The 116008-nt window shown below is 37.7% G+C and overlaps 2 protein-coding genes and 1 long non-coding RNA gene across 7 annotated transcripts; 1 reads left to right on the plus strand and 2 right to left on the minus strand.

Moving 5' to 3' along the window:
- Positions 1–3296: 3296 nt before the first annotated feature.
- On the minus strand, positions 3297–9122 carry LOC148216977 (uncharacterized). The gene is made up of 3 exons (XR_015794848.1): positions 9067–9122; positions 7855–8972; positions 3297–6204 (listed from the first exon to the last, which is right to left on the minus strand). It is a non-coding gene; the product is annotated as an uncharacterized LOC148216977 (long non-coding RNA).
- On the plus strand, positions 8978–45319 carry UGP2 (UDP-glucose pyrophosphorylase 2). Of its 4 annotated transcripts, none has more exons than XM_025171500.2 (10): positions 8978–9001; positions 22847–22974; positions 24850–24957; positions 25730–25915; positions 30911–31044; positions 33360–33657; positions 34593–34790; positions 38986–39228; positions 40596–40700; positions 44556–45319. In XM_025171500.2, exons 2-10 carry the CDS (start codon positions 22861–22863, stop codon positions 44661–44663), a joined length of 1494 nt encoding a protein of 497 aa, XP_025027268.2. In that variant the 5' UTR covers positions 8978–9001; positions 22847–22860; the 3' UTR covers positions 44664–45319. The 4 variants fall into 4 exon arrangements, with proteins under 4 accessions (XP_025027268.2, XP_087990198.1, XP_007435816.1 ...); XM_088134072.1 differs by lacking the exon at positions 8978–9001 and adding an exon at positions 9064–9251; XM_007435754.4 differs by lacking the exon at positions 8978–9001 and adding an exon at positions 9248–9386.
- Positions 45320–45361: 42 nt separating this feature from the next.
- VPS54 (VPS54 subunit of GARP complex) lies at positions 45362–103258 on the minus strand. 2 transcript variants are annotated; one of them, XM_088134044.1, is made up of 25 exons: positions 102643–103258; positions 102175–102254; positions 100004–100112; positions 85988–86149; positions 83694–83935; positions 81161–81239; positions 80872–80906; positions 73292–73423; positions 72239–72624; positions 71326–71452; positions 69831–69938; positions 68547–68602; positions 67683–67779; positions 65477–65817; positions 64231–64360; positions 63662–63843; positions 62414–62526; positions 60362–60425; positions 55963–56068; positions 54472–54559; positions 53512–53633; positions 52725–52805; positions 51914–52021; positions 47621–47715; positions 45362–46500 (listed from the first exon to the last, which is right to left on the minus strand). In XM_088134044.1, the coding sequence occupies exons 4-25, from the start codon at positions 86121–86123 to the stop codon at positions 46395–46397; spliced, it is 2934 nt and encodes a 977-aa protein (XP_087990170.1). In that variant the 5' UTR covers positions 86124–86149; positions 100004–100112; positions 102175–102254; positions 102643–103258; the 3' UTR covers positions 45362–46394. The 2 variants fall into 2 exon arrangements, with proteins under 2 accessions (XP_087990170.1, XP_087990165.1); XM_088134039.1 differs by lacking the exon at positions 102175–102254.
- Between the last annotated feature and the right edge of the window lie 12750 nt (positions 103259–116008).

The following is a 116008-nucleotide window of genomic DNA, read 5'->3' on the forward strand; positions in this document are numbered from 1 at the left end:
ATATTAACTAGGAACTAACATGCAATTAAGAAGTTTATTTTATGTTTGGAGCCTGTAATTTTGGTTGCACAGAATGCTATTCGCAGTCATAGAAAAGAGGATCCTGGTCTCATCTCATCAGAAACTTCTTTAATGGCTTTGAGATCAAGACTCCAGAACTATGCACATTTATATGGAAATAAGTCCCCTAAAATTCTTACTTTTGAATAGAAAAATATATTATTATCCAGTGTGAGTGTGCGCAAGAGCCTAGGATGAGGTTAACATATTGCACCAACCCAAAAAGGGGCTGCTTGTTTGTGACTTAGTATGTTGTATGAACCCAACCAGTATGATTTGTAAATCATACTTATTACCTAGCATGTGGCATAAATTTGGCTAGCACTAGTTTATATAATTAACCATGGTTCAGCAAACAGTGGTTTAATATTTTGTGTGAATACAACTTTTCCTCTGTATTCCAAATACTTCACATGCCATTTGGCATCAACTGAAAACTGCACCAAAGTTCTTTGGACTGATAATTTCTGCTCAGAAAACAGTATATAATATTTCAAAAAGAAAATACTATGTAAAATTCATGAATCGAAAATATTCTTTATTGAAGAAATAACCTTGGGGAAGGAATTGCAAGAGCAGCCCAATAAGAATGGGCATACTCAGTTGACACAAAATACTCACAGAGCAGAAGAAAAGAATGGGAAACCAGTGCATGGAGTGAAAAGGAAAGGAACATATGAACATAGCATGAATGGCTGGTTAGCACTCTGAACTGGCGTTCTGGGTTCACAAATTACACTAAGACATGGTTTATTTTATACATAAATATGTATTAAACAAGCCACAATTAGCTGACATCACACATTATACTGACTCATAAACTTTATTGGGCAAAGTAAGACATGTACTTCAACTTCCACTACAGTATGCAATCCCAAACAATTATCCAGCCCCTGTTTGAAAATCTCTGGTGAGAGTGAATCTACCACCATTCTAGGCAGATTGATCTGCAGCTTAACAACTGTTACCATCAGCAAATTCTTCCTATTATTCAGCCTGAAGATCCTTTTTTTAGTTTTAACGTGTTGGACCTTGTCCTGCTCTTGGTTTCAACAGAGAACAGATCTGATCCCTCTTGCATGTGACAACCTTTTAGATATTTGTAGACTGCTATCATATCTCCCTTTAGTATTATATTTTGCAAGTTAAACATGCCCAGCTTTGTAAATCATTTCTCAAAGGGCTTGGTTTCCCAGACCACTTGTCATTCTGGTGGCTCTCCAGCTCACCTGCTCCAACTTCTCCACATCTGTTTTAAAGTCTGATGATCAGAACTGAACATACAGCTCCAACCAGCACAAAGTACAATCAAAGTATTATCTCCTGTGATCTGAACTCAGCGCTTTTATTAATGCATAAGAAGACTGAATTGGCTTTTTTAGCTGCTGCTTCAAGCCGCTTGCTCAAATTCTGTAGATGATGAATTAGTACTCCTAAATACTTTTGACATGCACTGCTGCCAAGCCAGGAATAATGGATAATACTGCACATTATTTTTTCTATATGGATGCAGGAACATCCACTTCTCACACTCAGACATCATCTTGTTGGACTTGGCTCAGTATTAAAGCATGTTGAGGCTATTTGGATGGTTGCTGAGATTAAGGTACATGACATCCAAAACATTAGCTTGATTTGCTCACCCAATCCAATCCAATCCAACCAAATCACATTGTGATTTAGTATAATGCAAAGAATCCAGCATATACTAATGATGTCTTCTTGGAAATTTCATTTGTAGCCGTATTATAAATAAAAGCTAGTACAATTTTTATCTGGAAATGCAAACATAAAAAATGGCTTTGCAGATGCTCTATCTTCCAGGTTACACCTTTTATATCTAAAAATAAAAACTGTTCCTACTTAATTCAACTGACGTCAAAGAAGTTGGATCATATTCCATGCAGAGAACATTAGAAGACTTAAAAACAGGCTATACCTTTTCCATCTTACATATTTAAATATGCAACCTTGAATATCCCTTAGACCTGCATTCAATTATTCATCACCATACTTTATATTAATGGTAATAGACCCCAAATCCCTCAGATAATCTGGATATAAGTCTCCTTGCTCCTGAAAGATCCTGCTATTTTTAGTTTCCAAGAAGAGCATCTCAGAAACGTCTTAAGTAATATCAGGAATATAAAATGTAGTTCACATACTGAGTTGGGATTAAGGATGTTAAATGTCATAGCATTAAAACAATTTCTTCTTAATGCAAGCACCATGTCCCTGGCAACTTGAGCACATTAGATTAAGGATGGCAGGTCTCAAATTTCTTTCTTCCCTGTTGAGATTTCCACTTAAATATAAGACTACATTCATATATTACACTGAATCATCATTAGTGTGTTGTGCAAACCTAGTCAACTGTGATTTATTCAATAAACCACAGTTGAGCAAAACCTGTCTTAGCATGGTATGTTAAGTCTCCCTCTGTGTATTGACTTAATTAGCATGGGTGCCATGCAACTTGGTCTAAATAATGTAGTTCTTGTTGATAAATGATGTCTGGAGCCAATGGGGTGTTTCTCTTTTTTTGGAATTCATTATATTCCTGGCATTATTTCTTTAGGGCTCTTTAAGTATGTCAGAACCTAATATGACTGTTGTAGAATAATAATGCATCCAATGTGTTTGTTTTTAAAAACTGATTCACGTACACTTTAAAATATAAATAGATACCAAGTGCTTCTGTAGTTTTGTATGTAACATTGCCGTCCCATGCAGGATTCTCTAGGCCAGACTGTTGTTGCTGTTATTTTTAATATGACTGTCTAGCTGATTTCTCTTCTGTTTTTCACCAGCCATGGCAACTTAATCTATGGGACAGTATGGAAACCATTTAAACAGATGAAAATTATGTTTTAAAAAAAGAAAGCATTTACAAAACTTTTCTTCCTCCCACAAGTTTTAGGAGAGAGATTATTGTAACTAATACTATTCTGTATTTGTTAAAACCCAATTTGCATGCCTGAAGGCTTTTTCTGTCTCTACCAAGCAGTTTAATGGTACAGACACAGCTCTAAAATCAGCCTTTTTTTCTTTCCCCCCACTTTTTTCTAATCAATTTGCCTAAATTAGAAAGGATATACTGTAGATACATTCATAGTAATCATAATCAAAAACAGCTACGTACACTACCAGTTCTGAAACTTATCTTCCTAAGGATTCGTCTACAATACATTGAATTACAGAACTCATTGAAGTTAGCCTTCCCCAACTAGGCATTCTCTAGATCTCAGACCTCCCAGTCAGTATGGTCACTGGAAGGGTAGTCTGGTTTGCAAAGGCTGGGTTAAGGATGAAGGCAAGTTTTAGACTGGTATTCTACATAGTTCCTCTATTTTCTTTTAATGTGTAAAAATCCATATGTAATCATATATAACAGGCTGGCAACGAAAGAACTACCTGTGCTAGTGAAGGCAGAGAAACCCTACCCATGTGTTTTCTCAATCTAATTATGAGGCAGAGTAGAACAGAAATAACCTGTATCAGTGACAAGTTCTATTTTTTATTTTTATTCATAAAAATATTACTTTACTTTGCTCTTTGATCTGAACAATGTAGAAAGCAAGGAAAACTAACCCCAATAACAAGTACTCTTGCCTACATTTTAACAGATGTTTGTCATAAACATAATTTAATTCTCTTCAGTAATAGAAACACCATACAGCACTTGAGATTATAGCAGGAAGGCAAAACCAGTGTATACACAGAGGGCCAGCTCTTTGGGAGACATCATGTGCGCGTATAATTGCTAAGTAAACACTATAATATTCCACTCCTCTCCGAATGCAACTCCCTCTCTTATCAGGCCAGATTCCCCCCCCCCTTTTTTTGTTGTTTGATCAAGTGGACAAAAGAACAATCATAAATGATTTCTCATCCATCTACTGCTCGAGCAGCTGCAATGTTTTCTCAGCGAGAATAAGAACCTACTCTCACAGCTCTGACTTAGAGTATCAGTAGTACCACGCACGTAGTGTTGGCGTTGACCCAACCTGCCTATGTGGACAATATGGGTTTGCCAACATAGCCCAGCCTAAAGAAATGGACTAATAATAATAGTGTTACAATAAGTGCAATGAATACTACAGATTTTAAAGTAGTGCAATGGTAGGAATAGCTGCTTTAAGCACAGGTGAAACTTTGGGATTAAGCATCCATCCTTCTCTTCTACCTCCCTTTGCCCCTTCTGACTATGACTTCTAATTTATAATTAAAATATGATCAGGAAAATTACCTTTATCAAAGATAGCTAAAATGACTGATATGTCTGTTTTGCTGAAACGAATAATGAATTCCACGAGGAACAGCCAAGGAATCGCTAAGCTCCAGAGTGTAGGTGGCCTAGTTGCTAAATTACCATTATTGGTTATCTTTCCCTGAGTCTTTGGAGGAGTGGTTGAAGGAATGTTGGCTGCTATTGCCTCTGGAGGTTTTAATTTTATGTTTTTAGTTAACAGGTAACCATGCAGTCCTATGATTTATGCTGATTTTTTCCTTAGGTAATTTTATTGATGCTATTGTTGTGAGCCCAGCGTCTGGTAAAATGGGTGGCACACAAATAACATAAATAAGTTTGCTGAAGAAATGTTTTCAATAACAGGAGAAGGACTTCACAGAAAAAAAAGGCACAAATGAGCAGAAGAAGCCCTCAGGAGTGGGGGCTGGGCCAGATTAAAGCCAACTGATGCCCTAAGCACAGCCCAACGATGCTGCCTCTTGGCCCTTCCATTGCTTAGCTGACAAGACATTAAGACTTAATAAGTGCTGAAAACTAAAGTGGAGGGTAGGAGTGAAAGTGTTAAGAGCATGACAGCCTGGGGGGCAAAACTGGTGCCCCCCTTCCCTTGGTGCCCTAAGCACTGTGTTTATTTTGCTTAATGGTTAATGTAGGCTGAGTAAGGGAAAAAGAAAACAAAACCAGTGTGGGTAGAACAGCACAGTGCTGTCCCTGGCAATTTATTTATTTATTTATTTATTAATTACTAATTGATTATTGGTTTTACCTGTTTAATGCCCCTGGCAGTATCTTGTACCTAGATGTTGATAAGATCATACTTTTGGAAAATAGGGCATTCCTAGAAGATTTGTGACAGTTGGTAAGTGTACCCTAACGGCAATTGGTTTCCATAGCTTGTTTTGTGTTAGGTTAACCTGGCATGTTGTTTATCCAAATCCAGATTAACATCTCATGGTTGAACAAACAGCCTTTTCGGAAAACAAGGAGTACAAAAATGGGGGTAAACAGAACCACTCCTGGGTGATGAATTGGCTATTGCATTTCCTTTTTCCAAGCCCAAGCACAGGAGGCTGTGTTCTGAAAACAAGGAACTGGCCTTCCCTCCTCCCCACAAACATGGTATTGCTAAAGAATGCAAAGTCTGTGGAGGTACCTCCCAAAATGGGGGTGGGTAAAGGAATCATGGCTGACTGGGTTGCCGGGGCATTCCTTAATTATAATTAAGCTATGCTTAATGTGTTATGCATATGTTTTGGAAGTTTGAGTCTAACTATGAGGGAGTTCATGATGTTCACCTGCGGCTTATTGAATAAGCCACATCTAGCTTACTTCAGACAGCATCAAACCATGAACTATGATATATAAAGCAGAACTGATAAACCACAATTTCTGATTCACCTGTTGAACAAAGCTAAACCTTATAGCTTAGTGTGATATGTGACTCCAACGATTTGTTGTTGTTCAGTCGTTAAGTCGTGTCCGACTCTTCGTGACCCCATGAACCATATTGCGCCAGGCCTTCCTGTCCTTCACTGCCTCCCTGAGTTTGCTCAGTTTCATGCTCATTGCTTCAGTGATGCTATCTAACCATCTCATCCTCTGCCATCCTCTTCTCCTTTTGCCTTCAATCTTTCCCAGCATCAGGGTCTTTTCCAAAGACTCCTCTCTTCGCATTAGGTGACCAAAGTATCTGAGCTTGAGCTTCATTATCAGTCCTTCCAATGAGCAATCAGGGTTGATTTCCTTTAAGATTGACTGGTTTGACCTCCTAGCAGTCCAGGGGACTCTTAAGAGTCTTCTCCAGCACCACAGTTCAAAGGCATCAATTCTTCGGCGCTCAGCCTTCTTTATGGTCCAGGACTCCAACGATAGTCATGCACCAATAAATATGACTAAGTGTAAAAACAGGAATGAGATTTGTTAAAAGTAAACACTGTCCTTGGTTAAATGAGTAAAAAAATGGCAGAAATAAGAACTCTTCTAAGGGGCAGTATCAGGAAGTGATAAAGGTTCAGAGTCTTGATACTGCTAATGCCAACCTCAAAATATTGTGTTTCTTACTGTCTGCAATAAAGTGGCTGTTGCTGTTCCATAAAAATACTACTGCAATTACAGAAATGTTATTTGAGAGTATTAATGGCTTTTAGACTTCATCATCTATTTATAATTCCACTAAATAAATAAATAAATAAATAAATAAAGTATCGTAAAATATTGTAGAGAGCAAAGAGAAAGTGCAGGGAAATGTTTATTGACACTTGAATAAGCACCATCTAGCCTGCAAACTCTCCCTTCCATCTTCATCTTTTAGCTGGATGGCCACTTTTATCAAATAAGTCATGGAACAGGTGTACAAAACTCAGGCGCCTTACCTTCTGAAGAAAAAGTATAAGCTTTTTTGTCTCTGTATCCCAGCTACAAGTGGAGAGGATTGGGATTTGCTTATCATAGTTGCTGTGGGCTTCTGACAAATACAGAATATTATCAGAACTAGTCTGATAGCATAATCTGGTTGTCTTACAAGGCCAGTTAAAATCTGTGAATCTCATGCAGAAAGAGGAAAACTATCTCCTATCAAAAGAAGCACAAAACCATACAATGGGTTCTGAACTTCTGAATCTTCTCTCCAGATTTTCTAGTCTTTAATCAGCTAATAGCATAAAATAATAGTTGGATTTACTTACTTCTTTTTACAGTAGTCTTTTTTTCTCTATCCATCCATACATGTGTATGTGTTTCTGAATGTGTTTATTTATAGGGAATTACAAACAAAAGCATAAAAATTTAAAAGCAAAACATTTTGGTTTCCATCTTCTTCAACTGGGCTCAGCCTGGATGATCGTCCTCTGCTAACAAATCTCCCTCTGGGAATATTCCATCTATACTGTTCTGTAATTCCCACATTGACTCCAACTTCTTTTTTATTCACATTAGATTGACGAAAGACAGCAGAAGCCAAAATATTTTGCTTTTAAACATTCATATTTGTTTCATTAGTCATTCTGAAAAAGCTATGTTTTTACTTAACTATTTTCTTCTCAGATCCAGATGTACCATGTTTCCAGTACTTTTTGATGCCTTAAACATTCCTTGTATGCTTTGAAAATTCGACATACAGACATTTCAAACGTTTATTGATTCTGTAAGACTCACACATAAAATTATTGCTAGGTGCTGTGTATTGTTTTGTGTATTACTGCATTTAAAAATCAGTACCTAGTTTCTTTGATGGCATGGATGAACTGTTAGGTGATTACATTCTCAAAATACTGCTAGGGGAAGATGTTTATTAACCTTTAAAACACAAGTTCAGCTTCCTGCATCAGAACAGGCTGCTGTGCAGATTTGGATTATAAAATGTGGACAACAGTTGAGTTAGATTTCTGTTTGCTATATATATGTTTGCATGAACTTTATCAGTTGCACTAACTCTTGGATCCTGTTCAAACTCTTGACTTTTAAAACCAGTTATGATTTGTAGCTGCTCTTGACTTTTAAAGCCCTTTATCAGTTCTGGCCAATGTGCCTGAATGACTGCTTACCTTGACACTTAGATCCTCAGCAGAGGCCCTTCGTATCTCCACTGGCACCTGAGATATGGTGGACCGCAATCAGGGAAGGTTTTTTTTTTTTAAAGTAAGGAACTCTGAGTTTGACATGTTCTTTGCTGTATTCACTCTGATGTTTTTCATGGCTTTTTTGTTAAAAACTTCCCAAACTTTTCAACCTTTTAACTCAGACTTCCCCTACTCAGGACAGGTGACGTCCATTGTCCTCAGCCAGATCTGCAGAGGATGATTTAACTCACATTTGAAATGGACCAAGCTGTTTTAGCTTTTCTTAAAGTAGATACTGCTTTCTTACTGCTGCTTTTACTCTTAGCTTATAATTTTCAATATTTTATTGTAAATTGATCTCATGGCTGTGTTCACACTACTGTGGTGTAGTAGTTAAAATGTTGGACAGGTCCTAGGGAGACCCAGGATCTAGTCTACCTTCAGCCATGGAAGTTCACTGGGTGAGTTTGGGCCAGACACTCTCTCTGCCTACCTAACTTCACAGGGTTGTTGTTGTGAGAAGAAATGGAAGGAGGGAGTGCCATAAATTTCTGAACAAGCAGGATGTAAATCAATCACATATTAAGTCAAAACCACTGTTTTACTTATTTTATAATTTTATGATATTTTACTATTTTATTATCTTACAATCATAATAAACTTTAACTAAATCAAAACCAGCCAAGTCACATTCTAATTCAGTATGGTTTGTGACTCAATCAGTGTGGTTAGGAAACCATAGTTTAAGACAGGGCTTAGTACTAATCCATGATTAAGTTATTGCTTAGCATGTTGGGTGAACACAGCCAATGTATCCGAATGATAAATAAAACCTGATGTTCTTAAGGGGATATGCGAATTGTTATTGCATCCACTGTGCACTGCCGGTCTCCCGTCAGAGACAAGACCAAAGGGGTCAAAAACAACGAGGAGGCCACATTCCTATGGAGTTAGTCTGGCTGTTCGGGTATTTCCCACAGATCCTCGTTGTTTCATCACTTGAATGGCAGGTTGCTGCTGCTCCCGGAAATGAACGCCCTGTGCGGACTTCGTACCCTGGAACACAACCGAGCCTCCTCGCTTCGCGAGCGCGCGAAGAGAAACTGCTCCAAAGAAAAGATCGCCGTTTTTGGTAACCAAAGGCCTCGGACAAAAGCAAGCAATTACTGAGCGGCCCACCTCTACCAAATTCTCTACCTTCCTCGCCGTGCGATTGGCGGCTGCGCTTTTAAGAGCAAACAACGACGTCTGTGTTTAATGCAGCACTTCCGTTTTAGTTCCCTCCGCCTTGAAACTAGCAGGTTAAGGAGTCGTTTAAGTTGCTGCTGCCACCGCTGCCGATCCTCCTCCTCCTCCTCGAGGCCCACTTCTGGAGCCCTGACGTGAGTGGGAGGAGAGACCAGACCAGGGCTTTTGTGAAATACACCATTTTTAAAAAAATCCCACCACTACTGCCAGAGTTGAGCTCTCAAACCCTTCCCCACTCCCCGGCCCAACCCCACCGCCCGAGGAAATAGGTGGGTAATATCTGCTGGCTTTAAAAAGGAGGGGTGGGAGAGTAGCTGCTGCTACCGCCGCCCTCTTCTCTGGCTTCGTCTAAAATGGGGATTGCCTCGAGGAGGCCCTCGTTTGCTGTTTGCCTGGCGCGGGGAACGGTGTGCGCCGCGATGCACGCGCGCGCGCCAGTCTTGGAAGCAGCTGGCGCGGGGTGGTGATGGTGATGAAAGTGGAAAGTAGCCCGAAGGGAAAATACGCTGCCGTGACATGATGATAGTCACGTCCTTCTCTTCAGAGCTGCTGTTCTACTATCCCCTAACCTCGTCTTTTTCATGTAATGTTTTTCCTTTAACTGGGGCTGATTTTAGGCCCTGGCTCCTTGTTGCTTTTTCAGCTTTCCCCTGCTGACTTCGCGCCGCACCCAACCGCCTTCTGTTTCCTTCCCCATCCGGTCCTTGCTAGTGGCTTCCTGGGGAGGTAAATGCAAAATGGGAAACGGAGCCGATCGAGGCTTAGAGCATGCAGGCGTACTAAAAACCAAGCATCTCCCCCCCCCCCCATTCCTTCCAGCTTGTAGAGGGGGTAGCTGAAGCCCCACCTACTAAAGCCTTCACGAGATTCCTTTCTCTTATTTTAGAAGCATTGCATCTCCAAAGTGACTATGAGCCAAGTACATGAGCAGGGCCAGTTCTGGTTGGTAATTGAATGGAAGACCTCCAGGGAATCCTGAAGCTTAGTTTAGACTGAGAAGTTGAGGGAACATCCTAGAAGATGCCGTTGGAAAACTACTGTTTTTGAAGTCACTGGGAGTGAAATTTCACTTGAAGGGCCCCCAGACTTTTCAGCTCACTGTCATTGCTTTAGGAAGGATAGTTGGTAGAGGTGAAAGAAGGATTGGTATGCTCTCCCCTTTGTTCTGAGCACTGAAGAATAACAAGGCTCTGCTTGCAGGATAGATTGATCTGTGAAGTAGCCAACTGCATTTTAGCCTAGCATGGTGTGTAAATGGAGCCAAGGTGGTGAGTTCATGTTTATCTCGCAAACCCTGAGAATAGAGTTAATTGAGTTTGCTGGGGTAAGCAGATCCTGCAAACACAGTATTATGTGGGTGTCTCTCTTTGTTATAGCAGAGAAAATGAAAGTTAATTATGTGCTCATATATGTAATATTTTGTCATTTTGCAAGATCATAACATGTTCTCACAGTTCCAGTTGTGGCTATCAGACTGAAAACATTTAAGTCTTCTGATGTATATTTTGAAATAAAATTAAGGATTTAGGACACTGTTTAGACTAACGTACAGTATCATGCATTTTTGTGGGTCAAATGAAAATGCATTTGAGCTGTAAAAGCTTATAATAAAATTGGGTAATCTGAGGCGTGCCCCAGATCTCTCTCTGCTGCAGTGACCATCTCTTTGAAAACTTTGAAAGAAATCCTTAAATAAGAACTGCAACAAAATAAAGCTGAGAAGCTTAAATGTTTTTACATATTCTGAGGGAGACCCTACCTGGGTTTTGCACAGCTGCTTATGCATGTCTATTCAGAAATAACACCCATTGAATCCATAAGCAGTAGCATTGCAGCCCTAACATACAAAAGCAGCTGTTGTGTGGCAGAAAAGAGAAGAACAAAACACAAAAATGAGCCACGTTCCAAGATTTCTCTGAAGCTAAGAGCAAGAAAGAAGAATAGGGGTCTAAGTCTGATCCTCCCTCCGCCAGTTGGGGATGAGAACTGAGGTTGTAAAATCAAATGAGCCTTTTCTCCTACAGGGAGAGATTGCTTGAGGAAAGCAGCCAGTTCCGAGGGGGGAGAGAGAGCAGAGTAGGATTTAGGTGGTCCTAAGCAATCTTGCCTTTTAAAGGAGACCAGTGAATTCCCAGGAAAGGAGGAGTTCCCAGGAAAGGAGGAGTCGGGGAAATGGTGTGAGCCACTCTCATTTCTGCTGCAGCCAGGCGTTTCAGTGGTGGAGAAAGGGGAGGAGAAAAGGGTGGTGGCAAGGCACAGTTTTTGACCCTCCTCTTTCATTGATGAAATTTAAATCCTTATGGTTTTTACCTTGAAGACAGTTTATCTGAGTCATTCATTTCTGAGGATAGATCTAGGAGGAGAACAATCAGGGAACAATCAGGGATAAAATCCTGATGAAAGTCATTTGATGGTCTTTTTTTAGGGGTGGGTGGCTAGGACATTTCTGATTAGGGCTTTTATTGTTTTCTGAAAGAGTATTCTGTTGGCGATATATAAATGTTGAATAGCAGTGCGGGAAGTATCTGTTACTTCAGGAGAGAAGTCAGTTAAAAGAAAAAAGGCTCTTATTTTTCTGAGCTTTTGTTGTTATATTCTGAAGGAGGTGGTGTCTTAATTTTTCTATATTTATACCAGAAAAGTATTTATTTTCATAAAGATCCAAAATGTCATCATTTGCAAAAGGTAAGTGTAAGCACGCTAATTTCTGAAGTCCCAGGAGCTGCATGATGTTTGTGGCTATGTGTTTTTCTAAACAGAGCTGTGCTGTGCTTCACAGGCGGCTGCAGAGGCACGATGGTCGTGGTCGGAGGCTGTTTAAAAAGGGCATCAGTTGGATTAAGTCAACAATTCTCTTCTTGTTTTGAGGGTTGCTTAGGTGGTAGCAAAGCACTGCCAGTCTCTACGATCTTTGTGTATTTGTGTGTGTGTGTGTGAGAGAGAGAGACACCCTCGCATTTGTGTGTCTGTGTGTGGAAAGCTTGTGAGTAGGATTCCTTTTCTTTCTCCAAATGTTAAAAAAAAGACTAAAACTAGACTGAGGTGGTTGGAGCTGCTGGCTCTGGCTCTGGCAAATTAAAGAAGGGTCTGTACTGAGTTGCTTATCAGCTGGCCTCTCCATTAACATATTGGTGACATAAACGGTTATTAAAGCTCCATTTCTCCTGGGTATTTTATGGCTGTGCGTGTCTGTATACGTGGTTTGAAAATCCCATATTGTGAAATTGCCCATAAGCAAACATTTTAGCTTGATGACTGATGCATTGCTGTGACAAGGAAATGATTTAATACTGTGCTTATTCTTTTACTGAAATAATCTCCTCTCCTATATTATGCCTCAAACCAAATATATGAAGCCTTTAGTACTAGAAAGGAAAGTGTGTAAAATATTTAAAGTAAGTAATACATAGAAAAACCAGGTAATAATTTAGTTCTGAGTACTGTCTATCCTAGTAGAGTGTGAATATACCTGGTGGGTTATAGATGGAGAATAATCCTTAAAGCGACTGAGCAAAAAGCTAAGCACAGAAATGACTGACCCTTAAAATAGACTGCCTGAAAGTGATCTAACCAGCTCTGCACAGCAAAACAAAAACAAACAAACCCCCCAAAATGAATGAATGTTCTTTTAATATCTGGTGTTGCTATTTTTTAAGCCCAATACTGGAGGAGGCCATTTTGTATAAAAATGGATTTCATTATGTTTTCTGAAAGTGTCTGTTTTATAACACCGCATGCCTTACTTAGAAGATAGTCTTGGAGTTTAAAGTATTACCATTATATATTTGCATATTTGCAAATGTCTTTTTTTATGTCAGCCTTTTATAATAGTTTCCAGCTGACTGATAATGTCTAGCACTAGGCATAGAAAGTGGTATGTTTACAGTTCTGCTTTTTGATATTGATTGAAGTTGTTCCATGCTCCTAGTTTAAATTTGATTGTTTCAGATGTCCTTAGGGCATGACAAAATTTATTTTTCAAAATATTTTTTCTTAAAAGTAGGTCTTGTAGAATACACAGAATGCCATGTGATTGCTTTAAAAAAGCTAAAATGTAGAGTATGCTGGTGCTGTACTTATCCATTGTAGAATGGGCAAAACAAACATGATTTTTAAAGAGCAATATATGTTATTTTCCTTTCAAATGAATACCCAATGTTATACTGTATAGAGTATATATTTAACTAGGTTGCTTGAAACTGTGTTTTCACTTACTGAGAATAAACTCAAAGAACTTAATTCTGAATAAATGTCAATGGAGGTGCTGTAAAATGGAAGCTTTGACTGTTATATATGTGCATTTTACCATAATTTTTCAGCTGATTAGCCATGCTAAAACTGGTTCCTAGACACAGATATCACTTATAATAAGATGCATAGTTACATGGATATACAGTTATGGATATTATTACATAACTGTATTCTGAGAGTCATACATTTCTGCACAGTCTGTTCCCATTGAAATCAGGCTTAAAGCTCTGTTGAAATACATTTTTGCCCTTCCTCATATTTACATGTTGTTTCCTATTTTGCCCTGGGACTGTAATTTTTATTTCAGTTACTATAAGTACAAATTACTTCAGGAGTTTCTGGCAAGTAATTGAATGGTAAGCTTCACTGTGTGTAGAGGAACTACTTTAATATTCACTAAGGCACAGAATTATTGTTCAGGTAAAAAAACAAACTATGAATTTGTCTCCTGTAATAAACCACATAATCAGTATTAATGCTAAGATTTGAAATATCTCCTTGGAGATAGAACCTGTGCTAAGATATTTAAAACACTGATAGGGTGTGGTTAAGATCAGTTTGCATAAAATAATAGATACAGCTAGGGACTTACAAAGTTGACATGCCATGCAAACTTGTTAAGAAACAGGCCCTTCCAAATTAAATATAATCTGTTTTGGATTGTAGAAAAATAAGAACAGAATATCCTGTTTATTTTAATAAGCTAGAATAAAGCATATGTTTAATTCATCCACTGAAATAAATAGGAATAAAAATGCTTCAGTTTGGATAGACTGTACCCAGTTGTTTTAAATTTTCACTGCTGAATTATATTAACTGATTGTCTATAGGTATTACTCCCTTAAACAGATAAGGGATTTTCCAAAATCCTATAAAATGAGGTGATAAATTTGGAGTATATTTATTTATTTATTTATTTAAGTGTATTGGCCACCCAACTCCAGTGGTCCCTTATTATTAATATTTATGATACCAAAAGGGAAAGATACCATATCTTTCCTTTCTTGCATGTCATGTTTAAATGGCCATGCACAATGGATCACGTTCATGTCAATTTTATTGACAGACAACAACTTTCTTCTTGTGTAGTTTTATTTTATGGTGGCAGGACATTTTTAGAGTTGCATTTTCGTTTTAGCTGGGGCAAACAACTGTTCTTAGTTGGTGTTATTTCTTCTCAGTGTTTTTAAAAAGACACCTGTTCAGTATGGATTGTTTTCTTAGTAGAACAGTTTTAAAAATATTTTAGTGACTTTTCTCTATCTAGCCTTTCAGTGCTTACTCATGGGTCAAGTGAATTCCCATTCTCATGAGTTAAGTATTTAATAGGTTTGGGGAACCTATTGCCCACCCAGTATTTCAGAAATACAATTCCAGGTGCCTTCTTCATTCATAAAGCCAACTGGTGCTATGGGGAATTCAAGCAAAGTAGGACACAGGTTCTCTCTTGTATCTTAACATTCCGCAAGTCCCTTAAGACCTGGCTATGTGATCAGGCCTGGGGCTTCCCAGGGGAGTGGGAAGATTTTACGATGGCTCCCTTATTAATTTTATCCCCTCCTATTTTGTGTTTTTACAGTTTTTTATGTGTAATTTTTTTATGTGTTTATTCTTTTTAATTGTTGTACACCGTCCAGAGACACCTTATGTGAGATGGGTGGCTATATAAATATGATAAATAAATATAAGGGAGATAGAATTCATCAGTATGACTTGGAGGTTCAGTTTCTGTTGTGTGTATGAATGAAACAGAAAAATACATGGTTGAACATATATAAACATTTAATAGGTATTACTATTCAAACTAGTTAAACTGGTTCAGTATTATAGTCCTATGGCGATCCCATCATTTTTTTCTCATTAAAGATACCCAACTTGAGTTATAGATAAGCAGCTCCATAGCCACTTAGTAGAATATATAACCAATCATGGATTTGAACACACTTGACTCAGGATTATACCGTGTGTGTGTATATCATACTACACTTTCAAGTTGTTATATTGATTCAGATAAGTTGTAATATAATGTACTGTAGTCAGTATTATTAATTTTCTGGAAAACTTTGAATTGGAAAGTATTTCTCTTTGCTAAATGTCTACCAAATCAAGTCAATTAACTCTAGTATATGATTGTTCTGTGAAACAAGAGTTGCCTTGGGAAATGTATTTTTTATATTTCTCCTAACATTCATAGATTATTTATGTTGTAAGAGAGATTAAGTATTAGTAATTCCTAATATAAGTTTAAATTTTAGTGGGCAAAATGTAACAAGGCACTTTTCTGTACTATCTAGCATTTTTAGTGGGGGGTGGATAGATTTTTGTTTTCTTTTTAAAGCATTTAAATTTATGCAATGTCTTACATGCTTTTTCATTTTGTTATTGCGAAATTAAAGGGTGCTTCTCTTTTGCCACCAAATTTTGGTATTCAACTTTAGGATACATCGTGGTTGTGAAAAGGGGTTTAGCGCACTACAGATTTCCATCCCTTTACTAAGCTAAAAGCCAGCAAATCACATTATCACTTAGCAAATCTAGAGCACTGTAATTAGGTTAAAACTAAAAAGTGTTGTCTGTGTGAAATAATTTTATTTGTTTATATAAATTGAATAAACAGATAAATCTAAAATACTTAGAGCCAGTACATATGCTGGATTTTTTTTCCAGATGCATGCATTTAGGTTTGTGGGTTTAAGTGTTTAGGTAGTGACTGTGAAAAGGTTATGATCCACATGTTTCTATTATTAACAGGAAAATGGCGGAATAGAAGGGGTCATGCTATACAGAAATAGTGTTGAACATCTTTCAGAAATACATAATCCAGTTATAATTTCTAATAAACTGCTAAAGCAAATTCTGTAGATGTATGGTAGAATTTCTGAGTCCATGTGCTGTAGGTTATAACTATATATTTAAAATGGATTTAAAATCCCTGAGATGGCAGAGGCAGGTGTATTCATGCCACTAACTCTGCCTGCCCAAGAGAACCTGGATCTTTCAAGAACAAAAGCCCACATGCTATATGTTTTAAGTAAAAACAAAAATAAAGGAAAAAGGATAGCACTAGCCACCTAATTATGCGTAAAGTAGCTCATTGGATCCCCACTTCAGATTCGTTCTTTTTTAAACTAGGAAGAATTATATATCTTTTGCATTTATTTAAATAGACAACTATTATCAAAGGTGCATAACATATACTGTAAATACAGCCGTCATTCTTGCCGTGTTCCTTACATCTCTTCTAAATATATACATTTGTGTTTTCTCATCCTTGGGCATCCTTCAGTCTCAGTCAAATTCTGTACCTTTGGCATGGTTAGATGTGTTCTTCTAGCCACTTACTTAATTTTAATACATTTGAATAAAATTTACAGCAGTGATAGAGAACTTGATGTGAATACCAAGGACAAGTAATCTCTTGCCGTCCAGATGGACCAGATTTCAGCTCCCATCTGTCCCAACCAGCATGACTAATGGCAAAGGATTTTAGCAGTTGTAGCCCAACTTCAGGGGGCTACATATTTAGTCCAACTTCAGGTTGTCTATCGCTGGCCTGAACAAACAACTCTAAAGTGAGACTAGGCATATGCTTTCCTTTTCTCTCTCACCACCACACTCCCCCACCCTGCCTATGTCATGTGTTGTAATTCAATCCCTTCCTTCCTGGCCCACTTCAAATCACCATAGAATCAGAAGCATCAGCCCATGCTATGTCCTTCCTAACAAGCTAGGACTATAAACCAGACTGATTAGCACAGTACTACGTGTATGAACCTGTTTCAGTTTCCTTCTCCTACAAGTGTGAATGTAAACAAAAGTTTGTCTCATGCAGCATTTACAAATATACAGTTGTGTTTAGAAGGAAAGCAAGGTTCAAAAAAGGACTTTGAGAAAGGCAGAGTTTCATAGTAAGTAGTCTCTTTGTTCAGAATGTGCATCAGGAAATAAAGATCGCTCAGCACTTGAATGGGGTGCAGCATATTGGCAAGACGCTTGAAAGCATTAGGAAAGGTGTTATTATTTTGTTTTAATTAGGAAGTCAAGATGGTGTAACACTCTCTTTGTACCGGTATTGTGTGCCTGTTTTCATTGAGGAAAAGAATGGCACTAAAAGCACAAAAATGTCTTGAACATTTGTTTGGAGCCATTCTGTTGTGATTCCCAATTGACTCCATTGGAAAGCAATACCTTCAGAGCCTCAGGTGTGCCATGAGCTGGAAACAGAGGAAGCAGATGGAATGTGGGATCTCTGAAAGGGACAAAAATCTTTTTATTTCTTTGTTTTACGATTTTAATATTATTTCAAAATTCATAGATTATATTATCAATTATTGGGTGTGTGTGGAAAATAGTTCTTCAAGAAGGAATGTCTAATCCTTGTTTCTTCCTTTTGTTTTATTCACAGGAGCTTGTTACTAAATATAGGGATGGTAGGAGATTTCTTGCCTTGTTTATTTGCACCTGAGCTGCAAACAGTGTTACCAGCTGGGTTTAACCATCTTGTGAAGCCAGGATATTTTTTTTAAAAAATCCGTATTTTGTTGAGTATAATGTTAACTTTTGCGACAGATGTGATGAAGCAAGCCTTTCTTCCCAGATCTGTGCAAACTTTTTTACTTGCCTGCTTCTCTATGTTTGTTAATCATATCAGGCAATGTGGGGGCCATCATTTTAGTGTTACATTGGAAATGAGATGTGCAATTGGCAAAAGCAGGAGGGAAGGCAGTTGAAACAAACCTTGTTCTGATAATTTTATCAGGCAGTTGTAACTTCCAGGGTTATTTTTGTGGGAATGGGGCATAAGTCTATTCTGTGGTGTGGTTACTAAGATGGAAAGCCTGCTCTACAGTGGTTCTTTAGTCTTCAAACTACTTACAATGAAATTAAAACACATTAAAGACTTCATTAGCTAAAACAAAGCTAAATGTATTCACTGACAATCTGCAATTGAATTTAAATATTCTTTCTCTAAATTGGGACTGATTTACATAATATACTTTATAGATGTTTCCCTAACAATTTTCAAGTACTGTTTCCAAACCCATGTAATATTAATTAATATACTCATTGTAAACCTGAATTTACCTATATCGGCCTTCCCCAGCCTGGTAGCCAGCAGGGTTGTTCAATGCCCATAATGTCTAGCCATCTTGAGAGTGGAAATCCAACAAATCTGGAGAGTACCGTCTTCGGGAAGGATTCTATCTTTATAACGAGTACATGGCTCATTAATATGTGTCATATGCATTTGATGCAGTTAAATTATTAATCAGTTGTATTTTTGTAATCTGAAAACAATCTGACCATTCCAGCCCTGATTTTTATTAAGTTTCAGTAGTTGGAAGTATGATTGGTTTTAATAACTGGTTTAAATGATAAAAACGCTCTAAATGGAGGTCTTGCATAGCATTTATTATTCTTAGCTTATGTAGTGTTAACTATGGCATATACAGAGTTACATACAGTACATTTGGAAAGTATTCAGACCCCCTTCACTTTTTTCAATTTTGTCATGTTGCAGCCTGATACTACAATTATTCAAGTGTTGTTGTAAAGGGTCTGAATACTTATGCCAATGTGATATTTCAGTTTTTCCTTTTTAATAAATTTACAGACATTTCTAAAATTCTGTTTTCACTTTGTTTTATGGGGTACTGAGTGTAGATTAATGAGGAAAAAAATGAATTTGAACGATTGTAGTATCAGTCTGCAACATAACAAAATTGAAAAAAGTGAAGGGGGAAATACTTTCCGAATGCACTGTATAAAGAAATAATAAAATGCCTTTTGTTTGTAAAGATTCACTTGTTGAATGAAAGTGGTACTTTGATAATAAGAGACTATACCTACATGTTATATGAGTGGAGCTTTTGTGACATAGAATTTTTTGCTTGGTTATTTCTGTATTCTTTATGCATCTCCATTTGCTCTAGATGGTCCATCAAACCTCTGGAGCAGATTTGGGAGATAGGAAAAGATGACTTTGTTCCATTAGTGTAAGTTCTTTTTCAGCAGACAAGACCCATTGGCTATAAACCATGGTCTTGTTTACATTACCATTATCAGTCAGTTTCTAAGTCTGTTTAACCTGGATATGTGCCAGTTAAAGAAACCTAGGAATTTATAATTGTTTGAAGGGACAGAGGATTTTTAGTACAGAATGTTAGGTATCCTTCTGAGATACTACCAATATTTTAGTCCTTTTAATAAAGCCACACAATGTTAGGTTGATATTAGTATTGTAGAAGGAGTCTGATAGTGCCTTTTTAGGCTAATAAATTTTAGTCCCTTCAGATGCTATCATCAAATGCAGTGGAGTATGATGAAGTAAGCTGCAGGTCATGAAAGCTTATGTCTTGTAATCAAATTTGTTAGCCTGAAAAGGTGCCATCACACCCCTCCTAATTGTTGGATACCATAGACTAACAGCCTCTTCCTACAGTGTTTAGTATTGTAAGTATTTCTTGCAAGAAATTATTCTTGCTTAGGTCAGATACAGTGGAAGATCAGTGTGCTTCACATTTATACAAAATTCATAGTTCTTGTCTTGTTTTCTGTTACACACATACCAGGCTTCATGTTTCTTTATAAACAGCAGTCCACTCATGTTCCTTTGATAACTCTTTCTGATGTCCCTTCTCTTCTTTCCTAGTGCCAATAGTAGATTCAGCTTAAACATTACAAAACCTGTTTATAATGCTGATTATGTTATGTGTATGCCTGGGTCTAAAACATAGCAAAAGAAAAGTGACATAATTAGGCAGTATGCAGGCAAACTGGGAACTGCCTATTGAGGAAAAAACTTCTTCAGTAGGAATATCATTTTTTTCCCCTAGACATATATATATGGTCCTGTATCTTTACGTAGAAGCTTTCTGATTTTTTCCCCATTATTCCTGCTTGCATCGAGGACATAAAGTTCAGAATTGTATCCTTTCATTCTGCAATAGTAGATATATTGTGGTATTCTGCTGACCTGCAAGACAGAACTGTACATTTTAGTAGGAAGATGGCTAATACAAGCTTTACAGAAGAACTGGAATTGGAAAATCTTATATGTGTTCTAATATAAGGAACGTTGCTAAGCAAGTTAAAACTATTTACACATAACATAAAAATGCTTTAGGCCATTATTGCAAAACCTGAAAATGCCCTTGTAAGGAACTGAAATGGTTTTAAAATGAAAAGCAAACCTTGTGTGTAGAAACAATCACTTCTCTTTGTGGATAATTATGTACTTCACTCTGAGTTTCTTTTTATTGCAAAATAATGTTGAGTGAATCAAAATCACATTTATATGCGGCACTCTAGTTTTTCTAGAGTTTTCAACCAAAATTAACCATGTTTTTTCTAAGTCTACCACTAATTTAAATGATTTTGCATTAATCTGCTGATTCATTTTTTAAGAAGACTCAGTCTGGTATAAAGAAAGCTAGAAAAGCAAAACACAGTGCTTCATTAAAAAATAAGCATAGGAAGAAAAAAAATAATGTGTTCATTGAGAACCTTCCAGATCTGGAAAACAGTACAGTTTATACATATGTCATAAGTACTGATAGTCTTGCACAATGTATGTGCATATAATCAGTTAATTAATATTGTATTGTGTTCTGAGCTGTTCTGTGAGTTGTGAATTATCTGTAATAATAGTAAATTGTAGGCTTTGCAAATGTTGCACATACTACAATACGTGTGTTTTACAACAGTGTGACTAGAATAGGTAAGATAATAAGATAAATCACTACTGTGATTTTATATTGTTGCTTCTGGGATGACGCCTGCTTATTGTCCTGTTAGCTTTGAGACGCCATCTCTCAGTGCTAGCGATGTTTTCAGACTCAGCTCAGAATTTGATTGGTAGATTCATTGTGGATTGTACAGTTCCTGTATATAAACATTTAAACAGAGCCAACTGCGTTTGAAAAACATTTGGCCATGTGATTGGATGGAAATGGATGGGGAGACCGATAACTTCAACTGAATGAGTTGAAACTGAATGGGGGGGGGGTATTTTTGTGTTTTTTACAGGGAAGATTACCTGAAACTTAGTAATGTAGTTTCAAATTGATATAATAAATTAAAGAAAAGCAAATCACTGTGTTTTGTTTCTTTACAAGTTGAAAAAAAAATGCTACTGCTGATTTATGATCTTTAGTATCTTAGATTGTACTGTATGCCAGCTGGTTTTGGCTAATTCTCTGCTTAATGATGAAAGATTGTCAGATTTTTTTTCTATCTAGAATCTTGCACTTAAAACTATGACTCTTAAAACTGCCAAGTTTTGTTTCACTCTTGGAACGAAGCACATCTTTTGTTTCATGCTTGGAACATTCAAGATGGGTGTTTTGAGCTTGGAATTCTTCATGGTCGAAACTTTTTGTACATCCTGGGTTCCAACTGGGAAAAGAGTTGTTGCAAGACTGAATTTTTAGCAAGGTTTTGTAAATCTGTGAGATACTTTTACTCTAAGTTGTAAAGAAAGTGAAAGATGTTACCTAGCCGGGTAACGAAACATTTGCAAGAAAACAACCAAGCTCAGAGAACCTCAAGGACTCCAAAGTGAAACTTGTCCATCATGAAAATAGACAAAACAGAGAAGACGGACGCTTTTCTCCCAATATGCATGCCCTATAGAATACTGTAATTAAAAGAGATAAACAACATTTCATCCACATGCATTGCATGCATGTTTTTTTTTAAAATAAATCCAGTATTTGGAGAGGTGACTCAAACGTTGCAAGAATAAGATATGAGTACAGTATTTTTACTTGATTAAGGGAAATATTGAAACAGGGTGATAGCAATTCATTTTTCTAATGCTGTCAATGATGAAAAGTTAATACTTTTAACTAATTGCCAAGGCAAATCATTGTTGGTTCTTTATGAGATAAACTAGTTTCCCAAACCTCATAATGATACATCATCTGTTATTTTTGCATGTGTAAAATAAGTGCTTTAAAAAACCCAAAGTCCTGTAAATGCAGGTAAGAAAAATAGAACAGTTCACTTCCTGTTGCTTAGTAATAACTGAACCCTTAAACAAGAAAACACTAATGGAGAGAGCTGAAGGATACAGAAAAATTATTGGAGTTCATCGCCAAGTTTCTACATTTTTTGTATGACATAATTTTGTGAAAGGAGGATTGTATTGCTTGGCAAATTAGTAATGCTCAGCTGCTGAACTGCAGAACAGCCTGACGACTTAGGAAAAAAAATAGCAATTATTTGGGGACTTTTTCCATGACTAGTTAACTAATAACAAACACAAAAAGTGGAGTGTATCTTCTTCATTTGGCCCATTGGTTGACTAGAAATATTCTTCTGTTTTGCACTTGTAAAAATATTGTGGAAAATATATACAGTACATACCACTTTTAAGTACAGCTTAAAATTACTTCTGTTTTCATGTTGTAAGCATTTTGTTCTTATCTCTCTACGATATGCCTATAAACATTGTCTTTCTTTTTTTTAAAAAAAGATTTTAGCAAAGCGATGTCTCAGGCTGGTACTTCCCCATTCCAGGAAGCAATTAGGCAAGAACTGGAATATTCCATGAAAGTGGAACTGGATAAAATACTTGCGACTGCACCACAGAATGAGCTACAGGTAGGAACTAAAATAAAATGACAGTAGTGTATGTTCTTGAGTAGATTCTGTTTTTGTGATGTTCAAAATTTATGGGTATAGTTGGAATAATTGCAAGATGTTGCAATTATTCCAATATTGCAACATCTTGCATCAAGACTGATGTTCTTGAATTTGTCAGAGAAGTAAAGGAATTATTATAGAATTTTAAGTGGAACCACTTCAAGAACTTTGTTGTTCTTAAACATGATGTGGCCTCTAGGACTATATGTAATAATATTAAACTATGTAATTTAGAAAGCAGTTTTCTATGCATTTTTTCCATTTTGGGATGGATTAGCTGATACAAAATAAGGTATGATTTTTTTCTATACTTACTTTGCGTATCTGTTTTGCCTTCAGCACCTTCATTATCTTTAGTTGACACCTCTTGATTTTTACGCAGTGAAACATCCTAAGCAGTTGACAAGCATGTCAACTCTAATAGCAAAGTTGTTGGGCAAGAAGTAATAGATACATAAAACTATATATAAAAAAAGGGTTTTTATATCTGTAAGCCACCTGGATTTACCGTGAGTGAGTTGGGCAGCCATATAAATTGCTTTAATAAATGATAAATAAAGAATAAATAAAGTTATACCAAGTTCATTTTAAGGTGTATGTGTGTGTGTGTGTGTGTAAGCTTCTAGCATGCATGTGTGTGAAATGCTAAAAAGTTATGATGGTTATTGCCTAAACATTGGTGAGAAAAGTTGTGTGCTTTCACTTTGTCTTGCATAGAAATGGGAGGGAAGAATAGAAAAAAGAGGAAAAAAACTTTTTTTAAGAAAATGATACACAAAATGGTTAGATGTGCAAGAAAATTTTCAAATATTCACATCTAACCCAGAAATAAACTAGCATAAGAAAGGATAGTTTTCCTCATTACAGGGAAATCTTCAGTTTCCAGAAATCCTTGCAAATGATGAAAATAAAGATATAGAAGTAGCAACTGCTGAGAATGATGATATTGTATTCAGGTTCAGAAAATGAAGCTGATTACGTAGTGTTTTATATGCAAAAGTGTGTATTTTGAGCCTTGGATGCCGTCTCTTTTCTTAGCCTCTTTTTGTTTGTTTGTTTGGAAAATTACTGTTTTCTGCATCTGTTTGAGGCAGTGGAGGATAAAGTTCTAAACACATTAATTTTCTTTGCATTAATACATCTTTGATAATTCCTTTTGTTTCCAGTGTTAACTTTTTGATGGCCTGCTTCTTCTAAGGATGCAGAAAAGAAAAGATGCTACGCTTTTTAGAATCCAGTAGCATGTAACCTTGCTCCATTTGCAATACAAATTAAAAACATTTTAAAATAAATTCTGTAACTACGGGTAGTACTTGTTTAGCGACCATTTGCAGTTAATGACAGTAATGAAAAAATAACTTTACGACCAGTCCTTGCATTTATGACTTTTGCAGGTCTGAAGGATAGCTGAAATAAGATCATTAGCACAGTCATGTTTTCACTTAGTAACTGATTCGCTTAACAACCAAGGTGCCGGTCCCAATTGTGGTCGCTAAATGAGGACTACCTGCAAATTTATAAGTATTGGCTGAATAAACTATGTTTTTCAGTTTTATTCACTAAGTATATTTCTGTGACCAAACCAAGTAAATTATATGTAAAAGGTTTTAGCAACCATTGATATCTCTGATGTGTGCTAAAAATAAGGATTGATATATTTTAATTTTACTCAAAATTTCCATTTTTTTCTCCTCAAAAATGGAAGAGAATGGTTTAGTTTCTGTTGCCTCAAAATTTCCAATAATCTTATATCTCTTTTTTTGCATAAGTGTTAGTAGAAGTTTACTCCTTTGGCTGACACCTTAAAAAATCTGCTTCAACTGCCTTTTTCAGCACACTAAAAAAGACCTGGAAGGATTTCAAAAACTCTTTCACAGATTCTTACAAGAAAAAGGACCATCAGTGGACTGGGGAAAGATCCAAAGACCTCCAGAAGATTCTGTAAGTTGCAACATAATGTGAATTACCAATTTCTTGTGGATTTCATTGTTTTTTAAATATCATATTCCGACTCACTCAGGGATTTTAAAGAAGTTCATACTAAGCAGCAGCATTCCAAAATTCCTGGAAAGAATCAGGTTTCCATCTGAAGGACAGAAAACCAACATGCTCAGTTTTCCTAAGGATAAAATGTTGTCACCATCATTGACAATATCTGTCATTTATCTTTGAGTCAAAAGATGTGTCTGGAAATCGGAGTAACAAATATATAAGGTGCCCCATTGCATCATCTTTTCTGATGTTCTATGTATGTTTGTAATAAGGGATATTGAATCAGTTTTGGTTGGCTAGTTTTACTTCTGCTCCCGCTCAGTACTTAACCTAAAATTGCTGTTGCTTGCAAATGGGGAGAAAATATTTCAAGACAGTAACCAAACCCGTTGGTTAGGGGGAATACCAACCACTCTTTGGACTGCTTTCCCAAACATAAACAATTCTGCAATGCTGTCCGGATGAAAATTTTATCCGTGTAGCCAAAAACCACTAAATCAAGGTCTGTTAACCTGAAGGTTTACAGTACTTCACATTTAGAGCTGCTTGCAAAAGTAGTACCTGTCATAAAGTACCACTGCAACCTGAATAAATTATGGATCAAGACCGTAAATCTGAATTTTGATTGCATGTTTTATTTCGCAGTTCTTTTTTTACAATAAAATATCATAAAGAGTATACAGTTGTTCTGAACTGCTTATAACCATTGCTTTCCTTTCAGATACAGCCGTATGAGAAGATAAAAGCAAGAGGGTTACCCGATAGCATTGCTTCAGTTTTGAACAAGTTAGTTGTAGTGAAACTCAATGGTGGCCTGGGCACCAGCATGGGATGCAAAGGCCCCAAAAGTCTCATTGGTGTGCGGAACGAGAATACATTCCTGGATTTAACAGTTCAACAGATTGAGGTGAGTAGCTTATATATGAGTTCTCATTAAATACATGTTATAAAATCTGTAGGTACCATTCACAGAGAGACTAAAATGCTAGTGGAAAAAAAGCAATTTTTCTGTTAATTCAGAGCAAGTTGACTAGCATTAGGCTGAAATCTAAATGTTTTGCCTATTTCAGAGAATCTTTAAATCAATCCAACTACCTCATATTGATACATCATTACTTCTTGGCATATAACTAGTAGCAAAATAGCACCTGAGGGCAAATTGGAATGAAACATTAAGAGTACTGAGAAAGTTCTCTCTTTTTCTTTTACTGCTTTCCCCATTCTTCAGACAATGTAGCAAATACACAATCTGTAAAATGTTACGGTTCCTCCTGTAGTTTCAAAATACAGGAGAAAAAAAAGGCCCACATTCTTGAAGATAAATAGTGTTTCTTCTGAATATTAACTGGAAAAATTTTCAAAGATAGGAGAAAGCCAATTAATGTAGCTTAGTAGAGCTGGTGAAATAGGCTTGTTTTGCTTGGTCTTTTCCAAATAGGCATTGTCAAAACCAGTAATTTATTATAGAGTGAAAGGACCTTTTGGGGTTTTTTGCCATTACAGTTTCAAAAACTATATGAACATAAGAACATAAGCAGTGTCCTGCTGAATTGGACCCCTAGCTCCAGCAGTCTGTTCTCACCGTGGCCAACCAGCTGCGCAAGGAAGCCCCCTAGTCTCCCAGCAGATGACCTTCAGAGGCAGTCACGGTGCCATCAAGGCAAATAGCCGTGGATCCTCATGGGTCCCCATGAAATATTACTTGGTGCTTGAGGGGAATAGCAGTTTTTTACACTAGTGCTTATTAATCAGTTTGGTGAAAGGTCATTAAAGCAGCAGTAGTAACTGATCTTTCAAGACGTTTACGGTAGACACTTGATGAGTTTTCGTGCCATAATGAACTTGAGGTGGTGTTGGTTATGTCAGAGACAGCATGATCCAAGAATGTTTGGAAAAGATTTACATTTCTGCTGTTGTTTCTCAGATTGTAAAAAAAAAAACATCGGAGGGAATATGAAAACATTGTTGATTCCGCTTTTCATTCCATGCTTCATCAATTTTGACTTTATGAATGAAGCCTTTTTTTATCTTACTGCCTGCAGTCAGCAACTATATGAAATTTTGCAGATTAGACCTTCAAAGCATAAACAAGCTTGCAGAATCACATCCCAATAACTGCAAGTACATTTTAAAATGGATTGTGGGTTGAGCAGTAATTTGAGTACCCTGTAGACAAGGGCTGATTTGAAAATGGAATAGATTGACAGTAGATTGTATTTGTGAATATTTTTTCACACAAACAGGAGACCTGTTTCGAGGGATCATATCGAGCAATAACTTTGAGCATTACCTTTCAGAACTCAATTCATTGTATAGAGCTATGGGAAGGGGGGGAGCAAGGAGGGGAAGTAAGTATGGCCAGTGAAAAGACCACCTAGTCACCTGGAGTCCTTTGTGCTGGTGCTGAATACATATGGTTGGTTTCACTTGTTCCAATTGTAATTATCTGAAAGGCAGTTATGGCTGATTATATTAGTTTTCAAATACAGTGTGAACTTTTTGAGTCTGTAGTGTCACAAATAGACAAAAAAGAGTGGCCAATATGTGTTACTTTGTACTGGAAGTATACTATCCAGTCTTGATTATTGCAATGCTGCTTGAGTGATGATGCTTTTGGAGAGCTTTAAAAGCTGAATTAGTTCAAAGAACAGAAGCATGACGGTTACTGGTACCAGTAATAGTAGGTGAGCCATCTTGTCAGTTTTCAGTTAACTTCAGCATGTTGGCCTAAAAAATCTTAAATTGTTTGCGATGGGGGAGGGACAAAGGATGAATGTAGCATCACACTCTTGCAGTGAATACTTTACCTCTTTTGTATATGCATCATAACATTGCAGGCACATTAGAAAGTGGCAGAGCTTGCATCATGACAGCATGTGACAGTACCTTTGGCATTTTTATGAAAGCCTTCAATCCTGCAGACCCCACTAGCTTTAGGGTAGATGCAGGATTATTTCTTTAGTACGCTAAAGTGCCCCACCTTAGAAATCAGGTTGGTGGCAAGAAAGACAACGATCTTGGTTAAGGTTCCAATTATTGTATATCTCCCATTTCCTTTGCTTCCTTGGTGTCTTCCTTGATAGTTTTTAAGTGCTAAGTAAACGTTGTGAAACGTTTAAACAGAAATTAGGGTTTATTAGACATTTTCTTATTGAATCTGCTTTCGATGCATAAATGTTGCTTTTTTGTGTGTGTAATGCCTTTGAGTCAGTCCCTGCCGTTTTCTTGGCAAGGTTTCAGAAGTGGTTTGCCCTTGCCAGCTTCCTAATGCTGAGAGAGAATGACTGGTTCAAGGTCATCCAGCTGGCTTCCTGCCTAATGTGGGTTTAGAATTTACAGTCTCCTAATATCTAGCCTGATGCCTTAACCACTATGCCAAACTAGCTCTCTAAACGTTGCTTTATGTTAGCTGTTTCTTTATGTTCTATAAGATAAAAAGTATATAAGATAAAAAGTAATCTCATGCTAGAATTTCTCTTCATTAAGTTGAATCAAAGCAAATTATAACATTAAGAGTAAGAAATCAGAAAAAAGAAAGCTCAATATACTTAATAACAGATATATAACCAGATAATACAGTGTGAAGGGAATGGACATAAAGGAAGCTTTTAAGCATATCAAATTATACAGATATTGAATTCACATCTTAAGAACTGAATTCCATTCATTACAATTCATACCATTTCAGCTAAACATTTCCTTTAAAATAAACATTCCTTATGTTGGAGCTTATTCTTGTAGTTAAAATAAAAAATTAAGGGAGTTGAAGAAACTAAAAAGGAGTCAGATCAAACTAGTTCAGACAAGCTGAGTAGCAGGTATGTGGTTGAAGCAAACAAAATAATAATATCCAAAGGCAAGTATATCCAAATTAATAAAATTGTTAGCTATATAATTGCACTAGAAGAGCACTTTTACATCTTTCTTTTAAACTTTATTACTGGTCAGAATTTATTATAAAAATACAATACGTAATACAAATTATAATATTTCATGCATGATAAAAAGGCCTGTAGTCATCCATACCCTTCTGTACTAAAAAATATATAAGCCAGCTCATAACGTTAAAAAATAATAGAGGGATAGACTACAACTATGGTTGCTACAACTGTGTTGAAAGACATTTGTAGGTTGTAGATATTTTAGTTTTCATATGGATAAAAGTATTTTCAAAACAGGAAACATAACTTTAGATAATTGTGCATATATTGCCACATGCATCAACTTAGGGAAGACATTCCTCATTTGTACACGGGAGAAAGGAAATTCCTCTTCAGATGGTTGCTCTCTGCGGTCCTCATAAACACTCAGGTTATATTTGCCATTTTTCCTAATTAGGGATAGCTTTTAATGCATTGAAAGGTTTTAATCAACAGATCATCATAATTTTATAGCTATGAAAATGAATTTGCTTTTTTGTTCAACTGTTTCCCCCCTCCTCAGTTCCTTTGTTTTTTGCATTAGTGTTAGTTTAAAAATAATTTATAAGCTGTGAGTAGAAGAATGGGGTAAAAATACTTCAGGTATGTGGTCCTGTATTTTATGAGGGGAAGTCTCTTGGGCCAAAACACAGGAAGTAACAGGAGAGGCTGCTGATAGGTGGTAGATGATGGAGAACATTCCTGAATCAGAAAGCTACTATAGAAAAAGCCACATATCTTGTAGCCTGATGGATATATTCGGGACCAATTAATTTCTGGGTCTCCAACAGCAGGTCTAGATGAAGCACATTCTTGCAGTATTGTAGTTGAATTTGGATGTGACTAAAATATGAATGAAACCAGCCAGTTTAACTTTTTTTCTGAACACTGAAGACAGAATTGGTAAAGGCCATTCTAGACAATGCCACTAATGGACTTTCCAGGAGAAAGGCCGCTCAATGAGCTGTAGAGTCTCATTCTCTCTACTGACAATAACTGGATGAGGTGTTATTATAAGATACAACTTGTTCTACCTTGTTCATTTCCAAAACTATATTCAAACACTACTAGTTTACAGCACTTCCCTAGGAGAGCTATTCCCCATATAATATTCCAATATTACATCTTTGGATGACCTCACCCAACAAGTCCATGCAGATGATGAAAACAATGGAGTCTAAGATCCTTGTAGCCCTCTAATGGCAATCAAGTGGTGTGCAGTGTTCCATTATCACTGTCAGAGGAAATGGTGCTATCCATACCCATCCCAATTAAGCAGGTCGGAGGGAAATCCTCGGCTAATCATCCATCTTCGCATACCACAACTATTTTTAAATGGTTGCAGATCTTCAAAATGAAAAATTGCCACTCAGTAAAGACTTCTAACATGTTTACTACATAACTAATTGAACTGCATCACATAGTAACTTGCATGTTCTGATGCATTGATAATGTGAAAAGTACTTGGCAGATAAAAATGGTGACACACTAAATGCTAATTTAAGTCTTTTGTCTCTTGCAAAATCTTCATTTTCATTCTATTTTCATGAGAGTTTTTTCAAAGAACTTTACACTTGGTACATTTGGTGACAAATATATTTAGTGATGATTCAAACTAAATTTTTGGCATAAAGGATTCATTTATTTTTACAGTGTTAGGCATCACCATTATCACTCAAAGCCCTTGATTGATTGAGCCAGATGATTAAATTTTGTGACTGTATTTTAACTGTATCTAATTGCTTTGATTTAAATATAAAGCTGGAATATGGGGGTTATATTCAGCACATATTTTTATAGGAATTGTTTTAATGTCTTAGCTATAGTTGTTTGAGTTAGAACCCTGTGTTCATTTTTCTTATTGATTGACTGTTGGTTTGAAAAGATGCATTTTTAATAGCCCTTGAACACTAGGTGCCTTTAATTTTAGTATAAGGAGACAAATGTTGAAAATAATTACCAATGCTTTCTTTATTTTATAGCATCTAAATAAAACTTACAATACAGATGTTCCTCTAGTTCTGATGAATTCCTTCAACACTGATGAAGATACAAAAAAAATCTTGCAAAAATACAGCCACAGTGGTGTGAAAATCTACACTTTTAATCAAAGCAGGTATTTATATTTCACTTATAATCATAAAAGTTATGTAATTGCAGAAGAAGTGGTATTTAAGCAGGCCACTCAATTGTTACATAAATGGATAGCAATACAATTAATATTTTAAAAACCTCAAACTATTATATAGGCTTTAAGCATTCATTTTTAAATAAAAAAGACTGTTAAATAACTAGGCTGAATAAAATTGTAAATGAGATGTAGGTGAGAGAATGAGGATTTTGAGACAGTTCTTCTCTCTATGTTTATGGGATGCTGTTGAGTGATACGTTACATTGTGATCCCCTTATGTGAAGAGGTGCATTTGGTCAGAGAGGAAGAATGGTGCTGCATATTCATTATATTTTGCAGTTTCCTAATTTTCTCTTGTTTCTGCTGAATCAGATAGCTGAGATCATTTTTTCTTACCTATTTTTCCTTGGATTTCTGGGAAATTTGAAGAGCCTGGTTACAGTTCTCACATGGAAAACCAGCTTTTCTCAGATACATTTTTAGTAACTCTAGCCCTATATGTACAGTGGGGCAAAAAAGTATTTAGTCAGCCACCAATTGTGCAAGTTCTCCCACTTAAAAAGGTGAGAGAGGCCTGTAATTTTCATCATAGGTATACCTCAACTATGAGAGACAAAATGGGGGAAAAAATCCAGAAAATCACATTGTCTGATTTTTAAAGAATTTATTTGCAAATCATGGTGGAAAATAAGTATTTGGTCACCTACAAACAAGCAAGATGTCTGGCTCTCACAGACCTGTAACTACTTCTTTAAGAGGCTCCTCTGTCCTCCACTTGTTACCTGTAGTAATGGCACCTGTTTGACCTTGTTATCAGTATAAAAGACACTTGCCCACAACCTCAAACAGTCACAGTCCAAACTCCACTATGGCCAAGGCCAAAGAGCTGTCAAAGGACACCAGAAACAAAATTGTAGACCTGCACCAGGCTGGGAAGACTGAATCTGCAATAGGCAAGCAGCTTGGTGTGAAGAAATCAACTGTGGGAGCAATAATTAGAAAATGGAAGACATACAAGGCCACTGATAATCTCCCTCGATCTGGGGCTCCACGCAAGATCTCACCCTGTGGGGTCAAAATGATCACAAGAATGGTGAGCAAAAATCCCAGAACCACACGAGGGGATCTAGTGAATGACCTGCAGAGAGCTGGGACCAAAGTAACAAAGGCTACCATCAGTAACACACTACGCCGTGAGGGACTCAAATCCTGCAGTGCCAGACGTGTCCCCCTGCTTAAGCCAGTACATGTCCGGGCCCGTCTGAAGTTTGCTAGAGAGCATTTGGATGATCCAGAAGAGGATTGGGAGAATGTCATATGGTCAGATGAAACCAAAGTAGAATGTTTTGGTCTAAACTCAACTTGTCGTGTTTGGAGGAGAGAGAATGCTGAGTTGCATCCAAAGAACACCATACCTACTGTGAAGCATGGGGGTGGAAACATCATGCTTTGGGCCTGTTTTTCTGCAAAGGGACCAGGATGACTGATCCGTGTAAAGGAAAGAATGAATGGGGCCATGTATCGTGAGATTTTGAGTGAACACCTCCTTCCATCAGCAAGGGCATTGAAGATGAAACGTGGCTGGGTCTTTCAGCATGACAATGATCCCAAACACACCGCCCGGGCAATGAAGGAGTGGCTTCGTAAGAAGCATTTCAAGGTCCTGGAGTGGCCTAGCCAGTCTCCAGATCTCAACCCCATGGAAAACCTTTGGAGGGAGTTGAAAGTCCGTGTTGCCCAGAGACAGCCCCAAAACATCACTGCTCTAGAGGAGATCTGCATGGAGGAATGGGCCAAAATACCAGCAACAGTGTGTGAAAACCTTGTGAAGACTTACAGAAAACGTTTGACCTCTGTCATTGCCAACAAAGGATATATAACAAAGTATTGAGATGAACTTTTGATATTGACCAAATACTTATTTTCCACCATGATTTGCAAATAAATTCTTTAAAAATCAGACAATGTGATTTTCTGGATTTTTTCCCCCATTTTGTCTGTCATAGTTGAGGTATACCTATGATGAAAATTACAGGCCTCTCTCATCTTTTTAAGTGGGAGAACTTGCACAATTGGTGGCTGACTAAATACTTTTTTGCCCCACTGTATTTTAAATTGCTTTTTAAGACTACAGTTCTCAATTATAAGCCACATATGAGTCTTCAGTTTCATGAACATGTTGTAGTAAGTAAGTAATGTTTGATGTTCCTTCCAGATATTGAATATTTCACTAGTAGATCCATTAGTACCTCACGTGATACTTCAACTGCTATCCTAGTGGCTTAATTTTTGTTTTCCAGGTATCCTCGAATTAATAAGGAGTCTTTACTTCCAGTAGCAAAAGATGTATCTTACTCAGGAGAGAACACAGAGGCTTGGTATCCCCCTGGCCATGGAGACATCTATGCAAGTTTCTATAATTCTGGATTGCTGGATACTTTTATTGGAGAGGGGAAGGAATATATTTTTGTGTCCAACATAGATAACCTTGGCGCCACTGTTGATCTCTATATCCTTAATCACCTCATGAATTCGCCAAATGGAAAGCGATGTGAATTTGTTATGGAGGTCACCAATAAAACAAGGGCAGATGTTAAGGTAAAAAATATTTAATTTAATTTATTTCAGCGTAGGTAAAATTTGCACGCTTCAGTTTAGTGACAAGGATTGCTAATCCCATTACGTTCCCTATTTGCAACAAACTGGTCCTCTAGAAATGTATTTCTCCTACCCCCTCGGCAGTCTGTGAACCAGGACTTCAGGTCACTTCCTGTGGCAGGAAGCAAGACACATTCTTACTGACAAAGATTCATTCTCACTCTGGAATTACTAATTCCTTTTCTACCTTCCTCCACTGCTGAGATTGTTTCTGAACATTAGGCATTTACTGTTTTATATTGCTTGTTCTATAGCTATGAAATTAACTATTTTTGCCCTTTTATACCAAGTTCCATTGAGGTTCTCTTAAGTATTTATTATGAAAGAGATGATTTGAGAGGATACTAACTGGGAAAATACTTAATAAAATGTTTAATTTTTATTAAAATTGCTTTTCGGGAGACCACTTCCAAAATGATATACAGTTTTTAAAAAAGTATAATTCTTTAGAAAGAAAACTATTCATGAAGTTACAGTGTCTCTTAAGACGTAGCACCTTGATTCTGAGTATCTCATGTTATAGTGCATAAGGGAATAAGGCATAAGTTTGGGAAATGAGCCCCGTTGGACTCAATACAGCATACCTCCAAACAGATATATAAAGAATTACACTACACTGCTGTGAGAAAAATAAAATAAAAGCAACTTTTTGTCCAACATTGAATCTGTTACAACATTGAACTAAATTCTACCATGGCAAAATACATATGAGTTTCTAAAGCTAAAGTAGTTGTAACTAGATCTCATTGAAACCAGTGTGACTAACCATTGTCACAGCAGTTAACTCAAGCTGAACTGAGGCCATGCATTCTCTTTAGAAGTTTGTTTGGGCACTGTCACAGATTTCTATTTAATAAATGTCTTTATTTTTGTAGGGTGGTACACTTACACAGTATGAAAACAAACTGAGGCTAGTAGAAATAGCTCAGGTGCCAAAAGCACATGTTGATGAATTCAAGTCTGTTTCAAAATTCAAAATATTCAACACAAACAACCTATGGGTTTCACTGTCTGCAATTAAAAGGCTGCAGGAACAGAATGCTATTGATATGGAAATTATTGTCAATCCTAAGGTAAGCCTGAAAATAATTGAAGTCTTGAATTGTGGTGGTGAGAATAACATTATGGAAAGTTCAAGAGAAATTGGAAATATAAAAATATATCCTCTTGAGCTGATCAGCTAGAGAGGTATTTCAAAGACTATTTACGCTTATGGCTATCCTGTCTTCAGAAAATAATTTCAAGAGCACATTAGTAATCTTTAGTGTTTCTGTAATACTTGATTTTGTTTTAGTCTATGCTATTCTTGGAGGAATGTTTATGATCTTTTACTTAAAATTTACATTTAAAATTTTCAGATAAACCTATATGCCATTTTCATTTTGTAGGTCTGTTTATTCCATTTACAAGTGGGATAAAATCACCATTAAACCTTTATTTTAGGGACACAAATAAACCTTTAAATTGTATGTTGGGCTGATTTCCAGGAATTTTCAACCAGTTAACATCCTTCTTGTTTTGTTGGACATACAGTTCCAACAAAATAATGTACAGTGGAACCTCGGGTTACGAACGCTTCTGTTCACGAACTTTTCGGGTGACGATCAGCTCCAGCCGCGAAATTTTGCTTCGGTTCGCAAACTCCGCCTCGGGTTACGAACAGGATACGCGGCCATTTTCCTTCCCGTGACACGGTCCGCGGCCATTTTTCCACCCCTGACACGTCCGTGGCCATTTTCCCGCCCGACACGTGGTCCGCAGCCATTTTCCGCCCCTGACACGTCTGCGGCCATTTTCCGCCCCTGACACGTGGTCTGCGGCCATTTTCCGCCCCTGACACGTGGTCGTAGGGAGGGGGACTCTCCCTCCAAGCAATAGCCACCTCCCTGTCCTCCACGCCAGAACGGATTAACAGTAATTACATTGAACCTTATGGGAAAATTTGCTTTGGGTCGCGACCAATTCGGGTCGCGACCAGAGTCGTGGAACAAATTAAGTTCATGAACTGAAGTTCCACTGTATTGGGGAATATACAGGTGAAACTTGAAAAATTAGAATATCGTGCAAATGTTCATTTATGTCAGTACGGCAACTCAAAAGGTGAAACCAATATATGAGATAGACGCATTACATGCAAAGCGAGATATGTCAAGCCTTACTTTGGTATAATTGTGATGATTATGGCGTACAGCTTATGAAAACCCCAAATTCACAATCTCAGAAAATTAGAATAGTGTGAAAAGGTTCAATATTCTAGGCTCAAAGTATCCCACTCTAATCAGCTAATGAATCCATAACACCTGCAAAGGGTTCCTGAGCCTTTAAATGGTCTCTCAGGCTGGTTCAGTAGGAATCACAAGCATGGGAAAGACTGCTGACCTGACAGTTGTGCAGAAAACCATCACTGACACCCTCCATAAGGAGGTAAAGCCCCAAAAGGTAATTGCAAAAGAAGTTGGATGTCCCCAAAGTGCTGTATCAAAGCACATCAATAGAAGGTTATGTGGAAGGGAAAAGTGTGGTAGAAAAAGGTGCACAAGCATCAGGGATGACCGCAGCCTGGAGAGGATTGTCAGGAAAAGGCCATTCAAAAGTATTGGGGACTTTCACAAGGAGTGGACTGAGGCTGGAGTTAGTGCATCAAGAGCCACCACACACAGACGGATCCTGGACATGGGCTTCAAATGTCATATTCCTCTTGTCAAGCCGCTCCTGAACAACAAACAACGTCAGAAGTATCTTACCTGGGCTACAGAAAAAAAGAACCGGTCTGTTGCCCAGTGGCCCAAAGTCCTCTTTTCTGATGAGAGCAACTTTTGCATCTCATTTGGGAACCAAGGACCCAGAGTCTGTAGGAAGAATGGAGAGGCACACAATGCACAATGCTTGAAGTCCAGTGTGAAGTTTCCACAGTCTGTGTTGATTTGGGGAGCTGTGTCATCTGCTGGTGTTGGTCCACTGTGCTTCATTAAGTCCAGGGTCAACGCAGCCGTCTACCAGGAGATTTTGGAGCACTTCATGCTTCCTTCCGCAGATGAGCTTTATGGGGATGCTGACTTCATTTTCCAGCAGGACCTGGCACCTGCCCACACTGCCAAAAGTACCAAAACCTGGTTCAATGACCATGGGATTACTGTGCTTGATTGGCCAGCAAACTCGCCTGACCTGAACCCCATAGAGAATCTATGGGGCATTGCCAAGAGAAAGATGAGGGACATGAGACCGAACAATGCAGCAGAGCTGAAGGCCGCTATTGAAGCATCCTGGTCTTCCATAACACCTCAGCAGTGCCACAGGCTGATAGCATCCATGCCACGCCGCATTGCGGCAGTCGTTGCTGCAAAAGGGGCCCAAACCAAGTACTGAGTACATATGCATGCTTATACTTTGCAGAGGTCCGATATTGTTCTATTTCCAATTGTTTGTTTCCAACAAGTGTTATTGATGTCATATAATATTCTGATTTTCTGAGATTTTGAATTTGGGGTTTTCATAAGCTGTACGCCATAATCATTACAATTATACCAAAGTAAGGCTTGACATATCTCGCTTTGCATGTAATGCGTCTATCTCATATATTGGTTTCACCTTTTGAGTTGCCGTACTGACATAAATGAACATTTGCACGATATTCTAATTTTTCGAGTTTCACCTGTAGTTCAGATGAGGAGAAAACCAATTACACAATTCATTTTTTTCTCTTTTATTTCTTTATTATTTTATTTCTTTATTTTTTATTATTAAACTTGTATGTATTATTGTGAGCTCCTTGGATAAACAATGGGGAAGACTGATGAAATTGCTGAGAATGATTAAAAGAAAATTATATACTGTGCTGACTACAGTCTGTGACAGAGAGAGATTCTTTATTGTGGTCAATGACCAGTCCATAAAGCACATTGCATACATAAAACTAATATTAATTGGTTACTTAGATAAGCATATCAAACAAACTGCTGTACATTTTTACATCTTATATGGCAAAAGTTGGCCTTACTTAAATAAATAGTTATTTGAGTGTGAAAGTAAGAGTTTTAAATAAAATTGATTAGAATGACCAGGGAATTTAATGAAACATGGGGTTAACAACTCATGAGGAGTGTCAGCATAAAACCAACACTATAATAATAAGACATGTGTGGTGGTTTCAGTGGCTCATTCTCCACATGGGCGTAGTCTGGATTTCAATGGGATGCTCTTGTCTCTCTCTTAAAACTGCAGATGTCACCTACTGCACCTGTGTATGGTTTGCTAACTGCACAGTGGCACATAGGAAAGCGCTCCAGAGGGTTACCACCACTGCCCAGAGGATCATTGGTTGCCCTCTCCCCTCTTTGGAAGAATTTTATAGTTCCCGCTGCCTTAAGAAGGCTCAAAACATTCTTAAGGATCCATCCCACCCGGGATATTCTTTTTTTGAACTATTACCATCTGGCAGATGGTACAGGATAATGAAAACAAGGACAAATAGGCTGAAGAATAGCTTCTATCTTAGAGCTGTAACTATACTGAATTCTATCGTATAGGGCAGTATTAATGCAGGATCAGGGGTTGTGCAATATGGAATGTGAAGGTTGTGTTATATGTTTTATGTGTGTTATGTGTTTTATATGTTCTATGGTTTTTATATTTTTAAAGCTGCCCTGGGGTGGCATTTAATTTCGTTGTACAAGTAGTACAATGACAATAAAGATTTCTAAAAAATATTGAACTGCACCAAGGTTAAGGCTCTACTTAGTTTGGAGATGGTAATTTGGCTTAGACATCTGGCAGGTCTGAAAGGTGTGTGAGAGCTATTTAAAGTACGTCACTAGGGATGGGCATCTGGTCTCATTGAATGTTGAGATCAGTCTAGTCACGGCATCGCAAAGAGTTCCTTAGAGAGGGAATGATTCCCTCTCTTTAGAGTATCAGAATGGGAAACCTTTGCTCCCTTTATATTCCTGCCCAGCTTGCTTCAGCACTTGCTCAAAACAAAACAAAAAAACTTGCTGAAAACAAAAGCATCTAACTTAGGTTCCTTGCTGGTTTGGAGGACTCTGGCTGGCTGGGACATGTAAGATAAAAATGGCTTTCCATTTCCCACATACGTGGTGGCTTAAGAAAATCCCATGTATGCCCTGAATAAACCCTCTGTGACTGGAATAAGCATTTTTCATGAGAGTAACATTTTGATCTCAGGCATAGCAAATAGAAATTTCAAGTGGAATGGAATGGGTGAAACAACTAGCTAGCGTAACCCGTGAGCATGAACACTTTCTGTTCCAGACTTTAGACGGTGGTCTAAATGTAATTCAACTGGAGACTGCGGTTGGCGCTGCTATTAAGAGTTTTGAGAACTCTTTGGGAATAAATGTTCCCCGGAGTCGTTTCTTGCCAGTCAAGACCACGTCTGATCTCCTACTCGTGATGTCTAACTTGTACAGCCTTAATGCCGGGTCTTTAACAATGAGTGAGAAACGGGAATTTCCTACTGTACCACTGGTCAAGCTGGGGAGCTCTTTCACCAAGGTAAACATAATTATTGCATAAAAAAGTGTATGTGTGGAAATGTTTAATCTACAAGCTAGTTAAAGTAGCTCTTATTAATAACCCTTAAGTGACCAGGAGTAAGACTGATAGTGTCCTAGAATGCTCTCTGCATGTGATCATCCAGGAGTTGCTACCCTTTTTTCCTCTGAGTCACCTGGGTACTAGCAGTACAGAATTATTGTTTGAGGTCACTTACTGAAGCACCATCTAACTTACTGCATGTAACATGCTTGTTCGCTTGTTTATTTGAGTTTATATCCTGAGATTCTAAGCTAACAATTGGCAAATGCAGTAGTAAGATTAAAATAGCAAGATTAAAGATTATGATTAATCTGATTGGAAATGTTTTGTGAGAATGCAGCTCTTCTGAAGAACTAACTGCAATCTACAGGTATTGATTAGCACAGAAGGCCAATTTACATCTGTGTTATATAGTAACGTTACTGATTATAACAGTTCTGTTGCTTCTTGGATGTATTTACTGTGATTATTTACTTATTTGTTAATTTCTAGACCACTCCAGATGTCTCTGGGTGGCTTCACAAAATTTAGTTAACCATTCTGTGATAAACTCTCCAAACCAGTCTATTGCAGCCCATTTTATAGATCGCTGGATTTTAAGTACTTACTTCAAGCACAAGTAAACTTTTTTAAAATGGGCGGGCAACATGTGACCACATATCTCCCCCAGCAACCCCAGAATATATTAGATGTTGGCCTGATTTTAAGAATTTTAAGAACGGGGATAGCAGTTTCCTCCCAGAAGCCTCCCCTTCCCATGCCCATCCCTGGTCCTTCCAGAGCTTCCAGAAGATTGGAAGACCAAGTTTGAGGCTACTGATCCTCCAGGGTTGCCATGGCATTCTAAAGCTTTTATTCGTTTGCTTTTAGGGCCTGAAGGATACTCTTGGTGCCTTCCCATGCTCATTCTAAGGAATTCTTAAATAAGCTTTTGGTATTCCATTCCCCTTTTATTGGTTCATTATAGTTCTGCCTTCCTTAAATTAAAGCACTCAGCTTTCCCATTCAGCTATGGTGGATTAAAAAAACTTAATTAAATGTAATCATATTTAGATGTGTATCAGAACAAGTAGGGTGGTTAAGAGAATTATATGAAATACAAACATTTTAACCTAGAGTTACAGGTATGGCAGTGAACACTGTATGGCCCTAAATGAGGTTCAGATCAAGCTTAGTTCCAGATTCAAGTTATGACATTCCTTTAGGCCTTGTGTTTTCCAAATTAATAACTTTATGCTGTGGTTTGCAGTATAATTCTTTGAATACATACGGAGAGATTCCTAAACCTGTGAACCTGACCCTTTACATTCTCATTTTTTTAAAAGGTTCAAGATTTCTTGAGGAGGTTTGAAAGTATCCCAGATATGCTCGAACTGGATCATCTAACTGTTTCAGGCGATGTCACTTTTGGGAAACATGTTGCATTAAAGGTTGGTCATATGAGTAAAATTAAAAAAAGATCCCAAGCTCTTTGTAATATGCAAGAAATGCTGCATTCTCAGAAACACTATTTGACAAAATCTGCCAATGTCTTTAGGATTCATTGATGCATTCTTGCAATATCCATTTGATATTGGGGATCCAGTAGATTCCTTTAAAAACAGTGAATCGTATATTTACAATTACTTAGTGAAATAGAGTTGCACAGAATGGTCAGAAGCAGTGTGGTGCAGTATGTGTGAGTGCAGATGAAGCACCTCACTTTGAATTGTTAAAGCAGCCACATCATTTGCAAGTTTGCATACCTGATTCAGAAGCTGTTTTGTGCTGTCTCTGCATATGTGTTCCAGCAAAGAAATAGTTTCATCTATGTCCAGGATGAGATAAGCTATAAGTAGATTTTCCATTTTTAGATCTTATCATATAACCTCTGAATTTTAAGTTGTTTTTATGTAATTCTGTTTCTGCTTCTTTTAATTTAGCATCCAATTTGTTCTGGTGTCTGAGACTTCTGAAGTCAGTTACAGATGTCTTGTCTGCAGTTCTTTAATTTCTTTATCCTGATGTCTACTTGGGTTGTTAATTTATCATATCTTTCATTTATATCAGCCTTGAGAGAATCAAGTGTTCCTTCCATATCTTCTTGTGGCTGAATCAATTAAGAAAGATTTATCGTCCATTGTATGCAACTTGGTATAAGAAATTATTTAAGTTGAGGAAAGGAAGCAGAGGAATTAGGCTGGGTTTCTTCCACTTTGGATTGTTCTCTACTGCTTCCTCCTATTCGTTTTGAAAAAATGAAAAGTAAACTTATGCTAGAATTTCTCTTCATTAAGTTGAATCAAAGCAAATTATAACATTAAAAGTAAGAAATCAGAAAAAAGAAAGCTCAATATACTTAATAACAGATATATAACCAGATAATACAGTGTGAAGGGAATGGACATAAAGGAAGCTTTTAAGCATATCAAATTATACAGATATTGAATTCACATCTTAAGAACTGAATTCCATTCATTACAATTCATACCACTTCAACTAAACATTTCCTTTAAAATAAACATTCCTTATGTTGGAGCTTATTCTTGTAGTTAAAAAAAAAAATTTAAGGGAGTTGAAGAAACTAAAAAGGAGTCAGATCAAACTAGTTCAGACAAGCTGAGTAGCAGGTATGTGGTTGAAGCAAACAAAATAATATCCAAAGGCAAGTATATCCAAATTAATAAAATTGTTAGCTATATAATTGCACTAGAAGAGCACTTTTACATCTTTCTTTTAAACTTTATTACTGGTCAGACGTCATTAAAAAATACAGTGTGTAACACAAATTATAATGTTGCATGCATGATAAAAAGGCCTGCAGTCATCCATACCCTATTTTGCTGTCAACAATGCACGAATTCTACAGGCTACATTCTATATGCCAAATAAAAGCGTTTCAACAGCAAACATTACCTTGGGATCTTAGACTTAGACTTCTTCTGCCTGACCTGGACATGGACTAAGAAGAGGTGTTAGTAACTCATTGTGGGTGTCTTGGTGAAAATTACAGTATAGCTGGATATGATCCTGGGACTCAATGTTCCCATCTTTTCAGCATAGGGAATTTTGGGGTATTTACCCTCCAACATTGCTGATGGTAAGATCTTTAACTGCAATAGTGTACAGGCCTTCCAAAGTTTGTTATTTGTAAATTGCTGGTTCAAAATGGAATTAGCTCTGCCCCAATTGAGCTCTAAGAGAAATCTTGATATATTCTTTTTGTAATTCTGTGTCAAGAATTCTTTGTATATGAGTGATTGCCAGATGTTGTTCTAAGTGCATCAGCATCTCATTTGATTGTGTGAGATTTATGTAATTTCCAATTTATGTAATTTTCAAGGAGAGTACTAATTATCTGGTATAAGATGTACCAGACCTTGGGGCTAAAAATGAGTTTTTAGCCAATATTTGAGAGCACACAGCCAAACCACTATTTTGATTTTTATAAACCCTGAATCTAAACAGAGCAGCATTAGGGACATACAGTATATTGCTACCTGAAATAGCTCTGTTAGGAAGCCAGTTTCAACTCTCACCAATTTCTTGTAACTGATTCCTAGATTTAACTCTGCTCTATAGTGGAATTGTGCCAATGCTTTGGCTTCAGAAAGTTTCAAAGCAGCTGGTACATACCAGGCCCCTCTAAAGAGAAAGAGAAGTTTGTTTATTCAGCGTACATAGCCACCCATCTCACATACGTGAGTCTGGGCAGCTCACACACTTAAAAACAGAAAACAATAGTTACAAAAAACCAAAATGAAAACTATTAAAAACCAATTAAAACAGTTAAAACTTAATTTGTGGGACAGTGCAATCCATACAATGACTAGCAATACAACAATACTGGATCCCCAGGCATCATGACAAAACCATGTCTTGAGAACCTTTTGAAAGGCCAGCAAAGTCAGGGCCAGTCTAACGGGGGGTGGGCAGGGGGAATGATTTTCAAAATAGTGGATACTACAGCAGAAAAGGCGCTCCTCCTGGGTCCCATCAGATGACATTCCTTTGTAGGTGGGATCCATAACATGCCTCTCCTGCCAGCTGTGATGGGACAGGTAGATGTATCTAGGGAGAGGTGATCACTCAAATAACCTGGCCCCATGCCATGTAGGCTTGTTGTTGAATCCTTTTGAGCATTCAGAGCAACCTGAGAGGTATGAGTATGTTGCTTCCCTGAATAACATAGCACATATCCCAGGTACTTAAAAAAGGGACTTGTTCAAGTATGTGCCCTTTGGGGATTCAGTGGAACTTTTTGTAGCCTCTTACAAAACACATGACCTTTGTTTCTCATAGTTAATCTGTAATGGACCAGTGTTCCCATGGCTCTTAAAGACTTGCCGGTGTCTGCAATAGTATAATGGCATCGTTTATAGTTTTAAATGAAAGCAGTGTTTCTTTTGGGTTTCTCAAAAAAAAAAATTGTACACACACACACACCCTTGCTGTGTTGACTGTCCTTTTCAAATTACCTGTTGTAGATAAATTTTGCAGTTTCAAATTGTACTGAAACAAAAAGTAAACCACTGAGCAATAAAAAAAGGAACAATTCAAAAGGCAGTGTAGAAAATTGTTTAGCTAAATAAGCTTCCTCCTAGATGTAGAAAAAAAGTCATAAATCCCAGTCAGAGAAGTTTCAGTGGGGTTTCAGAAAGAAATAGTTCAGAAATTCAGAAAACATGAGTAAGATGTAGTAAGAAAACACTTAAGATTAAAACCTGAAAGTTCTGCATGGGTGGTTCTCATCAGAAATGCCTGGTGTAAGTTGCTTCAGGGAGGATGTCAATCTCTTGAAGATTTATAAATGCTTTAGGCTCATCCCTCAGGAACAGAGCCCAAGGAAAAATTGGTTGGCAATTAACAGCCAAGAATATTTCTTTCTGCACTTCGGTTGGAGGTCATTAAAGAGTTTTCCACTATAAAAATTACTGTCTCCTTAGTGAACAACAATCTTGGATTCAGAGATATGTGTTCTTAATTGCTTGGAAAACTACTCTGATCAAACTCCGCTAATTTTAGAAAACATTTTGAGATTGCAATTAAACACTCATGCATTTGTCAAACACAACTGAACAGTTCTGTGAAACGTGACGTTAATTTATAAAATGTTACATGCATATGGGTTGGAATTTCTGTAATTAAACATTTAGCATGTGTTTTTGTTAGAAGTTATAGGGTAAAGAGTTCAATATCAGTACTTTATGAAATGTGATTGCTTCAGAATTAATGAAATATAAACTTAAATGTTAGAAACCTATCTTTAGGCAGTTCACTGGAACATTCTTATTTTCTGTATATAGGGAACCGTCATAATTATCGCAAACCATGGTGACAGGATTGACATCCCCCCTGGAGCGGTTCTGGAGAACAAAATAGTCTCTGGCAATCTTCGGATCCTAGACCACTGAGCTGCTATGAACTTCATATAATATAAACAGTTTCACAAATGGAAGAAAATATAGGCATTAGATTTGTATACAAACAATCTATTCACTGTTCTTACAGTATTATTTCTGTAATCCCTTTTAACTGAGAAAACTAAGAGGCAAATATTTAAATGACTCTAATTCAGTTAATATAATCTAAAGTGCAATATTGTTTGTCTTAAAGACAAGCAGCTCTTGTGTGAGAAGTTTAACATGCTGATATTCAATGAGTTTTGAACTGCTTGTAACAAAAAGCTGTGAAACAATATGCTGTTAACTATTAAATGCAACTACATTATGTAGTAGTTTTGCTACTATAGCAAGTATGTCTAGTATGTTATTATTTGCCTTTCTGTACTTCAGACTCTGCTATTCACCCCCTTCACAAGATGGTTCAGTACCTGACTTGTCTTCTCATGTGTTTACCCAAAGAAAAGATACCTGAAACATTTGAATAGCAATTTCTCATCCCACATCTATACTGTCACTACTTAAGAGCATTAGTTTATTTTTAAATATGGAACAGATTGCCCTCTTTATTGTACTCATATTAACAGAATAAAATAATGTGTTGGGATGAAGGAGGAAATAAATCCTGCATCTGTACAGGTACTGAAATAAAGAATATCGAGCCCCCAGTCTGGATATTGGTTTTTGTTGGTAATAATGTTAGTAAATAAGTTGGTCTTTTAAACAGTTCATTTTAAGAGTTTTATTTCGATTGACAGTGATTTCTGCTAATGTTAACAGATAGGCATGCCTGTTTGAAAGAAGCCATAGGCACACAAAACATGGTAGGCTATCGTTGTACATAATCATCACAAGAGTAGGCACTCACTGGATTTAGATAAAAATGCTGTGAGGTGAAATACACAGGCACTTCATTACTTTATAACAGGCAGGTACCAGCCTGAAAGCATTAAAAAATGTTATAAATTAATACCCCTTATACTGTTGCTTTTATGGGTATATTATGACTCTGCACCCTTGAAATATTTTAACTGGGTGTGTGGGTGGGAAAGAATTGAAGGTAAATGTTACATGGACACTGGCCAATTTATGCTGTTGTAATCACCCTCCTTAAATAAACAACAGATATGCTTGAACTGCCTTTTCAGTTTGCCCTTATAAGAATTGGGCAAGCTCTACAACTTCATTTTTAAGATACAGGAAATATTTAAAATATTGTTTCCTGATGAGAGTAAGTAATTCAATTGGAAAAAATACTTTGGAACATGAATGCACCTTAACAAATCCAAAGTTATGTAGGTAATCAAGAATTTATAGAAACATCTGTAAAAAAATAATTTAACAGTAGTTTTATAGTGAAAACATTTTCAAGAATTCAACAGCAAGAATTTTCAAACTGTACCATCATTAAATGAGACACCACATGAATTTCATTGCACTAGAGGAAATGCAAAGCATCTTTTTAATATAAAGACTTACAGAGCACTCTCTAGACAACAGCTGTGTTACAGCTATGAATTCTTTTGGATTTGGTCCAAAGAAACCTGAGTCTCGTTCCAGATAGAATGAAGAAACTGCGCAAAGAACTGTTGTTGCTTTTCTTGCGAAAAGGATTCTCCCCAAATCATTCCTATAGCTAAGTTCTAACACATTTCAAGAGAGTTTCTTCTTCAGTTTGCAAGAATCCATGTTCTGCAAACAAGAAATCATTCCAAAATGATGGAGTGGCAAGTTGTTAGATAGTCACCTCTTCTGTTCCCAGATTTCAGCCATGTTTAAATCTAGAGTCTGAAGCCCTTTCAATGCTTGGAGGTTTCCAGTGTAAAAAGCTACATCGGCTGTGACCAATCTATGCAGAACAGAAATAAACATTCAGGAAATATATTTTCAAACCATGTAGACACTGATATAATTTAAATTGTATGTTGAGTGTTAAGTCCATTTGCTCTAAACCTGACATCTTGTGCTTTATTCTGGAATCTGTGTACTAGAATATAAAACATTTAGTAAACAGTATCACCTTCTGCACATGTTTTTAGAAAAAAATTCAGTTTTTCAGGAATAGAATAAAGGAAAATACTAAGTGATGAGCCCATTCTGTTACCTGGTCAATTTTTTCTACTCAAATCTACTTTTTAGCAACAATTCCAAGTTGCTTCCTTCATGGAGCACTTGTAAATGCTGGTTTCATAGCATGTGAGGGGGAAGAGCCACCTTAAGTTGGGAGCAGATGGTTGAGTGTATTCAAGTCCCCCCCCCCCCCTGCTTATTCCCTTACAGGGAGGGGAAAATACTCCCTCTCCAAAAGGAACTTAGTAGCTTGTAGAGTCCCCCCCCCCCTTTTAGTCTCACAGAAACCATTCAAATCCTCCTAGAACTCTGAGGTTCTGCACATACATTTTGAAAAGCCCTGCAGTACAGCATCTTGGAGATGACCAGCCATGGTTTGAAGATCTCTGGCAAGGGAGAACTCGCTAGGTCATGTGACAGCCCGTTCTCTGGCTGACAGCTCATACAATCAGGAAGTTCCTCCTGATGTCTATAACCTCTCTTAAACTTTAACCACTGATCTGGTCCTGTCCTTTGGGGCAAGAGATAATAAGTCTACCCGTTCCTCTGTGTGACAACCTTTTAGATAGTTCAGGAATGATACATATTTTCTGTAGGCTAAAAACATAGCCATATGTTTTAACCATTCCTCATAGGGTTTGATTTCCAGACCCTTCGTGATCTCAGCAACTCTCCTCTGAACTTGCTCCCATTTGTTACTGTTCTTTTTGAACTATGGTGCCCAGAACTGGACACAATATTGCAAATGGGGCCTCACCAGGGCAGATGGTCTGTAGTTAAGTAAATTAAATCTAGTGCAAAAGTGGAAGGGGGGGTGGAGGAGCAAATACAACAATATCTAAGGTGTTAACTTTTTATGCTGCAACAAAATACATACCAAAAACTAAAAAATAACATACCCATTTTGAGGTCCTCCATCATTGACTACATTTAAGTGGGCCAACTGTCTCTTTAAGTGAAGTTTGTAACTTGCATTAATTCTTAAAAATAACATCTAAAGGATAATACAAAAGTTAGAGTAAGAACTTATTAGAAGGGGTTTATTCTGAAGAATCCATAACCAGCACAAAAACTAAGCATCACTGTACATAAATTTGCAGTTCAAACAACAAATATTGTTTCTAAAGAAACAACTATGACAGTCTACTGCAATGGAAATAACATGAGAAAGAAGCAGATTTATGTTGGAAGGGGGAGGGAAACAGGGTAGGAAATAAGAGGGTTCAAATTACTAAGCAACAGATGTGATGCAAATATTCTGACACTCATTTTAATTTAATTTTAATTTAATTAATTTAATTTTAAGTAATTAAAACATGTAATTTGATAAAAAGCATTTGTCTATATCAGGGTTTCTCAACCAGGGTTCCATGGAACCTTAGGGTTTTGCAAGAAGTCACTAGAGGTTCCCTGGGAGATCATGATTTATTTAAAAAATTATTTCAAATTTCAGCAACATGCTCTTGCAGTAATGAGCAGAGACTGAACAAAACTCTAGTTATAACTCTTTCTGAGCTCTCTAGCAGTGCATTGTAGGACTGTGTTTATTTGGTTGAATTCATTCTTAATTTTTAACACGAGATAGGTGAGACTGTTGATAACAGGTGAATGCTATATTGCAGGAAGGGAGGAATATATTGAAGGAAGGGGAGGGAGAAGTGCATTTTTCAAGAAATTAATGGACTCGTCCAACTGAGTCTGTGACATCAGTCTCCCCTTCTTGCATCTTTTCCCCGCAGTTTTCCTGTAGTTATTTTATCACATTATTTTAAATAAATTTCATACATGTCTCACAGATGTGAGAGAGGAGGATTCTAGAACGGACAATACCAATAAGTTTAATGATGATAATAATGAAGAATTTACATCTTCTTAGGCATTTTCCTGCATTGGTACATCAATGGATAAAAAAAAAATATCCAACTTTACAATGGAAGCTATTTATCAATGGGTTTTACATGGACTGGTGATCCAAGTTACCCTATTCCATTGTGCCTCATCTGTGGCAAACAACTTACAAATGCAGCAATGGTTCCAGCAAAATTGAAAAGACACTTAGCTACAAATCACAATTATATGACAAGTAAAAGTTCTGATTATTTTAAACAGCTATTGGAATCACAGAACAGAGTAAAGCTTTTGTTAATAAAATGACAATCAGTAAAAAAGCCCAAGAAGCAAGTTATTTAGTAGCAGAACTTAATACACAGAAAATGAGAAGTCATGCTGGGTGAGAAAGTAACCATGCCAGCATGTAAAATAATAGTGGAAAAAATGCTAGGGCCAGATGCAGTACAAGAAATTGAAAAGGTTCCACTGTCAAACAGTACAATAAGTCAGTGTATTGACGACATGTTACATGATGCTGAAGAGATTTTGTGTGATAAGCTGAAGAACAGCAGCTTTCTTATCCAAGTTGGTGAGTCAACAGATTTCACCAATAATGTCATGCTATGGCATTTGTAAGATTTGTAAATGATGGTGAAATTCAAAAAAACTTTCTGCTGCAAAGGACTACATGAAACATGCAAAGGCCAAGAAAAAGGCCTTAAAAAAGTCTGCCTTGGAGGAACTGTGTGGGCATCTGTACAGATGGTGCTCCATCAACGGTTGGCTCCATGAAAGGTTTCGTTCTCTTGCAAGAAAATAAAATCCTGATGTTGTCACAACACACTGCTTTTTTCACAGAGAGATGTTGATGTCAAAAATTCTTGGAGATGAAATAAGTTCTGGATGATACTACAAAAACTTTATCAAACTTTATCAAACAAAGACCAGTTCACTCAAGAATGTTTCAAAAACTCTGAAAACCTGGTCAAAGAGCACATAAGTCTCCTGTTACATACAGAAATATGGTGGCTCAGCAGAGGAAGAGTTCTCAACAAGGTGTTTAAGCTGAAGGCAGAATTGCAAGAGCATTTTCGAGAAAATAGTATTCCACATTTTGCTGGGTGCTTTGAAGACAGAAAATGGTTGCAGAAACTTACTAGCATACTTAGCCGACATCTTTCATCACATGAACCAGCTGAAGAAGTCTCTGCAAGGCACTGAAGAAAATGTTTTGACTTCAAGTGACAAGATTCTTGGATTTAAAAGAAAACTGAATGTTTGAAAAAATCATGTTGCAAAAGGGAATACTGAAATGTTTCCATTGCTGCTTGGCCTTGAGAGTGAGGAAGGATACCAAAAAGTCTCAAATCTAATTGAAAACCACCTGGAAGTACTGCAGAACAAAATTTATCAGTACTTTCCCTCCCTTTCAACACAAATGTATGATTGGGTGAGGGATCCTTTCTCTGCATCTACTGCTGAAGCTGAGAACTTCACTTTGAAGGAACTTTATGAGCTGCAGTCTGATTGTACATTCAAGATGAGATTCACTGGTCTGTCCAGGGACAAGTTCTGGATTTCTGTGAAAGAAGAGTATCCTGCCATTCATAGGAAGACACTGAACATTTTGCTGCAGTTTTCAACTTCTTATATGTATGAGCAAGCTTTTTCTTATTTAACAAGCATCAAAAGCAAAGACAGAAATCATCTTATTTCAGTTGAGGATGAAATCCACGTGTGCTTGTCTCAAATTTGGACCAGAATTAAGTATTTGTGCAGCAAAAAATAAGCACAGGTTTCACATTAAAGAGGTAAGTTTCATTCTTTATTTTTAATTTAAGAACACTGTTAATGCACTTATACAGGCGTACAGATGAAACAAATATAATAAATTTGTAACTTCTGGCCTATATTTGAGCCTGAATGTGCAGGGGTTCCCTGAGGCCTGAAAAATATTTCAAGGGTTCATCCAGGGTCAAAAGGTTAAGAAAGGCTGATCTAAGTAAATCCATCTCCTATCTCTACAGTAATTCTATAATTCTATATGATCTTCTCCACACCAGCTTTCCCTCCTTTCTTTTGTCCTCTCACCAACTGTTCAAAATGTTCATCACTCAGCACTAGATCAGACATATTTGATGAAGTGAACAGTGATCCAGAAAAGCTTTAATAATATTAATAGTACTATAAGGTGTTTATTTTTTTGTTCTTACAAACAGGTTAATGGCAATTGCTTTGTTTGGTCCCATGTCACAGAAAGGGCATTATTTTTAGAGTTATGCAGTGTATCTGCCCTCTGAAAATCCAGGAAAAAGATGTGACTGCTTTAAAGAACTGCAAACAAGTCCTATGTTCATGTTCCTGCTTGCTAAGAAGCACCTTTCTGAAATCAAATCTGAAGCATTGCATCTAGTCATTTTGCATATCTACTGTTTATGCTGCTTGGAGAAACAAGTTTGTCAAAGATCAACTATAGTAGTATGAGAATTGCTTTCAATACTTCCATTTTATGTGCTATCAGTAGAAATATTTTGTCAGTATTCACACATGAGCTGTAATGCATCAATTTAGCTAAAACCAATAATCCAAGGATTTACCTATTTTATGATTTGAATGAATCCATCTATCAACTTACAGGTAGTCCTCGCTTAACGACAATTGGGACCAGAATTTAGGTTGCTATGCGATGTGGTTGTTAAGTGAATCATCACGAGTTGACCCAATTTTGCAAACTTTTTTGCAGCAGTGGTTAAATGAATCACGTGATCATTCAGTGAATCATGCAGTTCCCCATTCATTTTGCTTGCCAGAAGCTGGCTGGCAAGGGTGCAAATGGCAATCACATAACCCCGGGACGCTGCAACTGTCCTAAGTGTGAGCTGGTTGCCAAGCGCCTGGATTGCAATCACATGACTGTGGGGGGTGCTGTGACAGTCATAACTTCAGGCAGTGGTTGTCACTTTAGCGCCGCTGTAATTTTGAACGGTTGCTAAACAAATGGTCATTAAGCAAGGACTACCTGTACAGAGAGTAATAAAATAGATTTTCTTAGATAAGGAATTAAAAATAAACAACAAACTGTGTTTGGACAAAACAGAGAAAAGAGACCAATCCCTTTTATCTTCCCATTATAAAAAGTTTCATAGCTGAAGATTTTCTTGCAGCGATGTTTCATATTAGACAATGCACTATTCTGATTTCCACTTTTACTACATGATATGCATTATATATCATTCAACAGTAGAGCAGAGTATTTAAAATGCCATTAATATTGTGTAGTATGTCCCTATTTTACATCTCTTAAACAACTGGGAGCATGACAGTTCCACAGCAGCAACTGATCAACCATCCCAAAGGCTCACCTGTGTTTGCTCCTCAGGAAGCAGGTCATATATTGCTTCATGCATCTTTGCCATCTGCTTACAAATATTCCTGAAGCAGACAGAAGGTACGGGAGCTTTCACTTCATACTGAAAATGCAGACAGGGTACGGGTCACTGAATTTGTCTTCTGGATTTTGACTAGCATCTTATTTGAGGGGAAAAGAGGGGAGTAGAGTAACTGTAGTAATTTCTCCATTCACCTTACTCTGTGGATTTTTATCCCAAATCTGTTTTCTTTTGTGCAGGCCTCCTACCAAGGCAGTTAGGAGTTATGCAAAAATAGTGCTACATGACTGTTCTCTGCAGCTTGGACCGTATGAACCCTCATTATGAGATAGGGTTGCTGTACCATTACTCCGTATGGGACAGGAGCAGAGATTATCCTAAGGGCTACCATAGTGCACTGGCTCCCTCCATGTCTCTGTTCCCATGAGATTGTATTCCCTACAATCAGAATAGCCTACGAGTTGTAGGTATGAGTGATGCTCCATGGAAGCTGGTATTGTGGCTGCCATTGTTCCACAAATATTGAAAGAACTGGTTTACCCTTCCTGTTTTAGGCTGGAAATATATAGGTTATCTCTATGAGTACGATAACAATCTTACTGGCATGAAGCAATAATACATGGATAATCAATTTTAAGGGCAAACAGTATCTCCTGGTACATGCTGCTGAGAAAGTTAAAAGAAAGCGGAAGACAAATATAACTTGAGTATCAGTTTCAAGTTCTACTCAAAATGAGGAACTTAACACAAATTAAGCAACATCATTCCACCCTCAAATTATTACCTTGGAGAGCAATTTGTCAAACAAGCTATCCATTATGGCTACAAGTTTAGTTGAAATTTCTGCTATATGGTCATGGTAATCCTGAAATTAAAAACATGACTATTATTCATATTATGCCAGACTTTGTCCTTGTAATAATATCTATAAAGCACAAAGTAAAACTGAAAACAACTTTACTGTTGCCCCTCCTTTATTGATTTATTTATACTGGGCTGCTGCACACCCTCATTTATAGCTATTCACAGGTATTATTTTGACTTATTAGCCAAGTTTCTGTTTCTCTGAACCACCATTTCTTTTGTCTTGGAACTCCTGCAAGTCCTGTGGCACATGTTTGATGAGTTTTTATTTACTTGAACTGCAGTTTGGAGAAAGCAAAAAATAATTCTTAAGCTGTTATAGAAGGTATACAAAACTGCCTTTTCCTCAGATGTTTGGTTGTTTCTTTTCCAAACTTTAAACAAATTAGATAAATAACTGCTCTCTTCCAAGCCCTCTACTTCTGGGGCAGAGAATCTTTTCTCACTTGCCAAGGAATTTGGATGAAAGTGAACACGCCTCTGTTTCTCACCTAAATCCTTGAATGGAAACAGAAATCCTAGCAGGAAGACAGAATACTGTCTCTTATAACCACCCAGAGATGTGATCAAGAGCACATCTCTGGGCTGGAAGCATTGGCACTGCTGTCCATTTTTCTTTAGGAAGCACATAACACACTTTGAGAAGCCTAAATGCATTTCTTGTTGGTTTTTAGAACATGTAAGTCAGAAAGTAACTGGAAAAATACCTTGGTAATGTGGTCAAAATGCCTAAGCATGCTGAACTGTTTGGGCTGCAGGCGAGCTTCAAAATGAGCCCTGATAACAGGAATGTAGTATACTATAAGCTGTAGGCAGCGTGATGAAAGAGCTAAAAATAGAAGAAACAAAAGGAAAATCAACAAAAGAAGAGTTTCACTCTATACTAAGAGACCTTTTCTTGTGCAAGCTGTACAGGTGGTCCTCGGTTAATGACCACTTGTTCAACAACTGTTTGAACTTACAACAACTGTTTGAACTTACAACTTACCACTGAACGAGTGGTACTGATGACTGGTCCTCTAGGTTCTGGCCATCACAGCACCCCTGCAGTCACGTGATCGCAATCCAGGCACTCAGCGGCCTGGATTTCTGACCGTTGCAGCGTCTTGCGGTCACATAATCACAATTTGTGACCTTCCCTGCCGGCTTCCCACAAGCAAAGTCAATGGGAAAGCCAGCAGGAAGTCAGAAGTGGCCAGTCACGTGAGGTCCTCACTTAATGATCTGTGGTGATTTGCTTAATAACAATAACTGGGGACTGCTGGAACTGTTGTCGCTAAGTGGCATGGTCATGTGACATCATGCTTTACAACTGGATCATTTAGCAACAGAAATTCCAGTCCTAATTACTGTTGTTAAGCGAAGACTACCCGTAGGACCGTGTCCACTATCTGCATTAAAGAGTATCATTTCCATTAGAGAACAGCATTGAAGGAAAAGCTTTAGACAGAAGGAACCACATTTTATAAACAAACTGAATCTTACAATTACTTTTCTCAGGCCCAATTATAACGAACACTCTATCTGCCATAAACAAATTCATAAGAAAACATTATATTAAGCCAAAATTTAAAATATACCCCTGAAAAATTGGGAACCTTTTCCTTGAAAAAAAATCCTAAGGAGAATTTACAGAACCACAAAATGTTTGAAAACCAGACCCATACCTAAATTCTTTGTAGTTATTGTTTTCAAGCCAACCACTTGTAAAGCACCTGCTCCAAGTACTAGTTGGCAACTTCTTGAATTGAAATACTGTATGAGAAAGAGAGAAGGATAAACAATTACTTAAGAATTACATGCAATGTAATTAACATTCAGGAGTCCAATAGCACCTCTTCTGACTAACAAATTTTATTGAAAAGCACACAATGTCATGGACTGCAGTTCACTTTATCAGATGCCTGGTAGTACTTTTTCTATTAAAAGGCATAAGCTGCAGCTTTTGAAAGCTTATGTCTTATAATAAAATTTGTTGATCAGAAAAAGACGCTACTAGACTCCTGACTTTCTGTCACCAAGGGGAAAGCTTACTGACACTCTGACAATAACTGCATGCTTGCAGTTATGTCTGCCTTAATTCAGTTCAACACATAAGTTAATACAGATAATCCTCGCTTACCAATGGCAACTGGGACTGGGAACTCTGTCGCTAAGCAATGTAGTTGTAAGGCGTGATGTCACATGATCGTATTGATTTTCAACAGCAGTTCTGGCAGTCCCAGTTGCCATTGTTAGGTGAATCCTGTGTGGTCACAGCATCCCACGATCATGTGATCACTATTTGTGACCTCCTGCCAGCTTCCTCATTGACTGCTTGTTGGAAACTGGCAATGAATGTTGCAAATGGTGATTACCTAACTGTGTGACACTGACATCATAACTGCAAGCTGGTTGCTAAGCATCCAAATTGCAATCACATGACTGTGGGGATGCTGCAACAGCTGCAACTATGAAGACCCGTCATAAATACTCCTTATGTACGTAAGTACACCGTCGTAACTTTGAATGGTTGCTGAACAAGTGGATGTTAAACGAGGACTACCTGTAATCTGTGCATTCCAGTGTTGAAAGAATAGCTTGGCAATATGAATTCTAATGATTTAGTTTGTGTGTATGTGCTTTCAAGTCAGTTTTTGACTCCTGGAGACTGCCTGGACTAATCCCTAGAGTTTTATTGGCAAGATTTTTCGGAAGCAGTTTGCCATTGCCTACTTCCTAGGGCTGAGAGAGAATGACTGGCCTAAGGTCACTCAGCTGGCTTTGTGCCTAAGGCAGGACGAGAACTCCTGGTTTCTAGCCTAATGCCTTGACCCCTACACCAAACTGACTCCCCTAATAATGTAGTTAGCATTAAAATATTTAAGGCAGATGTTCTAAGGCAAGGAAGGATATTTGTCTTTTGAGAGTAAATTTAAAATTCAAACTGGAGCCACTTTGGAGTTTATGCTGAGAGATCTGTCCCTCAAAATATTTGGTTTTCTTATGTTTTGTATACTAAAGAATCCAAATAGTAGATATGCTGGTATTAATTGCTGTTTCTTCCAGTGTTTTTAATCTTACCCAATTAGATTAATTAAACAATTGAGTGAAAGCAATATTAAAAAAACCTGCAAGTACATTCCGTGCATTTGATAACAGATTGGAGGCAGCTGTACCTTCAGTAAATCAGACAAGCGAGTAAGCATGTCAGTCACTATGGAGGGGATATTATCCACACACTGGCAGTATTCAAGGATGATTCTAATTAATAGCAACACTGTCCTGCAGGATAAAGAATTGAAGATATTACTACAATCATACTATATACTGGATTCATGCTGACATTAATAATTTTGTCAGTGATACTACCTGCCAATTTTTTATAATGCCACCTGAATTTTCTGTCCAGATGAATGCAACCACAAATCAATGGCACTGTGCAAAAAGCGTTAACACAAAGTACTCCTGCTCAAAGCGTTAAAGCAACTGCATCCTTTGGAAGGCTTACACAACTGCTTCAAAGGCTGTCTTGGCCTTAATGCAGCTGCTTTAATGCTATGAGAAGGGATGCGTTGCCAGTTTCAAAGATACTTTGCCACTTTCAAATCTGAAGTACCACTGGATTCATTCATCACTGATAGAGAAGTATGCTTCAGGGATAATTGGAAATACTAATTATTTTAATGACATAGAAAGTTGTGATTTTCTGCTTCAGAAGGGCCAAATATATATTTACAGAGGAAGGCAGATTCAATAAGGCATACAGTTGCAATCACTACGGTGTATGTTATATCATGAACATATTCTACTGTGAAGGCTTGTGTGCATCAATCAGCAAATATGTTAAAAAGGGAGTCCAGTAAAAGCATAACAATTGGTTATTATTCATTTTAATACACACAGGTATTAAGCAATAGTTTACTTAAAGATTCACTCCTGTCATATTTATGTACTTGAAAAATGACATTTACTTCAGAAGCCATTTTAAATGTGCCCTGTCAAATTAAATATAATGGATGTTATTAGAGAAAAGGCTTTTCAAGCAATGGTGCCTCAATTGTGGAATAATTCTACAGAAATTCAAACACCAAGTAAAAACTTGCTTAATTTCCTAAATTGTTAAAAACAGTTTTAAGTTTTGTTTAAGAACTTCATGTTTTAGCTTTGTTATTTTAAGATTTCACTTTTGCTGATTTTTAAAAATTTGTATGATAATTTTTTGGTAATTTAATACCTATTTGATATTTTTTTTCTGATTATTTATAAATTTGTTAATTATCTAAAAAGAACATTAATTGACCATATGAATTATGTAAACATGTATTTAAATAAATACATTGTTTTCAGTTTTTTTCCTTTTTATTGTATTGTTATAAATCTTGACACATTATGCTATTTCAATACAATGCTATTTATATGATATAGTTACAAATTCTTGACAATCTATTATTTAGATAACAGAGTATTGGAAGTAAAGGAAAGAAATAGATATTCTATCAATATTAGCTACAACATTGTTTTCTGTTTATTAATTAAAGTTAATATCAGAAAACCACCATATTACATATACATAAATGTACAGGTCATTTTCATTTATCAATATATTAAATGTCATAACGTTATCCTTAGAAGTATTTTTAATAAAATTTAATCCCATTGTTGTATATTGGATATACAAATGCTATGTAATCAGGTGAAATAATACTGCTGAATCACCAAATGACCTCTTCCAGCAGCTTCATGTACAGTAGATGTTAAAAAAGAGGGAGAAAGAAACCCTTGCAGCACCCCGTATGTTAGAGGTCACTGGCCAAGCTCTCTTCCCCACTAACACATATTGGAACCATCTACTGAGGAAGGAGTGGAACCACTGCAGAACAACGCTTCCCATCCCAACTGGCCAGTAAGGCACACTTCACCCATCTAGTTCATGACAAAGGTCACCCAAGTGAGCAATCAATGCTCTCCCCATCCCAAACCCAGATATGAACCCTGACTGAAAAGGATCCAAATACAGGTAGTCCTCATTTAATGACCACAATTGGGACCGGAATTTAGGTTGCTAAGCAATGCAGCCATTAAGCAAATTATCACATGACCACTTCGTTTAGCAACCGCAATCCCGGCAGTCCTAGTAGCTGTCATTAAGCAAATGCCCCAGTCATTAGGCAAGGCAACTTCCTGCCAGCTTCCCACAATCAAGTCAGTGGGGAAGCTGGCAGAAAGTTGCAAGCTCCAGGCACTGCCCAGTGAGGGGGGGAGTGAGGGGGTGCGTGGGGGTGCATGGATCAGTGACGGTGTGCAGGGGTGTGGTGCAGTTGGGTGTGCAAGGGCCTCAAAACCACTTGGATTTTCAGCCCCAGAGCCAAGAGGCTTCTGAAGCCTCTCAAGGGCTGAAAATCCTGTGGCTGAAACTCCTGCTTGGATTTCGGCATGAGGCTTTTTCAGCCAGCCCCCAGAGGTGAGAGGCAGGCAGCAACAGCTTGCAATTGCCAAGCGCCCCGCAATCATGGGATCGCCATTTTCAATCTTCCCTGCTGGCTTCCCAGAAAGTCAATGGGGAAGCCAGCAGGGAACATCGCAAGCCACTGCCACCTGCCGAGAGGACTCCCTCTTGACTCTGGGGGCTGGCTGAAAAAACTCTGTGCCAAAATCCTGCTGAGATTTCAGCAAGGAACTTTTTCAGCCAGCCCCCAGGAACGAGAGGGAGTGCTGCAAAGAATGGAAGAAAAAAAGCTGCTTTTGGCTCTTTTTCCCTTCTTTGCAGTGTAAAGCCAGCAGCTAGGTCAGGGACACGTCATCAGCAGCAGGAGCAAGTAGATGGCAGTGAAGGTCAGCTGGGGCGATGGAGCTCAGGGCGGCAGGGGGCCAAAAGGGCAGAGGTGGGGGGAGATAGGTGGGGGGGAGTTGAAGCACCCCTCCAGTCGTAAGTGCAGGCAGGCTGCCAAGCACCCGAGTTTTTATCATGGGGCGCTGCAATGGTCATAATTTCAGGCACTGTGATGGAATGGTGTTATGAAGGCCACGCTCAGGGAGATAAGCGTTTCCTTAGCCCCCAACAGGAGCGTGGGAAGTTTAAGAAGATGAGACTGGCACCACCCTAAGGAATTCATGGTGTTGTGGCTTGCTGGCTTGGGAACTTAGGTTCAATCTGGAGAGATTTCTGTCTTGAGGTGGAAGCTAATAAACGCAACAGAACTATATTTGCACTGTCTCGTGGAGTTCTTTGGGCTGAACCTGACAGGTACAGGTCTTAAGTCCATTTTTTCAGCACCAATGTAATTTTGAATGGTTGCTGAATGAATGGTCATTAAGCAAGGACCACCTGTAATTCACTTCCTCAAGGGTGCTATGCAGTTTATCTACCATCTCCACAACCTTCCCCAGAAAGGGAAGGTTGGAGACCAGCCATTAGTTTTCTAGTACTAGTAGATTCAGGGATGGCATCTTCAGGTGTGATGGATGACTTGGATGAGGAGGTTCAAGGTCATGGGGAGAAGTATCTCCTCAGCCCACAGCCTGAGTGTGTGAAAGCAAAGAGGATGAGACTGGCACCACCCTAAGGAATTCGTAGTGTTTAGTTGGAGACTTTGGGAGTTAGAGTTAGTCTGGCGAGATTCTGTCTAGCAGGTATAAGCTAATAAATTAACAGCAATTCCAGAACTGTCCCGTGTAGTTTCTTGGGCTGAACCTGACATCAGGATGGGATGTGCCACAGGCTCTTTCAAGGCTGCTGGGAACTACTCCTCCAGGAATGAGGCATTGACAATTTACTGGATAAAAGTGGTCATGCACATACCGCTTCCTATATAAGCCAGAGGCGTAGGATTCCAACCAGCAGAAGATAACTGAGACAATGACAGAGGTGATAGCACCCTATCCACTTCCTTGGAGGTCACACATCAAAATAAGTCTGATACCAGTTACTATCAATGACTCTGTCTAAGAGCAGCCAAGGCACAGCAAATTCAAGTGACTTTATTGGCAGACTGCTGTGCAAACTGCTGATAGTGGCCCAGCAGAGGATCACAAAACTATCTCCTCCCCAGAACAGAATCCATCATCCTGTACAAGGCCCCTGGATGACAGCCATCCAGCACAATAAGAGAGGATAAGTAAGAATGCTTCACCTCCCTTATTGTCACAGTGTAGGCCTGAACATGGAGCATACCCATACTTGGTTGGATTCTTCTAGACTTTCTCCACCAGCACTCTAGGTATTGTTTCTGGTGCTTCATCTCCCAAAGAGCCTCAGTAAACAAGGGTGCCACTCAGAAAGAGGCCACTTGAAGACAATAACATCCAGGGCCCAGCTTGCCTCCTGACAGCAGCTGCTTACCAGGCACTGAACAGAAGCGCCCATCAGAGAGCAGTTAAATTTTCCAAGCACCCTCTGGAAACCAACTGGATTGATTAGATGCCTGGGGTGGACCATCTGAATCAGTCCTATACCTAATAAATTTTTAATATTTTTATATTACTTTATATTAAAAATAAAGCACATTAGAATATTTTAAATTCAAAATTATTATTCAAAATAATGATGTTACAAAGAAAGAGGAAAGTTTATCTTACCCGACTACAGCATATTTTTGTCCATCAACAATAAGGAAATCAGTGGGCTTTCTTTCTTCAGGTGCTATGAAGATGAACAAAAAGAAAAAAACTAACTAACGGCAAAGCGCAGAACACTCTAAATGTTAAATCAATCTCATTAAGCACTAATACATTCCGGTTTATTTAAGCACTAGCCCTGTAGCTCTTTAACTCCACAGACATAAGGATTGTTTTTTATCTATGTCATCAGAGTTACATAGCGAGCTGCTACATTATAGTGTTCAGTGTCTTGAAGCAGCACATCCTGGGTTTCACTTTATCCTTGTCATGAAAAGGACACATTCAGCCAATTCAGTGGATGAGGCAACTGGAAACCAGGCACTCCAGTTTCCTGAAAGGAAAACTCTTTAGAACCCACATAACCTTTTGGAGCCAAAAGGTGGGGCTTGAGGTAGGGTCCTGGTCCCAACAACTAATGTTGTTCATCAGCCTAATAGATTAATTTGGGGAACTGGATAGCAACCTGGCCTTCCAGGGAGGTCGTAATTGTCATCTGTGCCATAGGCAGCAAGGAAGTCTGGTAAACTCCTTGGAATTCTATGCCAGGGAGTGAAGAGATCACTAGAGAGTGATCAACTTTCCTCTCCAGCCAGCACAGAAATCAAGCGGACTGCCAGAGAAGGAAAACCTGTTCCAACACAGCATGCAACTGACTGTCTAACAGACACAAACATTTTGCAAAGTAGTAATTTGTAAAAGACTGCATAAAAAAGAAAATGGTTTGGCCTTAAAATTATTCTAGTTTCAACTTTTCTTAGTAATATTATCACCTAGTTCTCATTTGCTTTTGTCACATAAGTCACTCCTGGATCATACATAATAAATTACAGGACACCTGATTCATAAAAAACCGATTTTGTCTATAACCTTGGGGCCCATAGTTAATAACCTTTCTCAGACATTTTGGAGACCTACTAAGATCTGCAATGAAGAGACAGAAAATTGTGAGAATGGTGGAATAACTGTTCAGCTGAAAGTAACAGATGGTTCTTCATGTAACTGGAAATGGAAATATTAATCAGTTGCAAAAGAAAAGTGACTGTATGGTTTCGATTATCTAATTTAACTGTATTTCCTAAAGTCCATCAAGTCAAGAAACAAAACCCAAAATGGGTGCTTAAGCTTTGAGATTCAAAAATGATCCCATTATTCTATCAGAAAATATAAATGGCCCAAAATCTTCAATAACTATAAGGAAGGCTAGATCTGCTCTTTGCTCAAAAAGCACTTTTTTTTCAAATTCCAAAATGCATCCTTTTAGTTTACAACTTCTTTTGGGAAAAAAATAAAGTGCTACTTAAGGAATACTTTCACACAGAAGGGCACAGAGTCTCCTGGCAATCTCCCGATGTCATTACCTCACAAATCATGATAATGGACATGTTGTTAGCATCATACTTTATTTCAGTAATAATGAAGAGTAGCTACACCTTATAGACAACTGAAATGAATGATCTGTTAATGATATTCTGGAGTTACTATTTGGTAACTTGGATTTCTAAGAAAATGCAGCTTTTTGGCAGAATCTCCTGCATTAAATACAAAGAGTTTTCTTTTACTCATCCAAGGAAATATAAATAATTTCATTTAATTCTTTTTAGATCTTTCTCACTCTGGGTTAAGTGCAGGCCATGTCCGAACAGTACAGCTTGCAGGTTACATTAAGACAAGTCACATTTACAGACATTTTAAAGTACCTTTAATTTCATTTCTCAGTAAGGCTGTGCAGTGCTTTAGCTTCAGTTCAAAAGAAGAACTTTGGAACAAGTAGAAGTGCAAATGCAGCCTGTGACTCATTAAAACAGCTATGTTTAATGTTTAATAAGTCCCAGAGATACGTATTACCCTTATCAATTTGATCTTTCTCTTCAGGAACTGAAGAGCTTGAGAATAATGATTATAATGGGTTTTAAGAGAAGAGAATATGTGTTTTGTCTGTCAAAGGTTTGCCAAAATATATTCACATGCAACATTAGAATAATGTAGAGGCTACTGAGAGAAAGGACTCACCTCCCGCTTTTTTCTCTGGTAAAGTAATTTTGCCATCTGATATGGAATCAACAAGATCTTGAAATTCTGCAGGAACGTCAGCTTGCTTCCAGCGCTCATTATCTAGTAAAAGACTATTTACATGCATAAAGAAAAAGGGGTTTAGAGAAAAAAAATCTGTTCTTTTGTCTCTTGCATCCATGTTCATTTGAAATTCAGTATTAGGAGTTTTCTGACAAAGGGGCAAGCTAGTCAAACTTCTTCAGATTGTTTTGCCTACAACATCAATTTCTGTAGATGTTTAATTTTTTAAAATCCCATTGTGTGTTTATAACATTAAGTATTATTTCTGACCACGTGGTTTGTCAAAAAGGAATATACCATTTGAAAGATTAATTTATTGTTGTTATCCTTTTTTCATTTTGATTTATTGTCCCTCTATTTATTTCCAAGTCACTCACAAGAACCCAGATTCACGTGAAGCAGTGATGCTGAGATGTGCTGTCAAGGAATGGAAGCCACTCATTCCTTTGTTGGCCCAGGTCAAACCTTTTCCACCCTTCTCAATGCTTAGCCACTGCAGGCTTAGTTCTCCCATTTATCAGTTTTCTCGAAACATCTGATGCTAGGATGTTGTCTTAACTCAAAATCTCTGGAAGTACACTGGTAACCTGCAATATTCAGTCCACTTTCTGTAAAAGTCTTTGGTCGTGAAAAATGTGTGTCAGGAAAATGGAAGGAAGTGACTAAGGAGACTATGGTAGAAGCATAGGTGGTACAGGCAAAGTAGCCACCTGCCTATGGTAAAGTAACCACCTGCCTATGGTACAGGCAAAGAGGTTGGAGTCAAAGTAAGGGAGTGTGTATACAAGTATAAGGAGAGAAAATTAAAAGGGATCATGCTGGAAACTGAGTAGATCCTTGAACAGTCACTTCACTTCCCTAGTCCCAAGAGAAACTTGGAAAATCAGCGTGGACGGGAGAATTAGGAGGGAGGGAATAACAAATAGGGAAGATGGGGAAGGGAGAAAAGTATTTTTGTTCATTTTCGGTGTACTGTATCCCTTCTGAAATCCACTGTGGCACTCTACTTACACAAACCCAAAAAGTGACTTAAAATTAACCATTTTATTGATTTAATATGGATTCAATATGCTTCGTAGACTCAGAGGTAAATAATTCAGGTGGCATACAATGGATTTCAACTCTACTTTTTACTGTTTAGAATGCAATAAAGGTTCTGTTATAACTGTAACATAAATACAATACCTGAGTTTAGTCTTTCTTTCCTCATGGAACCTGTTTACAAATCTATTAGCTTGGCTCTGAAGTGCACCACGCAACGACATACTCTTTCTACCACAGATCTGTTCTGTATCCAAGATGAAAGTTTCCATCAATCGGGAAAGAGCAACAAACTCTGTAGAATTCAGTTTCTCCAGGAACCCATCCTAAAGAGAGAAGAAAAGTTGATGTAATAGCACTCTTATTTTCATTTTTCCAATCCTATGCTATAGTCTTCTAAGACGACCTAGTAGGGGAAATGGTATCAAGGTTTGTTTTATTCCTTATTTATCCATCCTACAATTTATCTTTATTGTAATTATTGAATTGCATTTTCCCAGTAACTAGATTTGATTAGATTGTGAGCTCAAAACAAGCCATGAAACTTCTGGTCTGAATACAGATTTTAATCTGGATCTTCTGACCAATTCTAACATTTAGTCCATCTCTACATATCCCAAATTATCCCAAAGTGATCTGGTTATAACTGCAAAAAGAAAACACAACTAGCTGAAAAATTTCTTCCTGGTTACAGGTATCCGCATCAAACTTACTTTTGCTCTAGCCATGAGAAACTTGACAGAGCGATCATGGCAAATATCTGAGGCACTGTAAAGTAGCTCCTGGATGTTAATTGCTAATCTGCCCAGTTCCAGTTCTGACAATTTTATATCTTCACCAATCCTGAAAGTAATAAGAATTTGTTTACATATTATATGTAGCTGATATAATGCAGTGGCTACTGCTTTGCTTGGAGAAAAATAGAATCACCTACTGCTACATTTACACTAACTATGCTGACTACAAAATATTACTGTATTTTGAGGTCAATGCCTTTGAACTAGAGGGGAATTTGATGGTAAATGTCGGCTTCCTAGAATTTTTAACACAGGATTTACAATTATTTTAATATCACCAGAACTAAGACACTAAATTCTTAGCTAAAATCCTGCAATTTGTTACACTAGGGGAAGACATTATATAGGACAATCGTCTCTACAATTGTTGAGCAACATCAGTTCTCCAAAAACAACAAAAATTATCCAGTGCAAGAAGTTATTGCATAACATAACAGAGAAATGCTACAATCAATAACCTTCCTGTTTTACAGTAAATGCTTGTACTGTGGTTGTTCTCAGGTAAAGAGAATTTCATTAGTATATTACAGGCACTGCCCACCAATGAAGATAGAATAGAAAGGAGAACTAGAAATTTCTTAGAAGGACTGGAGGAATGGGCATGAAATAACTATATCAATGCAGAGCTTCTCAACTTAGGTCAAAACACATAAACGGATAAAAAAATATCAATAAGACTCTTTCATTGCAATTAAAATATATGGCAGCAGTATTTGTTCTTTCATCCAGAGACAACAAGGCAACAAAAGCATGGCAGGTAGCGAAAATCACACAAATCTCTAAGTTTCTAATGCACAAACATACACAGACAGGATGGGCAAGCTGTTTGTTTCAGACAATTCTATATCACATTTAAAAATGATACTGGATAATGTGACAATTTGCTATTATATTATGAGGAGTTATATAGTTACCAAGTTAAAAACTTAGAATTTCATAAAACTGACATTTGGTGTTAGAAACCAGGATTAGGAATTCAAATTTTGCTTCTTTCCTCAGAGAATACATAAAACAGGAGTCAAACCTGACATTTGAGTTTTGAAAATTATGTTTTCTGAGTTCAATTTTTTTAAGAACTTTTATGAATGTTCACATTTGTCAGCTGGAACAACCATGCCTGCTGTTTGGATCAGGATCTAGATTAAGGATCTTTACTACATACACAATCTCAATTCCACCCAGTGTTACACTGGACGAAGTCTGTTCCTTGCTAGATGAGGAATCAGTGGTACATTCAGCTTCAGATACAGAATCACTACTGCTGGGCTCACTGTCTGGGGAAAGGTTTCTCTGAGAGGCAGAATCAGCTACTGTGGATGGAAGGTCTCCTTCACTGAAGGCATCACTTATGAACATGCCTTCATGAGTCAGATATGCCACTTCTGTGTCTATGGTACTCTCCTTTGCAGAATTCGTCTGCACAGAAACATCGCCCACTTCCTTGCTCCTTTGGTTCTTGTCAAGAACCAAGAGAACCACGCTTCTGATGACATTTAGTGTTCCCTAAAGAAAATATAGTACTGGTTAAAATGCTGTATTCCTTGAAAAATACACCCTTTAGCAAAATATTTTTAGTTTAATAATAAACTCTACTCAAACAATAATTAAAATATTCATTACCCACAATTATCTAACATATATTCTGTCTCAAAACTTACTATATGCAACACTCATGGTTGCACGTATGAACTGCACTAAAAGCAAGTGACAGTGTTTTAAAATAACAATCCCACCCACCATCCCAATGGCCTTGTGAACTCCAACTGGACCTCCAATGTCTCAAATCTTCTAACCCTACATGAAAGGTCAGGGAGGATTTTCTGTTTGTGTGAATCTGAACAAAAGGAGAAATGCCTCCTCGCAAATCCAGTTACACAAACATTTCTTCTCATGCTCATGACTGCTGTTTACAAACTTTTATGCTCAACATGGGACAGAACGTTGGTGTAAATGCTGGAATGTTTGTCTTTTCTAACCACGTTTCTATATCATACTTAGAGCTAAATTGGGAATGTATCATTATGGATTGTAAATATATTTTTACTAAACTCTCCAAGTGAGAGGAGTAATAATTGTAATTCCCAACAATATTTAGTTTAAGAAGTTCCTAGCAAAACAGGACTGTTGCTTGCTCTTAGGACTGGATAGTAACAATATGCGTCTTTTTTTAACCTTTCATTTCATCTATGTTTCATGTGAAATGGGCAGAGGATTTGTTTAATTTTAAAATATGAACCTGGCTTGTTAGCTGATATTAAAGGAAGACTTCCCTAATTCAGACAGGATGGAGAATGCTGATTTGTACAAACAAGAAATGAAGTACCAAAACAGGAAGTGACTGGGAATAACACTCAACCGTCATGCCCATTCCATTCATAAAACTTGGAATGTCCTTGCAAACAAGATCATGTTAATGATAAAGGCAAATAGCTGCCTGCAGATATCTAGTTCCAGGTATGTTTTAATTTGCAAGTTAAATGTAGGCCTGTGGTTAAACTTGTCAGTTCCTTTGCATACCAAAAGCTAAGATATGTTTTGTTTCTCCTCTCATCCAGTGTTTCAAATTTATATCTCAAGCTGAGCAAATGGCATTTATCTTAACTATGGTTTCTTGACATAAGTCAATTTCATTTTAGATTTAAAGTTGACTTGTTGCTATAAATTAAACTAAATATAAACTATAGTTTCTAATCTCCAATTTCTAGGTACGACAGTTGGAAGAAAGGAGGGCAAAATTCAGGTTCTCCTAGGCTTATTATAGACAATCATAATTATTCATTAAATTGCAATAATACGGACATACCTAAATGTAAAAATCTCTATATAGAAGTAGCCTTCATTATCTGCAGTTCTAGTACCCATTGTTTCATGAATCTATGCTTGGTAAGTACAGACCAGACTCATTATCTGTAGGAAAAGGTTTCACATATCTGTTGGTTTTGATTCATGATTCTCTTTGGGAAAGGACTTCTGCAGAGTATTTCGTATGTTTTACTCATGCCCAGAATGGATGGGTTTTATGTATGTGTAAACTATATATTTTCAAAATCTGATTATCCATGGTTTCATTATCCACAGCTGTTAACCTGGAATGGAACCCCTCCAAATAACTATGACCACCTATATTTGAACTTTGACCCCCCCCAAAGCACCTTGGAATTGTATTACTTTAAATAATTATTGCTAACAATTTCCCCAAATACTTTCTTAAATTGCAGCTGTACAACATAGTTTGTTGATCAATAACAGCAGGCAACAGCCCAGGATTCTGTTGTAAACTACATTATATCACCAGAACTAGTACAATTTTGTATTATGTACTATGCAAGATACATTATAAAAACTTTACTGAAAATACAGTATCTTACCTTAATTCTCTTGAGAAAGACAATAAAATTAGAAAAAATATTTTTCAGAAGTTCAAACCACTGTGGAAAATTCAACATCCTCATTTGATCTGCAAGTCTATGAACCATAATGTAAAATAAAAATATTGTCATTTAAACTTTAATTTAGCTCTCAAGTTTACAATGGAAACAATAAGGTCCTCACAATATTATTTTGATGATTAATAAACCTGCATCTTTTTCTAGATGCACACAGTAGTTGTGTGATCTCAGACCAACACGTTGGAGTTAAGGAAGCACACTGATAGCACAGCCATGTCTGCGCTAAAGCAGCATGCAGCACTTTGTTGGTGCTTTCTTATTTTTCCTAGAGTCAAGAAGCTAAAAATAGTTTCCTTAAGGAGGTGTCAACAGATCTGGCACATATACTACACACACTGGCTTCAGAAACATCCCTACAGTCAACATATTTGCTGTTCAAGCCCAAGCCCACTTTGCTTCTGATTTGCACCAGATGTTCTAATACTCAGAATTCTGATTTCTCTTTATTGGTCTAGTGTATCATTCTATGAGAAAATGGCCAGTTGCTCCTTTTGTTATTCTAACCTATAATTTAGTATTACATCTGAACAAAGGCCACAGAATATACTAGGGTTTTAAATAAATTTGGATCTTAATTAATTTAAACTAGAATTATTGAGGTCATTCCCAGCATTACCATTTTCTTCTGACTGTTCTAGTATCTGAATATTCCCAAAATTAAATAATGCACTTTACAGAATGTTGCTAAAAGCACAATTGCTAAAAAGCAAAGATAGACGCAGAAAAGTGTAAATTATTCACAGATATAGAAAAGAATTTAAAGCAATTTAGTTTTATACTTACTTTACAACAACATCTGTGTCAATTTCTTCTATTTGTGATACTATGTTAACAACACACTGCATAACACAAAACACATGTCTTAGCTTTCCTCACAGATTTAATGCTTCCCAACTTCCAATTAGAGATTCTTTAATTTGCCTAATGCCAGGCTCAGATAAAATCAAACCATCCACAGAAAGAGAAAGATTAAATTAGATTCTGCTTTAATTATATAAATAAATAAAATTTACTTATTTAGCCTTTTTCTCCTCCTGCTAATTATTGTTAGGCTGCAGCCACAAACTCAGCTTGATAGCAACATTAACTCGATCCTCCTTCTGTTTTTTCAGTGTATTTTATACATTAAGTGGTAACACATTTTAATTGCAAAGATTATCCTCAGCAGGAAGCCACAGCAAATCCCAGCCCTCATAGTGGAAATGTTGTCATATTCACTTTTTTAAAAAGTTAATAGTTAGCTTAGATGGCGTCCAGCTTGCGGGATAGGGGTAGGGGCTGACTGAAATGGTTTAAATAGGGTCAGACTTGATTAGCACCTGGATGGGACACCATCAGGGAATTCTGGGGCTGACAGCTAGACTGGGAAGTCAAAAGAAGACCTCAGGAGAAGGCAACGGCGAACCACTTCCACATTATTGCAAAGGAAGCTACGTGGAGTAAAGTCATCAGGACTTCAGCACAGCTTTATAAGCTCAAATATACAAAAAGGAACCAAAATTGTTCTATCAAGCCCTTAGCATTTGAACAGCTATCTGGGTGCTCTCACTATCACACAAGCTGTTCTATCCACACAAGGGCAAGTCACTACTTTGTCATCATTTCCCCTCAAAATATACCACTTTAATAAAAAAAAAAAGGCTGGCAAAGTATAGGGAATGATCATAGACCTTTACAGCAAAGGCTGGGTCATACTTTGAAACTCATAATTCTGATAAATCAACTTGCAATTCCCCACCCTTTCTCTAAATTCCAGCTGCTGCTAAATGCTATTATCAGACACCACTTGTGATAACCAAGATATACTTTTAAATAAATTTAAAGCAACAGATAGATTATTAACTACAGTGTCTCTTACTTTCTCCATTTAGAGAAGAATTATAGTTTTCAGCTTAGAAGACTTCCTAACAACCCACTTTTTAAAATCTAATTAGCTTACTTCTCCAAATAGTAATGTGTAGTCTATTCAATGCACTATGATAAATCAACAATACATGGATTTTTCTACATTTTTGTAACTCAAGATTAGGAAAGAGAAAGCTATTAAGCTACCATGAAATAAGTTACCTGTTTTATTATATTTTTTGCTGTGACAATAATTTCATCTCCATATATTTCAAAAAAATTCAGCTTCCTTTGTTTTAGAAGTCCAAATACTAGTGATATCAGCCTTTCCTAGGTAAAGGAAAACAAGAAACAAAATACCCTATAAAAAAGAAAATTAAAACTTAGTAAGCTAAAACACTAAATAGTAAATTTGGTGGAAACCAACCCTGCAATATTAAGGTTTTGGATTTGGACTAGCAGACGTTACAAGAACCTGGTGTGAATATATGCTTATGTAAATACTAGAGAAAGTTAAGATAGAGTCACTAAATGTTTTTATGAACCCAAATTGAAGGGGCAAGCATATTTTTTGATATAATGATATAATGAATATAATATTTTTGGATACTGTAAAGGTTTTTCGTGTCTGGATTGAGGTACCACTACCCAGTGTGTTCAATTAGCAAAAAATGCATTATTCTGACACAAGAGCAGCTTCACATATGAAATACATAAATAAAAAGCTCCATCTTGATTCTGCCACTCTTTTCTTAATATTTATATAGCTTATCTGATGTTACACATTATGAGTCATAACATAGTATGCTTCCTCACTGGATAATATCAATTAGTGAGCGACCTATGGTCTCACCAGTGCAGAGGAGGATAGAATAAGGAATTCATGCATCTTTGATACAATGCTTTTTCTAGTCTAGCCTAGAACTGCATTAGCTCTTCTAGCAGTTAGCTCACACTGCTGGCTCATGTTCAACTTGACCATGCTCAAGTCCTTCCCCAATGTAGAACTTCCATGCCATGAATAGCTCATCTTGTATGTGTACTCTGTATTTTTTCCTTTTAAAATGTAGCATCTTACATTTCCTGTTGAAAGACACACTGTTCCTCTCAGCAGTCTTCTAACTTGTCCAGATTAGACTGCAATCTCATTCTGTCATCCTGGATGTTGGCTACATCTTCCAATTTTATATAATCCACAAATCTGAGAAGCAGCTCATCAACTCCATTATCCAGGTCACTAATAATTTTTTTGAATAATAATGGCCCCAAGACCAATCCTTGTGGGACACCACTGGCTACTGATTTCCAACTCAACATGGAGCCATCAGTGCTGACTCTCTGAATTGAACTAGCCAGCCGGACCCACCTTACTCTTGTACTATCCAAACTGCTCTTTAACAGTTTGTCAATGAGAATAACATACAATGATTTCCAGTCCTCACATAACAATTACAATGAAGTTATTTGCATGTGTTAATAGACTGGAACATCGCATGTGTTATTATCATGGTTAAGCAATATTTAAAAGGAGAATGGAAAATGTCAATAAATGCAAATCGGGCTCCGAATTAATGCTTATAAATCATTGTATATGATTCAAGTTATATTGGTGTAAATTAATTTCATGAAGGAAAAAAAGTAAGTATCATTTGAAGCTATGGATTTCAGCTTGTGTTCTGAAGGCAACCGTAAATCTATTCAATATTGAACACTGTACCTCTTCAAGAATTTGACATTCTTCCTCCAGAGGTCTACTTAAATCATTGTGAGAATAAGAAGAGAACTCTGCAATCATCATTTTATCTATCAGTTTTTCTAATTCACAAAGCTGTGATCCAAGATGCCTGTTTAGGATTTAAAAAAAAACAAGGGAAAGGTATAGAAGAAACAAAGTTAATATTGAGAAGCATGGAGGTTTAAAACTACCATAGTAATAAGTTCTGTTCTGTGTACATTACAGTTTCCTTTAAACAAAGACATTCTACTGTGACATTAACTGAAGTTAAGAAATTTCAATCAAAGTGAGAACAATTTGATAGGAAATGTATTGCTTGCATTGTCTTGTTTATGAATTCTTGGAAGTATCCGAATGACTACTATTGTAATCAGGATGGCAGATTGATCTACCAAGGTTCTTATATTTTAAGAAACATTCTCTTTTTATTTAATTTATTTATTTGGTAAATTTATATAGCTGCCCACCTCACATATGTGATTGTGAGCAGCATATGAAGTTAAAAACAGTACAACAAAATAACCAAAAACATAGCAACAAAAATTATTTACAAATATTAAAAACAATAAAGCCATTAAAAACCATTAAAAAACCTCTTTAGACTTTTCCATAAAATATTTATTAAACCTACATTTTTTAGATTTCTTATGAACAACAACGACAACAAAAACCCTTTATGGCTTCTGCAAAGTTGAAAAGTGCAGGCTATTTTTCTGCATTAGATCCTTCTCATGTGGCAAATTTCCAAATCCATAACTGAATGCTAAATAAGCATTTTCCTCTAACTCTTAAAACAGTCAAATAATTAAGTACAAAAACGACCTAGCTATATACATTCAAAATAAATTATCAGATACGATTATGCACATCTAATGGAATCCCAAACGTTACCTACCGGAAACTGTGTATGCCCTGAAGTTCCTGCTGTAGCACTTCCTGTGTTGTTGCAATTAAATCTAGTGCTCCAACAAATTCAGAAGTGGACAACAATAGCTGTACTGTAGGTTGTGTTTGGTGTACAGTTGCCATCAACCTCAGCTTATTATATGCTTTTATACAGTTATTTCTACTCAGTGATAAACTTAACACTTTAAGGGATCCTTCGCACATGACTTTATCTATTTGGCCTATTTTATCTCGAAGCATTTTTACAGCCTGGGAAGTTTTCTTGAGGTAGTCTTGCAGTTCATGCTGAGAGGTCATTGCATGAAAAAAAGCTTCTGATCGGAGAGAGATCTGATGAGCAATATTTACTTCCACAATATCCAGGTAGTGGCTCAGCTTAATAAATAAAGAGAAATCAATATTGTTGGATTTGGTCTATCTACAAAAGTCAGTATCAAAATGCTAGAGAATTCATACAGTGTGCAGAGTATCTTTACAAATTATTACCTGTAAAACAGACCCCCGTATTTAGTGAAAACTAGTATATGGACAAAACTAAAAAGATTCCACTATAAAGCTGAGAAACATTTTCAATATCCCTGAATTGCTGCCATTCTTCAATGAGAATTTTTTTTCTTCCATTCATGGAAGTTTCTGTGATCTAGTAGAAGTTATTGTGAATGTACCAAGAAATATGAATTTCCCCCAAATTCTGTTATTGATCCACAAATCCTCTCCAATCTGGTTTGAAGCCTGGAAAAACCCTAGAACTATATAGATACTGGCAGAGAGGTAGTTAGTTGCAAGCACCACAAATACCTGCACATGCTAAACACACAAACCTGATGTTATTTCTGACTGAGCTCTTCCAAAAATATTTAGAAATTGCATAGGGAGCTTTTCTTGAAGGCTGGTATTAAAATCAAGGATAGAGCTGGAAAATGAGATGGCCAAACATGGTATCCAAATCTTACCACTTCATTTGTTTTTAAACAAAACATGGTATTTCTATAAAATACTTCAATTACTTTTTATCTGTAGTGAAAATACACATATTGTTTACCTTTTCTTGAAGTAACTTGGAGGAAGCTGCATCACGGTTTCCTTTCCCAGAAGCAGTATTAAAATGAGACCAAGGTAATACTGCATTAAATGTTACGGGATCATCCAAGGCAAAATCTGGTTTCATAAAAATCTGGGGAAAAAAACCCACATCTCACTTATGAATATAATTGATAGATTCACTGCATACTATAATTCAGACGTGGTAGTTATATTATTATTTGTCTGTCTGTCTGTTTTCTTCAGGTAGTGTCACAGTTCATGCTGGGCATAAAATCTTTGAAATTTAAATCAACCAATCAATTATACCATTATTGATTTATTTCTACCCTGCTGCAATCAGTTTGACTCTTGTTGGCTAACATTTTAGAAAAACAATTTAAAGTATCCACAGTAACATGAAAATCATAAAACAAAATTTCTTAATTTCTTATTCTTAATTCTTTTAAAGAATAAAAGAAAAATAAAACAAAAATGAGGGCCCCAAACAGGTTAAAATGTTCTGCAGAGTAGCTCCATCTTCAACATCTTCTTGAATGCACAAGGCTACCCTTAAGGAAAACTCTTCCAGAGGACTGAGATACCCCCAAACAGAAGTACTTCCTTCCTTCAGCCCCCTAACTGCAGCTTCCAAGTAGTTCTTAAAGGCATTCCCAGGTAAAATGCATTGCAGTTACTGTAGCAAGGTCTTCTTGCACCAGGTAAAGCTGCAAATGGTGCACTGACTGAAGCTGAGCAAAGGCCCTTCTAGCCATAGCTTACCCTTGCTGTACCTGCAGGAGCTTTGAGCCCAGAAGGATCCTTCATCGCAAACCTGTGGTTCCTGCCTGTCCAATGCTAACACTGGCGTCAATGGAAAGCCTTCATAGACAAACAGTAACTCTATCTTGTAAGATCAAGCCTTAGCCTGTTATATCCCATCCACAACCTAACAGTTTCCAGGCACTGGGGTAAGACGTCAATGGCATCTCCCCAAAAGCTTGCAGTGATAATATAAAGTTGGTTATCCTGATGATACTGCACTCCAAACTGTAAGAGCTGGTTCATAAAGATGTCAAAACATAGGGGGAAGAAGACCAACCTCTGTGGAAGAGACCACCTCTCTTCCCTCCTTACAGCTGAGAGTACCTGCTGAAGGAGAGTAATCACTGCGAAATAGTGCCTCCAATCTCCAACCCCATAAGTTGATCCAGTAATTATAATGGCTGATGCTATCAAAAGCCTCTGAGAGATCTAAAATGACCAGGAAAGGTACATACTCCTATCCAGGTTCCAACAGAAATAATCTATAAGAATGACCAATGCTGTTTTAGTCCTATGCCTGGCCCTGATCCCTGACTGAAAAAGATTGAGATAATCCACTTCATCTAAGATGCCACCATAGTTGATCTGCCACCACCTCTGCTTCAGAAACCTTTCCCAGAATGGGTAAGTTGGAGACTGGGCAATAGTAATCTGACACTGTCAATTCCAGGGAGAATCCCTTCAGGGGGACCGTACCATAGACTCTTTCAAAGCTCCTGGCAAAACTCCTTCCTATAAAGAGGCCTTGACCATCTCCCAGATCCAGATGGTCTGACTACCCCCTGTACCACAGGAGCCAGGCGTCTGGCAGGGGGCAACTGAGAAAGAACTGTATCCACTTCTTGGAGTTCATAGGCCAGAAGGAATCCTAGCTAATGCAACAAGATGATGTCCTAGTCACCACTAAAGACCCAATTTACGAGGAGTCAAGATTCTGACAAATCTGAGTGCCTTTACAGGCAAAGTCCTGTTGTGTTGTGAAAACCATTCATGGTGATTAGATGGAATATCTTGTGTTGACTTTTTTCCTAATAGGCGGATTAGATATTCTAAACAGGGGCACTGGAGAAATAAAGAAGCTTTGCCTCCCTTACTGCCAGCTATAGGCCTGAACATGGGCACATACCTATGCTTGGTCAGAATCACTTTTTGGTTATGACCATTTGAACAGCCCTCATCCTGTGGAAATCAGAGGTAGCAGTCAATCTAATCTGGATCACAGCATGATCTAAAAAAGGCAAAGGGGTTGTGTGTGATGGAAATACTTTCTATCTCCACATTACGTAACATCTCCAAGACCTGTATGCGTTGGGGCAGAGATTATCTGAGACAAATCCATGGCCACCGATGGAGATCATGAATTCCTGGGCCTTGCCTGATCTTGGCTTTGAAGCCATGGAGTCTGAAGGTCCCCAACACAAATAGGTGGGGCTATCCATCACCAGCACCGAAATCAGAATCAGGAGCCCAGGGAGGGATCTCACTGGGGAACAGAGCAGACAGAACCTGAGGAGAATCTCTAGCTTATCTCTATGGCTTGCTTTCACACCCTAGTATCTCAAGAGCAGCTTCCCTAAACACAGAAAGAATATCCCTAGCTATTAACACCCTTTCCTCATCCCTGGCTGTGGTAACAAGGCTGAAGGACCCAAAATCTGGTAGGTCTGATTTCAGAGAGTGTGATATCATCACCCTTACCCAGTCAAGTATGCCAGATCTGCCTGTTTGTCCAACCACCAAACTGTGGATGAGTTTTTATTACAGACAGATGTGGCATTCATCATCAACACCTTGAGGCCACTACCCCAGCAATCTAACCACTTGGCCCCCACATGAACTTATTGAGTTAGAAGAAGAGATTTCCATTAAAGCAGATGCCTCTCTTCTTCTGGAACAGCATACTCAGGGTTCCCTTCCATATATCCCTCAAGCCAACAGTACAGAGATATAACCACCCCCCAACCCACCCTGTTGGCTCTCACTAATCTCCCTTCCCTTCTCCATCCAGTTAGATGCCTTTATCTCCCAATATGATGTAGTACAACATTCAGCAACCAGCCTATTTGGAAATAATCACTCAGCTGGTCGCAAATCCTAGTAACTCACTCAAACTTTTATACATACTAAACCACCAGTAAATCAACCGAGAATCCTTCCTTCCCAATACCTTCCCACTAATGTCTCAGGGTTGAAACCTTGCACTCAACCTGACTCCCACCTCAGATAGGGCCCCCCGGTTCCATCTCACCATTCACCTAAGGCAGGTCTTGTCAATTTAATGGCACAGGTGGCTCTATACCTATGTATAGCAGGCAGATGGCCCTGCGTGCACTCACAATCTACCAATGGGATAAATTGGGTACCACTGGCCTCCATCTCCAGTCTCCTCCTTACCGTCCATTAAAAGTGATAGAGGCACAACTTTAATCCAGTATACTAGTTCAAAGATCTTCTATCTGATATGGCTATATCTTCATCAGCCTCTTGAGAATCACTCCAACCATTTTTCTGTGTAATCCTTCCATTAAACCATTCATACTCACAGCAATGACACCACTGAAAACAGGTGACCAGGACTCATTCTTAGGCAATATATTCCAACTGGTTAATGCCATTACCGGCCTCTCCTGTCTGTTACCCTGCTACTTCTTCATTTTCTACCTATTTGGTAGCCAACTTGTTCATAATTGCAGTATTCCCCTGAACAGTGGTGGTTGCAGTTCCAACAATGGCAGGAGTTGCAGTTCCAACAACAAAAATGCATGTCTGCTACTCTCAAAGCTCCTGTTTTTCAGATCATATTCAGTCCCCATACCACATGAAAAGCCTTGCAACTGGAACATCTCCAACATTATCTCCAATTCCCTTTGTTACACACCAGGTTGCAATATCCTCCCCGTTTCTATCTGCTTCTCCTTTCCTGCATCTTGCATGCCTTTAGAAATGGATACTTGACTAGCTTGCTATCCACTGTACCAGCACATGTAACCTTAATGCTGCTTCTTTCTAATCAGCTGTGGTATCTGAGGAAAGCACACCCGCCTCCTTTTAAGCCACACTGTGGCTGCTTCAGATTCCTTTTAAATGCCATTCTTGTCTTCACAAGATTGTTTTATTTTTTGTTCTTTTTTACTTCCCTTTCCTTTAGAACTCTTTTTAATTTTCTTTCTGTTGGTATTTCTGTTGTTCCTTCCTTCTGCTGTATCATGTGATGTTTTTTTCTTTTTGCTGATTTATCTCTTTTCGATTTCAACCACACTTAATGGCTGAGTATTTTGCCACCAGATCTAACTTTGACCCCCAAGTCCTTTCAAAGCAGTTTTTAAAAATGTACCTCTTTTGTGTATGTATGAACTTGTAAACCTGATTCAGAACTGAATTAGCATATCATAAACTACTGCTTAAAGTTCTTTATCAGAAGATCAGTATGGTGGAGGGGAAGTAAAGTCCTGTTATGTGAGCAAAACAGTGCACTTTCCAGATGTTAAAGCTGCTACACATATGAATAATTGACATTAATATTTCTTCTTCTGAGATAAAAATGTATGCAGCTCATACAGCAAGCAATATAACTTTTGCTGCTGGTCACTGTTTGCATTCCTCTTTTCAATGATAAAAGATGGCAAATAGGGTAAGTTTTAACTATGCTACTAAGCTTGGCAGCCCATAATCTAAAACATGTTATATAAGGTGCAACAACCAGAACTGTACTTGGAATTGGAAATATGGCTGCATGCACCAAAGATTTATATACAACTTTCCAATATTGACAAATCAAATATTTACTTCTGTCATATACAGTACTGTCCAATACTTACAGTTTTATTTCTAAACCATTTCCTAAAAATCCCTAGCAAAACATTGATCTTTTTCACAGCTACCACACATTCATTGACTGAGTATAAGTGGTTGAGGAATCATCAGAGATGATCCTTGAAAATAGATAGGGAATGTAATACCCAACTACAATTCAGTGACCTTGAGATAGAGGTGGGGAAGGAATGGGCCCCAGCTACTTTGATGCACAAAATGGTAGTCTGAATAAGTAGGTCTCAAAATAGTTATTTTACAAATATCTCCTTCCAAGATCAAATCCAGGTCTAAGGAAGAACCAGCAGGGACTGAGTACTATAGATTGGTGAGTCTAGCAACTGCAGAAATTTCAGTTGAAGAAGGATGACATGGTGTTTAAGACTACTGGAGCCATTGAGCCAGTACCAGGAAGATGTTCCTCCTTGTTTTGCCCTTGTGGAATTGGATAGGGGACCCACCAAATAATTATATAAAAGCTCTAGAAGGTTCTCAACAAGTCTGTGTACAGACACATCACACATAAGTACAAATCTGAGAACATGAAGAAGCTGTTTTAGGAAGAAAATTTGCATCTGAATCTAGAACCTGTTGAAATCAGAGGATTAGCACAATTACAACTAAAGATATGCTTACAGATAACAAAACAACAAAAAACTTCAAAAACTACCAGCTTTAAAGGCAATGAAAATAATAACCACTTGTATCCGCATAAATATAATTTTTATTTTTAAGTAGAGCCTTGTCACTCTATGGAAGCAAAAGTTGGACTTTAAAGAAGCAGGATAGGAAGAAGTATTGACACCTTTGAACTCTGGTTTTGGAGAAGACTCCTGAGAATACCATGGACAGCCAAGAAAACAAATGGATGGATTATCGAATAAATCAACCCACAGTTCCTTCAAGGCACAAATGACCAGGCTCAAATTATCCTACTTCAGACACATTATGCGAAAACCCAGCTCTCTGGAAAAGGCTCTAATGCTGGGAAAGGTGGAGGGAAAGAGAAGAGGATGACCAGCAGCCAGGTGGATGGACTCAGTTACAGTGGCAATGAGTGCACCATTGGGAAACTTGATATAACAGGTGAGGGATAGATTGGCATGGAGAAAAATCTATCTATGTGGTCACCAGTCAAAAACAACTTGATGGCTCATCATCATCACCATCATCATCATCATCATGACACCCTTAATATTCTTACCAATCTTATCCTATAAATAGGTTGTCATTTTTCCCAATGTACATACAGACACTGAATAATACCTCAGTCAAGGCTGGTTTATATTTATTTGATTTGTAACGTTGCCCAACTCAGCAGCATCTCAGGGTGGCTCACAAAATAAAAAAATACCTACATTACATTAACCCAGAAAAAAGACAAAAAATTCTTATAACAGGGGAACAAATATGCACCGTGAACTAATCTACATAGTTCAAGCCAGATGGACACAAACCTGCCTATCCCAAAGGATGGTTACCATGACAGGTATCATGATACAGAATGGCATTGCTTGAGGGATGGGACATGAAGCTGAAATGCCTGAATTGGGATTCATACCCAGTTACCCCAGTCCAAATCCAAAATAGCATCTACTACCTTTTTTTTCCTAAGCTTGCAACACCAGCTATTATTGTTTTAGGCATTTTTAAAATAAAAAATTATTTGAAATATGCAGTAAGCAGAGGCTGAAATGAATTATATTTTTAAAATATTGATGTAAGTTTGTTGGAAACTAAATTGAGAAATTTTAAAGTTCCACACTTTATGCCACACTTATGGTCAGACAATGAAAGAAGGGAAGAGAAGACTCATACAAGTCTGGAGTTTCTTTTGCCACATTCTAATGGTTTTCTTAAGCAGTTAAATGTTAATTCAACAAAGGTTAATAATAAAATAAAATCTTACAAAAAAAGGAAAACATGAAAACAGCAGAGAATTATGTTTGTTTACATACATTTATTTGCAACCTTAGGTTTCAGCAAAATTGAGAATTATGTTAAGCTACCTAAATTATATATTTCTTTATATAAAAAAGCATGTGTATGTCCCTTCAAGTCAATTTTGACTCCTGCCGACTGCCTGGACAAGTCCTTGCAGTTTTCTTGGCAACATTTTCAGAAATGGTTTGCCCTTGCCTTCTTCCTAGGACTGAGAAAGAGTGACTGGCCCAAAGTCACCATTCATGCTTAAGGCAGGACTAGAACTCATGTTCAGAACTCAGAACTCAGTTTCTAGTTTGGTGCCTTAACACCAAAAAATGAACTATTAAGGATGCATTTCCATACACACAGAATACCGTATTTTTCCAACTATAAGACGATACTTTTTTCTAAAATCCTTACGCTAAAAATTGAAGGGCATCTTATTCAAGGAAGTAAGCTGAGGAGAGAACCGCGTGGTTGCAAAACTGCCCATACTTTGTCTCTGCAAACAGGCTTCCTCCTATTTCTAGCCTCCAATCACAAGTGAAATAGCTTGACTCTGCAAACAGGCTTCCTCCAATCATGAGCCTCCAATCACGACTGAAACTCCCCATACTGTCTCTGCAAACAGACTTCCTCCAATCACGAGCCTTATGTAACTGACGTCAGCTGATGCTGAACAAACCAATTAGAGGAAGTCTATTTGCAGAGACAAACTATCGGCAGTTTCACTCGTGATTGAATGTAATCAGTTATGCAAAAGAGCATGGAAATAGAGCTGCAGAGAGACGGTTTGGACCTCCTTCCACCGAGTGTATCAGTTAACATTCAGTAACATTTAGTAAATGTTATCTAATTACTAAATAAAAATGTGTTCTGCACTATCTTTAAAATATTGATTTCTTAATTTTGGGTTGGAAAAGTGGGGGTCGTCTTGTACATAGGGACATCTTATTGACAGAAAAATACGGTAAATTATTATGCCAAATATTTGAGCAATACATTTCTTCTCATGACTGGCTATGAATATCTTAATCATACCTTAGGTACTTGTTCCAGATCTGTCCTGGATTTATCTAGGAATGAAATAAAATAAAAATTAAATAACATGACGGATAAAAAGATTTGTATTACATACACCCTCAAGAAATTCCATTCATTCACTAATTTTCAAACTGTTACAAAATTATAACAGGTTTTATTAATTTTTAGAATTGTTTTCTGGTTTTAGTAATTAATGTTTTAATACATTAAATATTATTCTAGATAAACCCAACACATGAAAGGTACTGATTAAAAATTAGGAAAAAAAATAAAAACAGAACCCTACCATGAGTATGTAACAATGTCCTGTCAAAAGTATCTTTAGGAGGACAAATACTCTTACATTTCTCATGAATCTTCTCTTTCTATAGAAGAAATCAGATGAAGAAAAAGTTTGGTTTGAAAAAGATAAAGAACATTTTTCTAATATATTAAGTTCCTTACCCAAGAGGAAACCTTTACCAAAAATTCACTGGCAAAGTGGAATATAAGTGACATAGTAGTATGTTATTTATAACTAAGAATTACAAACTTATCAATACAATAAACCAATGATTTTAAAATTCTCAAGATACTACCCACTCTAATCTTATCATTTACACAGCAGTAGAACCAATTAATTAAATCAGGTGCAATTTGGTTTGGCTTGGTTATGTGGGAGAAGTTTGATCCTGTTGGTCCTAAGCTAGTGGATGGGGTTTTTGCAACTGTTAGCTTGGCCACCACTGTTTTGGATCCATGTCCCTCCTGGTTAGCTAAGGCCTAACTAGAGGTGTTGTGTGGTTGGGTCTTGATGGTGAAAAATTCCTCTTTGAGAGAAGGGGTGGTGCTACTGGCCCTTAAGGAGGCAGTGGTCGCCCCCTCCTCAAGAGGCCACTGCTCAACCCAACTATTCTGGACAATTTTCTTCCAGTCTCTAACCTTCCCTTTTTGGGGAAGTTTGCAGAGAAGATGGTAGTGTGGCAGCTCCAGAGAACTCTGGAAGAAGCAGATTATCTGGACCCTTTTCAGCTGGGATTCAGACCTGGATATGGGACCAAGACAGCATTGATCACACTTCTAGATAACCTCTGGCAGGAGCAGGATGGGGGTAGCGTGTCCATCCTTGCTCTTCTTGACCTCTCAGTGGCCTTCAGTACTATCAATCATGGTAACCTTCTCAACCCGTTTGAGGAGTTAGGAGTGGGTAGCACTGTGTTGTGCTGGCCTTCCTCCTTCCTCCAGGGCTGGTTCCAATCAGTACTGATACAGTGGGAGAGGTCCAACTTCAACATAACCCTAGCAACACTGAATGGCTCTGGGTTTTAGAACCCCCTGGTTCTGGGGACTTTCCATCTCTTGTTCTGGATGGAGTTGTACTACCCCAGATAGAACCTGTGCACAATTTGGGGGTCCTTCTGGACTTGTGGCTCCTGCTTGAAGACCAGATGGCAGTTGTGGCTGGGAGGCCCTTTGTACAACTATGTGTTGTGTGCCAGTTGTGCCTGTTCCTAGACTGGGAGGCTCTGGTCACAGTCACTCATGTCCTGATCACCTTCTGATTGGACTACTGCAATAAACTCTATCCAGGGCTGCCCTTGAAGAGCATCTGGAAACTTCAGCTGGTGCAAAATGTGATAGCATGGGCAATTATAGGCACTTCTGGTTCAGCACATGTGACACCTCTGTTCCACAAGCTGCACTAGTTGCCAGTATGTTTCCAGATTCAATACATTAGCTGATAGTGACCTATAAAGACCTTTATGGCATGGAGCCAGGTTCCTTGCAGGACCATCTCTCCCCAGTTGTGTCTACCTGTCCTGTTAGATTGGGCAGGAGAGGGATGCTCCGGGTCCCATCTATTATGGAGTGTCATCTGGTGTGACCCAGGAAGAAAGCCTGTTCCATCATGGTACCTGCCCTCTGGAACATCATTCCTCTGGAGATCTGACTTGCCCCAACCCTACTGGCTCTCTGTAAGGCCTTGAAGACCTGGTTTTGTTACCAAGCCTGGGGCCTTGGGTGTGTAGTTTGTTTTCATCTTGGCTGATGTATATATTATTTATTATTTTGTTATGTTTTCATCTTGTTTTTGTTTGCCACCCAGAGTCATATATTTGAGATGAGTGGCAGTATAAATTGAATAAATGAATATATAATTAAATTTCAGACTTAATATGAAGCCATATTTAACCATGGTATTTGTATGATAGGTTAGCTGTACAATACCTTGGTTATACATCTACCTGGCACATTATAGTTTATAGGGCATTATTTTATAAATTTGGCTGAAAGTCTGTCTTGGAATATTCAAATCCACTTCTGTAAAAACAAGTCAACATTACAGTAAATCCTCAATTTAACAGAACAGTAAGGGGAAGGATCCGTTAGACCCAAATATTTCTAAAATAGTGAATGGGGTTTTATGCATGCATAACGTTTTACACATAGATTTTATGTATGTGGAAAATGGTGAATGGTATTTTAAACATGCATTAAATAGTGAATGAACTTTACCCTTTACATTCAAAGCCTGCTACACTGAGGCCTAATAAATCAAGGATTTACTATATATAATTACATAGGGATCCGTTTTTATTCATCGCGAAATGAATGTGTTAAAGAACTTAGTTTACCACACAAGTCTTATGTACAATATACTATAAATTCATTATCATTAGTAGGATTAATCTTAGCAAGTTGGTTCATTTCATGGTTCTACAGTAACTTGGACTAAATAATCTGAAGATATCAGGAAGTCAGGTTGAAGTTTAGTAATAATTAAATTCTAATAGCAAATATAGATGAGTTTAGTATACATGCATACAATTTCTTTTTACCTGAGCAACTTCCTGTTGGTATGTTACAAAATGTTCCTTGTTGATCTGTGGGAGGTAGAGCGAAGGCACGATTTCAATGTCCACAAAATCCTGTCCCCATGTTTTTGTAAAGAAATCAGATTCCCTTTTTGTTAATCGAGGATCATTTAGTGCTGCTGGGAGATTTACTTTGGAATGATAAATAGTCCATCGATGCTGATCAACAACTAAAGATGGGCTGTCACATAAGCTATTAGGATCACCTGCAAGGCAAAAAAATCTAATCATGGAATATAACCTAGCAAAAAAAAAAGTATTTCATAAGCTTACAATACTTCTGTAGGCTGATTATACAGTTAAACCATACAAACAAGTATTTAAAGAATTATTGTAGAGCAAGAGAATGTATTAGCTGGACTTAGATGTGTCTGAATTTAGTACACCACATTCTTGAAACAAGAAGAGTGAGCATATTCTTCTTGCTCTTATGAATACTATTAGTATTCACAAGAATAGAAAACTGCGAACACTTCAATACTGTCAATGATACAGCAAATAAGAGTTTGTATCCAGAAGGTAACCTGAGATATCATTAAAAATATACTTTGTGAATCCTCAGAATAGAAAACTGCACCCATTACAATATTTTTCAACAGCAAAGCCATTATAGTTTGCTGACTTCCCATACCAAATGGTAGCAGAGTTCATTGGGAGGGAAGAAAGAAATATTTGTGCCCCATTTATTACCCAGGTAGCACATAATCAAGCTGGGCCTATTCCTGCCAAAACCTTGTTTAAATAATGGCACAAAAATGTTTTGTTCATTAATTTCTAAAGCTCTAATTCATTGGCTCAATTGCAGGTTGTATTTCTGCCAAAACTTTGGAAACTTATTTTTCTAATAATGTTAATGTTTCTAAGAATACTTATGGGATTGAAGCCAAAAAGCAAGAAATAAATAAGCAGGATTCAGAAAGGTCAGGTCAGTGCTTGTCCACAATCTGTTCTTTATTCATTTACCTGTGAAATAATGAAATCTTTTGATAATGGCCTATATATTGTCCATATATATTTGAAAACTGCCTTCATTTTAATTTTAAGCATTAGGGATTAGAAAAATGATTTTTTCTTCTAGTGGTAAAAGATTGCTGTTGTTAATTATCTATCTCTATCAGAATACTGCAGGCCAAATTGTATCTGGTTAGGACAGCAATTTGTCTACTCTCCATTTTTTGCCATTAAAATGTCTGGTAGAGTTGTATACTCATTCTCACGCTGTTTAACATATATTTAAACTATTTGATTGTGATCTGCTTATCTTCCTATTTTTGTTCACTTCAAACTTGCTGAATCTAAAATATTCTTAGTGTTATATACAGGCGATATACCATTTTGTCAATAAAGCAGCTATGTTTAGTTATAATTTTTTGATAGGTGAGTTACTGTAAAATAATAAGTAAGCCAGACATTTTCAATATTTCACTATTATTTTGCATTCTTCCAGGTCTTGAGTAGCTTGGAGACTTCTGTCATTTAGTCTATACCAAATAGTTCTAAAGCTATAATTTATTTTATATGAAGGGGAAAATTTATTTTCAGCACTTACCAGATGTTGAATAAAAATGCACTGACTCAGTTGTCCAATCTGGATTTGGGTTTTTAACCTCTGAATAAGTGTATTCAATATCTTTGTAATTTCTCTTGTTATGCCAGATGTCCCACCTGAGTTTCTGAAAGAGGCTCCCCTTTGGTTGAGTGCAGAGCTTGATAACAAGCATTCAGTTTGGGAGATTATGTATTCTAATTTTTCTTTTCAGGTTATATGTAAATTCTCCAAAAGAACACACATTCATTTATTGTCAAAAGTATTTGATAATATACTTGTATTAACCTCCTCTGTAAACTCCTTTTCCACTCAGAACTATTGTTAGGCAAAATCTATTCTTGAATGTTGATTTACAACGTTTTAAGAGTGCTGCTCTGAAAACTCACTTTTCAATACATCTTGGTTTTTAATTATATCACTGACAACTAGCCAGATAACTTGACTGTTCTCCAATATCTATTAATCTTAAAAGTATAGTTTGCTGTTGCTCAAGATCAGGAAATTCTATCTATCTATCTATCTATCTATCTATCTATCTATCTATCTATCTATCTATCTATCTATCGAATTTGTTAGTCCTTAAGGTGCTACCACTCTCTTAGATAAATGAAAAAAATAATCCAGCTATCTTTTTGAAAACAAAAAACAAAAACAAAAAACAACCCCAGAGTATATCTGACTGTTTAAACATGGTAATTAACGTTGTTACCTGTGGGTTCCTTGGGACATACATCTGGTAGTGTGCGCACTGGTCGAAAGCATTTGGAAGAATCCATTTCCTTTTTAAAGAAAGCATCATTGTTCTTTGACTGAGGCACTGGTGAAGACCGGTGGCTTGAGGCCATTGCATAAAATCACTACTGGATAAATACTGGATTAAAAAAATATGTATATTTATATAGACATGTTCAAACATCATAGGAGAATAATGAAACATATACCAGTTATAAGTGAAAACATTTACAGTATGAGTAACTAAAAATAATTCCATACTAGCAATGACTACATGAAATGTTAAATTATTTTATCAACACCCCACACAAAATTAAACCAAACCTCCGAGTACTTCAGCTCATTTAATAGAATTCATTTAAACAAATTATTACTTCAAAACCAAAGTGCTAAAAGGTATACATTCTGCGGCGCTTTATAAATGGCTGTAGGAAAGGAAGAAAAGGAGTGACAATGAATAGTTTGGATGGATCAATCTGATCATCAAGTGTGGTAATAGAGATTTCCTAAATCCCCAAAAATATCTTTTCCTCCAAGTTACCTGACAGTATCTTCATGCTCTATTCCCAGCCTCAGAATTCAGTTCAGCATTTTATACCCTTCTTTCTTATCAGCAAGTTATATTCCCTTCTCTTGCATTTTAGTTACCTTTCTTCCCCTTCAGTTTGAGGCAGAGGAGCTCCCATTTGTAAATGTGCACTATTAGTGATTGTAATTACAGCTGCTAAAATGAATTCAGCTTCTCTTATATATATAAATGTGTACTATATAAATGTGTACTTTTAACTCCCTTCCTATTTCAGCGACTCTACAAGTTTAGATCGTTATCCTTAACCTCAAAACATTATGGGAAGGGTTATTATAAAATACTGAGAAATCTTGATTTAAAAAATCAAAGCCAAAGCAGGATTCCTTTCTGATCAACACTCCTAGCTTTTATATAATATCAGCTGTTGATGGTGATTGGCACAGAACTGAACGTGGAATTCTATTTTTTAAATAACTACTATCATAATACAGAGAAACCGATTTGACATTAAGTTTCACTGAATTCAGTGGGACTTACTTGTGAGCATACCTGAACAGGTTGCACTATAACTTTTATACACACACACACACACCAATGATATCAAGATAATAATCCCAATCAATCCATTTTATTTGCACAACAAACTTTTGAATAATAGAATATGAAATGTAATTTGCCCAAATGTCATGGTACAGTAGAAATGAGCTCAGGGCAACATATTAGCAGAATACCATATTTAATAAATATTTAGAATACCAGGGCAGTATTTCAACATTTTTTTTATTTAAGAGTTTTCTAGTGAACTGGGATGTGTATATTTCTTACATCAGCTAAGAAAAGAGAACTGAGGAAAACCAGTAAATAGACTGCAAGTGCAAATAAGGAAAGCAAGTGGAAGAGAAGAGGCAGAAAAGGTGGAGAACCTGCTGGTAACTTCAAGAGGGAGAAGGAGGAACACATTAGCCCTGCCTAAAGGAAGACACTGTTAAAAGCTAGCAAATCATGAAAGTAAGTAGCTGAGGAGGAGGAGGAGGAGGAGGAGGAGGAGGAGGAGGAATGGCTGCAGATTCCAGGGAGACTGGGACAAGCATGCGATGCCTGCCCTCCTTTTGTTGCTGTCCTCCACATGCAGAAAGTGAGTATCTGCAGCAGACAGCTTCCTCCACCCATAGGTCTCTGTGCAAATGATCAGATAGAAAACCAGGATCCTCTGTCCACAGAGGGTCTTGACAGAGTTACCATGCATGCTAACTGAGCAGTTCTATTATATGAAAGTTACAGCCACTGAACTCAGTGGAACTTACTTTTGTCATCTGCAAGGGAAAAAAAAATAAATCCAGGACTGGTTTTAGTGTGAGTTGGCAACCCTAGTTTGACAAGGTAGGAAGTCAGGCAGGACACAAAATTTTTGTGTTTATAATTTTTTCCCGTCTAATTTTCCTTTTTTGTAAAGACATCTTCCTTTCACGTAAATATGTGCCATTTTAAAAATTTAATTATTATCAAGTATTACCCTAGAAAACATAAGCTTTCTTCTAGGAAGTGAAACTGGGAGACTGTGAGTTCTAGTCCCATCTTAGGCACAAAGCCAACTGGGTGACTTTTGGCCAGTCACAGTCTCTCAGCCTTAGGAAGGAGGCAAGGGCAAAACAATTCCAAAAATCTTGCCAAGACGACTGCAGGGACTTGTCCAGGAAGTCACTGGAAGTCAACACTGACTCAAAAGCGCATGTACACACACACACACACACACACACACACAAAAGGCAACTTTTTGAATTTTTGAGAGCATGGGAATAGGTGGGAATATTCCATACAGGTAGTCCTTGCTTAATGTCCACTCATTCAGCAACCAAAGTTACAACAGCACTGAACGAGGGGTATTTATGACAGGCCCTTGTAGTTGTGGCTGTCACAGCATCCCCAGTCATGTGATCACGATTTGAGTGCTTGGTGACTGGCTTGCAATTACAACATTGCAGTATCCCGGAGTGAAGTCACATAATTGCCATTTGTGATCTTCACTGCTGGTTTCTCACAAGCAATGTCAGTGGGGAAGCAGGAGCTTGCAAATGATGATCAAGTGACCGTGGGACACTGCAACCATGTGGAATTTGCCTAATGATGGCAACTGGGACTGCCGGAACTGCTGTTTTAAGTTGGTGTAGTCACGTGACGTCATGCCTTAAGACCGCATCTCTTACTGATGAAGCTCCCAGTCCCAATTATCGTCAGTAAGTGAGGACTACCTGTATTTGCAAAAGGGCTGCTGTGGAAGATATGATTACACAATATGCTGGCTTGGTTGCTTCCTGGCACTACCTCTAATCCTTCACCCACCCCTGGATGCTTTCTACCACCAATTACTCATTTTCTATGCTTTCTACCACCAATTACTTATTTTCTATGCTTTCTACTATCAATTACTTATTACCAATTACTTATTTTATGCTTCCTACCACCAATTACAGTGGTACCTCGGGATACGAACTTAATCTGTTCCGTGACTCTGGTTGCAACTCGAGTTGGTCTCAAGTCGAGGTAAAGTTTCCCATAGGGTTCAATGTAAATCCGGTTAATCCGTTCCGCCCTCCGAATTTGGTCGCAACCCGAGGCAAATTTCCCCATAGGGTTCAATGTAAATCCGGTTAATCCGTTCCGCCCTCCGCCCGAATTTGGTCGCAACCCGAGGCAATTTTCTCTTCAGAGCCTTACTCCCGCCAAGCCTGCTCTGCATTTTCTTTGGAGCCATGCTAACACGCACAGCAAAAACCTTCGCAAAACACCGCAAAACACACCACAAGCCTCACCAAACGTCTCCTTGCTACCGCGACCTCGCCCACAGGAAGCCGCGACCGCGTGGCAGCAGGGAAAACGGCCGCGGATCCGGTTCGTAACTAGAGGCGAGTTCATAAACCGAGGTAAATTTTCCTGCCGAAGCTGGTCGTAACCCGAAACGTCCGTTAGTAGAGGCGTTCATATCCCGAGGTACCACTGTACTTATTTCTTTTTCTGGCAAGGGGATATATTTCCAAACAAAGCTCTCAATGCATCTATCCAATATTTTCATTTTCTGGAAATGCCTACAGAACTTAGGTGATTTGGATCTTTGATTTATGAGTACTTAGAATTTATTTATTTATTTATTTGTTTGTTTGTTTGTTGAATCTTTAAAGTCACTTGGGAAAGGGAACTTAACGATGTCCATGAATGCACTGGCACCACATTGTCTATCCCTCTGCTAATAATGATCATGCACTCATTTTTTTAGCATATAAGATAGTGTTGATAAAATCAGTGAGCTATATCTTTGCATTAACACAATACATTTAGCTTTACCTAACTATATAATAAAAGACATTTGTGTTATAAATCTACTTACATCTTGATTCCCTCCCTTTTTAAACACACAATTTATTTAACATGTTATACCACTGGCAAAGTTTTTTTTTATGGTTTATAATAAAAACAACATGCAGCCAATTTCTTCCTGAAGCCTAATGATAACTATTCAAATTTGTCAACTGTTAGATCCAATCTCCATCCCAGAGTATTCCTCTTTAGAAAATCTGGAACTTCTCTGAGAAGCTCTTAAGAAATCTGAAATTGAACATAAGGCTCACAATCAGTTGGGGGAGATCTATACTTCAGGATGCAAGAAGTTTTTCCCTTACACCAAGAAGGCTGTTGAAGCCTATCCAGTCTTAGGGGAGCATAAGGCAGGCTGAGTCAAACACTAGCAGTAGAAGTAGTGGTATAAAGAATCAAAGGCAGACTTCCTCACATGTAAAGTTCTACTCATGAGTAATATCTTCCTCCTAAGTAGGATTTTTGCAAGACCCTCTCTGATAGTCTGAACCTGAGCCTTGGGTAATTTCTGATTGTGCCTGGACCATAATATCATAACAATCCTGTCTGTCATATGGTCTACATCAGTGATCCTCAACCTTTTTGAAGCTGCCGCCCCCCTAAGGAGTGGAAAATTTTTCAACGCCACCCTTTGGGGAGGGGGGGGAGTTACTGAATTATAAAAGGCAAAGATTTTAAGTAATTTTTTTCAGTAGACTTACACACCAAATTTGTTCAATTTAACTCAATACTTTTGCCCTGGAAGGTAATTGCATTCCTTTTATTAAAATTAAAATGACTAATGCAAAAAAAATGAAGCGAAAGAAAAGCAACTCAAGAAACATGGGTCAAATCAAACATTCATATTGAAAGGACGCTCAACGCACGCACTGCGATTAATCGCGCGGGAAGACAGCTGACGCACACGCTGCAATTAATCGCGCGGGAAAACAGCTGACGCATGTGCTGTGCTGGTTGGGATCGGAGAAGGATCGTAGTGTCGAGTTCTTCAAGGTCATCCTACCTAGAATACAAATTCGTCTCACCATTCTTAGAAGTGTGTGAGGGCAGCCGTCGCGTAAGTTCGTTTTATTGCTGGTGCATATGGTATAAACCGGATAATCGATTTAATAATTTTTTTGGGGAGTTTTAAAGTTAAGTTCGAATGCCAAAACATGCTCATCGCCCCTCTACCGCCCAAAACATGCCCACCGCCCCCCTACCACCCAAAATAAGTTCACCGCCCCTCAGCATCCTCCCACCGCCCCCCAGGGGCAATGGTCTACATGCTCTGACCTGTGGACTTTCTTTGGACATTGCCCTTGGATTGAAGACTGTCTTTAAACAGCCTCTAGCTCTGCCAGCCAGCCAATAATGCAAGCAGATGTGGCTCTGCTTGATGCAAATCAAGATACAGGAAAAAGACAGGTGGAACAAAGAGTTTCAGAAGGGATTCTGGTAAAATAAAATACATTATACTGCAATGTCTTCATTCTCTTCCCTCATACATAACCCTACATTTTTCCTACGAAAGATCCAACAACAAAGCAGATACATAACAGAATAATAAATATAAATCTTTGGACATCATCTCACTGCCTTCAAGAGAAAAGGGCCTCTGAAATGAACTGCAAAATGAGGCTACACTAAATTATTCATTGCTAACAGCTATTTGAGTATAGCATAATTTAGAATCTTATGGATAATTAACTTCAATAAGCCACTGCATCTGTCAAGATAATAGTTGGTTCACATATTAGAAAAAAAATAATTCAAACAAAAACCAAAAAACATACAAAATTGATCATATATATTTGTATCAGTTATTTAGGAAGTATGTAGCATGACAACATGATGTCCTCTGTTATATACTATCAATATACTACTAAAAACTCTCATGTCCGTAACCTTCAACTGGGTGAAACGGTGCATCAGAGGACAACAATTTTTGAATCAAAGTACCTCAAATGGGCTAACTTACAGAATCAAAAAAATCCGGGATGCATTACTCCTGTAGGATTGAAATTTGGAAAATTTGTGGCTGCTTCAGCACTGCTGTGCTGCTGCGCCATCGTGGTCAGCGCAGGTCACATGATCATCATGGGCGTATCCCCAACTTCTTTCCTGCCTCCCTCTGTCCCCTGTGCCCAATCAGCTGGCGGCAAAGCCCGACAGGCAAGCAGTGATTGGCTGCTTTAGAGCCAAGGCCAAAATTTGAAATCTTTAACGGTGGTGGGTGTTGAGGGGACGAGGGAGCGACTTGGATGCCTGCTGGTGAAATAGGGCTGGCTGGGGGGCATCGGCAGGTCAGCCTTCTTTTTCCCTCGAGGGAGGGAGCCTTTGGGGACATGAGGACATGACAGAATGAGGAGCAGGGGTGCAGTTTTCTCACAGTCCGTGACTCCCTTTGTTCCACCTCCCTCCAGCAAAGTGGCAGGTAGTTCTGCAGGTCAGTCAAGGAGGAGGAGGCAGCTTCATGGGGGGGGGGTCTCCTAAGGATTGTGAGGGGAGGGCAAATGGCACAAGCCCATATTATAGGAAGGAGAGCATTTGGGGATTGATGGTACAGTGGATTTCCCACCCCCAGTAGCAGGTGTCTGTTGCTCCTAGGACAATTTTCCTCAGCTGTCAATGGCTAGGAAGTCAATTGTTACTGGATGTTTGATTTTGGGTTTTTTTTCCTCTTAATTCTTTTTATTTTATTTTTTTGTCACTTGCAAACAGTTCAGAGCCTTTCTGGGATTGAGCAGCATATAAATTTCAGAAATACATATATGTATACTGCTTGCATGTAAGTACTAAATTAGTTTAGTGACCATAGCTTTCTTTATGGGTCAGGCACATTTAAGTGGGAATAAACAGACTTTTAGATAGTTTTGGTCAAAAACCAAATGGCTCACAACCAGACCTTGAATTATGTCCAAAACAATTCACAATCAGTGAAGCCTAGGTCATACACAGGGTGTGCACTGTCCTTCTGGACTTATGGGCTTCTCTAAATCAATTGTTAATGATATCCAATTCTATTGCTTCTTTCAGCCTAAATTCAATACAGTTCTAAATTAAATTATCAGATGTTGATAATGGGTTAGATAAGAGCAAACAAGAGCTAACTTGATCCAGAAAAAACAGAGCAATCATTGATCAGTCAGAGGGCAGATTACAGGGCAGGTCAGCAGACTATTGGTTAGAGCACATGACTCTTCTGTTACAATTTCACTGGCAATTGGTCATTTTCCAGGCAATTTGAAGTGTTATTTATGATCTATAAAATCTGATACATCTTTGAAACAGGCTACTGAAAAACTCTATTTCCTTATATGATCCTGTGCGATTTATAAGATCCTTGATAGACACACTTTTTTCTCATCCCTGTTGAAGGTTCTTTACTGTCCATTTGCTAGCAAGCAAAAAAAAAAAAAGGTATTTAAATAGGCATTTGGCTTTTAAGCTATGTATCCAAAGAAGGCTTTAAATGGTAGATGATGTTTGTTTCCTATTTACCTTACTTTTTTATATGTTAATTCATAATTTCAGTTTATATTTTAATATGAAAGTTGCCTTGAATATTACTTATAGTGGAAAGGTAGGCTATACGTTTAAAAATAAATCAATTATTGCAAGGTTAACAATAGTTGAAAAATTTCGGTATTTTGTGCACTTACAGTACATGTTAAAGAGCTAGATCAGCAGGAAAAGCAACTTAAAAATATCAAATTTTCCTACAAAGTATTTCCCAATTCCTTATTTCCTATTACATAGGATAATGCTATATAGTGCTTAGAGAATTTCAAGAGTATGGTATAGATAACTGAGCCCAGAATTAACTTATACAATTAGTGATGCTTTCGCGATTAACAATTACGCCTAGGGAGGAACCCAAAAGGCAAAGGGCAAATGGCACTTATTATAATCAGTCCATTAGAAATTAAAAACCCCGGGTACATGTAGCCAGTTGCTAATTGTTCCATGCTAAATATAAAGTACTTACTTATTCAATCAATTTATAAGCCCACTCAATTGCCATAGTATTTTCAGGTAACATACAATCACACAAGGAACACACTTAAAACGAAAAACAAAAGAACACACAGTAACAACAATATTAACAGCCTATGTCAGAGAAACTACAAATACAAATAATCAATTAGATTAAAAATGGGATCACAAATCACTCAACCCAGCGCCTGCTGAAACAGCCAGGTCTATAAACTTTCCTAAAGCAGAGCTGGGACCATGTGAACTTTTAGAATAATACGGTTCAAGAGGGAGGGCTCTTCCCCAAGTTTGCCTTAAGATGGGATTATTTTAATGATCAGACATGGAGAAGGTAAACCCTGCAAGATCTTACAGGGCAGGCAGAGAAAATTGGAGGTATTTTTCATGTCCTGAGCTACAAAGGGCTTTATAGATGACAATCAGCACCCTGAATTGCACCTAGGAGCCAACTGGTAACCAGTGTAGCTTCCAGAATTGTCACACAGGCATAAAAGGTGCACCCATAATTGTGCTGCTGCATTCTAAACCAGCTGTAAATTTTGAGTGGTTTTCAAGGGCAGCCCTATGTAGAACTCACTGCATTAATCCAGACAAGAAGTGATTAAGGCATGAGGAAATGTAAGAAAGGAAAGGAAGATCCAGGAAACCGTGTAACTGGCACATGAGAGGAATCTGTGCAAAGACACTACCACCTGCTTCTTGAACAAGAGCTGTGAGTCCAGGATGACCCCCAATTACACACCAGTTCTGCTTGGGGAAATACAATCCCATTGAGAACAAGAGATAGAAAAATCACAGAAACAAAGCATCCTTGATTCCACAGCCATTCAGTCTTATTTGGGCTGAACTTAAGGTCTTCCTTCCCATCCAGACCCTAACAGCCTCCAGGCTGTGGAAAAAACCTTGGGATCACCTGATTGGCTTGGGACCAAATAGACAACCAGTTATCATTCACATATTGATGATCTTTGACCCCATGCCATTGGACGACCTTCCCCAGTGGCCTCATGCAGATGTTAAACAGGAGCGGGGAACATGTTGAACCTTGAAGAGCATCAGGCTCAGTCTTTCCCCTCCTACTGGAACTGACCCTGGAGTAAGGAGAATCACTCTAACATAGCATCTCCTGCATACAACTCTTGGAGAAGGTCCAGAAGGATACCTTGATTAATGGTATTGAAAGTTGCTGAGAGATCAACTAGGACCAGGAAAGTCACACCACCCCTAACCTGGTTCTGCTAGACATCATCCACAAACACAATCAATGCCAGGCCTGAAACCTAACTACACAGGGTCCAGATAACCCACTTCCTCCAGGGCCCTCTGAACCTTCTCTGCCACCTTAACTAAAAAAGGAGAGATTGGAGACTGATCAAATTTATCCAGCATTGCTGGGTCCAGCAATTAACATTAATTAGCATTAATGGAGCTGCAGACATGACAAGCTTCTATTTAACAGATTTATGTTTAGATTACAGGAAGAAAATACAAAACCCTATATATAGCAAACTCAATGTTGTCCTATATTAATTTTTAAAACAGGCGTACATACAGCGGGCATCTTCATGGAATTAGTAGTCAAGAATATAGAGATAACAATATCAGACAGAGAATGGGAGATACAGATTTATTAGCATCTGGCTGGCTACCCAAAAGTCAAAATAAAACTGTAATACATCTGGGAAATGTTCAAGTAAAACTGTCTAGAAAGAATTAAACAAGCGCACACGGTCAGCACTTTTCATCGTGCATTATACTTTTTGCAAGACTCATGATCAGAAGGACACTAATAATGCAAGGCATGTGAAACACTGTAGCAAAAACATTAGATCTTTCCAAAGTGAAATAGAGGATTGTAACAGGAAAGAAAGGATTAGTGTTAAATCGTTGTCATTTATATGTTAGGTGCATCATATATACTGTAGGTACAGGGCCAAGAATGGGAAGAAATGACCAAATATCAGAACTGAGCAATTTAGAACCGACAAAATCCTTTTGCCTCAATATGTGTGGACTAAAATATCTTTACTTATTTATGAATTGGAGAGAGGTTAGTTCAACTTTCAACTTTATTGATTTGTCTTACAACCATATCAACAAGAATAAGAAACATCAGCAAAGGTGAAACAAATAACTAATACACAAAATCCATGATACAATAAAATATTATAATAATAAAATGGGATAGTACAAAATATACTACTATAAAATAATAATGTATCGCTAACATCATAATCCAGATTCATATAAGACCATCAACCCTACATGATACTCCAATCTGTTCTATATATCGGGCTCTCAACTGAACTGCCTTGTCCACAAACTTGGCAGTCCTACGCACAATAAAGATATTTGTGCCCGAAAGAAAATAGGATAAATTGTGTTTGGAGTCCCAATGGACTGTTCTTTCCAACAGAGAGGACAAATAATTAAGCCTAAGTGAGTCATAAAGTTTACAGTCGAACAAAACATGGGCAATATCTTCTATGGCTGGGTCCCCACATACACATAGCCTCTCATCATAAGGCACGTGATGGAAACGACCATATTTGACCATGGAGTCCAGTAATTCAAACCTAGCTCTAGTATAGGCCCTTCTTAGGTTTTGAGTTAGACTCATCGACAGATATTTTTCAGAATGAAAGGTAATTTTATTCTTAGCTAACCATTTTAATGACCCATTTTTAGCCAGTTCCTCCATGTCCGTTTGGGCACTGATATCCAGGGCTCTCTGTTTAAAAATATCCTTTGCCTGTGAGTTATTTATGAGTACCTGTTGAGCAGAAAGCCCATATTGTGAGATAACTTTAGTAAGATGTTTTAGCCAGGATATGGAGAGGTCCATACTTATTTGTTCCAACAGGCATAATTTGGGAAGCCTATCATAATCCATTAAATGGACTCTGTGCCAATAAGAAAAGACCTTAATTACTGATTGGCTCTGTATAGAATGGGTACCTATTTCCGCTCTGATCATGAGGGCTGATGTGTTCTTATCAACTCTCAATATATTTCTTAAAAAACGTGTCTGGACATGTTCAAGTGCGACAGATTTTGCAAGGACCCACACTTCCACACCATAGGTCAACATTGGGACAATTTTTGCTCTAAATACTTTCAGTATAGGGGTCAGTGTGCCAGGATATTTATAATTATAAAGTTTAAGTAGACTTTTGGCACAGACCTCAGCCCTCCCTGCTGTCCTTCGAAAGTGATTTTCCTAGGCTCCAGTATCAGTAAAAACCAGAGAGAGGTTAGTTAAAGCAGGGTGACCAACTTTTTTAGTCCAGGAGGAAAACTCTTCCTCCATCTTCATCAACAGAGGGTTAAGAGACAGATCCAACTTCATGTCCTCAGTCAAACATGGAGTTTAGTGGATGACTTTGAGCCAGTAACCAACTCTCAGCCCAACCTACCACACAGGGTTTTTGTTTGTGGAGATAAAAATGATGGCATATGTGTACTGTCTTGCTCTCCCTAATGAAAGGCAAGATATAAGTTAAAAATATGCTATCTGTTCTATTTTAAAAGATTAAATGTAAATACAAATATAAAACAATTAAAAGATATTTCCCACAAGTATTCCAATATTCAACACAAATCTGCTGCTTTCTAGAAACAATAGTTTTTGCCAGTTCTTTGGGTACCATTTGTTAATTTGGCAGGGAAAAATATGCATTTTTTTTCTATCAATGTTAGGAATTGTTCTTAACCAATAATATTTAATAAAGACAATCTTACTTGAACAAAGAAGTTAGAAGGACTACTTTAATTGGAAAGAATGTTTTGTTTTTGCTTGTTTTTTTTTTTAAGGAGGTAATAGAAGGGCTATTGCTATCTGAGAAGCTGAATACTGTGTGGTGTTTTAAATTATATCTGTGTGTTATGTCATTTACAATGCTTTAACTTTAAATGTTAGGTATTTTCCCTATGGTTCTATGCCATAAAGAAACATCTTGTTTGATTTCATCTTTATTTAGTTAGCCCCTGGGAATAGGTTTTAAGATAGATGCTTGCATTAAAAACTTATTTATTTTCAGTTAGTTTTTTTTTTAAAGAAAACAATAATTCATTTTAAGTATGTATCTATTAGGTTTTAAAATTCATTTTTTGAAACAAAACTTGGTTTCTGGGAGTTTATCATAACAGTTATACTTAAATCACAGTATTTCTCATAATCATGTCTTCTACTATACTAAAAATAATGGGCTACTAAAAAAAAGTCAACTCTAAAAATTTACATCTACAGTGGGGCAAAAATGTATTTAGTCAGCCACCAATTGTGCAAGTTCTCCCACTTAAAAAGATGAGAGAGGCCTGTAATTTTCATCATAGGTATACCTCAACTATGAGAGACAAAATGGGGGAAAAAATCCAGAAAATCACATTGTCTGATTTTTAAAGAATTTATTTGAAAATCATGGTGGAAAATAAGTATTTGGTCACCTACAAACAAGCAAGATGTCTGGCTCTCACAGACCTGTAACTACTTCTTTAAGAGGCTCCTCTGTCCTCCACTCGTTACCTGTAGTAATGGCACCCGTTTGACCTTGTTGTCAGTATAAAAGACCCCTGTCCACAACCTCAAACAGTCACACTCCAAACTCCATTATGGTCAAGACCAAAGAGCTGTCAAAGGACACCAGAAACAAAATTGTAGACCTGCACCAGGCTGGGAAGACTGAATCTGCAATAGGCAAGCAGCTTGGTGCGAAGAAATCAACTGTGGGAGCAATAATTAGAAAATGGAAGACATACAAGACCACTGATAATCTCCCTTGATCTGGGGCTCCACGCAAGATCTCACCCCGTGGGGTCAAAATGATCACAAGAACGGTGAGCAAAATTCCCAGAACCACACGGGGGGACCTAGTGAATGACCTGCAGAGAGCTGGGACCAAAGTAACAAAGCCTACCATCAGTAACACACTACGCCGCCAGGGACTCAAATCCTGCAGTGCCAGGCGTGTCCCTCTGCTTAAGCCAGTACATGTCTGGGCCCGTCTGAAGTTTGCTAGAGAGCATTTGGATGATCCAGAAGAGGATTGGGAGAATGTCATATGGTCAGATGAAACCAAACGTTTTGGTCTAAACTCAACTCGTCGTGTTTGGAGGAGAGAGAATGCTGAGTTGCATCCAAAGAACACCATACCTACTGTGAAGCATGGGGGTGGAAACATCATGCTTTGGGGCTGTTTGTCTGCAAAGGGACCAGGACGACTGATCCGTGTAAAGGAAAGAATGAATGGGGCCATGTATTGTGAGATTTTGAGTGAACACCTCCTTCCATCAGCAAGGGCATTGAAGATGAAACGTGGCTGGGTCTTTCAGCATGACAATGATCCCAAACACACCGCCCGGGCAACGAAGGAGTGGCTTTGTAAGAAGCATTTCAAGGTCCTGGAGTGGCCTAGCCAGTCTCCAGATCTCAACCCCATGGAAAACCTTTGGAGGGAGTTGAAAGTCCGTGTTGCCCAGCGACAGCCCCAAAACATCACTGCTCTAGAGGAGATCTGCATGGAGGAATGGGCCAAAATACCAGCAACAGTGTGTGAAAACCTTGTGAAGACTTACAGAAAACATTTGACCTCTGTCATTGCCAACAAAGGATATATAACAAAGTATTGAGATGAACTTTGGATATTGACCAAATACTTATTTTCCACCATGATTTGCAAATAAATTCTTTAAAAATCAGACAATGTGATTTTCTGGATTTTTTCCCCCATTTTGTCTCTCATAGTTGAGGTATACCTATGATGAAAATTACAGGCCTCTCTCATCTTTTTAAGTGGGAGAACTTGCACAATTGGTGGCTGACTAAATACTTTTTTGCCCCACTGTAACTGTTAGGAGCACTTTGGAATTTGTGACATTTATGGCTGTTTAGTTCAAGAGATGCTCATTTATGATGATAGAGGAAATCACCCTTGATATCAAAAGTAAAGATTATGTCAGGAAGTTATTTAAACTTGTGTTTGTACATTTCATTTTAAACATACAAATTTTTAGCATCAGCTTGTTATTAATATCTACTGGCTGTGAGAAAGCACAGACCACATTCTGCAAGTACTCGACAAATAAAGAAGTTTAACAACAACCACTTAATTTGCATACCTTAACAACAGTATTCCAAGAAGGTTCCAGTAAGGCAGACCTCATATCTCTCCCAGTTCCATTGGTAAAAAATCATGAGACTATAACATACATTACTGTTTTTCAAGTTCTAAAGAAAAGATAAAGCATAATTAGAAAAAAAAAAGTATCAAACCATTAATTCCAAATTTAAAATATTAATTAAAAAAGCAGAGGTATAAATTAGAGACTGTATATAATACAGTTTCATGTAACTTTTTAAATTTTGATAAGGCAGGATGGTTATGCCAAGGCCTGTGTAATGTATGCAATTCCACTGTACCTATAGGTATCCCACTGCTTCCTAAGATATAATTAAGAGTTCCCTTGTGAAACCATGCACACATGATACATATATGTCATGATGGTTGCATGCACATAATATTAAAAAATGTAGCAAAAGTAATAAAGGAAGAAGTTTTCATTTGATACTGGCATTGGAAAGATAGCATTTTAGAAGGAACTATCAGGAGCATTTAATATGTTAACCAAACACAAAAAGCAAAACAAAAAGCAAACAAGCAAAATAAATCATATGTTGAAAACATGGCTTAAATGTTTCCCTTGCAATATTTGACTGTTTTTCAAATAAGGGACCGAAAGTATTTAATACTGAAAAATCCTGAAAATAAATCATTTTCATCTAAACCACTTCCCTATGACAGCTTTTAGGGTACTTCTCATAAGAGGAATGAAACATGGGCACCTGTCACATAACTTACATTTAAAGCACAATGCACAAACATACGTTTACATCTAGGATACTACCAAGGATGCAAGTTTCTTTTCCAAAACAATCTACAAATACATATTATATCACATATATCAGAAAATAAGTCCATTAGAAAAGACCTGGGTATGGTGCTATTTGACAGCTAAGAAAAATTCTGCATGTAATATAACTCAGTATGACTGAATTTTGCCACTGGTCCAGAAGCAACACTGAAAGCTTTTTAAAAAATTAATCAAATTTGCCCAAGTCAATTTATCTATCAATATTATTTTATGAATTAGTGTATGTAATATAATTGTAATTAATTTACACTATTTAAGCCAATATAATTATCAGTCTTTATATTTTGCATTTTATTTCCTTCCAACCTCACTGCTTACAGTGCACCCCCTCTACCATTGTACAGTACATACCTAGTACATGGAATCTGACAACTGGACAACATAAATGGATTCTGCGTGCCCTTACTATGGCTAAAAGACTTATATTGCAGCATTGGAAAGATAAATGTATGTCCCTATTTACTCAATGGATTGAAGACCTGATTACACTTGCCACCTATGAGTGGACTGCCTATAGACGTAGACTTTGTATGGATAATTATGATGAAATATGGAATTCGTTTATGCAAAATACAGTAGGTTTTTTTTTAAAAGAATGATAGTTATATAAATGTATTAGAAATAAATATATGTATATTTGCATAATGTTTGTATTAGAAAATTATATATAGAATTGTAATTGTTTATTGTTGTAACAACATATATTTTATATATTTTTTCTGTTGTATTCTTTTCACTTATTTTTTTAAGCACTTGTTATGTATTTTTATTTGATAATGTATTTTTGTGTTTTGTTCCTTTTTTCCCTTTCTGTTATTTTAAAAGACATACATACATACATACATACATACATACATACTGGAGACTACCTGTATCTATATTCCTGCCAAGTTAGGGTAGAAGTTCATACATCTAACTAAGTGGACTATAGTTATGGTAAATGCTTATGCTCTAAATTGTGTTAATTAATTTTGCCAAACATATACCTCCTTTAAATATACTGCCAAGCTTGCACCCCATAGGAAAACATTTCCAGGACATGATGGCGAAGGTATCAGTAATCCTGAGACAAGCATCTTGAATTAAGCAGGGATTTCAAGTAGGCAGCCCTGAGATGGGCCAATGGGGTAGTATGGAGTGAGGGCATTTTTGCAAGTCTCTTCCCTCCACTTCCCTAGTTTACATTGTCATATTCTAAAAAAGAAGCCGCCGTTCTCTTCAATCCTCAAGTGAAAATGCCTGTTATTCTTTTCCTTTTAAAAAACTTAGCTGTGCCTCTGATGGGACACAGAAGATACAGTACACACCTTCTGACTTCCCCTGGCCTGAAAGTAGCTTCTTTTTATATAGACACTTACAGGGGATGAAGATATTATCAATTGCTTCCTCGAGGTTAAGAACAAGCGCATATTCCTTTTGCTCCAGTAAAACTATTCTCCTGAAAATGAAAGGACACGGCCTTCAGTTGAAAGGAAAGGGGAGGGAAAGAAACTGGGACAAGTGAGGCTCCTAACCTTCGTGGCATTAAAGAACCGGGGACGGAAGAAGATACACGGTGCATTTTTCCTCATAGTTGTGACTCGGGAAGACGTCTACTGGTAAAACTCAAAGAGAGGTGATAGGGGAGCATTTGGGGAAAGGGAGAGGGTTACAAAATCCACTTCTCCGAGTTACGGAAGGGCTCCCGCGCACGCAGCCTGAAGCCTGGGAAGGAAAGCCTCCCTCCCCGGCAAACCGCGCTAAGGACGAGCGGGAGAAGCGAGGCAGGGACGCGCGCCTGCAATTTATCAACCTGTGCGTGGAAGGGGGCGCCCGACCCGGCCTACCTTAGCGAGGCTTTGCTGCGCGCCTTCCCCGCCTCTCCTCCGTAGTCTTAACGCAGGGAATCCGGCCGGGCGTTAAGGGGGCAGCGCTGAGAGGCAGCGGCAGCGGCAGCCACCGCCGCCGCCTTTCGCCCGTCTCGGCCTGGAACTCCCGGGGGGACCGGCGGGATTTCCGCTCCGCAGCAACGCGGGGAGGCTGCAGCCGTCGCGGTCAGAGCGGCGGAAAGGGCCGAGGCAGCGACGCGGCCTAGCACATTCCCGGCGCCTCCAAAGCGACACGTCGCGACCATGGACGACTCTGGGCCGAGCCACTCGGCCGGCGGCAGCGCAGCGACCGCACCGGCCACGGGCAAGCGCCGCCTCTCGTCGCAGCCGTGACTGGGAGGAGGAGGAGGAGCCGTGCAGCTCCCGGTGCCGCTGCCGCTGAGCCCAGGCTTCTGCTCCGTGCCCTTTCTCTTTCTCTTCGCGCTGCTCAGGGGAGACCCTCCGGTAGCCACGGAGGAGGAGGGGTGGCGGACAGAGGCGGAAAAGCTCTCCAAGGCCGGCCCCCACCGCGCCGCCGAAGGCGAAGGGGCGAATGGCGCCCCCTTCCCTTCTCGCCGAGGCTCTTTTCCCCCTGAGCTAGGAACGAGGCCGCCATGGTTTAGCCAGATTTTGCTTGAATCCGCTTGGCGCAGCCACTTTGTGGTTCGGTCTGGCGTGCGAACCCAAGCAATTTAGGGTAAACTGAGGAAATCATGGTATTTCCCCCACCCCCCATTAGGTGGAAGAGCTGTGTTTTCTTACTATAGGGGAAACTTATAGCTGGCATCAGAATCACGATGACCCAGCCTCCTGGAGCCACTTACTTTACTTGGGTTTGGGAGGGAAAGTCTTTCTGTCCAAACCTCAGATTTTTTCAAGCTCCTACTCTTCACTTCGAATTGAGCCCAGAAACATACTGATTTCCGTTGGCAATACAGTATCACAAGACTCAGAGCAATACGCTACATGTGCCCAGCTCTAATAAAACTAGGGGCTATCCTGTGGACCAACTACATTGTCTTTTTATGCACTTTTCAAAGGCAATGCTTTTCAATACTTCTTTAAGACTGCACTATCTATGTGATCACTAGGAGTCAAAAACAACTTGATGGCACATAATTAAGATTGCACGTTTTCACAGCACAATTTTGTGCACATTCATGCAAAAGAATTGAGTATGTTGAGTTTGATAGGGTTGCCTTAAGAAAGTCGATGAAAGAAGAAGCTTGGCCTGTAAATTCTTTGCCTGCTTATTTGGAAGTAAATTCTATTCAAATCAAGAACTTATTTGGAAAAAAAATCAGGTTGGGTTGTTTATTTCCATTCCTCACTCCCCTTCCTCCTTGTAATTCACATTTCCTTCCTTATCAGCCCTACCGAAGTCCTCACAAAATTTAGCTTGGGCATAATTACAAATAATTTTACATGAATCAGAGTATTTTAAAATAAAAACATTAGTAGGTACTATTTATGTAACTCAAAAATTGCCAATACCTTTAGAAAAGAACATTTTTATTTATTAAATAATAAAATCCAGTAAATAAATATTATAAAATTATGGTTGTACATTGTATGTGTATATGTATAAAATAGCCATAAAAATAAAGTATCAGTTAAAATTCTAGAAACAACACTATATATATAATACTAAAATTAGTATTACCATCATAAAATTCTCAGATATTAAAAAAAAACCTGAGAAAGTTAAAAAGTTGAGTCATCACCAAACTGATTTCACTCTATCAAAATGTAGCCATCTTCTGCAGTTAGCAAAAATACTTGGGGCTATGTTTTCGAAGGTAAGTGTTGTTCAGTCGTTCAGTCGTGTCCGACTCTTCGTGAGCTGTATCAAATTGTTTTAAGGGTGCTTGAATGAGAATTCTGAAATTAATGATAGATCAGAAACGTTAAATGCGGCCAAATAATAAACTCTGTAGTAAGATATACAAATTCATACTTTTTTTTTTTTCTTAACAAAGTCAGTACCAAGTCTTTCTACATGCTTAGTCTTACATACTTGGCTCCATCCTCCACTAATTATGAAATATTGGTTAATGTTGTGAATTGTTACTGAATGTGCTTAGACTGACTACATTACTGTTATGTTCTCACTTACCATCTGGCATGCTGCAAACAAATTCTTTGATTAACCAGATGGCAACAAAAAATGCATCAAAACCTAATCAGCAACGATCTCATTTGAGCATTGTGGAGTAGAAATCAGAATATTGGCTTGCAAAACTAGGCAGTTGGTTTCTACTCATCTTTCTCTGGGTGAACTTTAAATCAGATTTCATTTTGCAATTTCAAAGTCAGTGTATTAGAAGCATAATCAGAGATTACTAGAAATATGTATATTATTATCTGTTACTCAAGGGTGCAATGCTGCATATGTGAGAGAAGATAAATTCCAATGAAATACATTAGATTTACTTTCAGCTAACTATATTAAGGAGCCAATTTGTAAATAAGGAACTACAGGAGGATTACCTTCAAGTTAGGTACCCATGTGTGATAGGGGGCTACTCTTCTTATTTTTTATTTTATTCATTTATTAGGGAGCAGATGGAGCTGCTGTGGTGGGGTACTGATGTAAATATAGGTGTGGCTGGGCCTCTTGGGTGGAGAATTATTGTTGATGAAGGATTTGGTTTAGTGAGGCTAAGTAACATTGAACCACTGAATCTTTGTGGTTTCTTGTCAAATTTGGCTGTATGTTCTCTGGACATGCAATACGGGATTTGTGATTATCCAACTCTGACAATGAAAAATCTTTGTTATCCTTTGTTGTATTCCCAAGTCAATAATGTGATTTTAATTATGATTTAAACTCAGTGTCTCCAGTATTCAACTACAGGTATTCCTCAGTTAATGATGGCAATCGGGACTGAAATTGCCATCGCTAAGTGACATGGTCGTAAAGCACAACGTCATGTGAGACTCCCAGTTGCCATCGTTAAGCAAATCATTACGGGTCATTAAGCGAGATCATATGGTTGCTATTTGTGACCTCCTGCCAGCTTCCCCATTGACTTTGCTTGTCCGAAACCAGCAAAGGTGATCGCAAATGGTGACCACGTGATCATAGGATGCTGCAATGGCTGGAACTCCAAGGACCAGTCATTAGTACCACTCATTCAGCACCATCTCAAGTTCAAACAGTTGCTGAACAAGTGGTTGTTAACTGAGGAACACCTATAATAAAAGGTTTTCAGAAACAATAAAGACCGTATAGCTCTTTTTTCTGTGTTTAGTTTTCATTTTTTTGAAGAAACATAATGCCTTTCAGAGACATCAGAAAACACATGTAATTTATTATGTATATATGAATACAATAATTGTGTGCATTCTGGTATTTCGGACAGTGAATGGAACAGAAAAACTACTGATACTACTTATGATCAAGAGAAAGAGTGTTGTTCTACTATTAACCAATGTCATAAAAGGAGGGTATTTGTTCATCTGTCTCTTGTCAATTGTAGCATTAATTGTATTCCAATAGACCATAAATGGATTGTTGTATATGACTTGTACCGTGCAATAGGATAGATATTGATATCCTGTTTAGAGGATAAGCTGATGGCATGGTATTAAGTTTTTAGTTTGAGAATTGTGACAAATATTTACTTTCTTGGCTTGAGAGAAACTTGGTGGGAAATAAATAATCTGCTTACTTTTCTGCGGGTTTCTGCAAGTTCATCTTGTCTTTATATCTTTTGACTATGAAATGTCTGCTTAGGTCAGATTCCTAGTACTTAGTTACTATGCAGCAAAATGCATGCTCTTTCTATTATATAACCACTGTGAAGCAATCTGAGACATAGCTTTTAGATTTTGTTCAACAGTTGAGCCTGACAGCTAAATAAGAGTAACCCAAAGATAAAGTTAAACCATCACGTTAAGCTCAACTCCTAGTGACTTATGGACAGAAACATGCAGTTTTCTTGACTGCAGAACATAAGGGTTTGCTGTTTCCTTCCTCTGGAATGTTTTCTTGACTAGCCCATAGCTCTGGTCTTCTTCTGAGATCTCCCATTGAGGTTTCCAAGTACTAATCAGTCCCAAGCCTACTCAGCTTCTGAGTGCAGAAAAGGTTGGCCTGATATGCCCACCAGTTGCCTACTACAAAAATACTACTTGTCAGACCATGTATAGTCCATGAGTTCCATGCAGGTTACCCAAATTAAGCAATATATTGGACAATTAGGAATATCTGTTGTATTTATTTTTTTTCCTAGCAATTTAGATCAAAACTATTTAGACCAAGAGCAGATTAACAAGGCCTTGATTTAGAGGTTGTGAATTTCAACTGTTAATGCAATGTTGTTGTTATTTTTCCTAAAAGGAAAAAAAATTAAAGGTTCTCTTTTCAGTAGTCTGGAGTCCATGATTTACATAATATGATGCTGATGTTGAGGATGATGCTGTCATTGAAAGAAAATTATTAAAGTAGCAGTTAAGTATGTGCTTTGATGTATAGAACAAAACAAGTCCCCTAGCAGTTTTCATATGGCTTATTTTGGTTTGTGTGTGATAGTGGTAAGGGCATTAAAAAGTAGCAGGCTTAATGAATTAGAAGTCCTGAAATCAAAGGTTTAGATTTGTCTGTGTCTATGTTAACAATGGGATTATGCATGATCCTCATTACCAAAGGAAATGCCAAAGTAATGAAAAAGCAAATGTTATAACTTGTGATTTGATTGGTTTTGGTAAACAAAAGGCATCAAAGACACCATTAAGGTGGATGCTCCCAAAGGAAGCAAGCAAAAATAAACCAACAGGATTAATTACTAATTAAGTAGCTTATAGTGGGTTAATGAATTCTCAAAAGCTTTAATTTAAAATTATTTGCTTAGAATAGCATAGATTTAAACTATATTGTTGAACACACTTATGAGAAAGCATATCCCACTGAATTCAACTGAAGCAATTGCTGTGTGTGTGTGTGTGTGTGCGTGCATGTATGTGTACTACTGTATTTCCTATGCATGTTTCAGAGAAAAACAATCCTCATCTACATGGGGGGGGTGGTGGTTGGTTCTAATTTCTCAATTGTTTTATTTTCCCCTTTCTTGTAAATGAGGTAACTGAACCCTGCTCCATTAAGAGGAGAGGTAATGTCTATGTCTCAGTGCCTTTCCCTTCAGAATAATTACATACATGTGTACCCATCACATTATTCCTTTCAGTGTAATCAGAGCTGTGCACGGTACAGAAAAGGAGTAAGAAATAATAAGCCAAATATATTAAAGGCATGAGATAAGAAAAAGAAAAGGAAACATAGCTAAAGCTAGTTTACCCCAAGATCATTCACTATGGACTTTTCTAGCTGCTTGACTCTTTTGTGTAAACTGGATGGAATGAAGCCAGCTTAAGAAATCACTTTCTGGAATTAAAACTCTTCCTTCTTCTGCTTCGGCCATGCTGATGGCCTGGCGTTCTATCCAGACCGCACTTACCACAATCCCAGATTGGTGGATTCCCCTGCCTCTTTACCCCTCCTGCTCATGCTGGGAAAGCAAGCCCCAGTCACTTTCCTATTGGCAAGTCTTTGGGAACAAATGGTTTCCATTGATAGACGTTTTGTATGACCTCTTCTCTGTTGACTCCATCCTGTGTGATGCTCCACCAGTGGACCAGTAAAAGAAAAAGAACACCACAATTTTACCATCTCACTTGAGCAGAAAGGGGAAAATGGCAGACCTTTGGTCAATTTCACCGGATTAATACCATTCCATCAGTGAATTTATAAAAAAAAAAAAATGAAAACCAACCCCCCAATCTTTCACCATTCAAGGTGTTTCACTAGTTTAGCAGCCCAGGATGAAATGACAATAGAGGACAGCAACCAGTGACCAGAAGAGAAAGGTCATTTTTGCCATAGCATACAGTAAGTAATTGGAGCAGAGGGGTCGCCTACAATGAAATGAGGCGTGGCAGGCAAACAGAACAGCACCACTTGAGCAGACACAAATCGGAAAACATTACTTTTGACAAATAGCAGAAAAGGTGGGTGGAGAGTGCCTTCCTGGTGGGCTAGAGGTGAATAGAGGATGATATTGTATATTCCTGCCTTTGAGAAATGGCTAGCGGGTTGTACCTGTGTGGGCAAGCTTGTTGTGCTTCCATTACATCCATGTGTTTTCATACATTTCCTTTGTTTAACATAACCTCTCACCTTTCCCCTCAAGCTATTCGCTTTTCCATTTAATCTCTCTCATCAAGCCACCTTTCCTGCTGGTCATTCACTTTTGTATTCAGTCCATGTTATTCGGCACACCTATGTTCTTAACCGTTTCTCTTCTTGCTTTACGTACACAATTCTTAAGTACCTTGTTCCCATAGCATTCAACTTACATTTAAGTTTCTATGACATAGCTAAGTCTCACTTCCGTAAAATAAGGTGAGCAGAAGCATACTTTTATACACATCTATTTTTGCTTCTTTTGACAAAGATTCTTCCTTGCAGGATACTCCATAGTGCCCTCTGTTTCTGCCAGTATTTGCACATCTTAAAAATTCTCCATTTAATTCCCCATCTTTAGGAAACATTCTACCAGGGTACACACATTAATCTACTTGCTCTGTTTTTCTACCATATATCTAAATTGCAATTATTCATTCAGTTTTCCCTGTCTAATACAGCTACCTTAGTCTTCAATACATTCATTTGTGGAGTCTTTGGGGTTCTCTGAGCTTGGTTCTTTTCTTGCAAACGTTTCATTACCTGGCTAGGTAACATCTTCAATGCTAAAATGGGATGGGGTTTGCTCTCTATTTATATGCTGTGGCCTGCCTTGCCAGTGCTGGTGGGGGTGGGGGTTTTGTTTTGCTCCTCTGGTAGTTCCTTGATTAGCCTATGTTTGCTGCTCAATCCTCAAAAGGTTGCCTGGTGGTAACCTTTGCTTATCTGGGTGATGATTGCTGGTGAGGTGATCTTCTGGTCTTTTGTCTCTTTTGAATAGTATGTGTATGTTGTTTATCTCTATGTGCCTGTTGATGGCTGCCTTGTCTGAATACCAAGCTTCCAAGAATTCCCTTGGATTTTTGGATTTAGCTTGGTCTAAAATGCTGACAGTTTCTCAGTTAAAACGATGGTTGAGTCTGTCCATGTGTTGTGAGATTAAGGAGTTTTCATCATGTCTTCTGACTGTTAGTTGGTGCTCATGGATGCGCTCTGCCGCACAAGCTATGAAAAGGATCACACTGCCATACATCAGAAACGTCTCAGAAACCACCAAGAGACTATTACAACCACATGGCATCTCTGTAGCACACAAACCAACAAAGTCACTCCAAAATATCTTAAGTAAACCAAAAGACCCAGTAGCCCAAGAAGAAAAAACAGGAGTCATCTACAACGTACAGTGTAAGGACTGTAACAAACACCATGTAGGACAGACAGGCAGAAGGCTGGCAGAGCGCATCCACGATCAGGCACACAATCCAGCAGTAAACATAGGCTAATCAAGAAGCTACCAGAGGAGCAAAACAAAAACCCCACCCCCACCAGCACTGGCAAGGCATGCCACAGCATATAAATAGAGGCCAAACCCCATCCCATTTTTTTATTTTTTTATTTTTTTATTTATTTATATGTCAAATTTATATCACCGCCCAACTCCCCCACAAGGAGGGACTCTGGACAGTTCACGACAAAACAATTTAAAATCAGTAAAAACATAAATAATACAAATATAAAATATAATTATTAAATACAATAAAATTTTTGCACTGAAGATGTTACCTAGCCAGGTAATGAAACTTTTGCAAGAAAAGAACCAAGCTCAGAGAACCCCAAGGACTCCACAGTTCAACCCTGAGCTCCACATATTCACCTCTACTGATATATCCATTTCCTTAATTTTAAATCTTATAGTCTTTCAGATGTTCACTGCAAATCATTTAGGTTCTTAGCCAACAACATGGAATCATGTGCATACAGATATACACATATATTCTTGCCCCTAAGCAATGCACTTCTAACATCATCACAGCAGTTCCTTATACATTTATCCATAAATACCTTAAACAATCAAGAGGACATCATACATTTTTGTCTTTTCTCCTGCCTCACTGTTGAACCATTTGCTAAGTATTCCATTTATTCTCATGCATGTTTTAGTTTAATCATATACTACTCTTATCACATTCAGCAACCAAATTTCAACTCCATATTCACGTAAAACATTCCACAATTCAAGCCTGATCATGTGCTTTTTCTGAATCAACAAATATAAAATAAACATTCTTTCCTTCATACTTTTCTCAATGAAAGATAAAAGTGCAAAATCTAGTTTGTACACTCCCTGTCCAGCATACCGTCACACTGTACTTCCTCAATTTTGTTCATTGTCATCTCTTGTACCTTTTCAGTCATAATTCTGCCAAATATCTACAAAAACATACTTAATTCTGTAGCTTTTGTATTCAGGCTTTTTTCCTTTTCTTTTGTATAGGGGAAGAGTAATGGTATTCTTCAATCAAGTACACGTATAAGTTTTTGCACATATGTTAAACATCACACAGCCACTCAACAAGAAAAATACATGCATATTTTAGCATTTCTCCAGTTATACCATCTACAACCGTCTTACCATTTTTTAAAAGATTTTCATAACATTTATTACTTCCTTGTCATCCATTTTTTCTTGGACACTCAATTTATAACATTAATTTCAATTAATTTCAGTTCCTCTGTTCACTTGATTATGTGCTTCTTCAGTCTATTACTGTATTCCCATGTGCACCTTATTATTACATAAATGTTATCTAACAACATTTCATCACTTTTGTTTTTAATTCCATTCAGTCTGCAGGAGGCCCCTTGTTTATCCTTCTACACTGACTTTCAAAGCAATGTTTTATTTCCATCAAAATCACTCTGCATTTTCTTAATCTTAATAATTCCTTGCGCTTCTTGATTATATTCTTTGCAAGTATCTTTTTCTCTCCATATACTGTACACAATATCTTTCTTTGATCATCATTGTTGCAGCGTTCTGTCACATGCTTTTTATCTCATCCACATCCTGTGTTCACTTCATCATTCCACTAAGCACCTTTTGTCATATATCCCATTAGCTTAACTCCCCACACTTGATGTCAGCCTTTTGAGATAGGCTAGGTCAGGAAAACAGACTTCATAAATCTAAGTGGAACTATATTTTATTGATATAGGCTATAGTAACAGAAACCTGAAAGCCTGACTGAGTTGTCCCTTCCATCTTTTACAATAGTGTATTAAGGAGGAATCAATCTGAGCTGTTTTCTCACACTTCCAATATTGCCCGGGCTTAAAGTATACTTTTGTTTATGTCACTGTCACTCCTGTGCCTAGCTTCTCCTGGCTCTCTACGTCAACAGTCATCATTCCTTAATTTTGGGGTCTCAAAAATGCCTGATTACTTTTGCTGTACTGTCTCATCTTGTTCCCACCCACCCACCCATTCATGTCATCTAACTTTTTTCCCTGGATTTCATTCATTAAGAATGTTTAATCATCATTTTTCTCATAAGTCATCTCTGGTTCTTCCAGTATTACCATTTGGTGGAGCATAACATGCAATTATCACCAACTTACAGTTTTTATACTTTCATACACACCCATAATAACCTAGCTGACATGATGTCAGACTTTTTAACATATAGTTAAGCTATTTCATTCATAATTAAACTTGTACATTCAGTTCCCAACATTAATTCAACTTCAGTTCTACAAGATCAGACTACTTTTGTTCAGTTCTATTACATCCTTCCCTTGTCTGTTAGACTGACAAAACCTAAATATATTTTTCTTTCTTTCATTCTATTTAATTTCACTCATTAATGCATATTGTTTATCATTTACTCCTCTTAGAGTCCAGGTTACATTCTTCTGTATATCATTGTCATCAGAAGATGGCCCCATAAATATTGGCCTCTACCATCAGTCGTGACTTTCACAAAACACTTTTTAGTAAGATAAAGTGCAGATTAGATTACCAGCCTTAATCATACTTATGTTGCTTATGGCATTCCCTGCTAATGGTAAGGAGAGTACTGGTTAATTTGGGCAGATTTTGGCCAGTTCTCCACAAACACAACCAGAGGCTACTTTAACCCCAACCATGTTCATACTATTCTGTGCAAGCTAGGATTTCTCATCTAGAAATTACCTTGGAAGCCATTATACTGTTGGCCCCATGCCACCAACTAGGAGGTACTGTATTGATATGCACTCAGGATGCGCATTTATGCTATTTAATGGTACCATTTATTACAGTATAATTCATCATTTAAACCAGATGTGCCAGATTTGGTGACCAGGAACCACATCTAACATCTTTTGAAGAGCAGCAACAATGCAAAGTAGGTGAGGCATGTCAGTCAAGTGGGTGGGAGCAGAATTTTCATTCCCCCCCCCATTGACCTTTTAGAGATTTGGGAGCTTTTTCCTTTGTCTTTTAAATTACATTTTTTGGGCTTTCACTTCAGTTTGCGTTTCCTGTGTCAAAATTATGAGAAACTTCACCATTGATTTCAACAGCAGGAATTATAAGGAACTTTCAAGGGTCACCAAATCAAAAATAAAACTGGTTCATATGTCAGTGTGCGTGAAGCCTCTTGCACGTACCATTTTTGGTTCTAATAAAGGATAGCCATGTCAAGGGTCCATATGTCATTTAAAACAAATGGAATACCTGCAGACGATATATTTGTCTGTAGCAACCTTTGTATATGTCAGCAGATGGCAGTCCAATACTATATTTTAAAATACATGGAATTCCTCCCCCCCCCCCCAATTTCCCTTAAGGAAATAGCATAGCAATAGCTTCTACATACGTTAAACACGTCAATCAAAAATCCAACACTTGACTGATTTGCCTTGCAGTCAAGACTAGAAAGGCTCAGGCATAAGTTCCCACTCAACACCAAGCTAATAAATAAATAATAAATACAACTCTTCTCTAGTTTAGAAGCCAGTATTTAGAAGTATTTATTTTTGCTGTTGTTGAAAACAGCAATTTCACATTAAAGTTAAGAATTCTTCAGTAGATATTATTCAAGCCAAGTAGATGTTGATGATATGATGATTTTATCCCAAAGGCTTAGAACAGGGAGGTACAATTTCCTGTAGTGTTGGGCCACATTTTAATTTTTTTTCCATCCTGGTCAAAGTCAGCAGTGAGCAGAGCCTTGATGCTAAGTAGGAAGAGCCAAGAGAAAAAAATCCAAATAATTCAGAGTAACTGGAAGAAAAAGAATCTTAAACCGCATTTTTTTCATTAAAGTACTCAGAAAAATCCAGCACTGAAATGAGAGTTTGTATACATTATGCTGATTTTTATTGGGAAACCACACTGCTGAATTTTGGTGGTGCAATCAGGTGGGCCTCCAGGGACTACTAAATGGTTTTGTAGCTGGGAACCTTCATTCTTCAGACATTTTTCCTGAAATTCAATTCAAGCAAAGGTATTTGCCCTATGGTTTCCTCACTGAAGATCACAAAAAATCCACTGTTCTGCAGTATCCTTTTCTTGCTTTTGTCATAATAGTCCAATCACCCTAAATTAGTTCACTACTTTTGTTGTAATTTTTTTTTTAATGTTGGTTTAAATTATTTCAGTAACATACAAAAAAGAAAAGGGTATTATTTGATTGCATTTATGTGCCTGCAAGTTTGGTTTCCTTTCTTGTCCTGATTTGGGCAAGCCTTTCATGTTCTTAGGGAACCTTATTGCTTCCAATGCTTTCCTTGACTTCCTTGTTAAACCCACTCGTATAGGATATACATCTAATACTGGGATTATCAATAATCTCCAGGATTTCAGCAAAGACATCGCCCTTTTTACTTTTTCCAATAGGGGGGAAGATTTCTTCTTTCTAGGCAATTGTCCATATAGGTATGTGCTGGGATTGTGCCCAGCTCATTTGCAGTACAGGTGATCCCCAGTTTAAGAATGAGTTCCGTTCCCAAAGTCTGTCCTTAAGTCAAATTTGTATATAACCTGGAACAGTATTATTGTATTGTATAATACTGTATAAGTAGTATTGTGTAATGGACTCGAACCACTGGGTATTCAACTTGAATCATTTAACTCGGATTTTGCTACAATAGGCTCCGTTCTTAACTATGGGTCGTCTGTAACCTGGGCACTCTTAATCCAGGGACTACCTGTACATTCCCCTAGTATGGCTGGCCTTTTAGAGGGGGAAAAAACTTCCAGAAATATTCATTTCAGTTCTCATTGATTATCCAGTACTTTTAGCCAGAAGCTTCCAGTTTTATTTTTGGAAAGTGATCTCCATTTTTATCTTCTCTTACAGTGCTAAAGACTAATATGAGAAAAACCATTCAGTTCCTAAATTGTCTGGGCTGTGTCTTTGTGTGGAGCTCTTATTTCTATTTTTTTTTTTCTTATCCAGTAGGCATGTCAAAGCTAGACAAACTCTGAAAACAACTAAGTGTTCACATTTTAAGGAAAACAGCCTTGAAAATTCTGGTTGGATAACTAGAATAAATGAAGATCAAAAACCAAAATGATTCCATGCGACTACCTAAATAGCTAAATAGATTTGTGTATCTTGTGTGCTTTCCAACACGCTGATCAAGAGAGGATTCTCCACTTTTTTTTTTTAAAGCAGTGATAAAATAGCCAAGCTTTCAACCTGTATTCTGAAGTTGTGTTTTTATGAAAAACCATTTTAAATTACTCAGAAGTTTATTTTTTTTCTCTTTTTCAAAGGCAGGTGGCTTTTTGCTAATCTGCTTGCAAAGGTACTTGACAGAAGTTTCTAACCACACCTTAAATGCTAGTCATGCATTATGACTCAAACCTTTGCTTTTTCAAAGTTATTATTAGGACTGAAACAGAAAGAGTGATCTAGGAGCTAAAATGTGGGCTACTGGAAAGCAATTAAGATTGGATTTGATTGCATAGGCAGAATAGTTCAAAGAAATCTGAAGATCAAGAGTACAAAGCTATTACTGGCTTTGAATGCAGGGCTAAAGTAGTTAAGGTGTAAAAGTCCAGAAAGGGAACTAGGAAGCCCCATTCCTCATTTGGGATTTTTTCCATTATGTTCAGCTTTGCATTTACTTTTTTTTTATTATAGGGTTTAGAATTCAAGTACCAAAAAGGATTCTTGCTTCCTTTTATAGAAGCCATGTTGTTTATTCTTCAGCAGGGCATGTCCATGTCTATCAAAGTATTTCATAATTTTGGCGTTAATATTGCTTTGCATTTATTTAAACAAAACAGACATTAAGTGAATAAGCTTATAATTTCTATTCCACTGGCACAGTAGGCAGTCTTGTGAAAAGGAAAATTCAAGAAACTTCATATACTTGTTCACCTGAACC

The sequence above is a fragment of the Python bivittatus genome, unplaced genomic scaffold (assembly GCF_059951505.1).
Source record: "Python bivittatus isolate LINGU-HERP-01145 unplaced genomic scaffold, Pbiv_v1 ctg000020_np1212, whole genome shotgun sequence".
NCBI classification, from domain to species: domain Eukaryota; kingdom Metazoa; phylum Chordata; class Lepidosauria; order Squamata; family Pythonidae; genus Python; species Python bivittatus.

Excerpts from the sequence above, each read along its gene's own strand:
- VPS54 (XM_088134039.1), bottom strand. The coding sequence starts at position 86,123 with ATGGCCTCAAGCCACCGGTCTTCACCAGTGCCTCAGTCAAAGAACAAT. Across the intron at positions 68,603-69,830 it reads CAAAAAATATAATAAAACAG|TGTGTTGTTAACATAGTATC; the intron begins GTAACTTATTTC and ends TGTGTTATGCAG. Across the intron at positions 47,716-51,913 it reads TTCCTGAGGAGCAAACACAG|ATGTTATTTTTAAGAATTAA; the intron begins GTGAGCCTTTGG and ends ATTATCCTTTAG.
- UGP2 (XM_007435753.4), top strand. Across the intron at positions 24,958-25,729 it reads AAAGACCTCCAGAAGATTCT|ATACAGCCGTATGAGAAGAT; the intron begins GTAAGTTGCAAC and ends CTTTCCTTTCAG. Across the intron at positions 25,916-30,910 it reads TAACAGTTCAACAGATTGAG|CATCTAAATAAAACTTACAA; the intron begins GTGAGTAGCTTA and ends TTTATTTTATAG.